The sequence below is a fragment of the Triturus cristatus genome, chromosome 11, assembly GCF_964204655.1.
Source record: "Triturus cristatus chromosome 11, aTriCri1.1, whole genome shotgun sequence".
Lineage (NCBI taxonomy): Eukaryota > Metazoa > Chordata > Amphibia > Caudata > Salamandridae > Triturus > Triturus cristatus.
This window is the reverse complement of record NC_140594.1, coordinates 393,118,880-393,263,058: the sequence shown is the minus strand read 5'-3', so window position 1 is coordinate 393,263,058 and position 144,179 is coordinate 393,118,880. Positions and strand designations below refer to the sequence as shown.

General features: G+C 45.3%; 1 pseudogene; it reads left to right on the top strand.

The window, feature by feature from the left end:
* Positions 1-677: 677 nt before the first annotated feature.
* Positions 678-1,127, top strand: LOC146784260 (ribonuclease P protein subunit p20-like; annotated as a pseudogene).
* The last annotated feature ends 143,052 nt before the right edge of the window (positions 1,128-144,179 follow it).

Here is a 144,179-nt window from a genome sequence, read left to right as displayed (position 1 = left end):
GGCCTGGGTGTTGGTTTCCCCTTACAGATCCCTTGGGTTTGTATTTTATCTAATCTAGTATTGCAGAATAATTTTGCAGTCATATTTCTTGTTTCTGTATCTTCTGTCTCTTCATCTATCCCTCTGTTATGACAGCTTAAATGATATATTTTACCTGTATCTAATGTGTCACCATCTGTCCGCTCTTTTGCAACGTATATTTGAAATAATAGTTCCGTTATTGTGATGTTTAAGTTTTGCTCTCTCTCATGATGTTTCCAGCATTTGAATTTATGTAATAATCGATATGAGCATTTAATTACTAGATAAAATTATTAAATCCCACCAAGAGTCTGTGATTATTTAGTCAGTTTCATTTATTAAATGTTTTTATTAGAATTTCCATTGCCATAAACTCTTCAACTAGTTGGTCCATCGACCGTAAGCGGCTCCCTTAGTTTGAAGTATTCTAGCGCCTCACTGACAGCAGGCTCTGGCAGAGTCAGAGCCGGGCAGCAGGCGGGTTACCTCAGAGGTACCGAAGTCACCTGCCTCCGTGGGAGTGCCCGCAGATGCTGGCAGCAGAAGCCGCAGTGCCCCAAGGAGTGCCTATCGCGTCCCCGCCTTCCTACAGCACCTTCTCAGTGCAGAGCCGGTCACGGAGTGAGTCCACTGTCTCCCGGTTCCAGGCCTCAAACATGCCAGAAAACTATGCATCTTTCCCAGAGCCCAAGACTGCCAGCGCCTCCGAGATGGAGCTGGACCAGGTGGAGTACACTCTGCGCAAGCATCTGCCCCACAAGCTCCCACGCCACAAGAATGACGTCTATGTCAGCATGAAGACTGACCTCAAAGCCCAGCTCAGGCGCTGCCAGAAGCTTCTGAACTGTGGAAACTTCAATGACATCTGCATCCACGGCTTGGGACTTGCCATAAATCGTGCCATAAACATAGCCCTGCAGCTAGAGGCTAACAGTTTTGGTGCTCTCCAGGTAGCTGTCAGTACCTCTACTGTGGAGCTTGTGGACGATCCATAACCTGAGGTGGATCAGGGCAAGCCCATGGCCAGAACACGGAACAACTCTGCTATCCATATTAAAGTATTTCGGGAGCTTCCCAATACCAGAGGTGTGCAGGAAAGACTGTGATTGTTTTGCTTTTGATGTCAACCTGTCCATGTCAGAAAAGATTCATGTAAAATGTATTGGGGAGAGGAGTTGGCCTAACGGCTAGGGCGGTCGACCTCGAATCTGGGGAACTGGGTTCGAGTCTCGGCAATGATGCTGATTCTGGGCAAATCACTTAATCTCTTCGTGCCTAACAAAAATGAATGTGTGTCCTCATGGAACGTAACTGGTGCTATTTAAAGCATTCTGATACCCGATTCGGGTCAAGTTTGCGCTATATAAAACTCTGAAAAACAATAAAGTTGATCAGGATTATTTCAGATTACGCAAATATATAAATGTTTAAGGTTTTAACCTGAATAGCGAGAGTAAAACTGAGGCAAAGTTAACAAACTTGACCCTAGTGCATCAAGGATTTTGGGTGAATGAGTATGGGCCAAAGTATGTGCTTTATTCAATATTCATCCCTGATCAATATATTGGGTTCGCGCTGGATCAATGTCATTCTGGCTCGCTGTTTTCTGACATACGTGATCCCCTTGTTTTCTTTGTGCAAGGAGTCCTTTTTTTCTTTTGATATTTTTCCATCTGGAAGTAAGTCCCCCGGAGTCTCCAACTTCCTGTTCCTGTCCAGCAGGCTTCTCCCTGTGCTTTATCCATCTCGTGGTCACTTTTCATTTGGATTTGGAGCTGGAAGGATCACTCTTTGTATCTGCTGCATATTCCATTGGAATTAAGGAATTTGTATTTATGATTTCACAAGTAAGTTAAAAAACTGGTGTTTGTTTGATTGGGGCCATGCCCTGGGATTTATTTGTACTTTTAATCGATTTTTAAAATGTATTGTGGTGGGTGGCCTGTTGTGTCAGTAGGGGTCTAGTTATTTCTTTGCAAGTCATTTTTCTTCTTTTCTAACGGAAAAATGTTCCACAGTTCACTACATTTTCTCCATGTTTTTAAAAAACTTGTATTATTGATTTAATTCACTATGTGGCCCAGTCTGCCAATGGGCCTTCCAGCCAGTAGGCCCAGTGCTATTCATGGGTACATGAGGCTACTGTTTCTATGGTGCCTGTTGAATTGAACCATCATTTAGCCCATGGATGGATTTGGATTAAAATACAAAAAGTTATTTTTTTGTGATATTGCATTTTGTTTACCCCTACAAACAGTGTATATGGGGTTGTAATATCTTTGGAGGATGTGTGTTGTTGTAACTTGTAAACATGTTTTGCCCTGTTAATTTTTGTTTTTGGCATTGCTGAATTAATACTGTGTAGCCTTTACCATGCCTCCTTTGTTTGGCCAGTGAGTGAGTGTGTTTGCCATAGGTCAACCATTTGTCCTTGTTCCCCTTGTGGACAGGGGCAATTTTGCATAGTCAGTGTCCATAGGCCTGCATGTGTTCTTTGTTTTCCAGGCCTCCTGCTTGTTGTTGTGATCATGTGGCTGGTGGCCATTTTGTGTAGCCAACCAGTGTGCTTTAGCCACAGGCCTGAATGTCTTCTCTTTGTTCCCAATGCCTCCCTGCTTGCTGTTTGATCATGTGGCTGGCAGCCATTTTGCGTAGGCATCCAGTGTGCTTTTGCCATATGCCTACATGTGTTGTCCTTCTATCATTCTGTTGTGGCCATGCCTCCTTGCTTGCTGGTTCACCATGTGATCAGTCGTGGCCATTTTGTGTAGGCAGCCAGTGTGCTTTTGCCATAGGCCTGCATGTCTTCTCTTTGTTCCCAATGTCTTCTTGCTCAGTGTTGTTGTTGATGACCATGTGGCAACGGCAGATAGCCAGTTTGTGCGTCCAGCCAGTGTGGACCTTTGCCATATGCTTACATGGATGGTTGTGCAATGAGATAGCAGTTTAATGAATTAAAATTCATTAAACTGCTATTATTTATAAAAAACTAATTTTAATTCTTTTCCATTTTAGTTTTTTAATTTAATGTATTTATTTTCTACATTTTAAAATATATATTATTTATTTATTAATTGTTTATTTTTTAAATTTCATTTTCGCTATTTTTAGATTTTTTTAACCCATTTTTATAACATCTGGCACCAATGAATCAACACCATGTCTGTTATAAGTGCATAACAGCATTTATTGTCTAAGGATCATTCCATTGCCATTTGTCAGCTGCACCTCCCTGAGTGCAACATCCCACATGATGCACTTAAAGCAAACAGTTACATTTGTATGTTGTTGAGGATCTTTCTTACCCTTCCTGAGTGTACACCATGAAAGGTGTGGTTTTACGAATGGATACACTGCATTGTTAATTATTTATAATAACCTAAGCAATCAGTGACCACACTAAATGATATTGTTTGTTTGTATTACTAATTGAACTGCACCAATGCAGCATTTCACTGATGTTCTTCTTGCTTCTTTGCTTTTAGGTGCATGACACAGTATGCCATACAGAAGGCCTGTGCACGACGTGACGGGTGACCACACATCACAGACATCTCTTCAACTTGTGACGCTAAGTGCCACTGCTGACTAACAGCTTCAAGATAACCACAACGAAAGGTGCTACCAAGAAAGTGACTAGTGAGAAGAAGAAGAAGCTTACCACCACTGGCATGTCGACACAGACCTTTTTGGGGGCAAAAAACCTGTGTCTGCCTATAGGGAGCAAGCTGGGAGCAGCACCCTTGCATCAGCTGGCCCACCCCAACCTAGTCCCAAGCCCATGTTTGTCACAGAGGCAGCCAGTCTAATCACGGCAACACTGATGAGAAGTAACATTGAAATTGACTTATCTCTATCGCAAAGTAGTACCCAATTGTTGCAGGAAACTCAGAGAAGTGAACAAACAACAATAGCCGCAACTACCAATAGTAGTTCCTCCCGTAAGAAGGAAGCTGTTCAGGAGCGTGAACTTCATGCTGATGAAGTAGAGGAAGCCACTATTTCGGAAGATCCATTGTCTTTCAGATCTCTAGCAAGAAAAAGGAGGGTTAGTGCACCATCTTCTTTTCCAAACCCCCTTCTGATGATCTAGACAACACTTGTATCCTGCCTCACTCTGAGAGTGAGACAAGCCATGAGAGGCTATGGAAAAGGAAGGTTCCTGAAAGCCTTAGAGATATGGATGCAGATGTAGAAGAGGAGAATTACAAAGAGCCAGTCATCATGGATGTTAGCCCAGTCCCAGTGGAACTGACGTTACCCCATCCCAACTTGCTGTGAGAGATGTGGCACCACAGATACCACCACCACCAGCTGCCATATTTAAAATCAGCGACCTACATCCACAACCACCTTTGTAGAAGTAGGTACTGCAGAGAGTCAAACGTCAAAACGCCCCCCTACCTCAAGTTTATCTGCCATTGGCAGCGGCACCAGTGTCAGAAAGTTGACCTCCTAGTTTGGGACTTCTTTACGGGTAGCAAGAAGGAGTTGAATCTTGCCATATGCTCCATTTGTGGAGCAAGTGTTAGTCGGGGTAAGCTTGGTACAAACTATGGTACCGAAGGCCAAACAATCCATTTGAGAAAACACCACACAAGCCAGTAGGAGGTGTACCTCAGTGGCCAAAAAACTGCAAATGATGTTGGTGAAGGGCGCGAAAGGCTGAGCAGGGAATCCGATACGATCACAGTGGAAAGTGAGGAAGAGGAAGACATTTTAGTTATACAAAGCAGCCCTGTCCCCAGCAGTGCAGTGGTATCCCCTACATCAGCAACATTGCAATGGCACAAGACTCAGATCGAGACGCCAAGGCAAGAGAGTAAAGCAACTACCCTGCTAAAATGCACATTAAGCTAACCAACATCTGCTCTCAAGAAGTCAACTGCATCAGTGGCACCAGAAAAGAAAAAAATTCAGGCTTCTAATCCTGGCATGTTTAGGTAGGAGGAGCACTATGGGTGCAACCACCCGAAAGGCACGTTTGTACAATGCAAAGCTGGCTAAAATGTTAGCACTGGACCTCCTCCCTTTTTCTTATGTGGAAAGGGTGGGCTTTCTTGAATTTGTGGCAGCTATCTGCCCGAAATAGAAGTTTACAAGCCGGTCCTATTTCCCAGTGTTGCTGTTCCAGCGCTACATCACGATGTGCTGGAAATGCTTGGACAAGCTTTGCCCCAGAGTGCTGATCACACTATTCACCTGACGACAGACATGTGGACCATTAGCCAAACCACTGATTACATGTGCATCACTGCGCACTGGATCTCTTTTGTGGGGGTTAGAGAAAAGATATCTGCAGGTGCTGACACTGTTGAGATTTGTAGTGGCGCTCAGAAGCATGCAACAGTAGCCATGTTTGCCATGGAGAAACCCGATACTGCTGCAAATATTTTGGAAGGCTTTAACAACAAGGTCTTTTGAATGGCTGTGACTAAGAGGACGTAACATTGGATTTGTTGCCATGGACAATGGCAGTAATAGAGTTAAGGCCATGGCCAATGGTGGCTGTTACATGGTCCTGTGTTTGGTGCACTGCAGCAACATCATTGTACAGGACTTTCTGAAAAAAGAAGACCAAGCAAGCAACTTATTGTCCAACTGCTGGAGAATCTGCCATTCATTTGAAGCCTGGAAACAGCTGAGGGTCAATCAGCATGATAATAGAATGCTAGTTAAAGCACTCATACAGGAGGTGCCAACACGTTGGAACCCGACGTATTACATGCTTGACTGTCTGTTTGAGCAGTATAGACAGATCAATGGATACGTCATGCAAAGAGGGGATGCAACTGTGAAAGGTATGATTATTTAGATGGACCAATGGGGCCTAGTCAAATGCCTGATAGAGATGCTGCTTCCTTTTGAGATGTTCACATGGGAAGTCAGCAAGGAGGACAGTACCATGGGGCTAGCTATCCCATTGTTGCACATGCTACAAGAACAGCTAAAGGAGGTGTCTGCAAAGTATGCAGGTGTGGAGGAAAATAAGATGTGTATGAGTTGGTGGAGAGCTTAGTCCTTCACATATCTGTTAATGCAAGGGTAGAAAGAGACATTGCATCATCCAAACATTACATCTGTGCCACAATTCTTGATCCACTGTACAAACCATTACTGTCCACTTGAATTCCTTTTTCAGACTGGTATGTTGCAGAATACAAAACAGGGATTGCTGAGCATGCCAGTGAGCTAGAAAAAAACAGCCAGGAATTATATGCCCACTTCTCCAGGGCACAAGCTCTGCAGGGCAGTCTTCAAGTTCAAAGCCTGAGGGGAGTGCTGGTGGCGCACAGCAGCCAAAATGAACAACAAGAACGCCATCAACAACAAGAACAGGAGCATCAGCCCCAAATTCTGCAAATGTATCGTTTCTACTGGCAGAGCTTAGGTCCAGTGCAGAGGCGAAGGCAATAGAGGTCGAGCAAAGTGGAGCACCAATGACCATTGAGTGGATGGTTCCGGCCTATCTGGATGACCCAACAGAGGTCTACCTTGATCAAAACCCATTGTTGTATTGGTATGGGAAGAGGTGCCAATGGCGAGTGCTTAGTAGGCTGGCAATAAACTATTGGGCTTGCCCAGTAGCCAATATCTCTGCTGAGCATTTTTTCAGTGCTGCTGTTGCTGTTGTCACAGTAAGAAGGACCAGTCTCACACCCGAAAGCTGGGAGAGATTAACCATGAATAAAATGAATCAGCACTTTATACCACCGGATTACTCCATACCTGAAGAACGACGGGAGGAAGATGAGGGAGACCCAGGTCATGGAAGTAGTGTATTAACTGACCTACTTCTGGTCGAACCACTTGAGTTCGAGGACGAGCTCTACTTTCCTGACTACTATACCTGGGCCAACATCCATAGAACGTTCTATCTCTATCGCTGTTCTACTTTGACCGCAAAAAAAAAGATGTTGCTAAGGGAACATTATTTAATTTTATTTGTTTGTGTCTGATTGACTAATTCAGCCCCAGTGTCTTACTCTTAGACACGTGTTATTGCCGGATTGGAGTTGCAAGTGTGCTGTGATGAAGCCACCCTCACCCATTACCTTTAAGGGCATTGGAGATACGAATACATTTGTGGCTGGCTCCAACTCTGGGCCAAGACTAGCTATCCTTTCCCAGTTTATTATTCTCCGAGTCAGACTACCCCACATTATTTAGACTGTCCAATGTCTGTTTCGTGAACAATGGACCTGCCATGTACCATGGTGACCACACCTGAATTAGAAGAACAGGTAAATGGCATGCATTACATGCTAAGTGATTGTTGTTTGGAAGTGTGTTGAGATGATTTATGTGGTGACAGGCAGTGACACTGGGTGGTTGTTTATCTGTAACTATTCAACTTAAATATGTTTGTGATAATTTATGATATTGATGGCCTACTGACGGCTGATCATTTTTTTCCCAGAAGGTGATTTTTTTCCTTCCCCTTTGAGAGTTAGCAAGATTTATTCACCAGGTCCACTCCACACTATTTTGTTTTCTGCTTTATACTCCTCAAAGAGTCAGACGCGGCCAGTCCCTTTAGAATAGATAACGCAAACACATATCATATCAATGAACCAATGTTTCTCTTATTGTGCATCAACAGCATTGTACTACAGCTCGATCAATTCCATTTAGGTCAGGACACAGTCGGTACGGAGTTGGACACCTTACTCAGAGTCAGGATGATTAGAGAAGAGGGAAGGACCAAGGGCATGACCGTGACTACTTCGAGACCTGCCACCAGAAGAAGAAAGTTTTTAACTTCACTGAAGCCAACAAATTTGGTGATGACTTTAAAGTGGCCTTCCCAAATCTGTGGAGTGGTGGTGAGTGGTGACAGCAGTGTGTTGATTTTACTTGATTTGGAAACTGCAATATTGCTGGGTGTGTGTGCTCAGTGCTGTTTTGCTAAAATTTGAAGCTAAGTAGTGGTTAGGTGGGGGCCTGGTTTGTAGCTAACTGGAGACAAACATTTAGTCTTGAATGGTCATCATATTATGCACATGCTGTTAGACTACATATTATTGGTATGATTCATGATGATGAATTGATGATTATGACAGTTGCGAGTTTGATATGCCCTATACAGATAGTTACATGTGGCCACTTTTGTTGGATTTTTGATTGTTGTAAAATTGCCCTCACCTAATTGTTTACATACCAGTCACAAAATGAATGAGTGCAAAAAGGACTATTCTTCTCTTCTGTTTTGGGATGTCTCTGAGTCTTCTCGGAGCACTCCTTCTGAAGTTTAGTTTCGTTCTTTCTCCTTGATTCTACACAATCATTTTTGTTTTTCAATCCACAAGCCCACTTACCCTGCTCCAAACTGGAAAAGCAACATAACACTTGTGCTTATCTTACTGGACCGCATCTGCCAGGCACCCAAGATTGATAGACAGTGCAAGAGGAATGCAGATGCAACTCCCAATTTGGCAATACAGTATAATTTTCTCTTTTAATAATCATTAGAACGGTGTTTGTTGTTCGCTTGACTCCTACCAAATTTGTAAGATATTTGCTATCTTTCAAATCTAGGTAACACAGAACATTTAGATATATAATGTAACTTGGATCTCTCAAGGGGCAGATGGACAATTTTATTTGTTTTGCAATTAAGTTACCTGTACTCATTCCTTCATTTCCTTTTCCTTCCATAACAGATTTTTGATGGCTGGCTGCTCATTGCCCAGATGAATGTTGTCCTTGTGTAGTGTTTGTGTTAGTCAAACCTGTTCCAAAATCCCCCTTCCCATCCACTCATCACAATCCCCTAACCGTCTTCCCCTGGGCTGTGTAATCTATTGAGGTGTGGCTTAATTTACACCATCAATGGATCACACAATTGATGGGGCGAATGTGGTGAAAGCAACACCAACTCAGTGCAGGAATTCAGTTTTACTCCTGTTGCTGAAACAATAGCCCACATTGGCCCCCTTTACCCACCCACACATAAAAGTGATTGATATTTTAGTTATAGAAGAACATCATTTGTCAGTATCATTATTCACCATGTCCTCCAGACTTTAAGTCTTCCTCGTAACAACTCACAATGCGAGACTGAGTCACTTTTGTTTCCTCAAAATGTTAGCTCACCGACCATTGCCCTGACTAATTTAGTATTGTTACTTGTTTGGTATTCTGCATGAGGTATTCTTTGTAGTGTGCTAATCTGATCTCAAGTGTTTGTAAAGCTTATAATATTTAACATGCTTACTCAGTTTTTTTAATTTCCATTTAGTTGCCTGCAATGAATAATCCTTCTTATTACAATCCTACAGTTGGAGTTCACCTAGGTGGGAGTGAAGTCTGACTTCTGATGCCTGCACTGTTGCTAGTACACTAGCCTGCTACTACTACTGCCACAGCACAATTGGGAAACTCTGCAGCCCTTGCTTCTTTTATTCAGAACGACAACTGTAGTTTGTTTTTTCTACTAAGTTGTTGTAGGAAAGACAATGGCAAACCCCCACACCTCCTTTAGTGGTCAATATAGTTGCAGATTGCAGAGACTATGAGAGTAGTAGGCCAAAAGTACCACATTGGCATAGAATATATCTACACACTATCAGCAAATTTAAAAAGTACGTTGCGCTAAAAGGCAGCTTTGAAAAGTAAAACACCCCCAAAACCTTGATTAGACATTAGAGGTATAAATAAAGAAACTTAAATATTTATTTTTCTAGTCAAACAAAAAACCCACCCCTTTCACCCACCTCCAAAAACAACTGTCTCCCCCCCTTTCCCCAAACAAATAAATAAACCTTGACCTCAACCATTGTCCATGAAAAAGTAGGTCCAAAAACCCTGATCCCAAAACCACAACCACTCTCTCCCCACCCACAACAACAAAGAAGTCCCACCCACCAAAATAGAATTTAATAAAGGGGCAGAGGGAACTAGACACAGAGCAGGATCTCCTTGAAGTGCCGGAACATTCTTCTCTGCCGGAACTGCGTGCACGCCAGCCTTGAAAGGACGCAGCACAGTAGGGTGCAGTCTGAGACTGTGAGGGGGGCAGCAGTGAGTGGTCTTGGCGGGCGGCTGCCTGCAAATTGTGGCGCAGATATCATGGTTGGGATGCTGGAGCCTGGCTAGAGCCCTTGGCTGCTGCCTCCTCCTTCTCCACTTCTTTTGCCACTAGCCGCTGGTATTCGGCCCGTATTGCCTCCAGCTTCTGCTGCCACATTCGGGCTGCCACATCCTGTCACCCTGGTCCCTGATGACTAGAAGCAGCTAGAAAGAAAAAAAAGACAGATTGTAAACAATGCTCTGTCACTCTGTGCCAAAAACTTGTTTAAAATTATGTAGTGGGTGGCACAGTGGCAGTATTTTGATAGTCCCCTACGGGCATTAGTTTAGATGTGGTTATAGTCACATTCACCATTACAAGGGCTGAGCAGAACTCGCAGAGTTCCAAGCCATGGAATTCCATGGAGTTATCAAGAAACTCCATCAAATTCCGCGGAGTTTTGCAAGCAGGCGGAGTATTGCTCAGCCCATCCGTAGATGCATCAGGCTGCATGTAGGACACTGTGCACGATGAGAAAACAGAACTTAAAGTACTGGGCAATGGTTGAAATGGCTGCTCCACCCCGCTTTATGTACAGAGAGGGAGAGTGAGGGCATCCACATTAGGTGCGGGCACATGTAGAGTGCACACAATGCGGGGTAGGTACACCCAGTGCAACAGTCTACCTCAGTAGTCATGCAGGGGCACCATCTAGGCACTAAGTGTGGTGGGGTGCACTGCTCACCCACATCCCGGTCCATTGTTCCCTCACCCACAGCCAGGATGGTGGTGGTGATCCCACCCGCTCCTCAGTGGCCAACTTCTGTATCAAGAACTCTGCGTCGGTGCTCCCATACTGCAGCAGCAGTACAACAATACCCCACGCAGGCAGAGCAGCAGAGGGAATGACCACGGCTCCAGGGCCATCATGGCTCCAATTGCTCCAAACTTTACTGACACGTAGCAGCTCAAAGTTCCAGGTAGTGCCTGCGGCCCTAGAATCCAGCCAGGCCCGTCCCAGCACAAGCTCTTCCCAGAAGGAGTCATTGGCACCTGGAGGAGCATTGTCAAGCATGTCCAGGAAATTCCAGCTATGGAGGAATGGGGGAAGGGCCTGGGTCTTAACTGCAGCCCGGACTCTACATCTCTCTTCGCTGGACTGGAGCCTGCCTCTGCAGCGCTGTTACCAGCACAACAACCCAGCCTGGCCTGGCGGCTGGATAGCTGTGCGTCGTGGAATCGAAAACCAGTGGTGAAGCAAACAAAGGCTGGAGGAGGAGCTTGGTGTGGGACAGCCCACCTAGAACTCAGGACTGCCCTCCCAGCCAGGCACCCACATCCATGTGCTTGCTAGCACTAGCAGCACTGCTTAGGTGCCGCGCTCCACACAGTGGAGTTTGCTGCCCCCAGCTAAGCATTACCCGCTCTAATAAATGTAAAGGCAAATGTAAAAAGCTCTAACTGAGAGGAATTAAGGCAGAATAAACACAGCAGTACACCAGTTTGAACTCAATCCCATCCACAGAAGTTAATAAAATTACATTATCCATTCAGCATTGCATTGTTCTTCTAGTAATCCTAAACTTCACTGCACAATATGTTCCATTTAAGCTTTACATTGTCTCATCAACTCTTTCACCATAGACAACTAGTCATCATTATACAATCAATCCATCCATCCAAACATAGCTCAGAACTAACCTTTTACAAACATCCATTTACCCAGCCATGCATCATTGCTTTGACCCATTCCATTCATCCATCCTGCTTTTCCTTAACCCACCGAGGCATTTCTTAGTTCCAACCATTCTTCACTGAGCCATGCAGGTTGATTCCTATCACCATCACCCACCTAGCATCATTCCTTTCAAACACAAATCCTTTCACTCATATAATATTAGATATACGTCACCCATCCTTTCTCCTTCCATCCTGTTTTGTCTTTCCCATCAACCCGTCATGCTAGGACTACCACCCCACCCCTCGTGCTAAGCCTTTTTTGGCAATTAGGGTTAGTTTGCGCTTAGGCCCCTGTAACTATTTGACCACATAAGGTATCCACGCCAAATTTGCGTCCTTTTCTTCCAACATCATGGGGATTTTAAGGGTACCCAGGGTTTTTGGATTCCCTTTCATGAGACCCAGAAATTAGCCAAAATACAGCAAAATTTTGTTTTGGGAGAAAAAATGGGGGAAAAGTGCTGCAGAAGAAAGTGTCAGTTTTTTCCCTGCAAATGGTATCAACAAAGAGTTTGTAGTGCTGAAATCACCACATTGCCAGCTTTCAGAGACTGACAGACTTTTGTCTGAAAACTAAATTCTTTTTCACAGTTTTGGCATTTTATTGGGACTTAGCCTATATTTGCTATTTTTTGCGCTTTCAACCTCCTTCCATTTAATGGTATAAATGGGTATGAAAGCAATAATGGATCCCGGAAAGTTATACATTTCAGAATAGTAGACATAATTCTGAATTCAGCAAGGGGTCATTTGCGTATATACTTCAAGGTTTTTTTTATAGAAACTAACAGCTGAAAATAGCAAAAAATTGAAAATGAGTTGAAAAAAGAGCCATTTGTGCCAATGTTTTCACCTGTAATTTCTTCTAAGTATGACAAAGTTTTGAAAGCAATATACACCGTTACATCTGCTGGACCCTTCTGATTGTGGAGATATATAGGACTTGTAGGTTCACTAAGAACCCGAGGAACCCAGAGCCAATAATTGAGCAGCGTCTTGCACTGTTTTTTTTATTGTGTACGGGGTATATAGCAATTCATTTGGGAAAATAAAAACAGTGAAAATTGGTATTAAAGACACCTATGTATTTCTGAAATGGGAACAAAATATAGAGTTTAGAAATAGTAGCTATTGGCACATCTCCGAAATTGTGGGTACCCATTCTAGCATGTAAATTAAAGGACATTTTTCAAAGTGACTTCTTTTTTACACATTGTAATACATTTGGAAGGCAAAAATGCATCAAAAGTGAATAGGTAATAACGGTTGCTCTACAATTCTGTGTCCCCCTAAGTCTCCCGCTACAAATAGTACCTCACGTGTGGGCGTAGACCTAGTGACCGTGACAGGAAACGGCCCGAAACACAACGTGGACACTCCACATTTTTACAGTGAAAACAGACCTTTTTTTGCAAAGTGCCTAACTGTGGATTTTGAACCCTAGCTCAGCCGGCACCTAGGAAAACTAGCAAACCTATACATTTTTTAAAACTAGACACCCAAGGGAATCAAGGATGGGTGACTTTTGTGGCTCTCACTAGGTTCTGTTATCCAGAATCCTTTGTAAGCCTCAAACTTTGTAAAAGAAAACACAATTTCCTCACATTTCTGTGAAAAAAAGTTCTGGAATCTGCAAGGGTCCATAAAATTCCACCCCCAACGCATTCCTCAACATCTTCCGATAACAATGGTACCTCACTTGTGTGGGCAGGGCTAGTGCTCGTGACAGGAAATGGACCAAAAAGGAACATAGACACACCACAATTTATGGTAAAAACTGACCCTTTTTTTGCAAAGTGCCTAGCTGTATGTTTTGAACCCTAGCTCTGCCGGCACCTGGGGAAACCTAGCAAACCTATAAAAGTTTGAAAACTAGATACCCAGGGGAATTCAGGATGGGGTGAAATGTGTGGCCCTCACCAGGTTCTGTTACTCAGAATCCCTTGTAAACCTCAAACTTTGTCCAAAGAAAACACATTTTCCCCACATTTCTGTGATGGAAAGTGCTGGAATCTGCGTTGGTCCGCAAACTTCCACCCACCCCGCATTCCCCAAAGTCTTCCGATAAAAGTGGTACCTCACTTGTGTGGTTAGGCCTAGTGCCCGCAACAGGAAATGGCTCAAAATGCAACATGGTCACACCACATTTTTACATTGAAAACTGTTCCCTTTTTTGCAAAGGACCTAGCTGTAGATTTTGAACCCTAGCTCTGCCGGCACCCAGGGAAACCTAGCAACCCTATACATTTTTTTAAACTAGACACCCAGGGTAACCCAGGATGGGGTGACTTGTGTGGCTGTCACCAGGTTCTGTTATCCAGAATCCCTTGTAAACCTCAAACTTTGTAAAAAAAAACACACATTTTCCTCACATTTCTGTGATGGAGAGTTCTGGAATCTGCATGGATCCACAAAATTCCACCCACCCCGCATTCCCCAAAGTCTTCTAATAAAACTGGTACCTCACTTGTGTGGGTAGGCCTAGTGCCAGCGACAGGAAATGGCCCAAAACGCAACGTGGACACACTACATTTTTACAGTGAAAACTGACCCCTTTTTTGCAGAGTTCCTAGCTGTAGATTTCGAACACTAGCTCTGCCGGTACCCAGGGAAACCTATCAAATCTGTACATTTTTTAAAACTATACGGCCAGGGGAATCCAGGATGGGGTGACTTGTGTGGCTAACACCAGGTTCTGTCAACAAGAATGCATTGCAAACCTCAAACTTTGTAAAAACAAAACACATTTTCCTCATATTTCTGTGATGGAAAGCTCTGGAATCTGCGCGGATCAACAAAATTCTACCCACCCCATATTCTCCAAAGTATTTTGATAAAAATGATACCTCACTTATGTGGGTAGGCCTAGCGCTCATTTTTACATTGAAAACGGGTCCCCTTTTTTGCAAAGTGCCTAGCTGCAGACTTTGAACCCTAGCTCTGCTGGCACCTAGGAAAACCTAGCAACCCTATATATTTTTAAAACTAGACACCCAGGGGAATCCAGGATGAGGTGACTTGTGTGGCTCTCACCAGGTTCTGTTACCCAGAATCCCTTGCAAACCTCAAACTTCGTAAAGAAAAAAGAGAAAAAATAAAATGTCCCCACATTTCTGTGATGCAAAGTTCTGGAATCTGCGTTGGTCCACAAATTTCCACCCACCCCACATTCCCCAAAGGCTTCCTATAAAAATGGTACCTCACTTGTGTGGGTAGGCCTAGTGCCCGCAACAGAAAATGGCCCAAAATGCAACGTGGACACACCACATTTTTACATTTAAAACTGACCCCTTTTATACAAAGTGCCTAGCTGTAGATTTTGAACCCTAGCTCTGCCAGCACCTAGGGAAACCTAGCAAACCTATCCATTTATGAAAACTAGACACCGAGGGATATCCAGGATGGGGTGACTTGTGTGGCTCTCACTAGGTTCTGTAACCCAGAATCACTTGCAAACCTCAAACTTTGTAAAATCAAATGACAGATTTTCCCACATTTCTGTGATGGAAAGTTCAGGAATCTGTGTTGGTCCACAAACTTCCTAACACCCAACATTCCCCCAGGTCTCCCGATAAAAATTGTACCTCTCTCGTGTGGGTGGGTCAAGTACCCGCAAAAGGCAATGGCCAAAAACATATTGTGGAGGCATCAAAATTAACTATCACAAAACAACCTGGTTTTGCAAGGGGAGGGGCACCTCGGTTTTTGGCCCTGGGCTCAGAGGCCATCTAGAGAAACCCACCAAACCCAAACATTACTGAAAGCTGGACACCCTGGGGAGGGAGGTATGGCTTGCGTGTATCTCCCAGCGTTTCCCTACCCAGAATCCCCTGCAAACCTCAAATTTAGCTAAAAGAATCACATTTCCTCACTTTTCTGTGAGATTACCTAAAAAATCCCTTTGCTGTTTGCAGCAGAGGGATTTAGTGCACCTGTGCACAGGACGGAATGGTTCCGTCATGAGCACAGGAGCACTGGTGCTCATGACGAACCATTCCGTCATGAGCACCGAAAGGCTTAAAGTTCATTTATGAGCCTTTATCTGCTGACTTGCAGATAGAAGAGAACATAACAACTACTCAATTCCCACTGTCTCTGATAAAGCGAGGTGTTGTTCACGAGTCAGTCAATGCCCTCACAATAAGTGTATTACTATTTGTCAATAAGTTAGCAATGTGACTTATCACTGCCCACCCCTGCTGCCGCGTGTTCACCCCACTCACTTGTGACTGCTGCAGCCGCATCCCTTCCACTGGAGCTGCCCTCCCAGGCACTGGTGTTATGTTCCACTAGAAAAAGCATTACCCGTTTATAATTTGAGATGCGAGACATGCCTCCTCTGTGTGTTTTTTTAAAGCAACTTGTAACCGCAAAACAAACTTCACTACAGTTCGGTTACAGTATCTTAATTTTGTATCAAAATGCACAACATGACTTTGGGCATTTTCTTGGTTGGCAATCATTGAAAAGCCAGGTAGTCAAGCCAAGCAAAACCTTTTTGCAATTATGGAGGGGCAGAGCTATAATGAATCTGAGTTATTGAAGTGCACTGAATTGGTTCAATAATTGGTCAATGAAGGACTTATGGTCTTAGCGGGCAAATGCAATGGGGCGTCCTTCTCCTTATACTTCCAAGTTCCAGCCATGCTGCATGGTAATTAACTTCTGGTATACCAATAATACATGCACAACACTGGGGGGTCCACCATGACCATGGCTACTCTTTCACTTTACAGTACTGTTCGAACATGAGCAAAAAAACAGAAAGCCTTATCAACAAGCGTGTACAATACCATAACTACATCTACTTCAAAGTACAGTACCTGACCTAAAATGAGTTCTGTGAGTCTTACTGTACCACCAATCTATAAGGTGAAAGGGAAAGCTACTGACAAAGCAGAAGAAAAAGGAATTTACAAACTAGTACAGATAGTTTTGAAGTCAAGTACAGAAACTTGAAATATAGCGAATGTAAGTAATAAATAGGATAAGATAGGGATAAGGATATAGGAAATAGATCAAAGTTGAGTTGGAAAAAATCAGAAGACAGGCACAGTAAAAAGAAAAAAAAGTAATTCTAAATGTGAAGCAATAAAAGAAGAATCAAGATAGGGAAATAAATAATATTAACAGGAGGACTTACGGGGCCCAGCAGTGCTATCTGTACTCATGGAGGTACCTCCAGTCCCCTCACCCGCCTGTCCAGCGGTGGTGGTACTTGCTGCAGTATCACTCCTGCCCCTAAATGCTGATGTAAGAAATAAACATAATTAAATCAAAAAAAATATTAGTGGTACAGTTAATCTCCCGAGAACAAAACCAGGAGTGCAGTTCCTCTGGGAGAGGGGAGGGTAAGAGAGGGGGGAGAGCGATTAGTCTCTATAGAATGCCATCACACACCTAGCAAGGTGTCATGCTTCATCATAGGGCTGTGCTCCTCGTCGGGCCGGCGCTGCAATGCCCGACGGGCTCCCGCGAAGGGGCTCTTTATCGGAGATCTTTTTAGAGACAGCCGTATAGGTGCGTGGGGGTAGGTGCAACAAGTGTAGTGAGTGATAGTGAGGTGGGTTAAAATAGGTATGGTATTGCCAATCGATGAATCATTTTATTCTGGTGGTATACCAGCCTAAGTAAAATCGGTGACCCCCGAGGGATTATAATGCTCCCTAGGGAAGTAGAAAGGTCGACATGTTTCTTGCTCTATGCCCATACCGGTCGGTGGCAATTCATCAGGACCAGGTGAGAATGTGCTCCAAAATATAAACTCTACTACATAATAGGTGATTGAAAAATTATAAGATCTCGGTTGTGCGCTCGCCCCAACTCTGGCGAGCCCTCTACGGCCTCCAGGCGAACCCGTACAGCATTTTCTGTTCCCCAGGGGGTACCGCAACAGCGGGTCCACTCCTCTTAGGGACCCAATGGATTTGCTTGGTGATGTACTTATAATTTTTCAATCACCTATTATGTAGTAGAGTTTATATTTTGGAGCACATTCTCACCTGGTCCTGATGAATTGCCACCGACCCGTATGGGCATAGAGCAAGAAACATGTCGACCTTTCTACTTCCCTAGGGAGCATTATAATCCCTCGGGGGTCACCGATTTTACTTAGGCTGGTATACCACCAGAATAAAATGATTCATCGATTGGCAATACCATACCTATTTTAACCCACCTCACTATCACTCACTACACTTGTTGCACCTACCCCCACGCACCTATACGGCTGTCTCTAAAAAGATCTCCGATAAAGAGCCCCTTCGCGGGAGCCCGTCGGGCATTGCAGCGCCGGCCCGACGAGGAGCACAGCCCTATGATGAAGCATGACACCTTGCTAGGTGTGTGAGGGCATTCTATAGAGACTAATCGCTCTCCCCCCTCTCTTACCCTCCCCTCTCCCAGAGGAACTGCACTCCTGGTTTTGTTCTCGATACCTTGGAGCACAGTGCAGGACCTCATTAAAAAGCTCTTGGTTCCTCCCTTTTTGAAACAGTTAATCTCCCCCCAAATTTGTGACTGGGAAAGGCAAATGCAGTATCATTTGATTTAACGTTTATAAATCAGATCTCCTCTCCGGAAAACAACCATTTCTAAGAGTTTTTTACTACGCGATACCATTACAACACATGCATTACCACGCATGCATTGTACATCGCGAAGTCATTAATACGCATTTTTTTTAGAACGCATGATCCTTTACCACGCATGCCTTTACAACGAATTTCGTTCTACAGGCATGTATAGTAAATGGCCCTGCGTTTAAAAAAAATTTAGACGATCCACGTTGTTGTAAGGAAACAGAGGCTGTTTTCCTCATAAGGACGTGCACAACCCCTCTGAGACGACATGGAGCAGGACACAGGAGGAGAGGGGAACCACGAGGAGACAGAGGTAAGGGGGATTTGGGCATGGGGTGGGAGTTATTTTTTTAGGGTTTAGGGGGGCAAGGGGGGTCGTGCTGGGTGTGGTGTTTTAGGGTTTAGGGTAGTGTAGTGGTGTTTGTGTAGTGAAGGGGTTGTGCTGGGGGTAGTGTTTTAGGGGTTAGGGTAGTGTAGTGGTGTTTGTGTAGTGGGTCATGCTGGGGGTAGTGTTTTAGGGTTTAGGGTAGTGTAGTAGTGTTTGTATAGTGTAGCGTGTCGTGCTGGGGGTAGTGTTTTAGTGTTTACAATAGTGTAGTTGTGATTGTATTGTAGGGGGTCATGCTGGGGATAGTGTTTTAGGGTTTAGGGTAGTGTAGTGGTGTTTGTGTAGTGTAGGGGGTCATGCTGGGGTAGTGTTTTAGGGTTTAAGGAATTGTTGTGGTGTTTTTGTAGTGTAGGGTATTGTTTTGGGGTTTAGGGTAGTGTAGGGGGTCGTGCTGGGTAGTGTTTGAGTGTAGGGACAGGACTGGGGGTCGGGGGTTCGTGCTGGGGGTAGTGTTTTAGGGTTTAGGGTAGTGTTGTGGTGTTTGTGTAGTGTAGGGGGTCGTGCTGGGGGTGGTGTTTTAGGGTAGTGTTGTGGTGTATGTGTAGTGTAGGGAAGTGTTTTAGGGTTTAGGGTAGTGTAGGGGGGTCATGCTAGGTAGAGTAAATGTAGTGAGAGGACTGTCACTTACCATAGAAACTTTTACCACAACTATATCTTTACCACACATGTTTTTACGTTGTAATGGAATGCGTGGTCAAGGCATAGTCGGGGTAAAAGTTTGCGTTGTAATGGTATCTCGTTGTAATTGACAATGCGTACTAATGCACGCGTTGTATTGGTGCGTGTCGTAACAAGTGCTATCCCACCTCTCCTATCACTATTGTGGACCTATTCCTTAATTTCCTTACTTTATTCCAAATTTCTTAAACTACATTGGAACTACTAATAAATTGCAATGATTGATCTCTGAACGCGCTAGCTCACTGTCTAATACACCACTATCTCAGTGAATGGGCAGAGAAGTCTCTGCATAACTTCTTAAATAAACAGTCCAAGCGAGCGCCAACGACACAAGTAGGATCAGGTAGCGCCCCCGAGCACCTTTCTACTCTAAGATGATCACATAGTTGTAACATAATCTTAACTTAACTTGAGTGTGCGCAGCATGCCTGCTAATTGAGAAAAAAATATTAGCATAGATAAAACACAATAAATAAGTAAATAAATATTACTCAGCAAGCCCTAAGCCTCCATGCCCAGCAGGTCTAACAGGTCCTGGTCCCAGTCCAAGATGTCCGCTCACTGGTGTGTCAGCTGTTGTTGGGTGCGCTTGATCCCATAAAAGCGGCGAACAGTGCCAGGCACCCTCTGCCAACTTTGCTTCCACTACCGGATGGCGTAGCTGCTACCAGGCCTGTCACCTGCTGCCAGGGTGGAGGGGAGGTTGCGCTGCGCACAAAAAAACAGTGCTGCTGCCACCTCCTCCTCAGTGATTAGTGAGCGGGGCTGCACCCCTGCTCTGTGCAGCCTGCCACAAGGTAGGCGGCTGCTGCTGATGGTTTGGGGGGTCTGGCTCTGCTGTTCCCCTGTTATGCCATGCTGCTGGGTGGGAGCCGGGGAAGAGAAGAAAGTAGAAGAATGAAAAAGAAGGAAGGAAGGAAAATGAAAGCAAAGAGAAAAATAAAGTGCAAAAAGTCACACAAAAAGCAAAAATATTTTAAATAAAGGCAAAATACAAAAACACAAAGACATAGGGTAAGGATGTAACAAAATATTAGGGGTAGGTAGGTTTTAGAGGGGTAGATTAAGAAGATTAGGAGCATATTGAAAAATAGGCCCAACACCATAAAACAGAGCAAAACCAAGATGGTCCTAACCATGCGAACCGGGTAGTGCCTTTCACATGCGATTTCCGGCATGATATCGCACATCCCATTATGTTTGATGGAAAATGTAACTCGAACAGGAACTTCACGTAGTTTGCAGAGTTTTTTTACCATTTCGCGGATGTCCACATAGTGGAACGCCGCGTCTTCTGCCCAGGCCTACAATTATCCCTTCTATTTTCAATCTATCTAGCTCATCTTTTATGGGTTGTCTCATGGTAAGTGGAACTCCCGTCACCTTACATGTGACAGGTTTAGCTTCTTTCTTCAATATAATCTCATGCCTATACTGTGCAAGACATACCCACCAATTACTAAATACTTGGGAATTATTTTTGCAAAGCACCGCTTGATTGTCCCTTGTCCTTTTCTTGTCCTAGTCGCACTACACAATTCATCTGATCCCCACTCACCTCTCATCTGTGAGTTTTGATTTCTCCTTTAAAAAAATTGGAGGTGAACTATTGGGATCCAAGATTACCTCTAGATCTGCTTGTTGGTGCCACCTGATTATGCTGTCTCCTCTGCAGGACACATAGACTTTCCCTGTTGTCACATGTCCTTTCTATTCACGTTCTCCCTCAAAATAACCTGCCAACAGTTGGATGACCACTACAATCTAATGGCCTAATGTCTGACTTGTATAACATGACTCAATCAGCAAGTTTCTCATTGTAAAATTCCTTGGGAATCAAAGTGATTTTTGCCCCAGAATCAAACAACATTTTCACCTCATGACCGTTTACATGTACCATAACTTTCTTTGCTTACCAGCCTGAATAACAATTTCCCCTACTTGCATATCATCATACTCATAATCATTAGGGTCATCTTCATCAATGCCAACCTCTTTCACTCTCTCACTATTATTTTTAGACCCACACACTTTCACATCGGGGCCTTTAACTCCACATGACTCACACACCACCCCGAAGGCAGGGAACCTTTTTTAACGTAGGCCATGTGACCAACCACTCCACACCTGAAGCATTTTCCCATGAACTTTTTCTGCAGGGAACTCTCTTTCTTGGTTTTCCTGACACTATGTTCCTGTTCTCTTGATGTGCGAGCACTCTCCTTGTGGTGCTCTTTCTGAATTATGTCCACACATGTCAATGAATGTTCTATCTTTTTCACAATGTAAATTACCTTATTTAATTTTTGCTCATCCCTTTGCGATATTTTTTACCTTACCCAATCTATTTTGCACCCCAACATAAATTGGTCCCTTCCACACTGCCTTAAAATTTGCATGATGACGCTAATTTCGTTAGGTGTGTAATATAATTCTCTACCAACTCCTGAGCATGTTGGACTCTCTTACCAAAGGGATAGCTTTCTAATATTATGCTAACCTTTGGTAAATAATGCTTGTCAAGTGTTCTGATATGCACCTCAAACTCTTTCAGTTCTTCTGCTTATTCCTCGCTTAGCTTCGGGAGGTGCTCAAATACCTCTTGCCTCTCCGGACCCAAGCTATGAAGAAGCAAAGAAAATTTCCTTCCTGCACTCAAAGTAGCATCACACGCCTTTGCGTAGTGTGAAAATACTTATTTTCACTTGACCCAATTTAAATTTGGTGTACCTGGTGACATTAAAAGTCAAGTGGGAGGGGCTATATTCTGCATGTTTGCCACTTATTACCATAAGGGCAATATACCCCGATGTACTTCAGGGCTGCAGTACTATGTGTGACTAAGGATACACCCACTCAGTATCTACTTTGAAATGTAACCGTACGCTATAAAATGAGTGTACCTAAAGCCTTAAGAGCTACTATACAGGATGAGTATCAGGGAAGCAATTCTTAATCATTCACTACTGTGTTACTACAACTTGACTTTGTTAAAAAATCCACATTCTAACTTGGGACCAATCAGACATCCGAATTCTCGGGTATCCTCTGAGATACCTGAATGTATGTAAAGTCTCAATCAATAAGGGCCGTCCATTCTATATAAGTCCCCTTTCTGTCTTTTGCCGAGACACCTGTTGACCAATAGGAACCCTGCTTTTGTTAGTTCAACTATAAGAGTCACTCAGAACCCTGCCAATAAGCTTCTCCCTTGCTTTACAGCCTTTTTCCTTAATTGGTTCAACTGTAACAAAATCTTGGTATGTGTTATGTGCAAGCCAAGGTGAGTGCTACTTGAATTTTATTTGAAATATTGAGTTGACTCAAGTATATTTATGCACGCCTTAGTGCTTACTCAGTTAGAAGATAGCAATACGCACACCCCAGCTCGATTGAATTTTCCTCTGAATTATTAGAATGGATTGAGTATATTCTATTACAGGACCGGAGGCTTCGTATTATGCTTCTCTTTCTTTTTATTGCCACTCACAGCAGCCAATGAAAAACTTGTATTATGCAAATAAAACTACATTTCCCATGATACATATGTACACATCACATCCTGTAAAGCCCCATAAGAGCCACCATCACCGGAACTCGTCCTCTTTCTTTGCTGCTCAAGCAGGCAGTTAAGTGTACTTTATGTTCTTTTACATCGATGCTTAAGATATGAACTTTATTATGATTAAGGCTCGTGCCGCTTTTGAACTGATGGTGTGCGACTATCGCGCTTGATACGCTTTGCTTTAATGTGATTTCCTTATTTGTGTAGCGTTTCCACTGCCTTTGACAGCGCGAGCCTCGAGCCCGGTCTCCCGACGTGCCGTGGCGCTCCCGCTGTCATCCGGCAGCACACGCTCATGCCGGTGTGTTCCCGGCGCAGGGAGCAGTAATTTGAATTTCCCGCTGAGCGGGACGGTGTTTAGCGTTGCAGGCGCTTTGACAAATTTCTTCACCTTTTCCTCTCTGAACGCTGGTACTGCTCCGCCTATGGCAGTGAATTTATTTATTTATATATATGCGCGGAGGCTCCCCTTATCTGCTGAGTGCGCTAGGAGCCTTCCACTTTCGTTTTTCTTTCATGTTTCGATGTGCGTAGCCCAATTGGGCTATATTTGGGAGGATTGGGCTACGCACGCCGCTACTGCCCGTTTTCTTTCGTTTTTTACTCATTTCACCCTGCATCTTCCACTGAGCATCACCCTTACGCCTGGCTGGCTGTAAAAACGATCTGGGCCTGGAGGAGCACACCTCCTGTGTACAATATTGCTCTTTGGCTCCACTACGCCCTGAGGGCTGCAAGAACTGTGCTACAGCTTATGCTGAGGAGCTAGGTACCTTCTTATGATCTGTGCTGTGGGTTGGCTCCCCCCTTTTACTCCGCCTTATGAGCAAATATATTTACAAATTTGGTTCCACAATGGAGAATTAGGTCCATTACAAAAAGGATGATACCTTATATGAAGAGGAAGTGACAAACCCATCCACAGAGGACAACATTGTTGAGGCCCTGGACGCCTCTGTCCAAGAGTCGCTCAATAAGGCCCTGGAGAAAGCAGTTCCGGGATCTGTACAGCAGGCGCTAGCTACTGCTTTAAAACCAATAACAAAACAACTTGAAAAATGTGCGAAACGCCATGGTTTCACTGCTCCGGCAGTCACTCCCACAGACGCTCCCCAACCTAAGCCCTGGCCTCATTCTGCCTCATACTCTTCACTTCCTCGCCCCGATGCTAACAAAGCTAAGGCTCCGGACACTGACACAGACCCCGATACTACGGGCTCTGACACCCCAGACGAGTTCTCTCCTAAGAAAAGAACGAAGATATCGAAGAACGTGGAAACACCTCAGGCTATACCCACTCCATTTACATATAACCCCGCTGATATAGTTCACCCCAGGTCGTCGGATTGGTTACTCGCCCCTGAGGTTGCGGCATATTTGCACGAAAACCTTCGCAAAAGCTTTGATAAAGAGGTGCGCAACAGGCTACGCTCTGAGTGCCCTAGACCGGATATCTCTGATAAGGTGGCCGAAACCCCAGATATAGACTCCAGCCTCTTGACCTTCCTAAAAAAGTTTGCAAAGGACCCCAAGAAGGGTATAGATCGCGCCTAGCGTAAGTGCCAGGATAAGCTCTTGGATGTGGTCGGCCCTCTGGCCAAGATCCTGGAAATGGCCTTAGAAGCGCAAGAATCTGGGACTGCAGTAGATCCCCATGTCCTGGCAGGCTGGACCCAACGAGCCATATGTCTTTTGGGTAATGCTAACTGTGCCATCTCCACTGAGCTGCGCAAATCAATACTCATGCGCATGGACTCCAATCTAACAGAATTGGCGGCGGCAAAACTTGGTCCCCTGGCGGACGGGAACCTTTTCGGGGCCCGTTTCGTCAAAGACGTAGCCAAATATGTGGGCACTTTCACGACTTTGGATAAGGCGCAGTCAGGCATTAAAAGGGTTTTTCAGGCTGGTGTTTTCAACAGGACCGGACGAAGCCGAGGACGCTCGTTTGGCCGCCAGTTCTCACAAGGTCCTCAGAGAGGAGACTTTGGTCGAGGCAGGGGAGAGTTGGACTCCACCCGTGGAGGAACCTTTTACCCCACCAGGCAGCGCTTCAACAAGAGGCGCTTCAACAGAGGATCCTACCGGGGAGGCTACCAAAACCCTGAATCTTCAGGTAAGTGCTCCGGACATATTCATGCTACCTCTGGGGGGACGTACTCAGTTTTTCTATCACAATTGGGTTCAACTATCTCAGGATGCTTGGATATTACAGACAGTTCAGGGTTTTCAGCTCGATTTCTTTCAGACCCCTTATCAGGTCAGGCAACCCAGACAGCTTTCTTTTTCCCAACTAGAGTGCAATTTTATAGATTCCGAAATCGAAGGATTGCTGCAGAAACACAAGATAGCGTCTTGCGACGAGGGCCCTCGCGGTTTCTGCAGCAATATTTTTCTGGTGCAGAAGAAAGGCAGAGGCTACAGGTTGGTACTCAATTTAAAAGATTTCAATCATTATATGACCTACAAACACTTCAAGATGGAGGGCATCCATCTTTTACCGGATCTCCTGAAACAAGGGACCTGAAAGACGCCTATCTGTCTATTCCCATCTTTCCTCCCCATCGCCAATTCCTGCAATTTCAATGGCGGAACCGATGGTACGAATATTTGGCACTTCCTTTCGGACTTTCCTCAGCACCATGGTGCTTCACCAAGGCACTGAAGCCAGTGATAGCTTATCTCAGGGAACAGGGAGTGCGCATGATAGTTTATATAGATGACATTCTCATCATGGTGCAATATACAACTCTGGCAGTTCAGCAGTTGCGCATGACCATTGCTACCTTACAAAACCTGGGGTTCGTGATCAACGAGCCCAAGTCAGTTCTGTCTCCTACCCAGACCATAGATTTCCTGGGTTTTGTCATAAATTCTCAAATGACTCAGTTGAGTCTTCCACGCTCCAAACTTCGAGATATCAAGAAGGAGCTGTGCTCCCTGTTATCCAAACAGATGGTCTCACTCAGAGTGATTGCCCGGATAGTGGGCCTTCTAGCATCATCCATTCAAGCTATTTTTCCAGGGCCCCTACATTAACGGGCACTTCAGAGGCTAAAGATTCAGCACTTGCAGAAAGGCCTCTCTTACACAGACCTAGTACCTCTTTCCCAAGAGGTACGGGAGGAGATCCAGTGGTGGCTTGCACACGTAGGGGCTGTGAACTGCAGGGCCATTTTCAGCTCTCTACCAGAGGTCGTCATAGAGTCTGATGCCAGCCGTTGGGGCTAGGGAGCTCGCTGCGGAAATATTTCCACAGGAGGACGTTGGTCCCTGCGCGAGCTAGATCTTCACATGAATTGCCTAGAACTCCTGGCAGGGTCGTTCGCGATCAGGACTCTTTCACCCAAACGAGTCTCGTGTTGTATCCTATTGCGGATGGACAACATCTTGGCGGTTCAATACATCAACAAACTGGGAGGCACAAGTTCCTCATGTTAGTAAAAATAGCGAAGGACTTTTGGCACTATTGCCTAGTCATCAGATCTCGGTCATAGCCGAGTACATTCCGGGCCAGTTGAATGTAGTGGGAGACTGGAATTCCAGACATCTCAAGGATTACAGCGACTGTCAGCTCCAACCCCAGATAGTGCAGTGGCTGCAGGCAATCTGGAGACATTGCGAGATCGACCTGTTCGCCTCCAGACTGAATCATCAGATGACCAAGTTTTTCAGCTGGAGGCTGGGTCCGTTGGCTCTGGCGACGGATGCCTTTTCACAGGATTGTATATAAAGAAAATCGGAATAGAGGGACCAATCTCTTGTTTATTTAAGCACAAGAAACAGTGAATTATCTTGGCAATCTATTTTTTCTTTTATCAAAACTTCAATAATTATTTTTCAGAAGCGGATATCTCTTGGTGAACATCAGAGTACTTAACACGTAATATATCCAAAACAATCACAAAAAATTCATTACACAACAACCCATATATACAACTTCATACAACATATATACATCTTATATATACAACAATATATATCACATATAAATTCCCCTAACTATTAATACTAATATGTACACTTCTTATTCACAGTAATACATTCAGAGGTAATCCTCTTGGCGTCAGAGGTATTGATCCTCTATCTTGATTTATTATATGCGCCAATTAACTAATTTTTTAGTCAACCCAATCTGTGGACTCCTCATAGATCAGTATGTCGACGCGTTCGCGTTTCAGCCTCCAATTATTTGGCTTCCTCAGGACGGGGATTACAGTCTATCTACAATAATAATAAACATCATACATAAAAGACTATTCTGATATTTTGTATTCTATCCCTTATTTGCCCATGCAGTGCTCGGAAGGAATCTAAAAAATCGGTGAATCAAAAAGAAAGTGTATAGACAATTGAACAACTCTATACATTACCGTAAAGTTTCTGACAACCCATCTGGGACATTAAAAGGCAAAATTCTGTACTTAACAACTAAAGCCTTGGAAAGTGGGTACTTATGTAAAAAAGAGTACGAATACCTGAACTTGACGAAACAAAAAGTACCACTGATTTATGTACTTCCGAAAGTACATAAAAATGTTATTAATCCCCCAGGCCGTCCCTTTATTTCTTCATGTGGATCGATACTCGAACCACTAGCTAAGTACATTGACACCTTCCTCAAACCATTTGTAAGCACAACACGGGCATATGTTAGAGACACGATGGACCTCATCTCAAAAATAGAACATTTGGCTTTCAATGAAGACCAGCAGTTGTTGGTCTCGTTTGATATTGAAAGCCTCTACACCAACATACCGCAAGGCGAGGCCCTCGTAGTTATGGAACTTATTTTAGAACAAAGAACCAGATCACACCAGGTTCCTACAGAATACTTACTCGAGTTAGCAAGGATTTGTTTGAAAAGTAATTTTTTTACGTTCAAAAATGAATTGTTCCTCCAAATAAAGGGCGTGGCCATGGGTTGTTGCTTTGCACCTGAAATAGCGAACCTAGTGAAGGACCAATTCGAGAAACAATATGTCTTCAATGAAGCAACACCTCTTTATAATAAGATCGATAAGTGGGTGCGTTTCATTGACAACATTTTCCTTATTTGGAGTGGTAACATAGACGAACTAGATATATTTCATAATTGGCTGAATGAATGTACACCAGACTTGAAATTTACTAAGAATGTCAATAATACACAAATTAGTTTCCTTGATGTATGGATTTTGGATAATGAAGGGGAATTGGAAGTTAGTCTCAATACAAAGCCAACAGATAGAAATACTCTACTAGAATTTACATCAGGGCACCCAAGAAGTTTGAAAGAAAACCTTCCCTATGGACAGTTTTTCAGAAGAAGACGTAACTGTACCAATAAAGATGATTATTTTTAAAATGCAAATAAATTACAGGGTAAATTGTGTGCGAGAGGATACCCAAAAAAACTAGTACGAGCTGCACTCAAAAGGGCTTGGTTTACACCTAGAGAGAATTTATTAACACCAAAAATACATGAAAAGACCGAATGTATGACATGTGTATTGACATTCAATCCCAAAGCCAACAAAGTCAAAAATATAATTTTGAGAAATTGGAGGTTAATTGAACAGTTCAATATACCCAAACCCTTGTTTGCTTTTAAGAAAGGTAAAAACTTGCGACAGCACCTGGTGAGAGCCATGCGGGAGCCAACGATGAAAAAAGACACAAGAACCTTACTTGGCTTACCTGCAGTAATAGGGCAGTACCGGTGCAATAATTGCGTGGCGTGTGCAAGCACGAGTGACACCAAAGTCTTGATGATTAATAATAAGGAACATGTGATGCAAGCATTCTCGAACTGCAACACCAAAAATGTGGTGTACGCTTTGATCTGCCCCTGTGGGAAAATGTATATTGGGCAGACCACCCAGATGGTGAAATTGCGAATTTTACAACATAAATCTCGCATTAGATGTAGAACACAGGGAGCTCCCCTTGTACAACACTATGTAGAAGTTGGCCATAATGAGAATGACATGGAGTGGACAGTCCTTGCCATAATTAAGGCGAATAACAAGGGAGAATTAGAGACTTAATCGTATAGAAGCTCGACTCATTGAAAGATACCACACTGCGACAGAGGGTCTAAATGAGAGAGACGAGCTATGGGCCCTGATCTAAGAAATGTATACTGAGAGGCCGGGTAAACCACCAGCTTTTACGTTATAACTGAGGATGTTAATGTGGCCACTTGAGTATACACAGAAATAATGAGTAGCTAGACCAATGGGCGCTTCCTTTCAGTGTTCGTTCTTGGTTCTTCTTGTCCATAAATAGAGATTAAGAACAATGTGATTATTGTCAAGAATTTAGGTGAGAATGTAAGCCATGCAGTGTATTGGATTTTACCAAGGTTTGAACTTCAGATGTGGGTTAATTTGTCTATTCACACAATGAGAATCCCACTCTCTTAGTGCGGTCTAAGTATTGCTCTTTTGTTCATTTTACGTTCGTAGTAAGTATTAAGTGTAAAGATGATACGCTAGATTACAGAACTCATTATGTAGGTTCCTTGTTTTTAGAATGTATTTGTAACATGAAATAAAATAGGAAATATGGGAAGTGGTGCACCTGTACAGCTGACTGTAGTTGATTAGATGAAGTGTCACTGAGCCTTTTCAATAAAGTTTTTCTCTCTTTTTAAAAAAAAAAACCTCTGGGTACTCCTTGAATTACATCTGATTAAGGAGTTGTGTGTTATGAAGTTGTCTGGCAGCGCGTGCGCATATATATACAAAAGTTCTTTAAATGTTGAGGATAAAAACGATTTATAGATAGTAGTCCCCAGTCTAGAGCCAGAAGGAGAGATCACGTGACGCAAATCGGCCGCGCATGGGCGACCCCAGTATGTATAGTTAGTTCCTGGTTGTCGGGCCGTTAGAGTGCAGAGCAGAGACTAGTCCTCTGTTTACCTCCATTATGAGTATTACGTATCGATGCACGCAAACGTTTATACGTTCGCGGATAGTGCAGCAGTCCATGCGGATTTTTGCGTTTGGAAGTAGCATCGGAGTTAGTGACGGGACACCGCAACTACAATTACGTCAGTGTTGACTAGGCGACCACAATGTTGTTACGAAGGCTGGGAGACTAGGGGCAGTGTATTTATCCAATAAGACCAGTCTCCTATAGTTAGATTTGCGTTTGTTTTACAGTGGAAGACGTTGCTGAGATTGAATGGATGAACATTAGGCACCCCTTAACTTCAGCAAGTACACAGAGGTAATTGAGAAGTAGCGACCTATTCGTGATGGAATACGAGTGAGGATGTGGTTATTAATCATTATTAATACCAGTGTGTACCACTGTAGGGTGCCGATATGGAAGAATTGACCTAGAGCTGTCCTTGAAGAGGGACCCGCTCGGATTACTTACAGGTACTGGGTAGGCACATATAAATTGCAGCGATTTGGATCGGGTGGACCACAATTGTAGCACGTACAGACACAGGCATGGGTTTGAATATATTGGATAGGTCTATATTCACCTTTGAGGAATTCCACATTCGTGGTGCATCACTGGTGTAAGTGTGCGGATTTGATCCAGTTGTTTGTTAAGGTAGATAAAGCTTTTCTTTTTGATTCACCGATTTTTTAGATTCCTTCCGAGCACTGCATGGGCAAATAAGGGATAGAATACAAAATATCAGAATAGTCTTTTATGTATGATGTTTATTATTATTGTAGATAGACTGTAATCCCCGTCCTGAGGAAGCCAAATAATTGGAGGCTGAAACGCGAATGCGTCGACATACTGATCTATGAAGAGTCCACAGATTGGGTTGACTAAAAAATTAGTTATCTGGCGCATATAATAAATCAAGATAGAGGATCAATACCTCTGACGCCAAGAGGATTGTACATATTAGTATTAATAGTTAGGGGAATTTATATGTGATATATATTGTTGTATATATATAAGATGTATATATGTTGTATGAAGTTTATATATGGGTTGTTGTGTAATGAATTTTTTGTGATTGTTTTGGATATATTACGTGTTAAGTACTTTGATGTTCACCAAGAGATATCCGCTTCTGAAAAATAATTATTGAAGTTTTGATAAAAGAAAAAATAGATTGCCAAGATAATTCACTGTTTCTTGTGCTTAAATAAACAAGAGATTGATCCCTCTATTCCGATTTTCTTTATATACATTAGATGTGTCTATGCCCAGGTATGGGAGGGTCATTTGGGTATGCCCCATAGTGTTCTATTGATGATTTTCACAGGATTGGACACCGAATGTGAATTATGCCTTCCCTCCCTTCATTCTAATTCCCGAGGGTTCACACAGGTAATGCGCCAGAAGGCGGAGGGGATTTTAGTGACTCCCCTGTGGAAGTCGCAGCCTTGGTTCCCAATATTATTGGAGGCGAGTTGCAACTTCCCCAGGAGGATCCCATGGTCCTCAACGATGCTCCAGGGCCCTCATGGAGAGATGCACCCAATGGTAATATCGGGGCAGTTGTCCCTGATGGCCTGGAGACTTTCCGGCAATGTTGGCAAATGCCAGGATTTTCAGAACAAGCTTCAGACTTTATCAACTAAGCTTGGGCCCCCTTCACCAGGAAGAGGTATACTTCAGCCTGGAAATGTTGGGTTCGTTGGTGCGTGAAACAGCACGTGGATCTCGTGGGGGCAGACTTATCCTGTGTTGTAAATTTTTTGTCCAAAAAGACTTCTGAGGGTTTGGCATATCGTTCCATCAACAATTTCCGTTCAGCCATTTCGGCGGGTTACGCTCAGCTTGAGGGCAAACCAATAGGGATGCATCCGTTAATTTGAAAACTCTTGAAAGGTATCAGAGTGGCTAATCCGCCCAAGCCGAAGTATTTTTCCTTGTGGGATGTCTCGCTAGTTCTTTCCTTGTTCAATCAATGGCCCAGCAACGATATGGTGACAAGGAGACAACTCTCATCCAAATTAGCCATGCTGTTATGCCTGGCGGCATGTAGACGTTTGTCGGATATTAAAGCTCTAGATATTACAGGTAGAGTATTTACTCCTGAAGGAGTTTCTTTTAACATCACTTCCAGGACTAAAACTATGTCACGCAATGTGGAATATCATGCCTTTCCTAGTAATACCAAGCTCTGTGTAGTTCACTGTCTCAAGTAACCCTGGGCAGTGAACTACGCTCCGTTCGCGGAGTTTGCGGAGTTTTGGTAACTTCGCGGTTCACGTAGAACGCGTAGTTACCAAATACTACGCAATCTGCAACATAGCGTAGCTGTTTTCCTTCTTCGCACGCTCAATCTGCGTTCTCACGCGTGCGGTAACGACTTACCGTGATTCTGCGTTTGCCGACTCGATTTTCTATCCGTTCGTGTGCGCCACGAGATTTGTAATATGGCCGTCCGATCCCGCAAGAGTGTGCGAACACGTCATTCGGACGCGCGAGCTGACTTCCGGCGGTAGTCTTGGTAAGATCACGAGCCCGAACACGCAAAAACTACAATCTGGTGAAGAATATCTCTCGAGCATCATAAAACCTTCTTGAAAAGGATCATTTTGCTCAAAAAAACTCCTCAGATTGTGATTTTGCTGTAGTTTTTTGTGCAAGGAGTCCTTTTGAAAAAAAAAAAATCAAGAGGAAGGAAGTGCCCCTGAGTCTCCAACTTCCTGTTCCTGTCCAGCAGGCTCCTCCCAGTGCTTTGTCCATGTGCAGTTCACTTTCATTTGGATTTTGGAGCTGGAAGGATCACTTTTTGTGTCTGTCTGCTGCATCATATATCATTGAATTGGATTTGAGGACTTTTGGAATTGAAAGTTTACAAGTAAGTTGGGAAATTGGTATACTTGTTTGTTTGATTGGGGCGTGTATCTACATTTTTTGATCAATGTCATTGTTTTTCTTGTTGTTGTGGGTGGCCTGTAGTTTCAGGAGGGGCCTCGTTGTTTTTCTTTGAGATTTCAGCCAGTAGGCCCAGAGGTACCCATGGGTGCATGTTTCTGTGGTGTCTGCTGAATTTAAACATCATGTAGGGCATGGATGGCATTGGATTGAATTGCTAAATGTGGTTTTTGGGGTGTATTTCACTTTTTGGGTGTGTGTGTTAATAAATAAATACCTTTGTTGGATGTGTGTGTGTGCTTGCTGTGTAACTTTCCAACCTTTCATAGCCCTGTTGATTTTCATTTTTACATGTTATTAAAGCTGTGTTGTTTAGCAGGCCTCCTTTGTCTGGTCATATATAGGCCTGCTTGAGTTCATTGTTTTCCATGGCCTGTTGTGACTGTGAGTGACCATGTGGCTTGGGGCCATTTTGTGGTGGTAGTTTAGTAGTGTACTGCTTTTTCCATATAGGCCTGCATGTCTTTTCTTTGTTCCCCTTGGCTTATGCTTGTTGTTGTGGCCTGGCCATGTGGGTGGCGGCCATTTTGTGAAGGCAGGCAGTGTGCTTTTGCCATAGGCTTGCATTGTCTGTCTTCCATTTCTTTTTTTTGTGGGTGGCTAGCGGACATTTTGTGGAGCCATCCAGGCAGTGTGCTTTTGCCATAGGTCTGTATTCATTGTCTGTCTTCACCTTCTTGTTATTGTGGGTGGCCTGGCCATGTGAGTGGCGGCCATTTTGTGGAGCAAGGCAGTGTGCTTGCTGTTGCCCTAGGCTTCCAAGCTTGTGGCCTAGTCTGCCAGTAGGCCCAGAGGTAGTCATCATGGGTGCATAAAAACTGTTTCTGTGTTGTCTGTTGAATTTTAACACCATTTAAGGCATGGATGGCATTGGATTGAATTGCAAAATGTGGTTTTGGGGTGGTATTTCAGTTTTTTGGTGTGTGTTAAATAAATAGATAAATAGGAAAAAAAAGAGAGCGAGGAAAAAGAAAAACTTGTCCTCTTCCCCAATGACTTTAGCAAAACAAAATGGAGAAGTTTTTGATGATTCAAAGCAAACGTTTTTTGCTATCACCTTATGGAAAACTTGAAAGGAGAGAGCACAACTGCTGTGGAAAAAAAACCCTCACCCACCTACCTAGTAGGTGGCATGCTTCATCATTGGGGCCCAACTGGATTGCCTAGTACAATCCAGCTGTGCTACGACGCCTGGATTACAGCGGAGCAGGATATTGAAGTTGAGCAGAGAGTGATGTGCTATGTGAGATGTAACTATAGGTTAAGAAAGTCTCTGAGAAATGCCCTTTTTGAAAAAAACTTTTATTAGAAGGGTCCCAGGACTAATGTTAAAAGGTTAAGCGGGATATATAGTTAGGAATATTATTTTCCTGATATCCCTTGTAAATAAGGTCAACTAGTTTCAGCCTTCTGGATGGTTCTAGAGGCTTTCGTCAGGACCAGAAAAAAGGTGAATGGCCATAAAAACAAGGTGTAGGCCAAGTGGAAATATCAGCACACACCCTAAAGTGTGCTGTGAGTGTAGTGGTAATGTACTCACAGTATCTCCGTTTGAGAGTACCTGAAAATAAAAGGTTAATTAGTAAGGACATATAAAACAGTTGTAAATCATGCATATAAACTAAATGCATGCTCCTTTCAACTAGTGGCTGGTGATCTAATGCCAGTAGCATGGTGGGCATGCACGAACACTAGAACGGGCTTGCGTGGCTACAATGTGCCCCAATAGTGTAGACATACACAGGGAATCCGTAAGTGAATAGACAAAAGGTGAGTCAATATCATAATCAAGATATACTGGGGCACATGGTGCTCATGATCTCTATCATTTATCAGTAGTGTGCATGTATTTGGCGCAATTGGAATTGCATTAGACACACTAGGTGTTGAGAGACAAATGGTGGCTTGTCTGGAGGCCAAATATGATATATAGGCCAAGTGCGCGTGCATCGTAGTCAATGTATGTTTAAATGGTGGCGCGTTATAACTTGTTGCGAAGAATGCGTGAAATTTGACATACAAACAACAATTGACATACAAACAACAACTTTAAAGACAGACAACATGGAAAGCGGTCTCACTTGGGTATAGAGGTAGTTATGCCTCTGGTAACCGATCGACGTAAAAATCCCCTCTTGACCCTAATGGAAAGAGAGGTAATGGCGAAGAGTGGATGGGAGGGTGAAACAAATGGAGGCTACGAAGGATAAAGTTGCTTGGGTAAATCAACGTGAAAGTACTAAATATAGAGCCTCTGAACTGTAGAGTAACAAGTGGATCGGCATGATCCCTTAGGAGTCTGGTACTCACATTTGTCAGGGAAAGTAAGGTCCGAGGTACCTAGGACGGCGATCGGGTCCGCTTGTTAAGCCCCGTATTGGAAATTGGGAGGGGTTAAGAAGAAAACAGGAAGAAGGATGGGATGTCACGTGGTGCGGCTCTGAGAGACTAGAGCGCGGTGTCTGCGAGTGGTGAAGACGGCGCCTGTTTGTGCGTAATGGAAATAAAAGAGACACATACCAGGACAACACGAGGTCTCGTTATGATAACTCCGGGTCAAAATTTAATTTAATTTTTAATTTAATTTAATTATAGTCCCTCTGCGGTGCAGCGGAAATAGGGGTGGAGGATCAAAAAGTGCCCTCCTGTGTGTTCAGTTACTGACATCAATAGATAACCTTCGTTAAAAATGTGCTTGAATGTCTCAATAAAGATTTGAGATGAAAAACACATATAGGGAGATGGTAACTGTGCATAGGTGTTGTCAGTAATGTGATTTCCGGGCACAGGGAAAAATTATTTAAAAATAAATAAATAAAACGAAAGGATATGTACTAAGTCCTAAGGATAGGTGTTGTGTACTATGCTCTCTGTGCAGATAGAAATCTCAGATACGAGGGCTAATGTGAAAATAGACGTCTACACAGGGAGGTTTGAGTACAGTCATGGGCAAACGCTCAGTATAGTAAGGGCATAAGACTAAGGTGATTATTAAATTGCACATCTGATACAGGCTATTTTGGGAATATGCAGTTGCAATACTGATTATGTTTATTACAAATGCTGGATTCATGAACGATGTATACTGTTCCAAGGTACATTGTCATTTATTATTATTATTATTATTATTCTGAGTTTTATATAGCGCCTGGTTACCAATAGGCATCCCAGCGCTTGCCGGCACATAACACTACTACAAGATGCAGGGACTACACGAGAAACAGAAAAGTTTTTAAAAGTTTACGGAACCGAAGAAGACTAGCTTCCGAGCGCAGTTGTAGGGGCAATGAATTCCACAAAGAGGCCACATTTATTGAAAACCTTCTGCCACCGGTTCTTGCCTTTTTCACCCTACCAACCTGAAGGAGATGTTGATGATCAGAGCGGAGAGAACGAGGGGCCTTGTAAGGCTGGACCATCTCCTCCAAAATAGGTGGACCTACCCCATGCAGAACTTTGTGGGCGATGCAAAGTGACTTGAATTTCACCCTGTCCCTCACCGGGAGCCAGTGCAGTGCCCTCAACGCCGGGCGAGCAGATTGACGCCTAGGGAGACCCGTCAGAAGCCTAGCAGCCGCGTTCTGCACTTGCTGTAGTTTATTCAGGGTAGGTTCGGGAGCACCCAGGAAAAGCGCATTGCTGAAATCCAGCCGCGAGATGATAAGTCCCTGGATGAGAAGCCTACGGGTGGCAACTGGGAGCAGAGGCAGAATCTTCTGGGCTGAGCGGAGCAGGCCAAAGCACACGCCAGCAGTCTTTTTGGCATGGGTTTTAAAAGAAAGGTCCTGCTCCAGCCATACCCCCAGGCTCTTGATCTCCAGCTTGGGGGGGGGTACCGGTCCCAGACAGTCTGGCCAGCTGCTGGGGGACAGAGATGGAGAAGAGTTCCCCAGCAGCATCAATTCCGTCTTGGAGCCATTTAACTTTAGGGCTGAGCTGCACATCCACGTGTAGATCTTTTCAAGACACGTGTGCAGCCGGTCGGGATGGTGCGCCGACTGGGAAAGGCCTACCACCAGCTGAGTATCATCAGCATAACTGATGATTTTAATACCCAGCGGCAGTACCACACTCTCCAGGGGGGCCATGTAAACGTTAAATAAGGTAGGGCTCAATGAAGAGCCCTGTGGCACACCACACTGGAGAGGGGATGAAGATGATTTTTCCTGGCCTTCCCATACCTCAAATGAGCGACCTTCCAAGAAGGAAGCAAACCATTTGAGGGCCAGACCCGTGATCCCCACCCCCGACAGCCGTTGGAGAAGCACCTGATGGTCCACGGTGTCAAAAGCAGCGCTGAGATCCAGGAGGATCACTGCCACTGAACCTCCCGAATCCAACATGCTCCTCGCATTCTCCACGACCGCCAGCAGGGCGGTGTCAGTCCCCTGACCTGGGCGAAAACCCGTTTGGGAGTCGCCCAGAAGGGAATTGGTTTCCAAAAAGTCCGAAAGGCGGCTGTTCACCAGCTTCTCAGCCACCTTACTGATACCCGGCAGCAAGGAGATAGGCCGAAAGTTAGCGAGATCGGCGGGATCAAGGTTAGGTTTCTTCAAAAGGGCCTTAACCACCGCCCCTTTCCAACTGGGGGGAACTACGCCCTGGACGAGAGACAGGTTTATCAGGTCCGTCACAGGGCCACCAATTGTAGATGATACCTGTTTAAGATATTTAATAGGTACTGGGTCTTTCGGGGAGCCGCTCTTCATAGACCCCAGAACCGCCAAAACTTCCTCCTTAGTGACCGGACCAAGGGAGGCCAGCTCCACCGATTGCAACTTAAGTTGGGAGGTGGAATTATCCTCCAAGGAAGAGACCTCACCTGGCCGGGGAAGGGAGGCCAGTATATTATCAATTTTGCTTTTAAAAAACAAGGCCAGTTCTATACATTTTTTGCGAGGGTCCTCGTGGAAAACCTGAGGATCGGGGGCATTCAGTAGCTCCTTAATAACCCTGAATGACTCTTTAGAAGAGTTGGCCGCCGAGCCTATACGCTCTTCAAAGAATCCTGATTTTGCCACCCGAATGGCGGATTTATACCTGCTCAGGGCCGCACGATATTCTTTACGACTCGCCTCACTCCAGTCTCTCCTCCAGGACCGCTCTAGCCTCTTGCATCCCTTCCTCAGGGTTCTCAGTTCTGGCGAGTACCAAGGTGCAGAGCCCATTCTCTTCCCCCTCGTAAGTTGTTTCTTTTTGGGTAGGAGAGTGTCCAAAGAATCCACGAGCCAAGTATGAAGATTCGCATCGGCAACTATTGGGTTAGCTCCCAAAGGGGGCTGCGTGGCCTCCAGGTGTGCCACCCAGGTGTCAACTGGGAGCCTCGACCAGGCTCTCTCCAGGGTGTAAACCCGTGAGACCACCGCAGTTGGGCTATCGAATTGCCATGTCGCGGACACCAAGAAATGGTCTGTCCAAGGAAGGGCAAGAGCCGGAGATGAAATAAGATGGTCCAAGTTGGAAAGTATGGGATCAAGCAGGTGGCCCTTCTCATGGGTCATGCCCGAGTTAGCCAGATTAATTCCGAAAGATTTAAGATCATCAAGCAAATCGCCTGCCGCCGCATTGGTGGAGTCCTCGAGATGGATATTAAAATCCCCGAGGACAACAAAGTTGGCAGTTGAAGAGGCAAGGAGCGCAGTAGTTTCAAGAAGAGAATTAGGGAAGCTACCCAAGGGTCCAGGAGGGCGGTAAATCAACAAACCTACCAAAGACACTGTAGGTGACAACCGAAGGGAGAACTGTAAGCTCTCACAATCAGTCACCCCTCCATTCTGAATCTTACAAGCAAGCGTGTCTCTGTAGAGAACTGCAATTCCTCCTCCCCTCCCCTTAGGTCTATCAAGATGGGCCATGTGAAAGCCCGGGGGGAGTGCTCTGACCATGTCAGGACCAGAGCTGGGGGAGAGCCAGGTCTCAGTAAGATACAACACATCCAACTCGTGGTCTAGGATAAGTGAGTTAATTTCAATGGCATGGCTCGACAAGGACCGGCAATTTAATAAAGCCATGGAAAGAACAGATTTCACAGCCACTGAATTGTGGCCGGAGGGGCAGGCTCTACACGGTAAAAACGGAGTAATTCCCATCTGTGCAAAACTACAACTAATAGGGTGGGGCGGACGCAAAGTCAATAGGGCGTCCCTCCCATATCGAAGCCTAGTAGTAGGTGGCGCCACAGAGTCGGGCATGATGGCAGGCCCTAGGCCCGTCTGGGCCCGGACGGGCACAGACGGGCTTGACTCTGGCGAAACTCCGGCGATAGTCCGGCAATGACGCTGCGTGATGACGCTGCGCGTCAGCATGGCTGGCTTTATGCTCGCCGAGCGCGGGACACTAGGGACACTAGAGCGCTACCTGCGCCTCCTACAATGTCCCCCCTCCCAAGATGGCCACCAACACGAGGCAGTGGGCAGGGACCCGCTAAAACGCGGTGCTTTGACCAAATTTAGGTGAAAGTAAGGTGGCAGCAATGCGGGTGTGCGAGTGGCTCAAATTTAAAAACAGGGGAAAAACGAGTAACTAAAATAGAAATAAAAGACAAAAACGGGACGTTTTAAAATGAATTACAGCAGCAGCCAGCAGCAGAATAGCGGTGAGTGCGAGGCTATCCTAACGCTAATGGTCAAGATGTTAAGGGTGCTCACCTGAGATTTGCCTGGCTTTATGCTCGCCGAGCGCGGGACACTAGGGACACTAGAGCGCTACCTGCGCCTCCTACAATGTCCCCCCTCCCAAGATGGATTTGGGAAAAAGGGGGTGGTGATGGACAGAGTTTCTGAATGATGCAGAATACTCTTACCAAGTCAAGAGATCATGGTTTTAATCCATCACCGTTTTTTAGCTCACTGCACCATCCCAGCGCAGAACCTGGCTACATGCAAATTAGTCTGTACCTGTCCCAGTGCATGATGGGAACAGGGCAAACCAAACTACCAAGCCAATTCTTATACTGGGAAGGAAACAAGCTTCCGGGGACCGGTTTCTGGCATCACAGCCTTCGTCGGCCCGGCTTGCCTGAATCCTGATGGTGCAATGAGCAAGGGACTCACGTCTGAGCATACCCTCCCACACTGAGTGTGGAAAAAATCGATTTGGGAAAAAGGGGGTGGTGATGGACAGAGTTTCTGAATGATGCAGAATACTCTTACCAAGTCAAGAGATCATGGTTTTAATCCATCACCGTTTTTTAGCTCACTGCACCATCCCAGCGCAGAACCTGGCTACATGCAAATTAGTCTGTACCTGTCCCAGTGCATGATGGGAACAGGGCAAACCAAACTACCAAGACAATTCTTATACTGGGAAGGAAACAAGCTTCCGGGGACCGGTTTCTGGCATCACAGCCTTCGTCGGCCCGGCTTGCCTGAATCCTGATGGTGCAATGAGCAAGGGACTCACGTCTGAGCATACCCTCCCACACTGAGTGTGGAAAAAATCGATTTGGGAAAAAGGGGGTGGTGATGGACAGAGTTTCTGAATGATGCAGAATACTCTTACCAAGTCCATCCCAGTATAAGAATTGGCTTGGTAGTTTGGTTTGCCCTGTTCCCATCATGCACTGGGACAGGTACAGACTAATTTGCATGTAGCCAGGTTCTGAGCTGGGATGGTGCAGTGAGCTAAAAAACGGTGATGGATTAAAACCATGATCTCTTGACTTGGTAAGAGTATCCTGCATCATTCAGAAACTCTGTCCATCACCACCCCCTTTTTCCCAAATCGATTTTATCCACACTCAGTGTGGGAGGGTATGCTCAGACGTGAGTCCCTTGCTCATTGCACCATCTGGATTCAGGCAAGCCGGGCCGACGAAGGCTGTGATGCCAGAAACCGGTCCCCGGAAGCTTGTTTCCATCCCAGTATAAGAATTGGCTTGGTAGTTTGGTTTGCCCTGTTCCCATCATGCACTGGGACAGGTACAGACTAATTTGCATGTAGCCAGGTTCTGAGCTGGGATGGTGCAGTGAGCTAAAAAACGGTGATGGATTAAAACCATGATCTCTTGACTTGGTAAGAGTATCCTGCATCATTCAGAAACTCTGTCCATCACCACCCCCTTTTTCCCAAATCGATTTTATCCACACTCTGTGTGGGAGGGTATGCTCAGACGTGAGTCCCTTGCTCATTGCACCATCTGGATTCAGGCAAGCCGGGCCGACGAAGGCTGTGATGCCAGAAACCGGTCCCCGGAAGCTTGTTTCCATCCCAGTATAAGAATTGGCGTGGTAGTTTGGTTTGCCCTGTTCCCATCATGCACTGGGACAGGTACAGACTAATTTGCATGTAGCCAGGTTCTGAGCTGGGATGGTGCAGTGAGCTAAAAAACGGTGATGGATTAAAACCATGATCTCTTGACTTGGTAAGAGTATCCTGCATCATTCAGAAACTCTGTCCATCACCACCCCCTTTTTCCCAAATCGATTTTATCCACACTCAGTGTGAGAGGGTATGCTCAGACGTGAGTCCCTTGCTCATTGCACCATCTGGATTCAGGCAAGCCGGGCCGACGAAGGCTGTGATGCCAGAAACCGGTCCCCGGAAGCTTGTTTCCATCCCAGTATAAGAATTGGCTTGGTAGTTTGGTTTGCCCTGTTCCCATCATGCACTGGGACAGGTACAGACTAATTTGCATGTAGCCAGGTTCTGAGCTGGGATGGTGCAGTGAGCTAAAAAACGGTGATGGATTAAAACCATGATCTCTTGACTTGGTAAGAGTATCCTGCATCATTCAGAAACTCTGTCCATCACCACCCCCTTTTTCCCAAATCGATTTTATCCACACTCAGTGTGGGAGGGTATGCTCAGACGTGAGTCCCTTGCTCATTGCACCATCTGGATTCAGGCAAGCCGGGCCGACGAAGGCTGTGATGCCAGAAACCGGTCCCCGGAAGCTTGTTTCCATCCCAGTATAAGAATTGGCTTGGTAGTTTGGTTTGCCCTGTTCCCATCATGCACTGGGACAGGTACAGACTAATTTGCATGTAGCCAGGTTCTGAGCTGGGATGGTGCAGTGAGCTAAAAAACGGTGATGGATTAAAACCATGATCTCTTGACTTGGTAAGAGTATCCTGCATCATTCAGAAACTCTGTCCATCACCACCCCCTTTTTCCCAAATCGATTTTATCCACACTCAGTGTGGGAGGGTATGCTCAGACGTGAGTCCCTTGCTCATTGCACCATCTGGATTCAGGCAAGCCGGGCCGACGAAGGCTGTGATGCCAGAAACCGGTCCCCGGAAGCTTGTTTCCATCCCAGTATAAGAATTGGCTTGGTAGTTTGGTTTGCCCTGTTCCCATCATGCACTGGGACAGGTACAGACTAATTTGCATGTAGCCAGGTTCTGAGCTGGGATGGTGCAGTGAGCTAAAAAACGGTGATGGATTAAAACCATGATCTCTTGACTTGGTAAGAGTATCCTGCATCATTCAGAAACTCTGTCCATCACCACCCCCTTTTTCCCAAATCCCCCCTCCCAAGATGGCCACCAACACGAGGCAGTGGGCAGGGACCCGCTAAAACGCGGTGCTTTGACCAAATTTAGGTGAAAGTAAGGTGGCAGCAATGCGGGTGTGCGAGTGGCTCAAATTTAAAAACAGGGGGAAAACGAGTAACTAAAATAGAAATAAAAGACATATGAGATATGGGTTGAGAGTCTATATACCCAGCGTTGTTCTTTCTCGAACAAGCGTTCTTGAATGTTGGTCTGGTTAGACTCAAGTTGTTCAATTATGACCCAGGTCATGTCGTTGGTGGTATGTCCCTTGGCTAGATAGTGTTCTGTGAGTTTTGTCGTGCTGCGTTTGCAGCGGATGTTACTGCGATGTTCGCAGATTCTGATTTTGACTTTTCTGCTGGTCATCCCGACGTACCGTAATTTGCAAGGGCATGTAATGAGATAGATAACATTTGCCGAATTGCAGTTAGTGTGTTTCATGATGGTCCAAGTTTTATCTTGTTCAAGATGTAAGGTTTTGGTCGGTTGGGTTAGATGGCAAATACTGCAGTTGCCACATGGGTAATTGCCTGTCACTTCTGGTAATCCCCATGCATTCCGTACTGTGTTAGGAGCGCACAGGACCTTTCTTGGTCTGGTAGACACTAAATTGTCTCTGAGGTTGTAGGACCTTTTATAGGAGAATAGGGGTTTATCCCATTGTAGCTTGCCCGAAGTTATGATTTTCCAATTACTTTGTATAAGTTTGGCTACTTTGTTTGAGATGGAATTGAAGGTAGTCACACATGTGAGTGGTATGGTTGTTGGCATATCCACTTTGGGTTCCAATAGACCTTCTCGGTTTTGGTTCCTGGCTCTTTTTTGCGCTTTTTGAATGATTTTGTTGGGGTATCCACGGTTTTGTAGTTTTGTAGTCAATTCTTCAGATTGTATTTTGAAATCTTTTATTTCACTGCAGTTTCGGCGCAGTCTAAGGTATTGACCAAACGGTAAGTTGTCCCTCAGTGGCCTCGGGTGGAAACTCTGGAAATGTAGAAGGGAATTTTTAGCTGTTGGTTTGAAGTGGGTTTTTGTCAAGAGTACCCCATTTCGTGCTTCAATCTCCAGGTCTAAGAAAGTGATGTTGGTGCTGCTTGTTGTGTGAGTGAATCGTAAGTTTGGATCAAGTGTATTAATCCAGTTTAGGAATTCACTGAGTCTTTGGCTGTCACTTGTCCATATCAGGAATACATCATCGATGTACCTCTTGTAAAAAGTGATGTCCTAGGTGTATGTTGATTGATGGTTGAAGATATGTAAATCTTCAAAATTGGACACATACAGACCCGCTACACTGGGAGCAAAAGTGCTCCCCATAGATGTACCGTACTGTTGGAGGAAGAGGGTGCCTTCATATTAAAAAAAATTGTCTTTGAGGGCTATTTCGGCACATTCCATTATAAAGTATTTAGGAGTGTTGTAATCCCAGATCGTTTTGTCGAGGGAGGTGCGGATGACCTCGAGGGTATCATCCTGGGGTAGGCTGGTATAAAGGCTTTCTAAATCCAGACTTACAAGGATAGATGTAGTAGGGTTGAACTCAAGGTTATTGATTTGGTTCAGTAAGTCCTTGGTATCTCTTAAGTAGGCTGGTGTTGACTGAACTATAGGTTGCAAATAGAAGTCACAGAAGCGGGACAGGGGTTCAAGTAGTGAACCTATTCCAGAAACTAGTGGTCTACCTGGAGGTGGTGTTTTGTTTTTATGTATTTTTGGAATGGTGTAGAAATATGGAGTAGTTTTGCCACCTGAGGTAAGGAATGATGCTTCTTGTTTGCTGATGTCACCATTAGATTCAGCTTCATGAACCATGATGTCAATTTTGGTCTTAAGTTTATCTGTAGGATCTTCATCCAGTATTTTATAGTTCTTTGGATCGTCTAGGAGGCGTGTGCATTCCAAATGGTAAGCATTCCGATTTTGAATGACTATGCCTCCGCCTTTATCAGCTGGTTTTATGATGATATCTTTGTTGTTTTTGAGACTTCGTATGGCGTTGAACTGTTGAGCTGTGGTGTTGTTGAATACTTGATTCTCATGGGTGTTCTCTACGCCTTTGTATATCGCTTGTTCGAAGGCGATGAGTTCCGCTGGTGTTGTGTGGGGTGGAGGAATGAATGTTGACTTTAATTTAAGGGTGGTGTCGCCCTTTTCTTCTTGTTGAGTCTCCTTTGTAGGCGAATTTTCAAAAAAAGCTTTGAGTTTAAGTTTGCGGAAAAATTCTGATAACTCGCAATGTAATTTGAATTTATCAAGTTTCGCTGTAGGTGAAAACCCAAGGCCTCTATTCAGAACCTGTTCTTCTGCTGTTGTGAGAGTGTGGTCTGAAAGGTTAGTTATTAGACTCTGCTTGTGCTCGGGTGAGGTTCCTTTGTCCTGCTGCGTGTGTTGGCGCTCGGGTTCTCGTTGTCTTCCCAATGTACTTGACCTCTCCGCGGGCGTCTTCCGCGCCCCCTCTGGCCTGATCCTAAAAAAGGAAACCGTTGATTGGGGTTGCCAAATTGGGGTGTGGGTTGTTGAAATTGTGGATTCCAGCCATAGAACATGGGTTGAGTCATAGGTGGAAAAGGAGCCGGATAATTGGGTACCATTCCTGGGTGCATGTTGGGCCATGGTTGTTGCCAATGTGTATTTCTTCCTCTGCCTCTTCCACGTTGTCTGTTTCTGTAGTGGCCTTTTTCTGATCCAGAACTGTCATTGCTGCCGCCGCTGTGTATTGAGGATCCCTCTTCTGATGATATGGAGTGGTTTGATCTCGTTGGGGCTTTAAAGTCTGCATCTGAATATGGATATGTTTTGACATATGAAAATTTCTTTAGGTCTTTTTGGAATTGTTGAATTTTGGATTGCGTGAGTTCTTCTTTGTAGTCTGCTATTTCTTTGTTGACCTCCTCTAGTCTTTTCTTATATGAGGTTAGTGTAGTCTTGAAATGCTGTTCAGTTGCCTGGATGTCTATCAGGATGGCATCAGAGAGTCTTTTTGCTGTTTGGATTATAAGAATAATCCAGTCTCTGGTGCAATGCCATGCAATTTGTGCCCAGTCTCTTCGGAATGCTGCATCATCCAGAAATATGCGTGGCGCATTAGTTACTATGAGGCCCTTTGGGTTTTCCATAAGGTGATAGCAAAAAACGTTTGCTTTGAATCATCAAAAACTTGTTAAATAAATAGGCCTTTTCAGCCAGTAGGTAACCCTAGGTGTTCATCTCGGGCAGTTTTGACAACTCCGCACAGCGCGACAACACGGACTTACACTTTTTGTCTTCTTCGCATGCTCAATATGCGTGTTCGCGAACGCGATAATGACTTTTTGTGAAGATCGCGATGCCGAACACACAGGATTTGCAATCTGGCAAAGAATATCTCGCGAGCAGCATAAAACCTTCCCGAAAATGATGATTTTGTTCATTTTGCTAAAAAAACTCCTCAGGTTGTCATTTGACTGTAGTTTTTGGAGCAAGGAGTCATTTCATTTTTCGTTTTTTTTTTTTACAATTTTTTAAAAGAGGAAGAAAGTTCCCCAGAGTCTGTAACTTCCTTGTCCTGTCCTTTGTCATAATTTAATTGTTATTGTCGGTGGCCTGACCATGTGGGTGGAGGCCATTTTGTGAAGGCAGGCAGTGTGCCTTTGCCATAGGATTGCATTGTCTGTCTTCCATTTCTTTTTGTTGTGGGTGACTAGCGGCCATTTTGTGGAGCCATCCAGGCTGTGTCCACTGCTTTTGCCATAGGCCTGCATTCATTGTCTAGTGTCTTCACTTTCTGTGGGTGGCCTGGCCATGTGGGTGGTGGCCATTTTGTGGAGTTAGGCAGTGTGCTTGCTTTTGCCATAGGCTTCAGTCCCAAGCTTGTGGCCTAGTCTGCCAGTAGGCCCAGAGGTAGTCATTTCATCATGGGTGCCTAAAATCTGTTTGTGTTGTCAGTTGAATTTTAACACCATTTATGGCATTGGATTGAATTGCAAAATGTGGTTTTTGGGGTGGAATTTCAGTTTTTTGGTTTGTGTTAAATAAATAGGCTTTTTCAGCCAGTAGGTAACCCTAGGTATTCATCTTGCACAGTTTTGGCAATTCCGCACAGTGCGACAACTCAGACTTACACTTTTTGTCTTCTTCGCATACTCATTATGCATGTTCGCAAACGCGATAACGACTTTTTGTAAAGATCGCGATGCCATACACGCAGAATTTGCAATCTGGCAAACAATATCTCGCGAGCAGCATAAAACCTTCTCGAAAACGATGATGTTGTTCATTTTGCTAAAAAAAACTCCTCAGGTTGTCATTTGGCTGTAGTTTTTGGAGCAAGGATTAATTTTTCTTTTTTTTTTTTTACAATTTTTTTTAGAAGAGGAAGGAAGTTCCCCAGAGTCTCCAACTTCCTGGTCCTGCCCTTTGCCTTCACTTTCTTGTTATTGTGGCTGGCCTGACCATTTGGCTGGGGGCCATTTTGTGGTGGTAGTTACTAGTGTGCTGTTTTTGCCACATAGACCTGCGTCTTTCCATTGTTCCTCTTGTCTGCTTCCAAATCCATCCCCATTGCCAGCTGCAACTCCCTGATGCTTCATCCATCCCACGTGATGAACAAATGTAGGACAAACTCAGGCTCCACTACATATATGTGTTTGTTCTTTGCTATTCTTATTCTTCCTGAGTGTGCACAGTACAGTACACCAGGAAAGCCCTGGCCTTGTTGTCAAAGTCTCATAAATTGCTACACTGTTGTTCACTGAGTTACTAACATTTAATAATTGTGACCACCACTACATACTAAGAAGTTATATATTATATTAGTTTGATTGTACTATCTTTTGACTGATGTTCTTATGGCTTTTTTGCTTTTAGGTGTACAAAAGACCGAGGAGTAGGTGTGTCATCATCACCCGTTGTGCTGCCAGGCAGACGTCCTGCTGCTGTACACGACGTGACGTGTGAGTGACCTGACTAGACACCTCTGCAACTTGTGCAACTGAGTGCTGCTGACATCAGAATAAGATGGGCTCAAAGAAAGCAGGTAGCAGGTCCTCCAGTACCAAGAAAGTTGCTATTGAGAAGAAGGAAACGAAGAAGGAAATAACACTTAAGTCTGGTGTGCCGCCCAAAACGTTTTTTGGGAAACCGAAAATGATCCCTGCAGCAGCGGTGTCCGAGGGGCAAGCTGGGGCCAGCACCTCCGCATCAGTGGCACCAACCCACCAACCCAGGCCCAAGCACATGAGTGTGGAAGAGGTAGCCAGCCTAATGGTGGAAAGCAGTGATGCTGAGCCTGAGCTAAACTTATCGCTATCTCAAAGTAGTACCCAATCAACGCAGGAGTAAACAAAGAAGATAAGTGCTCAACAACAACAGCCGCAACTACCGCCCGCAATAGTAGTTGTTGTTCCTCCCGAAGCAGGGGCAGTTCAGGAAATTGAGCCTCATGCAGAGGAAGAAGAGGAAGCCACTCATTCAGAAGTTCCATTGTCTTCCAAATCCCCACCAAGGAAAAGGAGGGTTAGTCCAAGTTCTTCGCCTAGCCCCCCTTCTGATGATCTAGATGCCACTTGGAAGCCACAAACTGAGTATGAGAGGGAGACATGTCCCAAGACCAGGCTAGGGAAAAGGAAGGTTCCAGAAAGCCTTATACTTATGGAGGTTGATGTAGAAAATCAGGATGATGATGATGATGATGAGCCAGTCATCACGAACATCACTCCCGGCCCGAGGAGATGGAGACCAACATTATTACCCTATCCAAATTTGCTGCGAGGGATGTAGCACGCATACCTCCAACACAGGTAACACCAACACGACCTACAGCTTCCATATTTGCATTAGCAAAGGCCCGTCAGCGACCTACATCCAGCACAACCACCACCTCAGTACAAGTATGTAGTGGTACAGCACAGAGTCAAATTTAATGCACACCCTCCAGTTCATCCAGCATTGGAAGTGGCACCTCCAGCAAGAGGCAAAAGTTAAGCTCCCCAGTTTGGGACTTCTTTACGGTTAGTGAAAAGGAGGAGAACATTGCTATATGCTCCATTTGTAATACCTCTGTTAGTCGGGGTAAGCTTGGTACAAACTATGGTACCGGAGGCCAAATAACCCATCTGAAAAAACACCACTTGATCAACTGGGAGGACCACCTTCGCGGCATAAAAACTGCAAGCATTGTTGTTGGTGGTGATAAACGAGTAGAAGAAGATCCGATCACGGTTGGAGAGGTAGGAAAGGGAGACATTCTGTCTGGTCGTGCTACACAAAGTAGCCCTGTACCCAGCAATGCAGTTCAGTGTTATTGTCGACCACATCTTCAGCAACATCTCAGTGGCACAAGAGTAAGAGTCAGCCTGGGACAGCAACGAGTACCGCAATGAAAACAAGTGCTTCGTTGAGCCTAAGAGGAAGGAAAACCATGCAGCCCACTATTATCAGCATGTTTAGGCCGGTGGAGGGGCAGTACGAACGCAACCACCCAATAGCACGTTTGTACAATGCGAAGCTGGCTAAAATGTTAGCACTGGACCTTCTCCCTTTTTCTTTTGTTGAAGGGGTGGGTTTTCTGGAATTTGTGACAGCCATCTGGCCAAAATGGCAGGTTCCCAGCCGCTACTATTTTGCCAGAGTTGCTGTTCCAGCACTACATCACGACGTGCTGGAATTGCTGAGAAAACGCCTTGAAGCAGAGTGCTGTTCATAGTATCCACCTGATAACAGACATGTGGACCAGTTGCCAAGCCACTGATTACATGTGCATAACTGCACATTGGATCTCTTTTGTGGGGGTTAAAGAACAGATATCTGCTGGTGTTGACGCTGCTGAGATTTTTGATGCCACTCGCAACCATGCAACTGTAGCCATGTTTGCCATGGAGAAATATCATACTGCTGCAAACATTTTGGATGAGTTTAACAGCAAGGTCTTTGAGTGGCTGCACCCAAGAGGGCTTAACATTAGTTTTGTTGCCACAGACAATGGCAGTAATGTAGTTAGGGCCATGAAAGATGGTGGCTATGTCAGGGTCCCGTGTTTGGCACACTGCATTAACATTGTTGTTCAAGACTTTCTGAAAAATGAATACATAGTCAGCAACTTACTGGTCACCTGCAGAAGAATATGCACACATTTCAGCCATTCTTTTAAAGCCCGGAAGCAGCTGAGGGTCATTCAACGTGAGCAAAAAATGCCAGTCAAAGCACTCATCCAGGAGGTGCCAACACGTTGGAATTCAACTTATTACATGCTTGATCGTCTGTTTGAGCAGTACATACCCCTCAATGCTTATGTCATGCGAAGATTAGGGGATCCTACTGTGAGAGGCATGACCGTTGAGATGGGTCAATGGGACCACGTTAAATACCTGACAGAGATGCTACTTCCTTTTGAGGTCTTCACACGTGAAGTCAGCAGGGAGGACTGTACTATGGGCCAAGCTATCCCATTCTTGCACATGCTAGAGCAACAGCTGAACGAGGTGTTTGAAACGTACGCAGGTGTGGATGACAAACAAGATGCACACTATTTGGCAGAATCCTTAGCCGTTCGCTTGTCTGAAAATACAAGGATTCAAAATAACATAGTGTCACATCCACATTACATTACTGCCGCAATTTTGGATCCACGGTACAAAGCATTTCTGAACAGTAAGGCAGTAATTCCTTTTTCAGAGGTGGATGTTGCCAAGTACAAAACTTTGATAGCTGAGCAAGCCATTGACTTTGAAAACGAATGGCTGATAATTAGAGGCCCCCCTCCCCAGCCCAGAACAAGTACTCCAGGGCAGATTCCAGAATCAAGTTCTACTTCAGAGCCTGAGGGCAGTGCCTTTGCCTCCCAGAAGTCACTGACACCAACACTACCAATAACATCACCAGCAAGAACAGGATCATCCACACTACGATCGGCACATGATTGGTTTCTACGGCAGGGGTATGGTAAGTCCAGAGCTGATGCAAAGGCAAAAGAGGCCGAGCACATCGGAACACCCCTGAGCATTGAGCGGATGGTCCAGGCGTATCTGGATGACCCACCAGAGGTCTTCATGGATGGAAATCCATTGGTGTATTGGTATGGGAAAAGAAGCCAATGGACAGTGCTCAGCAGGCTGGCGATAGAGTATCTGGCTTCCCCTGTCACAAGTGTCTCTTCTGAGCGTGTTTCAGTGCTGCTGGTGCCATTGTAACGGTGGAAAGGACCAGTCTCTCTCCCAAAAGTGTGTAGAGGTTAACCATGATCAAAATGAATCAGCACTTTATACCACCGGACTACAAAATACGTGAATCACAGCAGGAAGAGGAGAGCGACTTTGACGACATGAGTAGTGGGTTACATGACCTATTTCTGTCCGAACCACCAGAGTTTGAGGACGAACTCCTCTTCCCTGACAACTAGGCTTTCAAATTGTTACTTTCTATCTTACTTTATTTGTGTGTGCATCTGTCTTTTTCTGCTTCAAATCAAATCACAACAAATGAATCCATCACCACCATCTTCTCTCTTTATTTCCCTATTGGAGTTGCACCTCTGTGCATTTTACTGCCCACTCCTCAGAGTCCGGCTCCATCTTCCTGACTCGCCCTAAATACATTTTCCTCAAGCCAGACATTGGATGGAGAATAGTTATAGTACAGAAAAAAGTGTTGCCTCTAAAAGTCCCTCTAGAAGAAGTGGAACGTGACTATAGGTATCCTCCTTTTGTTTACAAGCCGAAACTCGTCCCTGTCAGAAATAGGCAACCGCCTCGGAAGGCATAAAAAAGCTCATCAATGTCAGAACAGAAGGTACTTGGCAGAGAAAGACAAGAGACTCTTTGAAGAAACTTGCTGACATGTCTCATTTCTGAAAACTCAATTCAATTGAACAATGACTGCTACCCATGCCGCGGCCCATCTCACAACACTGACGATGATGATGTTGTCATGATTGCCGTCTTCGTTGACTTCAGATGACGGCATCTTACCTCGCATGCGCGAGGAAGTCAGGCAGGCAATAAAAGCCTGACTTCCACCGGAAACCGCGTTTTGCATCGTTACGTTCCTGAGCCACAGAGTCCTGTTGTGCCTCCAGCATTCCGCGCGGACTTTCAAGTTTCTGAACTCCGAGAACTCTGTCTCCTTGTTGGATTACCAAATGAGCCAGTGACAAGAAGTTTCCTGGTTCCTACGATATATTCATCAGTCGCCCCTCACATTTGTGACCACAAGCGGTCTCAGTGTTTATCCTTAAGTCAGACTGCAGAGTGAGGGTAAGTTCCGTGAGCAAGTGTGGTGCACATCGTAGGTTCCGCCCGTCGACCGGACTGGTGTTCCGTCGGCCGGCCGAACTAAGCGGTGTCGCTCTCTTGTGTTCTGGAACTGCCACCTACTTTGTAGTCGGCTACGGGGCATTCTTCAAGATCCCTTGTGTTCTGGAAGTAGTACATACAAACTATATTCCTTGTCTTCTACCAACGGTTGGATATCATTTCCCACTCCTGCAGAATACCGTTTCATCCCACACAGTATATCACCCGTAACGGAGGAGTCAAGAAACGGGGGACAGTTCTGTTACCAGAGGGGATACGGTAACAGCGAGTATTCGCTGCCTTCTTTTCCTTATCATTTATTTACGTGGTTTTGTATACACAATTGGCTTCTTGCATGACGACAGAAATGACTTCTCTAATGGAAGATTAGCCTGAATTCATTTATTGTTTATATCAGGATGTACAATTCATGGACAAACCATACCGGACTAGCCCGGTAAGCATGAGCACTTACATGTATCATTCTAAGGCCTAAAGACATAGTGTACAATGGTAATCACCTCTCCCTTCTTTCCCATTGTAGTTCAGACCCCTAGAGCGGTGGAGCGCCTTCTGTTATAAGATAGAAGAAGGATTGATTTAAGGTATTTACCGAAGAGAGGGGTTTATGTAGTCTAGTTCATCTCCATATAGTATAGATATTTATTGTCTGTTCTCTCTTTCTAGTTCTACTTGTGCGAAGGACTCCTGGTTGGTGCCATAAGCTGAGAGATCCCTCCCTTACTTTCCTTGTTTTGTTTCCCTTCTTCCCCAGACCTAACATTGTGGCTTAGAGTCTGATAGGCGCAGTGTGGGGTTGGGGAAGTAGCGAACCTTGTCATCAGTTCCAGGGCGCTTCTGCAGAAACAAACAGGTGAGCACCTGAAGGACCACGACAGAACGCAAAGCCCGAAAAAGATAGATATATATTCTGCCCGAGCGTCATGGAACTAAGTCAAGTGACATTGGCCGATTTGGCTAATATGATTGGGAATTTACAAGCGGAAACCCAGTCTTTAGCTTCCCGAGTAGACGCCTTACAGAGAGAGAGGAGAGCGGATACTGAAGCAAGCAGATCAGGTTCTAGCACGTCTTCGTCTGTGATACATGTCTCCACTCCCCAAACAGTTCCCTTAGCCCCTCCTTAAAGGTTCCTAGGTGACACTGCTAAATGTGCCGCATTTATCAGCCAATGTCAATTACATTTTATGTGTAAGGCAGCCTGTTTTCCTACAGAGCAAGCCAAGGTGGCTTTTGTTATTTCTTATTTGGCTGGTTCGGCAGCCAATTGGACCATTCCTCTTATTGAACGAAACGACCCGCTCCTACATGATTATAGTGCCTTTCGTAGAGAGCTTAAAAAGCTGTTTGATAGGCATACCTTCACTCATTCTGTAGACACCGAACTCTTGAATTTAAAACAAGGGACAAAAGATATCACGGCCTACATCAACACATTTCATAGGTTGGTAGCAGAAGCGGGATGGCCTGAAGAGAAAAGAAGCACCCTGTTTTATAAAGGCTTGAGGAATGAGTTAAAAGATGCCCTGTCCCAGGTAGTGGATCCTCCAGAGTCTTGTTCCGCCTTAATAGATTTAGTTGTTAAGCTAGATCATTGACTCAGTGAGAGGCGACGAGAAAGGGGTAAGAGTGACAATAGGCTGGTTATGTATAAGGAGCGAAAAGTAGATCCAGAAAAGAGTAGTGAAGACCCAGAACCTATGCAGATCGGCATATTGAGGGGACCTTTAAGTTCAGAAGAAAGACAGGGAAGGAGAGATAACAAATTGTGTCTGTATTGTGGTAAACAAGGACATTTTCTTCGAGAGTGTCCGGTGAAGCCTAAGCAAACAAAGAATTCGGAAACCTAATGGACCCGAGGCCTAGAGAGACAGGGTCCTCGGATAATTCTGGGTAATTTGTCTCCTCCTTAGAAACGTTTGAGGGTCATACCCGTCATTTCTTTATTAAGGCCTTGCTCTCGTGGAACGACAGAGTACAGGAGGTCCAGATCATGATAGACTCGGGTGCGTCGGGTAATTTTATGGACGTACTATGGGCACAGAGTAAACATATTCCTTGTGTAGAGAAGAAAACGTGGGAAGAAGTCACGACGATAGATTGGAGCATCTTAAAGTCAGGCCCAATAACCCACAACACGGTTCCCTTGGTTCTAGATATAAACCCTTGCCACCAAGAACATCTGGGTTTTGATTTAATAAGTTCACCTCAGTTTCCTGTCATACTAGGAATACCCTGGTTACGTCTACACAACCCCTTACTTGATTGGAAACAAATGACTCTGCAATTCCGTCCAGAACATTGCAGGTCTCATATTCCGGTCCCGGAGAACCTTGTATCCACCAGGGTGGCCTCTACTGCCACAGAAGAAGGATCCTTGCCATTGCAGTACCAGGATCTCCAATCTATTTTTGATGAAACCGAAGCTACGACTCTCCCTCCCCATCGGGGGTATGATTGTCGTATTGATTTCCAGGCAGGGGCTCGTATTCCGTGTAGTAGGGTTTATTCGCTGACAGAAAAGGAGACACTCTATCTGCGTGAATATCTGGACAAGATGCTTCAGATGGGGTTTATCCGTCCCTCCCGGTCTCCTGCTTCTTCATCTCTGTTTTTTATTCCTAAGAGGGAAGGCGGTCTGAGATACTGTATTGATTATAGGGCATTAAACAACGTGACCATTAAGAATAAATATCCGTTACCGTTAATTTCCTCCCTCTTTGACCGCATAAAAGACGCAACCATCTTCACTAAATTAGATTTGCGTGGGGCATATCATTTAGTGCCAGGGAGGGGGATGAATGGAAGACCGCCTTTTGCACCAAATACGGCTTGTATGAGTATTTGGTGATGCCTTTTGGGCTTTGTAATGCCCCCTCCGCATTTCAATTCTTTATTAATGAAACACTGAAAGAGATGATTGACGATTATGTCATAGCCTACATAGATGATCTGTTAATATACTCGTCCTCCCTTCAAGAACACCAAAGGCATGTGAGAAATGTGTTAGAAAGGCTGAGAGAGACAAAGTTGTTTTGTAAACTAGAAAAATGTCTATTTCTTGTACAACAGGTAGCCTTTTTGGGATTCATCGTTTCTCCACAGGGCCTAAGTATGGACCCCCAAAAGGTGGAAGCAATTCATAGGTGGCTGGCCCCGCAATCAGTCAAAGAAACACAGAGTTTTCTTGGATTTGCCAATTTTTATAGGCGGTTCATTTGTAATTTCTCTGGCCTGGTGTCCCCCATTACCAAATTACTGAGAAAAGGAGCAAAATTCACCTGGACCCCTGAAGCTGACGAGGCCTTTCAGACGTTAAAAAAGGCATTCACTCAGGCTCCGGTCTTACGCCATCCAAATCCTGCTCATGCGTTCGTAGTTGAGGCTGATGCCTCCCAAGTGGCAGTGGGAGGAGTCCTTTCACAGACAGACCCTAGCACTGGACAACTACACCCAGTGGCTTTTTTTTTGCGGAAACTCACCCCTGCGGAAGCAAACTATACTATCGGAGATAAGGAACTGCTTGCCATAAAGAAAGTATTTGAAGCATGGAGGCAGTACTTATTGGGTGCTCATCATACTATAACGGTACTAACCCATCATCGGAACCTGCAATTCTTAAAATCTGCACGAGCACTTTCCATGAGACAGTTAAGATGGTCTCAATTTTTCAGTGACTACGATTTTGTAATTCGCTTCCAAGCAGGTAGGAAGAACGGAAAGGCAGATGCGTTGTCCCAGCTTAGCTTTGATCCTGAAGAGACAACGACAGAACCTCCTCTTATTATATCTAAGGACAGAGTGATAGGAGGGATGTTTTCCGAGGATGAGTTTCTAGCTAAGGTCAAGCAAGAGCAAGATACGACAGATATAGACAAGTTAAGAGGGACACATATACCCAGTACAGAATCTGGTTACATCTGCATAGAAGGAGGTTTGGTTCTTCTGACTGTAGAGTTACAAACACAAGCTTTAGACTGGTGCCATTATCACCCAATACTAGAACACCTACAAAGACATTTCTGGTGGCCAACCATGGGAAAGGATGCAAAACGCGTCCTGCAACAATGTCATGTATGTGCCCAAAGCAAGGCTTCGCATCAAAGGCCAGTGGGGTTGCTACAGCCCATCCCTACACCTAGTCGTCCCTGGCAAACAGTGTCTTTAGACTTTATAGTAGAGCTACCACACACCGCACAAGGACATAACACACTATTAGTGGTAGTGGATTTTTTCACTAAAATGGCCCATTTTATACCCTTACGTGGTCTTCCTACAGCAAACAAGTTAGCGACAGTGTTCTTACAACAAATAGTTTGCTTACATGGCCTTCCGTCAGTCCTCGTCTCAGAAAGGGGCGCTCAGTTTATTTCAAGGTTTTGGAAAGGGATGTGTACCCTGTTACAAATAGATGCCCAATTGTCGTCCAGTCACCATCCTCAGACAGACGGACAAACAGAGAGGGTAAACCAGTGTTTTGAGCAATATATCAGATGCCAAGTTTTGCAAGCACCTAAAGATTGGGATGAATTGGTTTGGATAGCAGAACTCTCTTATAATAACGGTTTCCACGTATCTATCAATTCCACACCCTTCTTTTGCACCTTTGGCTATCATCCACGTACTATACCTTGCCCCGAGTACTCCTCCTGTTCAACCCCAGCAGCAGTAGAGCTGGTACAGGAACTGCAAACGATACACCAAACAACCCATTTAGCCCTAGAACAGGCCAAGGTTAGGTATAAGAAAGGGGCTGATGCACACAGAAGTCCAGAACCCAAATATACACCGGGAGATAAGGTATGGTTATCTTCGAAGAATTTAAAACTAAGAGGGTCTTGCAAATTCAAACCCAAATACATAGGCCCTTTTGACATAGTTAAAGTAATCAATCCTGTAGCCATGAGGTTAGACCTCCCTCTATCCCTAAAGATACATCCTGTCTTTCATGTGTCCTTATTAAAACCTGTGGAGCCGGGTACCCACCTTCCGATAACCCCTGCTCCTGTGGCAATCGATGGTGAACTTGAATTTGAAGTAGAGAAAATCATAGACTCCCGGAGAGTTAGACAGAAACTCCAATATTTGATACACTGGAAGGGGTATGGAATAGAGGAGCGCACTTGTGAACCAGCCAGCAACGTGCATGCCCCTCGCCTAGTACGTCTATTTCACAGAAGACATCCGGACAAGCCTCGGCCGGTGGGGGGCTTATTGGGAGGGGTGTACTGTCATGATTGCCGTCTTCATTGACTTCAGATGACGGCATCTTACCTCGCATGTGCGAGGAAGTCAGGCAGGCAATAAAAGCCTGACTTCCACCGGAAACCGCGCTTTGCGTCGTTACGTTCCTGAGCCACAGAGTCCTGTTGTGCCTCCAGCATTCCGCGCGGACTTTCAAGTTTCTGAACTCCGAGAACTCTGTCTCCTTGTTGGATTATCAAATGAGCCAGTGACGAGAAGTTTCCTGGTTCCTACGATATATTCGTCAGTCACCCCTCACATTTGTGACCACAAGCGGTCTCAGTGTTTATCCTTAAGTCAGACTGCAGAGTGAGGGTAAGTTCCGTGAGCAAGTGTGGTGCACAACGTAGGTCCCGCCCGTCGACCGGACTGGTGTTCCGTCGGCCGGCCGGGCTAAGCGGTGTCGCTCTCTTGTGTTCTGGAACTGCCCCCTACTTTGTAGTTGGCTACGGAGCATTCTACAAGATCCCTTGTATTCTGGAAGTAGTACATACAAACTATATTCCTTGTCTTCTACCAACGGTTGGATATCATTTCCCACTCCTGCAGAATACCGTTTTATTCCACACAGTATATCACCCGTAACGGAGGAGTCAAGAAACGGGGGACAGTTCTGTTACCAGAGGGGATACGGTAACAGCGAGTATTCGCTGCCTTCTTTTTCTTATCATTTATTCACGTGGTTTTGTATACACAATTGGCTTCTTGCACGACGACAGCAATTACTTCTCTAATGGAAGATTAGCCTGAATTCATTTATTGTTTATATCTGGATGTACAATTCATGGACAAACCATACCGGACTAGCCCGGTAAGCATGAGCACTTACATGTATCATTCTAAGGCCTAAAGACATAGTGTACAATGGTAATCACCTCTCCCTTCTTTCCCATTGTAGTTCAGACCCCTAGAGTGGTGGAGCACCTCCTGTTATAAGATAGAAGAAGGGTTGATTTAAGGTATTTACCGAAGGGAGGGGTTTATGTAGTCTTGTTCATCTCCATATAGTATATATATTTATTGTCTGTTCTCTCTTTCTAGTTCTACTTGTGCGAAGGACTCCTGGTTGGTGCCATAAGCTGAGAGATCCCTCCCTTACTTTCCTTGTTTTGTTTCCCTTCTTCCCCAGACCTAACATTGTGGCTTAGAGTCTGATAGGCGCAGTATGGGGTTGGGGAAGTAGCGGACCTTGTCATCAGTTCCAGGGCGCTTCTGCAGAAACAAACAGGTGAGCACCTGAAGGACCACGACAGATGTGAACCAACTTCAACTGCAACAAAGAAGTGCCACAGATGAGTAAGAAAACCAAAACAGCGACTAACACTCAATGAATGTTGAGTAATAATGAGGCCACTGGCTCGGTAAAAAAACACACACCTGTCAGAAAGAACTAGGCATCTGATAGCAAAAGAGAAGAGCAAGACAGGTAATGTACTAATGTTGGCAATGCATGCGTTGTATGCAGACTCAGAGTGATTGCTGTTTTTTGTGTTGATGTTGCTGACGTTGTACATGAAATCGAACTGTACTAGTAATTAATCTACCAACCAAAAGTGACTCAAGGGACAGTCAATGTTTCCCTTCTTGTTGTTTAATAACCAAATTGTACTCCTACTACTGCAGGCCAATATCCCTTGCAATTTATAATATGGAACACTACAGACTGAGTTGGAGGTGGCCAACACGTATAACACCATGATGATGACCATATCTTCGCAGTCAGTCAGTTGGATCGGAGATGTTTGATGGAATAACTCTTGGCATTTCAATTCAAGTGGCATAAAAGGTAAATAAGCCAACAACCACAGCAGACCTACATGTCTGTGTAGTGGTGGAGTCGAGTAGTCACGAGTGTACTAGTGGAGGTATGACTGACAGCCGTGTGTTGATTTAGTTACTTACTTTGGGAAATGCTATGTTGCTGTATGTAATGTGTCCTCCTGTAACTGTTTCTGGTTAACGGCGCTGTAAACAGACTTGTTGTTGAATACAAATTGTACTTCTACTACAGGGCTATCCATTGGACACCATGATCATGATGAGTACATATCCTCTTCGCAGTCAGTCAGTACTTAGGATCGGAGATGATTGATGGAATAACTGCGTTTCATGAAGTGCCATAGAAGGTAAACACTAGTCAACAAGAACCACAGCAGACCTACATGTCTGTATAGTGGTGGAGTCGAGTGCAGTGGTATGACTGACAGCGGTGCATTGATTTATTCACTTAATTTTGGAAATTTAGGTTGCTGTATATGTGCTTTGTCGGGTTTTGTCTAAATTACAGCTAAATGGAGGTTTGGTTACGGCCTGGTGCCGTGGGCATGTTTCCTGTTGGTGTAGCTTATGCTGCAAACAGAGTAGACAGACATGATGTATCTATCCATGCCGCCTCAGTCTAAAAGTGTTCTCTTCTCTGTCTTGTTGCACTCCACCGTAATTGATGCATTTATTTTATTCATTGATTTTTCAATATCCCATTTGTTTTTCCATTTACACTTACAGGCCGGATTTTACCCTGTGCTATACTTGGAAAAACAACGCACACTTACCTTCCCAATGAATCTACATATGCCAGGCAGGCAGTGGCATCACCCAAAATTGATGGACGGAGCATCCATGGAAGGGACTGAGGACCAAGAGGAATGCCGAGATGCAACTCCCCATTTGACCAGGATAACACAGTAACAGTATTAACTTTCTTCATCTTTGAAACAATTTGATTCATTTTTTGCCTTCAATCATTAATACTGTGTGTTGTTGTTATTATTAATTATTTTTGCTCTCTGCTTAGAAGTTATAATTCATCCCTACAGCTATTTTAACATTTTCTTTGCTATCTTAAGCCCGGTACAACAGAACAGAACACAAACTGTATGTAATCTGTTATCTGTGTCTCTCTCTATGAGGGCAGACAGGCAAGTCAAAGTGCTTAATATTAATATTCTGATGACCTGCACTGTCTAATTGTCTAGTAGTAGTAGTTAGTAAGTTTTACTTATCATTAACCATCAAGTTATCATCATCATGCATGTATTTCCTTTTTCACCCTTAACACATTTATGGATATGGTAGTCTACAAAGATTGTGCTTTCTTTTGATGTTTGTCCATGCGTACTGTTTTTCTTTGTCAAACCTTTCCCACAACCCCCCTTCCCAACCATTCATCAAACCCTAACCCTCTTCCCCCGGGCTGTGTGATTTATTGAGGTGTGACTACATTAAATGTACACCAATAATTGATCACACGCTTGCTGGGGCGGACGTGGCGAAAGCAACACTAATTCAATTTCAAGGTGGAGAGGAGTTGGCCTAACGGCTAGGGCGCTCGACCTCGGACCTGGGGAACTGGGTTCGAGTCTCGGTAATGACGCTGAACATTCTGTGATTCTGGGCAAATCACTTAATCTCCCCGTGCCTAACAAAAAATGAATGTGTGTCCTCATGTAACGTAACTAGTGCTATGTAAAGCGCTCTGATACCTGATTAGATTTGGGTCAAGTTCGCGCTATATAAAACTCTGAAGAAAAAAAAAAAGGCAGGGGGAGGATCTTCTTCTGCTTGCCCACCCATGATAAGTATATTTGCGAGTTAACTTTTTTAACAAAGGAACCTAATCAATCATCATAAATTGCTGGCATCAATTGTCCTCCTTCCTGTTATTACACACAGCACTAAAGGTTACGCTTGTGTCTAGTGTAGGCCTAGTTGAGTGACTCGAAAACAACGATTTTGTAACTTGTTGTACTAGGCTATCCCCTCACCCATTATGTTTTATTTACTTCGCTCTACTACTCCTCCCAGAATCTCTCTCAGGCGACTGACTGACTCTTTTTCTTTTTTTGTAAATGCTACTGCCAGTGTCTACTACTACTACCACCACAACCATGGCATCTGATTCTGCATTCTCTTCGGAAACCCAACCTGCATCGTCATGCAGCCATCGCTGTGCCTAACTTAAACATCAATCACAGGTAAGAAAAGAAAAGATGTTTGGGGAGGTATAATAATGGACTAGGAGGAGAGACTGACCGTACTAGTAGGACAAGTCACTTAGTGAGGGGTACCGCATCTATCTGTTTGTGTCTTACAAAGTCAGCCAATTATTTAAATCGAACACTGGCTGTGGCCCTGCAGCAGCAAGGAAACAGTGTGACGTAAAACAGTAACCCCACCCACAAAACATTAACCACATCGTATGTAAAGTATAAATATATATAATTTAATCCCCTAACAAAAATAAACTATGTAAAAAATCCCACATCAACACCTAACCCACCCCTCTCCCTAACCCCAACCGATGTCCAAAACTTAAAAGTCCCAAAAATCCAATGTCCAATTGTGAAAAACCCCAATGCCCGATTCCCACCCACCAAAAGAAGCTATAAAAAATGGGGCAATTTAACAGGGTCTTTAGCGGCGGGATAGTCTTCTAATGTCCTTCTCCATTGCCTTGAACTTTTTCTTTAACTCCTCTACCTCCTCCTCCAGTTGCGCATTCCGGAGGAGCATGCGGTGCGCATAGGCCCTGCAGTTACATCCACAGGGGGCAGCAGTAGTGCTGTATGTTGTAGGCGGGCGGCGATGGGTGGCTGCCTGACCGCGGCGCCGAACAACTGGAGGGGCCTGGCTGGGGCCCGGGGCATTGGAGGAGGCTGCAGCTGCTGCCGCCTCCTCCTCCTCCTCTGCCAGAGCCACCAGCCATCGGTATTCCGCGCAGATGGCCTCAGGCTTCTGGCGCCGGGCCATGACAGCCAACTCCTTCCTCGTTGGCTTTTGAGGCGCTATATCAAGAAAGAAAAAAATATTTTACCAAAACTCTTAGCAAAACAGTAACACAAAATTAATTCAACACATAGTGGCATAGGAGCTGTAGCACTAGCAAGCACAGTACATAACATTTGTGGTATGTATCTGTCCTCCCACTTCCTCAGCCACTAACATTTGTGGGAGTTTCAGGCATTATACTAGCACTATGGCTCAGTACACCAGTCTTCCTTTTTCTCTTTAATTTAGTGAAATTACATAACCTTGTTGTAGCCGGCATGCCAGCTCAGTCAGCTTGCGCCCAAGATAAACATACTCGAGTCTGACTCATGACGCAGACTCACGTTAGTTCGATTTACTACTGTCTGCAGGTGGGGAAGCTCGTAATTTTCTATTACGGGTGACACTGGATATAGTCTCTCTGTTACATCAAGGGCAATTGCTCAATTTCACTTTCACCCTGCCCAGACTACTACTAAAAGGCAGATTATTTATCTGATCCAATGACCTTTGCTTATATATGGGACGACATGAGGTACTTTATTTTGATTGATTGTGTAACCCCCCCATAGCAGGCTGGCTGACAGTAAAATTAACATAGGTAGGGAGTGGTCCTCTGAGTCAGAGGAAGGCGCTGATAACTACATACATACACAATATATATATATATATGATATGCTTGCAAACTACTGTGAGTCAAAGGTGTATTCTGAAAATGCAACTTATATTCCCCTCGGCTTTGCTACTGTGGCGCTGTTTCTTTTACATTCTTTTCAAAGACTCTGGTCTGCATACAGTGACAGTCGCCACCTATGCTATCTATGATGAATACATCCAGGCATCCATCCATTCAAAGTAAACGTCTAACATTCTTCTTAATCTCTCAACAGACCTTAGTTTGTTTCACCAACAACCACCCATGCGTCCTTGCTTGCCTTGGCTTTGAGTTTGACTCAAACACTGTTGACGATTCTTGATATCCTATCCACCCATACGGTTTGGGCACACATGCAGGCATCTTTTCTTTGAGCTTCCACCCATCCTTCAACAACGCATGCATCTGATTCCTATCAGCCACCTATGCATGCTTCCAAAGTATCCTTCTCTGCCAGTCATATTACATCTCGCCCGTCCTTCCTCCTTCCACCCTTCTTTCCCTTTTTGTTCAACACATCCATCAAGGTCATCTGATCTGACTTTTAGTCTTCTCCATTTTACTTTCACAGCTGAGTTGGAGTCAGATAGAAGAGGGCATTGGTTACTCAACCCACGCTGCTAATGCCATTGCTAGTGAAAGGGTGTCCTCTTCAACCGTTGTCTAATGTTCACTGCAACCTCATACTTACTAAGTCTCAACCGTACAGTAAGTGTACAGTACACCCTTTCTGCTAGTGTAATGTCAATAAGTAAGGAACATATTATCTTACCACCGCCCGCCGCTGCTGCTGGCTCACCCCCTGTACTAGCACCTGCAGGTTCCGCTGCCGCATCTCCTGCTCCCTCCGGAATGGCTGCATCGCCGCCTGCCCCTGCACTGGTGGTGGTTGGTAGTACGCCTAGAAAAAACATTACACATTTTTAGATGCCATATACACCTCCCCCTATTCATTCTTTTTCACTACCAAGATTGGAAAAATATATATATATATACAACTACAACATACATCACTAGTCCAAATCTGGTACTGGAGTAGAGTAGACACTAGTAGTGTTATTATGGTCCCTAGGGTCATTCTAGTCTACTCTACTCTTTGCAAAGTAAGCCTGAGCCATGCACCATTTTAGCTTCATGTCTTTTGCGCACGTTACCTTGCAGCTTGTTGTGTAAGACGCCTTTGAGCCCACATGAGCTCATACAGCTACTACTGTCTGAGCGTTGCGTACAAGAGGTCGGAAAAAAGCCACTTTCTGGTCAGTCCATATTGCTTAGCCAATACCATAACATGCTTCACTTTTTGACATGACTGAGAAATGCTTGCATTATACTATCTAACACGCACCATTTTTATCATAACAGGCGAAAGATTCCCGTCTACGAACGAACAAGAGCTTTGCAGAGCTTATGATGTAACCAGTACTTCTACATTCTAAGGTGAGGGGTCCCCCAGAATTCGCACAGAGATCTTTTGACTCTTCGGTGGACTTGTAACATTGTTTATTGTTTTAATCTCATGCATTTTTCTTTTTTAGCTGGCTCGTATAGTATAATGATTTGAACTGTAGAACAACGTACTGAACTTGTTATTTTAAAATAACCTTTTGAACTTCAACTTACACAAAGACTCTGTGGTATTTGGTGTGGTGGACTTACACGAGTGAGTGAGCGAAAGGGTGTTATTATGTTCTGGGTTGTCTAATCATTGACTATCTTCGGGGGGGGGGGGCGTTGGGGACCTAATGAGAGTATAGCTAGTCGGTCAGGGGATTGGGTGTTCTGACTGAGGTGTGAGAAAGGTCCAACCTCCCATCACCAACATCCTATTTTCTTGTGCATAGTTATGTATGTGGCTGTGCAGAATCCCCACAACAGTAGTAGTATATCCTATCAAAAATAGTAAAATATCTGGTTGGGCATTTTGTTGGTGGGAATTGTCGAAAAGCCTCAAGCAAGATTTAGACCAGAAGAGGACAACACAAAGGACTGTACTCCGTGGCTAGAGCTATCAGTGAATCTGAGTTTTATTTAAAACCATTTAAATAAAGAGTGGCCAACTGGACAAGCTTAGCTACAGACAGACTAATAGTAGTAGTACAGAGAGTCATAACATAGGCTCATAGCAGAGGCAGTTGGAGGCAGGGATAACAAGAAGAATTTAGAAACAGTCGAGATCGAAGAAGATTTGAAAAAAATAAATTAGGAAACAGAAATAATAGTTCTGAAAAAATAAGGTGCAGTAAGAGTTAGGGAAATATAATTATTAATATAACCACTGGAGGACTTACTTGGGCCAGCAGCAGAGCCCTCGGTAGAGGAGCGCTCCTGGCCATGGGAGGCATCTTCATCTTGTCCCTCCGCCTGTGTCCCCGTCTTCTTGCCCCTGGGTGCTGATCATGTAAGATATAACAACGAAAGAGACACACATTAACGATTGGTTTACTGTGAAACAGATAAAATATTTTAAAAAACACTCAGAAAACATTTTAGGAAACAACAATTGCAATACAAATTGAGCTATCACATCAGATCGATTAGTAGTATTATTGTGGTATTCATGGACCGTCTACTTATTATTTATGAACACTAATCCAGTGTTCCATTCTGATTCCAGAATACTAAATAAGCCTATGTACCACCTGACCTAGCCCACATAGTCCAGACTGGCCAATTGTTCAATAAGTCTGCATTTAAATTTTAGCCGTCAAAAATGCGTAGGTGTAGGACATATGCATAAATTTGTGCATACACCAAATTGTTGGTTGCGTCTGATGTTCTGCTAGTGACACTGCTAAGCCTTACCACTCATTAAACAAACTACAAAAGGTTCTACTAAGGACTTGGGTAAGCACCACTCAGTGACAGAGAGGATGTGTCACGCAGACCTCTAAAAAATTACAAACTAATACTAACTAAACCTATATCAATCCATCCACCACTATCTCTTCTTAGTGACAGGAGGACAAAGGAAGGACTAGAGTCTCTCTAGCAATAGCATTACCTAACTTAAGTTCTCTAAGTAAACTCTTACATAAACAGCCCAAGCGAGCGCAAAGTTGCAAACAAGTAAGAGCAGCGCCGAGCACCTGTGTCCTACAATCACAGAAGATTTTCAAACGTAATTTACCTGCAATGTAAGCAGCAGTATTCTTGCTATTCGGAAAACAATTATACACAATACCTATACTACTAGAACATTAGCTACTCACCAAGCCCCACGACCTCGACACCTAGCAGGTCCAGCAGGTCCTGTTTCCGGTCCAAGATGTCGGACCACCGGTGGGACAGCTGGTGATGGGCGGGCTCAACCTCGGACTGGCGAAAACACAGCCCGGCGCACCTTTGCCCACCGGCGGTGACGCTCCTGGGTCGGGTACCCGGAGCCAGGCCTGCTGCCAAGGTCAAGGGCAGCCACCTTCACCTCCCCAAAAAGCTCCCGGGCCTGCACCCCTGGTTGGTGCAGTCTGCCGCAAGGCAGGCGGCTCTTGGGCGCAGGCGCGTTGGAGCGGCCGTTGGTACTACCCTTAGGCATGGTTCTGGGGGTGAGCGGGAGGCACAAAAGAAAATAAGAGAAAAATAAAGTTAGGGGAAGGAGTAAAAGAAAGCAATATAAAACAGTAGAAAAGTGAGAAAAAAGTTAGTAAAAGTAGAAATAAAATGCAAAATATAGTCTTAGAGACAGAGAGGGATAGATAATAAATAAAAAAAGATCAGAAAAACAGTGTAAAAAGCTAAGGATGGCAAAGATTGAGGGAGGATAGAAAAGCAGGCCACAGAACCATAGCATAGAGTGAAAAACAAGATGGCCGCGCCCGTCGCAACCGCATGGGTAAGTTCACGCAATATTTCCCCACGAGCACGCACAAAACGTCACGAACATGTCAATCGCGTTCCCGAACATGACATGCGCATCGCGAACACGCTATACACCCGGAACAGGAAATAAGGCATCGCTAACGGGCGGGACAAGTCAAAAACAAGATGGACGCACCCATAGGCGACCGCATGGGTAAGTTCACGAGATACTATACCCCGAGCACGCAAACAGACTCCCGAACACGCAATATGCGTTCACGAGCAAGAAAAACGCATCGCGAATGGATGGGACAAGCAACTACGCGCGCTCGCTTAGCTCGCGAAGCACGAGTACAATTTTGCATAGCTACACATAGTGCGACTACGCATACTACGTCCAGGGTTAGTCTCAAGGCCTACAAAGAATGTAGTGGAGGAGTGTGGCTCAATGGTTAGAGCGGCAGACCCTGAGGCAGAGTTCTGGTCAGGGACCAGGGTTCGATTCCCGCCTCGGCAGGGCTTGGGCTCAATTTCCTCGGACCTGTCTATTCTTGCCTCGGTGCCTATTCTAATCATGGGCCCCATGCTGCAACTCTGGGCAATAGCTTGCTTAGCCTCCACACCGGCCCCAACAGCGCTAAGGATGCCTGGCTTCACCCTGGGGGTGCCCAGGAGTGGACACTTCACAGGGAAAGCCAGGAGGGGTTCCACAGCGGTATGAGTATCAGCGCCAGGAAACCGCAAAAGGCGACACCGCAAGGTGGCCGTCTGGTGACAGTGCGCTCTATAAGTACCTTGACATTTACATTTACATACTCAAGTGTTTGGGGCGCATTCTGTCCGAGGTGCCATGGCCTCTAAGACGTTCCTGTTGGGTTCTACTATTCAGGATATCATGCATTCTGCAGATTGGTCCTCTGAGTCGACATTTAAACAGTTTTATTGTGAACCGGTGGGTGATATATCCTCTGTGGTTTTTAATCAGCGTTAAACTAGCATAATACGAAGCCTCCGGTCCTGTAATAGAATAAAAAATTAGCTAGCATTCTCGCCAAGAATTTTCAATTCTATTAAGGACACGGATGCTCCGTCCATCACCACCCTCTTTTGTACCGCTTTGTTCGCCATAAGTTGGCAGTGTCAGGTGGCTCTCACGGCCCCTACCTCCATAGGTTCGTTAGCCGACGAAACAGGGTTGGGTTCTCTCCGTGTGTACCTTGCAGTCGCCCCGCTCCCCTTGTACCTATCTCCCCCTCTTTCAGCCAAGCGACCGTCTAGGCGCAACACCAAATTCATCAGCGCCGCGCAGGTTGTGGGTTGGGGATCTATCTGCGCCACTACGTCTTTTAATTCTTCACAAAGCCCCTGATAAAACAAGGACATTTTTTTTTCTTCCGGCCAGGCTGCCTCTGCAACTAATCGATTGAAAGAAGTGAGGTATGTCACCTAGTCACTCTTTCCTTGTCTCAAAGAGAGTAGCTCCTTGTCGGTACTAAAGGTGGTCGTTCGTCTATCGAACACTCCTTCAAACGCGGCTCGAAAGGCGTCCCAGTCCGACAGGACCGCGTCGTTATGCCTAACCAAAGGGACTGCCCATGAAGCCGCGTCTCCCACTAAATAAGAGATGGCAAAAGCTACTCTAGAGTGATTCGTGGGAAAAGACGAAGGTTTACATGAAAAATGTAGCATCACCTGAGTAAGGAAGATATGAATCTTTTGCGGGTCTTCCGCATATCTCTCTGGGCTAGCCAAAGGGATAAGCGGTGGCACCATCACATGTATCTGTTGCCCACTAGGTGATGCCACCTCAAAGGGATTACGGGTTATCCTATCTACCCTACCTCTCAAGGCTGCCGTCTCCATGCGTGATGCCACCAGTTCCTGCTGGACTAAGGCCAGGGCCTGCACTACGTCCTCTAAGGATGCCATACTCTACACCCCCCCCGGACCGGGAGGAGCACCTAACGTGGGTGCGTTATTCTGTCAGGTGGCAGAACTCCTCAGGATCCGGGCGATGCTATAGAGGTCCACCTCCTGATCTCCCCGCACTCCAACCAAGGGTTACAGAGCCCAGAGGTGATCAGGCGAGGGAAAGGATGGGGGGAAGGGTCAGCAGGGACAAGATTCTGAAAAGACAAAACATAACAAATAACAACTATTAACAGTCTACTCTCTTTAGGTCTCACTAGTACAGGTGGTTACTATAGTTACTGAGGGCGTGGACCTCACATCCTGTGATTCCACTCGCAGTCGTACACCACACCAGACTCCTCACATTGGATATGTTTGAGCCCTCCTGTGAACCAAACACCTTGCCCTCTTGTGTTTGTCCCCCTGGCTATTCAAGCATGGATCTTACATCAGACCCCAGCTACGAGTGAGTTAGCCCCCTCCTTAGGGTATATGACAAAAGACAACCAAAAGTAGGCTTCCACGGTGAAAGCACCGCCGCCTGGAGTCCCTACGATGTAGCGCTCCTTCACCTGGTGAGTACCAACACGCTAGGTTCTGGTGAGGTATCTCCCTAGCTAGTGCTCCTTAGACAAGCTCAATGTCTCGCTCCTCTAAGGTGTATGGCGCTCTTCCAGCGCTGAGTGTCAGAGTTAGCTTCACTGAGCTAAGTATCCTGCTAGTCGCGCTCTCTCCGCGCTGCCTGACATGGTTAGCTCCTTTGAACTCAGACCCCAGTGTCGCGCTTCCCCAGCGCTGCCACCACCGGTGAGCTCCTCCAAGCTGGAAACAATATCGCGCTCTCTCCGCGCTGTTCTGCAAAGTTAAGCTCCTCCGAGCTGGAAATGCAAACTCGCTCCTCCAAGCGCTGCCAGAAATGTAAATCTCCTCCGAGATGTAAATGCAACTCGCTCCTCCGAGCGCTGCCAGAAATGTAAAGCTCCTCCGAGCTGGAAATGCAACCTGCTCCTACGAGTGCTGCCAGAAATGTAAAGCTCCTCCGAGCTGGAATTGCAACTCGCTCCTCCGAGCGCTGCCAGAAATGTAAAGCTCCTCCGAGCTGGAAAGGCAAACGCGCTTTTGTCAGCGCGATTCGAAAAGGCTCATCCGAGCCTCTGCCTGTGTCTGAAAGGCAAGGCGGGTCTAGAAGTCTGCGAGGATCGGGGCAGGTGAAGGACAGTGAGCTCAGCCGAGCTCCGCTACTACCTCTCACCTGCTTCCTCCTCTGTAGCCGCGACTCCTCCAATTACGCTCCCCGCCTGGATGCCAAGCTCCGAGGGACGGGGAAAGTGGAGTCCTCCGGTTCGCCTTCCTCTGTGCTCCAATCACCATTCCCGCCTGGACGCCAAGCTCCGAAAGGCGGTAATAGGATTCTCGGTTTCAAAATAACGCACGCCTTCTGCCGTGCGTGACGTCCTCTTATAGACGCCCCCTTCCTGGTTCCGGGGCTGCTGGGACTTGTAGTGTTTAGACGCTAGGTAGGCACCTTAGATCCTGAATCCTCACAGTAGGTCCCCTCCCCAAGCGCCTCCTAGAGCCAGACTTCTCCGGATGGCGCTCGTAGAACCTCTTCACCGCCGCCGGGGCGCGCACCGCTTCCGAGGGCTCCCATGAATCCTCTTCAGCCGAGCAGCCCTTCCAGGATACCAGGAACCACAACTTGCCCCTACGATAGCGGGCGTCGCGGATGCTTCTCACCTCGTACTCAAAACCCCCATCCACCCACACCGGTGGCGGGGCTCTCCTGGAGGCGGCCACCGCCGGCTTCAGCAAACTGCAATGGAAAACGGGGTAAATCCGCAGCGAACACGGCAGTTTGAGTTTGTATGCCACCGGATTTATCTTCTGCACTATCTGGTATGGTCCAATGAATCGAGGGTGGAATACACTACGCAGCTTAAATCGTATGTATCGGGAGACAGCCACACTCGATCACCCACTTCGTACGATGGACCAGATCTCCTCTTCCGATCTTCCCATGTCTTATACTTCCGTTTAGCCACCCTTAAGGCCCCTTGAGTTTGCTTGTGAAGCTCTTGCAACTCCCGCAGCCTTGAATGGACCGCCGGTTGGTCGCCCAAGTCCTCCGGCAGGGACACCGGTAGAGTTTTTGCTTCATACCCAAAATTGGGGGGACACCCCAATCGAGCTATGCCACGCACCGTTGTACGCCAATTCGGCCATCCACAGCATTGACACCCATGACTCCTGTGACTGCGACACGTAACACCTCAGATATTGTTTTAATGTTTGATTTAGGCGCTCGGTCTGTCCATCAGTTTGTGGATGAAAGCTGGTGGAAGTAGCGGACTCGATCTGTAGCGCCTTACACCATGTTTTCCAGAAACTGGCTACGAATTGGGGGCCCCTGTCTGAAACAATCACTCCTGGCAAACCGTGAAGTCGTACCACGTTAGTCAACAATAGCTGCGCGGTCTGTCCCGCCGTTGGTAGGTTGTGGCATGGGATAAAATGTCCCATCTTGGTCAGGCTATCAACCACGACTAGAATCTCTGAATGTCCGCTATCTCCCGGTAATCCTGTAATATAGTCCAAGCTTATGTTCTGCCATGGTTGATGCAGTGTGGGCAACGGGAGCAATTTCCCTTTTCGTTTCCTTCTTTCGCATTTGTTCCTGGCGCACACTTCACAGGCAGTAACCCATAGACGGATATCCTTGTACAACGTTTCCCACCAGAAATGCCTTGACACTGCCTCCGTCGTCTTTCGGATTCCTGGATGACCTGCCAATGGAGAGACATGGCACCATTGAAAAGCCTTGGTTCTGAGTGCCTTCGTTGGAAGGAACAGCCGGTGCCTGTGAAAAGGAAGCCCTCCTTTGAGGTAATGTTCCGGAGTCGTTCTGATCCATTCTTTCCACTTCTCGGCTGAGCAGCTTGCTCGTATTTCATCCAAGAACTCCTCGGCTCTAAAGACACAGATCACTTTAGCTGGATTGATGATAGCTCGAGGAGCAGGTGTCACGCTCCCTTCTGTCATGTTCTGTCTAGACAAGGCGTCTGCCTTACTATTATCTGTGCCGGGCCTGAATGTAATGCTGAAGTCGAATTCTGCAAAAAAGAGTGTCCATCTCATTTGTCTCAGCGTTAAATGACGCGCGGTCTTCATGTACAACAGATTCCGATGGTCGGAGTATACTAGTACCGGATGTTGTGCCCCCCACAGGTAATGGCGCCATTCCTGGAACGCCTTCTTTATTGACAGGAGTTCTTTTTCGGCAATTGTATAATTACGCTCTGCGGTGTCAAATTTTTTCGATAGATAAGCTACTGGGTGCAGCCGGCCTGTGTCTTTATCTCTTTGGGGCAGTACTGCTCCTATCGCTTCTTCTGACGCATCCGCTTCCACTATGAACTGAACATCTGTCTGCGGATGTCGTAATATCGGAGCCGTTGTAAACATGGTTTTCAGCAACTCAAAGGCAGCCGTAGCCTCCGTCGTCCAAATGAAGGGCACTCCTTTACGTAGTAGTCGTGTTATGGGTACCGCTATGAGGGAAAAATCCTGTATAAACCTGCGGTAGTAACTTGAAAACCCTAAAAAACACTGCAGCTCTCGCACTGATCGTGGAGTGGGCCAGTCATGAATAGCTTGTACCTTTCTTTCAGACATACTCAACCCTTCTGGCTTCAGAATCACTCCCAGAAATTCCACCGTGGTTACCCCAAACTCGCATTTGCTGAGTTTACAAAACAATCGGTTGGCCCTTAATTTCTCCAAAACCAACATAACATGCCTGGTGTGCTCTCCCCACTCTGCTGAGTAAATCAAAATATCATCTCGGTAGACCACTACAAAGATGTCCATATACTCCCTTAGCACTTCGTTTAAAAAGAACTGGAAAGCCGCCGGGGCATTACACAGCCCAAACGGCATCAGCAAGTACTCATATAGACCAAACCGGGTCTTAAACGCCGTTTTCCACTCGTCACCCTGTCTGACCCGCACTAAATGGTAAGCTCCACGGAGGTCTAGTCGAGTGTAGATTACCGCCTCTCGTACTTGATCCAGCAGGACACTAATTAGTGGCAGCGGGTACCTGTTCCTCACGGTGTTTTTATTCAAATTTCTAAAATCGCAACACACTCTCAATTCCCCGTTAGCTTTTGCTATAAAAAAGAGCGGAGAGACCGCAGGGGAACGGGATGGCCTAATGAATCCTAGTGCAAGATACCTGTCAAGATACTCCCGTAGATGGCGTGTTTCAGGTTCAGATAATGCATACACCCTACAAGAGGGAATGATAGCCCCGTATACCAGGTCTATACAGCAATCAAAAGGCCTATGCGGGGAAAGCCGTTCCGCCTGAGTTTTGTTAAAAACATCAGCATACCCTGCATATTCCTCCGGTAACTCCACGTCTTTTTCTGCTGCCGTAGTCAGGCGGAAGGGACCCACGAGAGCTAGGGCCTGCGATTGATGGGCTTGCATGCATTGGTCGGCACACCCCCTCGACAAAAATCTTACGGTTCGTTCATGCCAATTCACCGTGGGATTGTGGCGTACAAACCAGGGCATCCCCAAGATCACTTCGTATTGGGGTGCGGCTATGATGTTAAACTCTATCACTTCCTGGTGTTGGCGGGTTCCATCCCTTATGGTCATTTTTAGGTTCCCAGTGTGGAGAGTGATCCTTCCTGATTTCAGTGGTTCGCCGTCCACCGCCAGAACCTCCTCTGGAGATTCCCTCGGCACAGCTTCTATTGACAGTAAACTAACCAGCCCACTATCAATGAAGATCCCTGTTGCTCCTGAGTCCAACATTACCAGCACCTGGTGCTCTTGCGCCCCCACTTCCAATCCAGCTGGTAACACTATATGGGCTTCAGTGGCTGTAGACCTAGTATTGGCAAGAGAAGGTATCCTACACACCATATTCTCCGTTAGCAAAGGCGATACAAGTTCTGGAGTGCTTGTTTCCTTTACCAGGGTGGATACTGCGGCCTTCTTGCCTCTATATTGTACCACAGGGTTTCTAGGCTTGGAAGGGCATTCACGCACAAAATGCCCCCTTTTTCCACAGTACATACAGAGCCCCAAGGTACGTCGGCTTTCTCTTTCGGCCTTGGATAAAGGGGCTCTCACGGCCCCTACCTCCATAGGTTCGTTAGCCGACGAAACAGGGTTGGGTTCTCTCCGTGTGTACCTTGCAGTCGCCCCGCTCCCCTTGTACCTATCTCCCCCTCTTTCAGCCAAGCGACCGTCTAGGCGCAACACCAAATTCATCAGCGCCGCGCAGGTTGTGGGTTGGGGATCTATCTGCGCCACTACGTCTTTTAATTCTTCACAAAGCCCCTGATAAAACAAGGACATTTTTTTTTCTTCCGGCCAGGCTGCCTCTGCAACTAATCGATTGAAAGAAGTGAGGTATGTCACCTAGTCACTCTTTCCTTGTCTCAAAGAGAGTAGCTCCTTGTCGGTACTAAAGGTGGTCGTTCGTCTATCGAACACTCCTTCAAACGCGGCTCGAAAGGCGTCCCAGTCCGACAGGACCACGTCGTTATTCCTAACCAAAGGGACTGCCCATGAAGCCGCGTCTCCCACTAAATAAGAGATGGCAAAAGCTACTCTAGAGTGATTCGTGGGAAAAGACGAAGGTTTACATGAAAAATTTAGCATCACCTGAGTAAGGAAGATATGAATCTTTTGCGGGTCTTCCGCATATCTCTCTGGGCTAGCCAAAGGGATAAGCGGTGGCACCATCACATGTATCTGTTGCCCACTAGGTGATGCCACCTCAAAGGGATTACGGGTTATCCTATCTACCCTACCTCTCAAGGCTGCCGTCTCCATGCGTGATGCCACCAGTTCCTGCTGGACTAAGGCCAGGGCCTGCACTACGTCCTCTAAGGATGCCATACTCTACATCCCCCCCCCGGACCGGGAGGAGCACCTAACGTGGGTGCGTTATTCTGTCAGGTGGCAGAACTCCTCAGGATCCGGGCGATGCTATAGAGGTCCACCTCCTGATCTCCCCGGACTCCAACCAAGGGTTACAGATCCCAGAGGTGATCAGGTGAGGGAAAGGATGGGGGGAAGGGTCAGCAGGGACAAGATTCTGAAAAGACAAAACATAACAAATAACAACTATTAACAGTCTACTCTCTTTAGGTCTCACTAGTACAGGTGGTTACTATCGTTACTGAGGGCGTGGACCTCACATCCTGTGATTCCACTCGCAGTCGTACACCACACCAGACTCCTCACATTGGATATGTTTGAGCCCTCCTGTGAACCAAACACCTTGCCCTCTTGTGTTTGTCCCCCTGGCTATTCAAGCATGGATCTTACATCAGACCCCAGCTACGAGTGACTTAGCCCCCTCCTTATGGTATATGACAAAAGACAACCAAAAGTAGGCTTCCACGGTGAAAGCACCGCCGCCTGGAGTCCCTACGATGTAGCGCTCCTTCACCCGGTGAGTATCAACACGCTAGGTTCTGGTGAGGTATCTCCCTAGCTAGTGCTCCTTAGACAAGCTCAATGTCTCGCTCCTCTAAGGTGTATGGCGATCTTCCAGCGCTGAGTGTCAGAGTTAGCTTCACTGAGCTAAGTATCCTGCTAGTCGCACTCTCTCCGCGCTGCCTGACATGGTTAGCTCCTTTGAACTCAGACCCCAGTGTCGCGCTTCCCCAGCGCTGCCACCACCGGTGAGCTCCTCCGAGCTGGAAACAATATCGCGCTCTCGCCGCGCTGTTCTGCAAAGTTAAGCTCCTCCGAGCTGGATATGCAAACTCGCTCCTCCAAGCGCTGCCAGAAATGTAAATCTCCTCCGAGCTGGAAATGCAACTCGCTCCTCCGAGCGCTGCCAGAAATGTAAAGCTCCTCCTAGCTGGAATTGCAACTCGCTCCTCCGAGCGCTGCCAGAAATGTAAAGCTCCTCCGAGCTGGAAAGGCAACCGCGCTTTTGTCAGCGCGATTCGAAAAGGCTCGTCCGAGCCTCTGCCTGTGTCTGAAAGGGAAGGCGGGTCTAGGAGTCTGCGAGGATCGGGGCAGGTGAAGGACAGTGAGCTCAGCCGAGCTCCGCTACTACCTCTCACCTGCTTCCTCCTCTGTAGCCGCGACTCCTCCAATTACGCTCCCCGCCTGGACGCCAAGCTCCGAGGGACGGGGAAAGTGGAGTCCTCCGGTTCGCCTTCCTCTGTGCTCCAATCACCATTCCCGCCTGGACGCCAAGCTCCGAAAGGCGGTAATAGGATTCTCGGTTTCAAAATACCGCACGCCTTCTGCCGTGCGTGACGTCCTCTTATAGACGCCCACTTCCTGGTTCCGGGGCTGCTGGGACTTGTAGTGTTTAGACGCTAGGTAGGCGCCTTAGATCCCGAATCCTCACAGGCAGGGTATGCTCAGACGTGAGTCCCTTGCTCACTTTGCCACTGGATTCAAGCAAGCCTGGCTGAAGACGGCTGAAATGCCAGAAACCGGTCCTAGGAAGCTTGTTTCCGGTCCAGGGAAGGCATGGCTTGGCAGTTCGGGCTGGACTGTTCCCATGAGGCACAGGGTCAGACTGATTCGCATATGGCCATGTCTGAACTGGGGTGGCAGAGTGGGCTAAAGAACGGTAATGGATCAAACCCGGATCTGTTGACTGGGTGTGAGTGTTTGATTGGTTCTGATGCTCCGTCCATCACCACCCTCTTTTGTACCGCTTTGTTCGCCATAAGCTGGCAGGGTATGCTCAGACGTGAGTCCCTTGCTCACTTTGCCACTGGATTCAAGCAAGCCTGGCTGAAGACGGCTGAAATGCCAGAAACCGGTCCTAGGAAGCTTGTTTCCGGTACAGGGAAGGCATGGCTTGGCAGTTCGGGCTGGACTGTTCCCATGAGGCACAGGGTCAGACTAATTTGCATATGGCCATGTCTGAACTGGGGTGGCAGAGTGGGCTAAAGAACGGTGATGGATCAAATCTGGATCTGTTGACTGGGTGTGAGTGCTTGATTGGTTCTGATGCTCCGTCCATCACCACCCTCTTTTGTACCGCTTTGTTCGCCTAAGTTGGCAGGGTACGCTCAGACGTGAGTCCCTTGCTCACTTTGCCACTGGATTCAAGCAAGCCTGGCTGAAGACGGCTGAAATGCCAGAAACCGGTCTTAGGAAGCTTGTTTCCGGTCCAGGGAAGGCATGGCTTGGCAGTTCGGGCTGGACTGTTCCCATGAGGCACAGGGTCAGACTGATTTGCATATGGCCATGTCTGAACTGGGGTGGCAGAGTGGGCTAAAGAACGGTGATGGATCAAACCCGGATCTGTTGACTGGGTGTGAGTGTTTGATTCGTTCTGATGCTCCGTCCATCACCACCCTCTTTTGTACCGCTTTGTTCGCCATAAGTTGGCAGGGTATGCTCAGACGTGAGTCCCTTGCTCACTTTGCCACTGGATTCAAGCAAGCCTGGCTGAAGACGGCTGAAATGCCAGAAACCGGTCCTAGGAAGCTTGTTTCCGGTCCAGGGAGGGCATGGCTTGGCAGTTCGGGCTGGACTGTTCCCATGAGGCACAGGGTCAGACTGATTTGCATATGGCCATGCCTGAACTGGGGTGGCAGAGTGGGCTAAAGAACGGTGATGGATCAAACCCGGATCTGTTGACTGGGTGTGAGTGTTTGATTTGTTCTGATGCTCCGTCCATCACCACCCTCTTTTGTACCGCTTTGTTCGCCATAAGTTGGCAGGGTATGCTCAGACGTGAGTCCCTTGCTCACTTTGCCACTGGATTCAAGCAAGCCTGGCTGAAGACGGCTGAAATGCCAGAAACCGGTCCTAGGAAGCTTGTTTCCGGTCCAGGGAAGGCATGGCTTGGCAGTTCGGGCTGGACTGTTCCCATGAGGCACAGGGTCAGACTGATTTGCATATGGCCATGTCTGAACTGGGGTGGCAGAGTGGGCTAAAGAACGGTGATGGATCAAACCCGGATCTGTTGACTGGGTGTGAGTGTTTGATTTGTTCTGATGCTCCGTCCATCACCACCCTCTTTTGTACCGATTTGTTCGCCATAAGTTGGCAGGGTATGCTCAGACGTGAGTCCCTTGCTCACTTTGCCACTGGATTCAAGCAAGCCTGGCTGAAGACGGCTGAAATGCCAGAAACCGGTCCTAGGAAACTTGTTTCCGGTCCAGGGAAGGCATGGCTTGGCAGTTCGGGCTGGACTGTTCCCATGAGGCACAGGGTCAGACTGATTTGCATATGGCCATGTCTGAACTGGGGTGGCAGAGTGGACTAAAGAACGGTGATGGATCAAACCCGGATCTGTTGACTGGGTGTGAGTGTTTGATTGGTTCTGATGCTCCGTCCATCACCACCCTCTTTTGTACCGCTTTGTTCGCCATAAGTTGGCAGGGTATGCTCAGACGTGAGTCCCTTGCTCACTTTGCCACTGGATTCAAGCAAGCCTGGCTGAAGACGGCTGAAATGCCAGAAACCGGTCCTAGGAAGCTTGTTTCCGGTACAGGGAAGGCATGGCTTGGCAGTTCGGGCTGGACTGTTCCCATGAGGCACAGGGTCAGACTAATTTGCATATGGCCATGTCTGAACTGGGGTGGCAGAGTGGGCTAAAGAACGGTGATGGATCAAATCTGGATCTGTTGACTGGGTGTGAGTGCTTGATTGGTTCTGATGCTCCGTCCATCACCACCCTCTTTTGTACTGCTTTGTTCGCCTAAGTTGGCAGGGTACGCTCAGACGTGAGTCCCTTGCTCACTTTGCCACTGGATTCAAGCAAGCCTGGCTGAAGACGGCTGAAATGCCAGAAACCGGTCCTAGGAAGCTTGTTTCCGGTCCAGGGAAGGCATGGCTTGGCAGTTCGGGCTGGACTGTTCCCATGAGGCACAGGGTCAGACTGATTTGCATATGGCCATGTCTGAACTGGGGTGGCAGAGTGGGCTAAAGAACGGTGATGGATCAAACCCGGATCTGTTGACTGGGTGTGAGTGTTTGATTCGTTCTGATGCTCCGTCCATCACCACCCTCTTTTGTACCGCTTTGTTCGCCATAAGTTGGCAGGGTATGCTCAGACGTGAGTCCCTTGCTCACTTTGCCACTGGATTCAAGCAAGCCTGGCTGAAGACGGCTGAAATGCCAGAAACCGGTCCTAGGAAGCTTGTTTCCGGTCCAGGGAGGGCATGGCTTGGCAGTTCGGGCTGGACTGTTCCCATGAGGCACAGGGTCAGACTGATTTGCATATGGCCATGCCTGAACTGGGGTGGCAGAGTGGGCTAAAGAACGGTGATGGATCAAACCCGGATCTGTTGACTGGGTGTGAGTGTTTGATTTGTTCTGATGCTCCGCCCATCACCACCCTCTTTTGTACCGCTTTGTTCGCCATAAGTTGGCAGGGTATGCTCAGACGTGAGTCCCTTGCTCACTTTGCCACTGGATTCAAGCAAGCCTGGCTGAAGACGGCTGAAATGCCAGAAACCAGTCCTAGGAAGCTTGTTTCCGGTCCAGGGAAGGCATGGCTTGGCAGTTCGGGCTGGACTGTTCCCATGAGGCACAGGGTCAGACTGATTTGCATATGGCCATGTCTGAACTGGGGTGGCAGAGTGGGCTAAAGAACGGTGATGGATCAAACCCGGATCTGTTGACTGGGTGTGAGTGTTTGATTTGTTCTGATGCTCCGTCCATCACCACCCTCTTTTGTACCGATTTGTTCGCCATAAGTTGGCAGGGTATGCTCAGACGTGAGTCCCTTGCTCACTTTGCCACTGGATTCAAGCAAGCCTGGCTGAAGACGGCTGAAATGCCAGAAACCGGTCCTAGGAAACTTGTTTCCGGTCCAGGGAAGGCATGGCTTGGCAGTTCGGGCTGGACTGTTCCCATGAGGCACAGGGTCAGACTGATTTGCATATGGCCATGTCTGAACTGGGGTGGCAGAGTGGACTAAAGAACGGTGATGGATCAAACCCGGATCTGTTGACTGGGTGTGAGTGTTTGATTGGTTCTGATGCTCCGTCCATCACCACCCTCTTTTGTACCGCTTTGTTCGCCATAAGTTGGCAGGGTATTCTCAGACGTGAGCCCCTTGCTCACTTTGCCACTGGATTCAAGCAAGCCTGGCTGAAGACGGCTGAAATGCCAGAAACCGGTCCTAGGCAGCTTGTTTCCGGTCCAGGGAAGGCATGGCTTGGCAGTTCGGGCTGGACTGTTCCCATGAGGCACAGGGTCAGACTGATTTGCATATGGCCATGTCTGAACTGGGGTGGCAGAGTGGGCTAAAGAACGGTGATGGATCAAACCCAGATCTGTTGACTGGGTGTGAGTGTTTGATTGGTTCTGATGCTCCGTCCATCACCACCCTCTTTTGTACCGCTATGTTGCAGCAGGGCATTTTCACTAACAACTATGATAACTTTGGGTATTACTTCAACACACTAGTATTTAAACTTTCCTCTGCCTAAGGTGTTTCTTTATATAAATTGTTGGGTACAAGGGCACCATGCTTCCTGTTTCAGCACAGCGGCCTTTTACATATTTTTCATGTTACAATCATTGTTCCTTGTAGGATGCGTGCTTAGTGTGCGCACATTGTTTTACCTCAGCGCGCACTCACTCTCACAAAGTTCGCACATCACGGATACCATTTATCAGCCACTGCTTTACTCTTTTTGCAATTTTCGATGTCGACTGGCAGTTGGGCTTTTTTGGTAGGATTTTGTTTGGTTCTGGGCTTCCTTTTAAGGGGGATGGGCTTGTTTTCTTTAGCTCTGACTTGCATGGATTTAGTCTGCAGCAACGTAACTGCCCGAACAGCTACAACCACACTCGCTATTGGTTATCAACCATCACCTTAACTAGTGCTACGTAATTCAAGGAAGTGATGTCCTTTCTTGTAGGTCTCGCCTGACCAAGCGCATGCGCTGGTCTGGCGAGACTTTTTGTGAGGGCTTAAAAAAATGCTACCATGGCCGGCCTAGAGCTACAGTGCATGTGCGCGGGCGCGCGCCGCGCTTGATTGCGATCGCGTTCACTTTCACTTTCGCAGCCGCACGATGCTTGTTTTTCTTGTCCTCAAACTACAGAACATATCACTTCCTTTCTCTGTCTTCCTCCACCAGTCCGGGCTTTCTTCTCACTCATCTTCCTCTCTTAACCGCACATCTCCTCGTCTTCTGCCTCTACCTGAGCCACATTTATAGAATCACTTTATTCTCTCCACAAACCTCCCTGCCTTCTCCTTCTACTGCCCTCAGTGCTTTTCCAGCATTCACTTTACCTCAGCCCTCCCTCCTCTTCCCCTTTGGCCCGCAGCACTTCTCCAGTCTTCACTCTGCCTGTGTCGCGACACCCGCGCTTTACTTTTAATGTTCTAAGTAAAGTGCCGGTGCCGCGATGCTTGTTTTTCTTGTCCTCAAACTACAGAACATATCACTGCCTTTCTCTGTCTTCCTCCACCAGTCCGGGCTTACTTCTCGCTCATCTTCCTCTCTTAACCGCACATCTCCTCGTCTCCCGCCTCTACCTGAACCACATTTATAGAACCACTTTCTTCTCTTCACAAACCTCCCTGCCTTCTCCTTCTACTGCCCTCAGTGCTTTTCCAGCATTCACTTTGCCTCAGCCCTCCCTCCTCTTCCCCTTTGGCCCGCAGTGCTTCTCCAGTCTTCACTCTGCCTGACCCCCCTCTCCCCTCATCCTCCTGCCCTCAGCTCTTCCCCAGCCTTCACATTTCCTCAGCCCACCCCCCATCTTCCTGCACTCAGTGCTTCACCAGCCTTCACTTTGCCTCAGTCCCTCCCCTCATCCTCCTGCTCTCAGCGCTTCTCCAGCCTCCCCTTTTCCTCAGCCCTCCCTCCCCCTCATCCTACTGCTCTCAGCACTTCTCAAGCCTTCACTCTACCTCAGCCCTCCTTCCCACTCCTCCTCCTGCCATCAGCGTTTCATCACCCTTCACTTTGCCTCAGCCCACCTCCCCCTCCTTCTCCGCCTTCCATCAGTGCTTCTCCATTCTTCACTTGTCCCCAGCCCCCCTCATCCTCCTTCCCTCAGTACTTCTCCAGCCTTCATTTTGCCTCAGCCCTCCCTTCCTCCCCCTCATCCTACTGCTCTAAGCACTTCTCGAGCATTCACTCTACCTCAGCCCTCATCCTCCTGCCCTCAACGCTTCTCCAAACTTGACTTTGCCTCAGCACCCCCCCCCCCAATCCTGATCCTCAGTGCTTATCTAGCCTTCACTTGGTCTCGGCCCTCCCTCCCCCCTTATCCTGCCCTCAGCGCTTCTCCAACCTGCACTTTTCCTCAGTCCTCCCTTTCCCCTCATCCTCTTTCCCACAGCTCTTCTTTTTTCTCAGCCGTCGAGGCAGCACAGTGAGGTAAGTACTCTGTTTTGACAACTGGTTAATTACTGAAGCTCAAAATGTGCATCTGGAACGACTGTCTCAGCTGCTCATCCTTCCAATGTCGATACATTAGGTTCTATTACTTTGGGTAGTAGTAACACCCATTAAAAGGAGCTATAAAGAATATTAGGAGAGAACACGTGCTAAAACACAACATATTCTACATTTACCGTCCCTCTCCCCTCCCGCCTTCATCTCCTCATCTCTCCCTCCACCCGTCACTCTTCCCACCCTGTCAATTTGTCCACATTCTCCCTTCTTTATGTCTGACTAGTGAACTATCAACAGCCCCCCCCCCACCTCCTGCACCCTTCACTCATGTGTATTCCCTCATCTCTTCTGCTGGAGGTGGGCGAGCTAACACATGGACAGGGAGAGCCGGAGCACAGCCCCGGGTGGGCTCCCAAGCCCTGGAAATATTTGGGGTGTAAATTATGCAATAAACATCATGTTCGAGTATAATGAGGGTTCTTCAGATTGCAAGAAATGGTATTTCTTTAACAAGCGGAAGGGTTTCATCAGAGCACAGCAGATTCTAACCCTGTGTTGAGAAGTATTTCTTGGAAGTGAAGGTTTTTCAGCATGAACTGAGAAGCATCCTGCCCCGTCCCCTGATATCAATGCCATTAGTGAAGTACGAGGCAAGTTATATGTGGGCTAAGTTCTTATTATATTTATCATCCAGCGCGGGACCAGAGAGAGAAAAAGAAGGAAATCATATAACTATCCTCTCTGCGTCGCAGACCCAACTTCACACTAGCTCGTTCACACATGCAGTCATTGTTGGGGCCCATAACACCAACACTCACATGTCTCTGACTCACAAGTCTGCACACAGGAGGGATGATGACATCGCGCTGGACATGTGGGGGGTACCTTATAACCTATAGGGAAGGAAGAGTTATTTTAAAGAACATACATTATCATTCGTCACCTATAGATTCCTAGTCCCAAACATCAAGGCACTCCACCCACTTGGTCGACGGACCAATTAGTTGGATTGGTTGATGGTGATTTAGAACCAGCTAAAACACATTTTAAGACTTAGAATCCTTTACTCTCTTTCCCGAAAAACCACAAACTCATAATTTCTGTTAATCAATATTTGTTTATCTAAAATTTCATTGCAATTAATATTAGCATTTGTTTCATCAAAAGTTTTAGAATTTTCTAGATCAATTAATTAAAATCGCCGGACATTATATTTACCTATTCTTGCTATCTGGATTTTCTCTAATTCATTGGCTCTGCTTAACCGAATTACCCATTAAATTGTCCAAATAAAGCAGGTCAAAGCTCAAAGTCTGAAAGTTCTTTGCTCAGCACGTTACAGACCCAAAGATCTCCATTGGACGAGAAATCATGCAAGCATAAGTCATCGCCAGCATAGACAGCATCGACCGCATCCACCGCAACTCAACTACCCCTCCCTATTCTACTACTCTTTTTATAATAAGTTTCAAGATAATGTGAAACAATTTTAGGCGGAGAAAGTCTGTGATTGGCTGATCGAAAACGTCTGAGTTTTGTTCATTATGTTTCTCATGGATTTTGCTGTTTCACTCCCGGAGATGACATAGTCCTTATGTTACAAAGTCTTGGTTTTACTTGTATGGTTCGATTGTTCATTTATTTTAAACTGGTTTTTACTATCCATGCCTTTGGCAGCCCACCAAGAGCCTATCCTTGACCGAGCACATGGTGTATAGGGTTCATTAGGAAGTTCACGGAGCCATCCGAGTCTGCGCAGTAGGTTTCGCGCTCACGAGACGGTGGCCACTTCTGAACTCGATTTCCGCCACCATTTTGTGGAAGACCGAAATGCTAACTTAAGCGAAACAAACACAAAAGAATAATTAATACAAAGAAATGATGATTCTAATGTTATACCCTCACTAATCCCTTTATGTATTAGTCTTTTCCTAGCTTACAGCAACATTTAAGCGATAATATTTACCTTTTGGATCCAACCTAGAATGCAAACATCACGTAAGCAACATAAATCATGCGATATCTATTACCACATGTACTACTATTAATATGCACACATATTTTAGTCATTCGAGTTATTTTGCCATGCAAATAGCAATTTCCCACGTGTAATTTGTGTATGCAAAGGTTGGGTTAGGATAACACACCACACTGTTAGTAAAATTATAATCAGTAAGTTATATGGTTAGTCTTTTCATGCAAAAATAGAGGAGGTATACGAAATGTCGTTCTACCTGCTCCATCAATCCCCCCTTTGTTAATTTTTAACATCACCACACTACCTTTAAATTTGGAAAAATTTAGTAAGTGGAAATGAATTCAGTTCTTTTTGTTAGATCACATTACTGTTTCCCCTGTCTCTTCTTCTCTTGTTTTTCTATACATATTGTCTTTCTATACTTCTAATTCTACTTCTTCAAACTCTCTTTCTTTTCTTTCTTTCTTTACGGTTTCTCTTTTTATGTTATTTCGTAATTTTCTTCTTTTGCTACTTAGACATCCTAATCTTATAATTAATACTAAAATAATCACACATGTTACTGGGAATAGAATTTTACCAATAAAGGTACTACCTAATTTTAATAAAAAGCTCTTAATAGTAGAAAACTTTTTCCCAATCTTTTCCAAAATACCTTCAGCCTCCAGTGGAACAATTTCCTCATTCAAATCAGTTATATTCTTAATATACGTCTTCAAATCTTGACTTTCGTCAGGAATGTAAGTACAACAATGTTGAACTTTCAGCATGCCACAGACTCCACCCTCTTTTGCCAAAATTATATCAAGGGCAAGTCGATTTTGCATTACCATGGCATGCATGGCAACCATTTCAGTATTTACCAATAAAAATCCTCCAGCTGTGCTTGTTGACAAGCGATCCACTACTGTTGATAATTTTCTAATTTTATGTGCATTCAGAGATATTCCCACTGCTGGTATTAACGCTCCGAAAATGTCTCCTACAATTTCTGACCAAGATTCTCTTCTCCTACGTGTTAGTTGTCTACCTATCTCATGTGCACCATCCTTTCCTCTTCCCACATGAAATATATTTGGGAAAACTAGGCCTAGATAACATGTGCCATACCAGTGATCTGGCAATCGATAATATGCTTTGTTCCCGCAGATAAAATATAATCCAGGAAATCCCGGATCATTTCCTCCTTTAAATCCCCATCCACCCATGATTCTATAAGTATCATGGCAATCACTTGTGCCTACAAAGTAATTATCATAAGCAGTTTGATTCCTTCTAACACACAACTTCCCTGTCTGAGGCCGATCTAAAGCCATTGTTGGACTAGCTTCTCCTTTCAAATGTTTTTCTCTTTCAACATCCCAGACTGTCTTTTCTTCTTTTCCCTCAGGTATCTTCCTTTGCATTTTTAATCTCCTTTCTTCTACCATATCTAAGAAAATGTTCTCCTCCTTCTTTAAACTGCAAGTTAGATTGTTTCTAAATATTGATTCTAATGTTAATTCTTTAGTTTCTAAGAAAAATTCACCTAACACTTTAGCAGGTTTTACTTTATTCAGCTTGTTAACTACAGGTACTTGTGAAAATATGTTATCTACATCTGAGAAATAATATTCTAATTTCCCTATTTTGTAAAACAAACTTGCTAATACACGTGGGGTCTGATTCACATAACTAACTTAAGACAAAATCCTAAACTTACTACCATTTTGGTATTCACAGAAGGCACTTACTCATTTTGGTATTCACAAAAGGCACTTACTCATTTGGGTATTCACAGAAGTTAGGAGTCCTAACTTTTTCTCAGTTTAGGAGTACTAAAGTTAGGAGTCCTAACTTTACTACTCCTAAACTGAGAAATATCCTAACTTTAAGACTTTCGGTATTCACAGAAGGCATTTAGGAGTCCTAAAGTTAGTAGTCCTAACTTTACTACTACTAAACTGGGAAAAATCCTAATTTTAAGACTTTCTGTATTCACAGAAGGCATTTAGGAGTCCCAAAGTTAGGAGTCCTAACTTTACTACTCCTAAACTGAGAAAAATCCTAACTTTAAGACTTTCGGTATTCACAGAAGGCATTTAGGAGTCCTAAAGTTAGGACTCCTAACTTCTGTGAATACCGAAATGAGTAAGTGCCTTCTGTGAATACCAAAATGAGTAAGTGCCTTCTGTGAATACCAAAATGGTAGTAAGTTTAGGATTTTGTCTTAAGTTAGTTCTGTGAATCGGGCCCTACATGTTATTCCATATGTTACTGGGAGGTGATGGTAAGTCACTCCCTCAGATACAGACACAGGCAACTGCATGCAGACGTAGCAATCCCTCATGTCCATTGTTTTTTACATATTCGTACCGTAATTTCGAAAAAACATTGTTAGAGAAATCAGTTATGAACCTATCTTTATGTAAATAATTTCTATCTATTTTAGTCGGAGAAGCATTAGTAATCCTGTACAACAACAACACATTTTGAATCATCTTCTAAGGAACACACATTTAGATTTTCTATTTTCTGTGTTCGCCATTTCGTTAAATGACCAGTGTCTTTTGACTTAGCCTCTTCTACTTCACAACTAGTTTTATCTAACCCAAGGCTCTAAACACCTACTTGGTTCTTTCAGATTATGTCTTTTCTGGTAAATTATTGTTTCTTCCTTCAGAACACTTTTGGTCTCTTCAGTTTGGCATTTGATTGTCTGTCACTTTTCTTTCGTAATCTTGATGCAGAATTTCCTGAACATCCGTCTCTTCTTCGATGTCGGACAAGATAACTCTCAGGATTTCCGATTCTTCGTCTTCCTCAATCACTCCTGGTACAGTCACCTCTAGATCCCCCTGGCTGTCTGCCTCTTCTTTTACTTCAGGCAGTGCCACATATGACCATTCCGGTGACTTATACTTCTGGTTAGGTTTTCTTGTTCCCTTACTTTCTTCTTCTGTTGTTTGTTTCACGTCTTTTGATTTCTCTTGGCTAGACACCTCATTCACCTGTTCTGCGCTAGATGAATTTACTCGTGTCAATCTGTACTTAATCTCTTTATCTTGTTTGGCCAAATTTCATCCCTTGCTGGCCTTTTCAACGTACTTCCTTTTTCATTTTTCTCAGTTCTCCATGCTCTTTTTCTCAGGACTCGACCTTCTGGTATTTCTTCATCACTGTCCTCTGATTCAGTCCCAACTTGACCTTTACCTTCAGTAGTCTTTCTTTCCACCACTTCCTTTCTATTACCTACTTCTGTCCCTCCTCGTGATTCTTCCACACAATCTTCCTGCTTACTAACTGTCCCTTCTTCTACCTGGATGTGTGATTTCCCTACAACTCCTCGGGGGTCTTCCGCAAAAATCTTTCCCTCACTCTCTGTATCTGATACCTTACCATCTAATTTTGTTATTTCAGGTGGAATTTCTCTCGAATTTTCACTCAGTACTTCTTTATCAAGGATTTCTTTGACGATCTCTTCACTGTTTATATTCCCACTCTTGTGTGCTTGTACTGGTTCAGTGTCTGATTCTAAGCTGGTGTCAGAAATCTGTCATTTTCTCCTTAGAGGAAGATTCTCTGGTGCAATAACTGGACTTGTTTCTAACTCCCCCCTTTCAGGAGTTTGTCTTGTTCTTATTTCTTCAGTATCTGATTCAGAACTTGTATCTGATTCTTCAAAGTATTCTCCTTCCTTGTTATCCACTGGGTTTGGAATTCGCAAGGTGTGACTAGCATGAATCCAGTTCTTTACTCCTGCACATTTTACAGCTGTTGTCGTGGTCAAAATCACCTGATGTGGTTTTCCCCAACGTGGGACCAAACAGTTTCGTCTTCTGTGCACTTTTATTCTTACCCAGTCTCCTGGGCTCAAATCATGAGCTGGCTTCTTTTCAAGAGTGGTGGCATCCGATCCAACCTGATGGAACACAGAATGAACTGAATCAGCCAACCCCTTGCAATAATCCAACACCAAGTCATGAGATATAGGCAATAGCTTGTTGACTGGTATGAAAACATGTTGCATTGCTCTTACCATGACAATTTCATGGGGACTCAGACCTGTAGTCCTATCTGGAATAGATCTAATAGTCATGAGTACCAGAGGCAAGACATCAGGCCATTTCAAACCTGTGGCTAAACACATTTTTCCCAGTCTATTTTTAATGGTGCCATTTACTTGTTCCACCACACCAGATAGGCACAATGTAGTTTCTGTTGTACATTCAATGCTTCACAAATTAATTTCATAATTTCATTATGAAAATGTTTTCCTCTATCTGACTCGATCGTAACTGGAAATCCAAAACTAGGAATAAACACTCTCAATAATAGCTTGGCCACTGTAATTCCATCACTTCTTCTTGTTGGATATGCTTCCACCCATCGGGAGAACAGACAAACCATCACTAAAACATACCTCAACCCGTTACAGGGGGGCATTTCAATGAAGTCAATCTGCATTCTGGTGAAAGGCCTTCCTTCTCATCCTATTGTTCCCAGATTTACCACTGTTTTTCTTCCAGGATTGAATTGCTGACATATAAGACATCTTTGACAAAGGCTTTCAGCTACAAGTCTAAATTTTGCAATATACCATGGCTGTTTGAAAAGTCTGATCATAGCATCTCTACCTACATGTGCTTGTCCATGATACATCCGTGCCATGGCAGAAACCATGCTATCAGGCATAACTGGTCTTCCATCCCGATAAACCCACACATGATCTGTTTTCCGTGGTGCACATCCGGCTTTTACCCACTGTCTTATTTCCTCATCTCCTGCTTCTTCCTGCAACTGCCTCACTTCTTCCCATGTATTCACAGTGTTAGTAAACAACAAGGGACATGAACTAATTTCTCTTTCTTTTCCCCGATTCACAGAGTTCTGATTACGTGCGCAATATTGAGCCATATCGTTGGCAAATTGATTGCCAGCTGAAATATAGTTGTTTGACTTCGAGTGAGCTGCACATTTCACAACAGCTAACTGCTTAGGCAGCTGTATCACCTCAAGCAATTTTCCAACCACTTCAGCATTCCTTATAGGAGTTCCACTCAATGTCAAAAACCCTCTTTGGGACCAAATTTGCCCAAAGTCATGCACTACACTGAAGCCATATTGACTATCCGTTATCACAGTCACTCTCACATTCTTTCCCAACTTGCATGCTCTTGTTAACGCAAAAAGTTCAGCAACCTGGGCTGATTTGACTCCTTTTAGGCAAGATGCTTCCAATATAGCTGCTACTGTACATACTGCATATGCTGCACTCAGAATTCCCTCATCCGTTCTCAAGCATGATCCATCCACGGACATCACATAGTCACTTTCTGTCAAGGGTACACTTTTATATCAGGACGTGGTTTGGTACAGAAATCAAGCACTTCCAAACAGTCATGATTCACATCGTCTCTGACTTCCACATTCTCAGCGTCAGGCAATAACGTTGAAGGATTCACATTCAAACATCTTACAAGGCTCACATTCGTGGCACTTTGGATGACTTTCTCATATTTAGTCAGACGACTATGCGTTCTTAACTGAGTGCGGCTCCTTGCTAAGAGGATTGCCACATCATGAGGTACAAACACTCGCACAGGATATCCCATCACGATTCCTTCACTCTGTTCCAAGCTCTTACATGTGGCTGCTACAGCTTTCAAACAACCAGGCAAAGCTACAGCTACAGGGTCTAATATAGCTGAGAAATATGCAATTGGTCTCTTCAGTTTTCCATGTTTCTGTATTAATACAGAAATTGCATATCCATTTCTTTCGCTGCAATAGAGTTCAAACTCTTTCTCATAGTCAGGCATGCGAAGTGCTGGTGCTTCACACAAACTGTCTCTCAATTGTTTAAAGGCTGTTAACTCTTCTTTATTTAATTCAATGGGGTCTTTTACATCACTTCTCGTCAAGCGTACCAAATGGTTTTGCAATCAGGGAAAAGTTACTTATCCACTGACGACAATATCCAACCATTCCAAAAAACATTCTCACTTCTCTTTGCGTCATTGGGGCTCTCATTCCTTTTATTATCTTGATTCTATCTGCAGTTACTTTTCTCAGTCCTTTTTCATTTTGTGGCCTAAATCTTGTACTTCTTTCTGTCAGAATTGCAATTTCGATGGGGATACTTTAAGTCCTCCATCTGCTAAATGATTCAGTAATGCAATGGTATCCACTACACAAGCTTCTCGAGTTCTTGATGCCACGAGCAAGTCGTCTATATATTGGACCAGAACTGAACTTTCAGGCATTTTTAAATCTTGTAAGGACTTTTTCAATATCTGATTGAATATTGAGGGACTCTCTGTATACCCCTGTGGGATTCGGCACCATGCCAAAATACGTTCGCCAAACCGGAATGCAAAAATCTGTTGGCTGTCAGGGTGCAATGGAATGGAAAAGAAAGCATGACACAAATCAATCACTGTATACCATTCTGCATCATGAGGAATCTGATACAAAATCACAGATGGATTTGGTACAATGGGACAACATGATACAACGATTTTATTTATTTTTCTCAGGTCTTGCACTATTCTAAATTGTCCGTTAGGCTTTTTCAGGCCCATAATTGGTGAATTACATGGACTGCTCATTATTTCTCTCAGAATACCTTGCTTAATCATCCTGTCTATTATGGGAGTAACTCCTGTAACTTTCTCGGGTGTCAATTCGTACTGTAGAATATTTGGGTAACTTACTCCTTCTTTTACAGCACTTTTTACGGTATCTACATTTTTCATTAATCCCATATCTTCTCCTGTGAAATCCCATACCTCTGTCTTTACTGTCTTTTTCAATTCTTGAGGCAGCTCCTCTGGATTAAATACAGCAAATGTCTCAGTAATCTCAGGTTCCATATTAGCCATAGTCATTTTATACAGTACATCCTCATCTGGAGTCTCAAATGCTATACCATCTGGAGTACAAAAGATTGTGCAATTCATCTTGCACAGTAAATCTCTCCCAAACAAATTTACAGGGCTTGAATCGCACACGACAAAACGGTGCATTTCGGAAAATTTCCCTATGTCAACTTTAACTGGTTCAGTGAGATACGTTTTTATCTGTCTATTGGATACTCCAAATACTTGGATTGTTTGGTCCGAGAGAGGAAGATTTTTAACATCAGCTGACCTAACAGTTGAACGAGTAGCACCAGTATCTACTAGGAAAGTAATGTTTTCGTCATTTACCTTTCCATCCACAAATGGGCCTGTCTGGTCTACTTCTAGAGTTGCGCCAAGTACGCACTCCTCTTCCTCCCCTCGGCACCGTCAATAACTTTCTTCTGACTCACTCTCATCGCATTGTAGCCAATACTGCGAAACAGCACTAGCGCGCGGCAGTTTAGTTACCTGTTCTTCATTGTAGAATCCTGTCTCATTACTGTATTTCTGAGGATTTACGCTCTGTGGAAAAGGCGGTTTTGGCGCCTGATTCTGTTGGGTAACAACCTGCTGCTGTCGCTGCGGTTGACCACTCACCTCATTCTGCACCTGTGGATTCAATGATGTATTATCACCATTAGCACTTGGGGGAAATTTACACTCAGTTTTTCAATGCCCTATTCTTCCGTAATTATGACATGGCCATTTCTTTTTGGCTTCATCTATATTAAATTGTCCATTCCCTTTTCCAATATTAAGTTTTGGTTTCATACCTGTACCATTTGCCAGTTCAATCAATTGAGCTTCCTGTCTTTCTGCCACTTTTACTTGAGCCCACATGGCTTTTTCTTTTAATTTACGCTGCTTTGCTTCAATTTCATCACTAAAATATTTTCCATTTCTTAGTACTTCATCTATCTTTTTATTTTGCCAATCTACTGTATGCTGTTTAATCATTTCACTTACTTCAGGTCGCAACCCATACACAAATCGATATACAAAATGACTCAAATCTTTTTCACTCAAATTTTCATCACCACTCTACTGTTTAAAGGCAAGGATCAACCTTTCGTAATAAGCGTGTACTGATTCTTTCTCTTCGTGATAAGTTCTATCAATCTTTACCCAATCAGTTTCTTTAGGACGTACTTTATTTTTCAGAAAGGTAATTACTTGTTCATATTTTTTCATTACTTCTGGATCAGGGGCACCTGTTTTTGGATCTCTAGGGTATTCTTGTGTAGGCCAGCTTATCATTACTTTACATTCTGTCCATAAATCTGCTGGTACAATTATGTCAAATAGACTATTCAAATCGATCCATAGAACTTGTGATAATTTTACAAACCTGTCTACCTGCCTATACCACTTGACTGGCTTCTTGCGTAGTCGTGGAAAATCATTGGTAAATGACAAAATATCTTGTCTAGTCCAGGGTACATGTACATAGCCTCCACCTGGAATCTCTCTCATGGGACATTCAGTTACTACTTTTTCTTTTTCTCTTACTGGGTAAGCTGCAAACGTTGTATCCGTTGCATCGTCTCGCTTTTGAAACCATCTACTTTTCCATTTGTCTACATCGCCCCATTTTCTCAGTAATATAATTAAATCTTTAATCTGAGTTGTTTGTCCTGTAGTATTCAAATTTTCAATGCCCTTTTCAGAAAAATGTATGGTTTTTGTAATGACTTTACCTTTTCGAAGTCAATACCCATTTCATTTGCTACATTCTCTAATTTTTCATGTAAATTTCTCGCTCTCCACGTTATACTTTTGCATAACAACATTAATTCTTCATCCTGATAGTTTTTTAATTTTTCCATAGGAATAGTTCCTACTATTAATTCTTCTAACACTATTTTTAATTTGGACACATCTAAAGGTCTAGGTTCAGCATATTTATGTTGTAAACTTCTTAGCCATTCACTTAATTCATCAGAAGTAGGACCTACATGAATCATTTCATTTTGTGTCTGTTCTAAACTTTTTGGTGATCCTGGTACTGACTCTGTCGTCATTATTGCTCTATTTGCTAGACTCTGATTTACTGTCAAATTTTTAGGAGTACTTTGTTCGGAAATTCCTACCGTTTGTCCCCATTAATTTTCTCTTGTATCTCTTCTTTGTATTTCATTTTCTCTGTTACTGTTATAAGGAATCGTCAGACAATGTTCACTATCCTTTTGTTTGTCAAAAATCGGCATTACAGGTCCTATTGTTACAGGAACAGTTACAGCTTCCATATTTTTTGTCAATTCCCTAATCTTCTCAGTTAACTCTAAAGTGGTTCTGGCTAATTCTGCTGAATTTTCATTTGCCATTTTACTGGGTTGAGTATTGTCTGTTTCTCTGAAAGGATTATTTCTTCCTACCTCATGTGGTACTGTTTCAAATTTTATATTCTGTGGTGATTCTTTTACCGGGGCACTTGGTGTCAATAATGTGGAATTTGGTTGATACGGGGGTGGATTTTTATAAAACATGTCTTCCAGAACATCATCCTCCGACTCATGCACACCATACTTACAACCTTCTACTCCTGTATTATTTCTCTTTTCTGTACATTTTCTACTAGTAGTCTCTTCAACATTTCTCATAGGAAACAACCAATCAGTCATATTTGCACTTCGCCATCTCTTCATTCTATCATCATGATTCTCTTGTCCATATGATCTGCCAAACATATATCTGTACCTCCGCCACTCCGTTGCCGTTCTATGTCATACATCTCATCTTCCCATTCGGTCAATGCTTCAAACTGTGTAGGTCTAGGTCTCGGTTCTAGTTTCATCATTCTTTCTCTCAAATTTCTTAAAACCGCTAAATTAAATGAACCATGTTCCGGAAATGCTAAAACTCCATCATCTTTTGTATATTTTGCCCAATTGTCTAACCAAATACATGTATGATATCCTTATTTCGCAACCATAAAGGATGTAGGTGATTTCGCTGGAGGAAGCAAATGTCCCTCTCTAGTCACAATCGGTTTGTCCTTTTTTTAAATAAGTTCTTGATTTGACCAGACCAGGACTTTTTCTCTTTCTCTGGTGGATCGTAATACATAATTTTCTCTTTTCTATATCACTAGATTTCTTCTATGACTATTTTGTTTGTTTTATCCAATCGTAGCGCGACTCTCACTAACGCACCAATCCGGGGCATCTACGTCACCTTTACAATTATCCAATCCCAGCGCGACTCTCACTAACGCACCAATCCTGGGCATCTACGTCACCCTGTAATTCTCCACTCCTAGCGTGGTGCACACCAACGCACCATTCGGGAGCTTCTACGTCCCTTTCTGACTAACCAATCCCAGCGTGGTCTTTCTCGCTACTCCTGCTTCTGCTGATCCCTCCTTTACAAAATTTATCGGCAAACTTTTTACATTCACTTTTTACTAAAATTCTGTTAGTGATGACATAAAAACGCCACCATTATCTGTTTCGCAAACAAAAGAGATAGTCTTGACCTTATTCACAAGAATTCCGTCTTTCCCGAGAGCAGCGAACAGTCTGCCCTACTACGGAATCATTACATCCGTCGATAAAGTAGCACTTCCCTCTACTTTACCCTTCTAGTGAGCATTAGCTAACCGTTTCTCTAGAAATAAAACACCTGTTGGAGACCCAACGCTCCTGAGAATTAAAACCAGAGTTTCACAATTAACCTGAATGCTATTTCATTTACACACATTCATACGGAAAATGTAGTTCATTCACACAGAATCCTGTCTTTCCCGAGAACAGCCAACAGTCTGTTCTACTACAGAATTATTTCATTCGTTAATAAAGTAGCACTTCCCTCTACTTTATCCTTCTAGCAAGCTTAGGGAACACCTATTAACTTTCCAGTGATAAGCGTAATCAGAGTGCCTTTTGGACTCCTGTTACTTAAGACCAAAATTTCACAGGTGGCCTTCGCTACCCATACACTTCTTTCATACAGAAAATATCCCTAATGGCAACACACGACGATGTTACCAAATCGAACCCAGACAATGCGTCGTGCAACTTCAATCGTCACACGTTTTCCCCTTGTACCTACAGGGCAACAATAATTCTGTCTTTCCCGAGAGCAGCGAATAATCTGCCCTACTACAGAATCATTACAAACTTCCGACTTCCTACATCCCAGAAGCTGTCAAACAACATAGAACGCGACGCGACTCAACATAGAGTGTTAATACATAAACCAATACTTATCCAACATCCGCAATCAATAAGCAATATTCTAATTAGAAAAATCAATAGGCAATAATCAATCTATAAGCAATAATCACCAAACCAATTCAATAAAACCATCATCCTTCTACCAGAAAAACTGATCCAGCGCGGGACCGGAGAGAGAAAAATAAGGAAATCATATAACTATCCTCTCTGCGTCGCAGACCCAACTTCACACTAGCTCATTCACACATGCAATCATTGGTGGGGCCCATAACACCAACACTCACATGTTTCTGACTCACGAGTCTGCACACAGGAGGGATGATGACATCGCGCTGGACATGTGGGGGGTACCTTATAACCTATAGGGAAGGAAAAGTTATTTTACAGAATATACATTATCGTTCGTCACCTATAGATTGCTAGTCCCAAACATCAAGGCACTCCACCCACTTGGTTGACGGACCAATTAGTTGGATTGGTTGATGGTGATTTAGAATCATCTAAAACACATTTTAAGACTTAGAATCCTTTATTCTCTTTCCCGAAAAACCACAAACTCATAATTTCTGTTAATCAATATTTGTTTATCTAAAATTTCATTGCAATTAATATTAGCATTTGTTTCATCAATAGTTTTAGAATTTTCAAGATCAATTAATTAAAATCGCCGTACATTATATTTACCTATTCTTGCTATGTGGATTTTCTCTAATTCATTGGCTCTGCTTAACCGAATTAGCCATTAAATTGTCCAAATAAAGCAGGTCAAAGCTCAAAGTCCGAAAGTTCTTTGCTCAGCACGTTACAGTCCCAAAGATCTCCATAGGACCAGAAATCGTGCAAGCATAAATCATCGCCAGCATAGACAGCATCCACCGCATCCACCGCAACTCAACTACCCCTCCCTATTCTACCACTCTTTTTATAATAAATTTCAGGATAATGTGAAACAATTTTAGGCGGAGAAAGTCTGTGATTGGCTGATCGAAAATGTCCGATTTTTGTTCATTATGGTTTCTCATGGATTTTGCTGTTTCACTCCCAGAGATGACATAGTCCTTATGTTACAAAGTCTTGGTTTTAGTTGTATGATTCGATTGTTCATTTTAAACCGTTTTTACTATCCATGCCTTTGTCAGCCCACCAAGATCCTATCCTTGACCGAGGACATGGTGTACAGGGTTCGTTAGGAAGTTTACTGAGCCATCCGAGTCTGCGCAGTAGGTATCACGCTCACGAGACGGTGGCCACTTCTGAACTCGATTTCCGCCGCCATTTTGAGGTAGGGCCAAATGCTAACTTAAGCAAAACAAACACAAAAGAATAATTAATACAAAGAAATGATGATTCTAATGTTATACCCTCACTAATCCCTTTATGTATTAGTATTTTCCCAGCTTATAGCAACATTTAAGTGATAATATTTACCTTGTGGATCCAACCTAGAATGCAAACATCACGTAAGCAACATAAATCATGCGATATCTATTACCACATGTACTACTATTAATATGCGTACATATTTTAGTCATTCGAGTTATTTTGCCATGCAAATAGCAATTTCCCACGTGTAATTTGTGTATGCAAAGGTTGGGTTAGGATAACACACCACACTGTTAGTAACATTATAATCAGTAAGTTATATGGTTAGTCTTTTCATGCAAAAATAGAGGAGGTATACAAAATTTCGTTCTACCTGCTCCATCAATATATGGAGCAAAACTGTAGTGTCACACACATACTGATCTCACTTATTTGAAGGTGCTTTCATATGTGACAATTAGTAACAAGCATTGGCATAGCCAATAGGTCTCGCTTTTGGGACCTTATAAGTATTTAGTTATGCAGCACAATATCCTTGGTGCAACAACAACTGTTGCATGGCTAAACACTTATAAGGTCCGAAAGGCGAGACCTATTGGCTATGTCAATGCTTGTTTTTCTTGTTAGCTTTGATTCCAGGCCAGGGTTGTGAATGCTTAACAGCTTAATATAGAACTGTATTTTCATGATGAGTCTCATAAAGAAACCTGCAATAACAACTATGAAGGGCCTGCTACAGGGCGCGGTATGTTTACTATTGGATTTAGCTTTCATAACACGCCTCAGTAATGTAAACTGAAGTGCTTTCTAATTAGCATTAATCTAACTTGGAATTATACATCATGATATTAAAGAGGAGCATTTTCGGCCCGCTGAGCCACCTATTAGTAGTACTTTTCAATTAACATGACAAACGGCTTAACAAGAAGATCGGATGCACAGACATGGTGTCTTAAGTATGAGTTCTGCCTAATCCTAGGAGCTATGAAGGGCCTGCTTCTGGGCGCTACATGTTTCGTTTTAGATTGAGTTTTGAAAGCACACCACAGCAATGTAAAGTGCAGAACTTCATAATCAGCACGGAATTCACTATTAAATATAATGGTAATATATTGAAGCTCTTCCTGTATGTGACGCTTAGTCGAAATGTCACTGCTTTTTAAATTCGTACAGCAACAGGTGCAACCAACAACAAATGATCCTCCTCCAGAACAGCAATAAATACAGGGCTTTGAAGTCTGTGTACACTTACAAGAGACACTATAGCATGTGGACGTCCTTCGTGAGTGGTAATAAACCAGAGGCAAATTCATTGATATACAAATTATTCATAAAGTAGGTTAGTCATCTACATTGTCTCTGGTAACCTGTGAACTCACTCCCTGAAGGGACTGCTTCTTGTTCTAACATATTTATTATTTGAGTGTTTTCAAAACTTGCATCGGTAATGTAAATCACAATGTGCTCTCTAATTAGCACTGTTTTTTAGGTCTCGCCTATCGATGCAGCGCGTTCGCGCTGCTCGCTTTGCGAGGCATGTGGTATATACTATAGAGGGGAAGCTTTGCGTAAGCTCCGCCCACTCTCCCCCATTTTTTTGTTTGGCTGACAGCCTAAATGCTGCCTTCTGATTGGTTTTCCACTTGCTAGTCCCTTCTCCTGACGGCCATGGCGTAATTTGTACACATACGAGGCTATTGACCCCTTTACTCAAACACTATTTTATGCCCTATGTCCCCCCTCCCGCAGTACTTCACTTCTCGCCCCCATCACCCCCTCCACTCCTGTTCTTGCGTTCTTAAATGCCCACAGTTCCATTTGTAATGCAATACATCTCGCGTAAATGGACGCCGTATTGCATTGCAAATGCTTGTTTTTTTTAAGTGGTCCTCTGTTCTGATGCCCCGTAGCCACCGATGTCACCGATTCACACGGTCTTCCAACAGGCAGATAGGCTACCATCTATTGTAGAAGTTGGAAGGAGGCGATACTGTCCCCACTAGACTCCACCATTCCCACACTGTTGTGCTTCTCTGCATGTGAGAAGAGAGGGGGTCACGCAGCGCACTCTCAGCTCGTGAGTGTGTGCCAGAGAACTGCCGCTGGCCCCAGCTCATTGCCAGGATTAAAGGCTGACCAGGCCGTCTTTATTTCGCTGTCGGTGCCTCCTGCCTCCCCCCCTTTGAGGCATATGTGTGGCCTCCGTTGCACCCATACCTGGAGAGCGAATAGCAGCAGCAAGCAGCCCCACCTGACTCCATGACACACAACTGGTGGGTAAATTGGGTTCTTTATCACCCCTTAATACTCCTTCTTAATTTGTAGGGCGCGCGGCACACGGGGGCTTGTAGGGGAGGGGCTGGGGGACGCACATCTTGGCTCGGTGGCTCGTGCTCGACGTTGTGTCACTGTGACTGTTTATGTGCGCGTGGGAGCGAGCGGCGCGGGGGCACTGTGTGTAGCGCGGGGTGCAGCCTGTAACCTGCTGAAAGTATCTCACGTTCTTGGCACGTGCAATGGAATAGTTGGACAGCACATGCTAATGTTTATTTACTAAGAGGAGGCGCTATTGTCTCTCCGGGTCTTCAGTTATTCGTTACCGCTGCGTCACTGCAATACATCCTGCGAAGAACAACCCCTTTAAGGTGATATAAGAATGTACCGGCAGCACACCGAGGAGGTGAGTTGGGTCTTGTATTAGAGTCATTGGGACAGTATTTGTTGAGGTGAATCTTCTCATTTTGCTCGCAGCTCCAAAGTCGGCAGCTTTGGCCGTATCGCCACATCTCCAGTGCTTAATTTGTAAAATATGAAGTGCAGGTGCTCAAATGTTTTTTGGAGGCCACAGCTACTTTTCTTCGGCTCCACCCATTTCCTCCACTGGCTCCACCCACTCTATTGGCTCCACCCACATCCTCAACTGGCACTGCTAAAAGTCAGATGTAATACCCGATCGATCTGAATTGACGGATCACTTCTTGGTGTCCGTCCTTTGCCCGGTCTCGGCCACTCCTTTCATCTCTACGGCCAGAAGGGTTCTGAAGAGGGCATGGAAAAAGCTTCGGTTAGAGGACTTACATCGTCTTCTATTAGAGGAGCCGCTGGGCCCTTTGACGGATGTGGAAAGGGGGTATGACCTCTTCTGTTCTTGGATAACTAGGGCCTTGGACTCTCTGGTACCTATTGTGTCAACTAAAATCAATTCCAGAGAGTCGAGTCCCTGGTACGATGGCACTCTCCGGGCCCTAAAGGGAGCCTGTAGACGAGCAGAGAGGGCTTGGAGGAAAACCTATGGGGCTGAGTTAAAAGCTGCATACGCCAAGTCCGTTAAGCTCTACCATCGAGCTATCTGCCGAGCCCGTGCGGCTTTTTATGCCATCGAATTCCGGAACAGCCCGAATCCGTCAAAAGCTATCTTTAAGGCCGTAAAAGATCTTACAGCAAAGCGGACTACCTCTACGACCGTAAGCTCCCTTTCCCATTGTGAATCCCTTGCATCTTACTTCTTGGGGAAGGTCCAAGCTATATATAGGACATTCCCTAGCATAGGGTCCACTGAGGAAAGTATAATCGGGGTCCATCACCAGACTACCCTGCTTGTCTTTCCCCCCCTTACCTCGGATGGTTTTGATAAACTTGCGTTGCAAGTCAAATCTGGGTCCCCATCTGATCCAGTAAGGCCTACTCTCTTTCGAGATCAAGCCTTCATGGGGCGTACAGCCGTATGCTCCTTGGTCAACCTGTCCTTGGAAACGGGAATTGTTCCATCTAAGTGGAAACAAGCTGTGGTGTCCCCGATTATTAAAAAGCCCACCCTGGACCCTTCTAAGCCTGAGAGCTATCGCCCCATCTCGTTGTTGCCCTGGCCAGCCAAGATCATGGAGGCCCATGTTAATCTGGCCCTGTCCGAACATTTGACTCGGACCAATGCCCTCGACCCCTCACAAAACGGATTCCGTGCTGGGCACAGTACGGAAACTGCGTTACTTGTGATGGTGGAACATCTCCAGGCAATGCTGGATGCTGGCCAAACTGCGGCGCTTATTTTGTTAGATCTTAGCGCCGCCTTTGATACGGTAGATCACAGCATCCTCCTACGTCGGCTCGAGGAGACTGGTATTGGCGGTCGGGTGTTGCAATGGTTCCGCTCCTTTTTAGATGACCGTTCCTTCTGTGTTGCCATCCCTCCCTTCAAGTCCAACTACCAACCACTGGCCATGGGGGTCCCGCAAGGGTCCTCGCTGAGTCCCACGTTGTTCAATCTTTACGTGAGACCGCTGGCGGATGTCGCAAGGCAGTGGGGCCTTACTTTAGTCTCATATGCTGACGACACTCAGCTGGCGGTTACTCTCAGTGGGGATGCGGAGATTGAGGCCCCCAGGTTTCAGTCCGGACTGAAGGCGGTGGCTAGTTGGCTGACAGGCAACTGCCTTCAGCTTAACGCCACTAAAACAGAGGTGATGGTCGTCGGGAAGGGAGTGGAGCTGTGGGGTGACCGATGGTGGCCCTCAGAGTTGGGACCTACTCCGATCCCGGTATCGGAAGTGAAAAATCTGGGGGTATGGCTGGATGCGGGCCTCTCCTTTGTCGGCCACACTAAAAAAACCGCGGTCTGTTGTTTCGGTCTTCTGAGGGGCTTGAGACCTGTTCTTAAGTTCTTTGACGCCCCGACCAGGCAACTGGTGATCCAGGCTACTATCATCTCTCGCCTGGATTACGCCAGTTCTCTCCTGGCTGGGGCCAATCAGTCTGAACTAGCCCGTTTACAACGGGTTCAGAATGCTGCGGCAAGGGCGATCGTGGGCCTGCCCAGATTCTGCTCGGTGACAGGTGTCCTCCGCTCCCTCCACTGGCTTCCGGTTAGGAAGCGCATCCTCTTTAAGGTATTGTGTCTTGCTTTCAAAATCTTGCGAGGTACAGGCCCGGAGATCTTGTCGAGTTGTCTATCGTTCTATGTTCCTGCCCGCAGCCTTCGCTCTCAGGGTCTGGCCCTTGCGGTGGTTCCCAGATTCAGGCTTAGCCGCATGGGAGGCCGCTCGCTCAGGGTTATGGCTGCGTCGGCATGGAACTCCCTGCCTGTCGAGATTCGCATGTTGGAGGACCTTTTGACCTTTCGGAAGGCTATAAAAACCTTCCTGTTTTAGCTCTCTTTTAGTGTCTGTTTTTAGCTTGTGGTATGTTACGTGCTACCTTGTCTCTGCGCCAGGACGCTCCTTGGCTGGAGTATCTGTGCGCACAATAAATAACCGTAACATAACATAACATAACATAACATTTCAGCAAGGGATGATCACGCATTATCATCACCCACAGTTAGAGGTTCTAATTTCCTGTCTGTGCCATCCAGAGCACTGAGACAGGATTATGGCACTGGCCCAGGATGCCGGCATGACAAGTCGCCTCTGTGAACTTATGATGTTGGGGAAACCCCATTCTGAAAAGGAAACCTGATCAAGTAGACTGACTGATCCAGTCAGATAACACATTCCTTCCCATCCCAAGGCTTTCCAGTCAGTTATTCAATTGTTCATAGGCACAGGCCAGAGGCAGAAGATTGCATTAATGTGCACCAGCAGTGATAGGCAATTTAGGATTTGCATTTATACTGATCGGACAGAGCCAGAGGGATATTTATTTTTGTAGCAGTCGGTTGGTGAAAATGTCTTTTAATGCACTTTTTAATTGTTGCAAATTGTGCTGCACAATTTCCATTACTGCCTCAAATGGATGTAATTTGGCCCCACTATTTAGGCTCTGCCTGCTTAGGTCTGTGACACCTGAACTGCGGTCTGTGGGCGAGAAGTGAGCATGTACTGGAGTATGGCCTGCCGCTTGTCAATAGAGGCTATGAGCTCCACTGCAAAGACAGGCACGTAGCCACAAAGTGCATTCTCCTGGCTGCCTGTACTCATGGATCTTCATACAGAAAGAAACCCAAAGGAACAACAGTTGCTGTTGCACCAGTACTGTGTCTGTGTTGCATAATCATAGATATTCCATCCATGATCAGTCGCATGCTTGCAAACTTTTTTTGCAAGAAGTGCTTTTAGAACGGACTGCCGGTGCGTGCGTCGTCGTGCGTGCAAAAGATTTCAACTTTAAAGCCTGAGCCACTGCCAGTGAGCCTGATGATTCAATCTGGATATGCAGTACTGGGAATATGGCCAGTCAGGAGGGCTGGGCCTGGGTATTATAGGATGCTGCCAGGCTGGCCAGCGGGCGAGTGAGTGAGTGAGCCCAGACTCCTCTTCAATAAAATTATTTTGGAGCACATGCCATGCACTCGATTCCAGTCAAACTGTGTCAGCGACGCCTCAGAAATTCGGACGGAGTGTTATTTTACAGTCCGACAGTAGACCATCATCATTTCATGATTTTTTTAGTAACTGTCCTGCATACATAATTGTACCCCTGGCCTGATGGAAGGAAGAGGGAGTCGGTGCGTGCGTCGTATGTGCACAAGAACTGGTTTCAACTTTAAAAAAGCCTGAGCCAGTGAGCCTGATGAATGAATCTCAATCTGGATTGAATATATATGCAAAATGCAGTACTTACTGTACAGTACTAGGAATATGGCCAGTCAGGAGGGCTGGTATTACAGGATGCCGATGTTGCCAGGCCAGCCCACCAAGCATTTGGGCGAGTGACTGAGTGAGCCCAAAGTACTCCTCTTTAATAAAAATTCTTGTGGAGTGCATGCCATGCGCTCGATTCCAATCAAGATTTCTCAGTGAGTGACGGCTCCGAAATTCGGACGGAGTGACAGTGTTATTTTACAGTCCGACAGTAAACCATTAACAGTTAGTTCATGATTTAGTACCTGTCTTCTTGACTTGCTTGCATACATAATTGTACCCGGCCTGGCATGATGGAAGGAAGAGGGAATCGGTGCGTGCGCCGTGCGTGCACAAGAACTGGTTTCAACTTTAAAAAAGCGAAGCCTGGGCCAGTTTATTTTATTTCTTTAATTTTAATGCAGATTTATATAGCGCAAACTCGACCCGAAGGTATTGGAGTGCTTTGCACTTTACATGAGCACCGGTTACGTTACAGGACACATGCAGGCACGGGGAGAAGATTAAGTGATTTGCTGATGGAAGAAAGAGGGAATGGACGGGCCTCTTGCCTATATTTTAGGCAAGCTCGGGGTTACTCGGAGCATGCGTGCCCAAATTAATTACCCGGCGGTGGTAGTGCGGGACCCAGCCGTTTGTTGAGTGAGAGTGAGAGCTGAGACCAGCACTGCCTGAGATGGGGTGACCACACTGAGAAAGTGAAGCCAAACTACATTTAATTAATTTGTGCGTGGGTGCGCGCCATGTTTGGACAAGTCAAGTCAGAGTCTCAGAGAGCCAGGGGCTGGCCTGGGCGGGCAGGGCCTGCCTTGGCTTTTTAACTTACTTCCAGTACTGCAGCGCCGGCAGGCCCTAGGCAATCCGCGGTGCCTATCGAGATGACCTACGGCCGGCGGGTGTGCTGTGCGTCGGTTACTACTTGCAATTAGTTAATCTGAATTAATGATCATCACACACAGAACTGATCACATCCTTATAATCGAATCTTGTGCCAGAGGCAAGCTGCCTACCACCACCACGGAGATCTGACGACCGGACGGTCCGTACCGTCACGCCACCATGCTCCGAGTCCGAAAAAAATAAAACAGCGTTGGTTTTGGCATGGCATGTAAGACATCACATCGCTTGTTGGCTACTACTCTAATACTAAGTAAGTTAGTGATTAACTTCTTACCTTTACTCGTGGTGGGCCAGCAGGGAGTCAGGGGCACACACTGGCTGCACTAGTCTCACACTGCCTTCAGCCTTTAATAAATTATAGGCGGCCTGTACGCTACGCTAGTACCAGACAATTCTGGCTGACTGGTGCCTGCCCAGGCTCAGACTGCCGCTGTCCTGCCCCTGCCCTCAGGCTCAACCACGTTGTCGTCGGGCAGGGTGGGGCTGAACGAACAAGATGACTCATGCTGAGCTGCGTGGTTGCGGTGGTTATACTGCGCCCTGGGGCGTGGCAATGTGAAACAAATCTGCACACGCTGCCTGCAGCATAGCCCACCGTCCTCACCCATTCAGAACCAAAATCTAGCCCAAAAATCTTGAATCTCCTCTGACTTGGGGGCTCGCTCGCAGCTCAGGGCAGGCTAAGGCTAAGTCACAGTGACTGAGAAGAGTCCCATCCGCAAGTTGCACTGTTAAGCACTGGTCTGTGACTCACTCGGGAGACCGGAGACCTAGATGTGAAAAACATGCTGCGGCTGCACCGTACAGTACAGGGTAAATTAAATATATATATCTACCATGGTGCAATATGTGACGTGCCCAGCAGATGTGTGTAGATCCGGCCCTAATAATTAAGTGCCGGTGCTAAGCACCGGAAAGCACCAGCACAAATTAAGCACTGCACATCTCCCCTGTCTGCTAATTACATCTCGCATTTGTACCGCTTTCAATAACACTTCATTCCCATAGGCAGTGTCACTGCCACGTCATTTCAAGTTCATCATAAGCTTTAAAAACGCATTAATTATAGCTTTATGTTTCCTAAAGATCTCTCAGTCTTGCACCCCAGGGTAGCTTGCAATCCCCGTAACGATGTAGCTTTACGCTGTTGCTTTCCGTTTTATTCTGAACATTTGCATTCATTTAGCTCCTTACGAAACCATCTTGAATGTATTTATATAAATACATTAATTCGAACCTGCTTCACATTTAATGCAAGGGAAAGCTAACACAGTAAGTAGCACAATGTTTCTCCATCCCTGCAGCCTGTCCCTGCAACATCACAGACTCAGTGCTGCGCCTGGTTTTTCTCACCCTTGTGAACTTCAGGAGCTTTGCTTTTTGACCCAACACCACCGTATTTGGCCACGTCAAGATAGTTGGCACAGGGGTGATATGGAAGTACATCTTAAGGTCCATAAAGGCCTAGGAGACAGCAGTACCTATAGTCTGTCCAAGACTCCTCCAAAGCTGGCGGATATGAATTAGGCTTGCCTCAATTAATTTAAAATAGAGGTGCTTAGTGGACCCCACATTCTTGTGACTCAAAGGCCTACCTCCATCAACTCGATCTTAAATTCTGTGACAAAATGCTCTTCGATGAACTGCATCTTTTCTGGCATGTGCTGTCAGTACTGCTCTTAATTGTGAGGACTACATTGGTGTTGCTGCTCTTCTGCTGTAACTATTGGGTCATGTGGAGCTCCCATAAAAAATCATTTCCCTGGGAGTAAATTTGGAAATTAATTTTAAATCACACGCGCTCCTGGCACAGTTTCACATGTTTGGCTCGGTGTGGTGGGGGACGGGGTCCCCAAGCAGGCCCCTGCTGTCACTTTCCTGGCCCAGCAGGACAGCATCATAGCAGGTATCAACAACAAGGGCTTCAGTATACTGGAAAGGTGCCAAACTCACTCACATCCGGCTGTTCAGGTATTTTCATCTTCACGGCTTCCTCCAGATCCTAAAACCCCTTCCCACTCCATAACTAATACAACTTCCCTGTACTTCATACCAGTCCCTTTTCACCTATATCCATTTCAACTGATCTCACATCTTGCCCCGCCCCTTTCAAATAACCTCCTGACGCACTGGTCCCCCCTGCCCACTGATTCTTACAATCCACTCACCTGCACCTCCGCAAATATATTCAGGCCCATTATTCAACCCCTCCTTGTCTTTCATTTCAACTTCCCTCTACCCAAAAACACCCCTGGCCATTGGCATATAATGCAGTATTTCTTTCACAGATTATTTATTTCTGCTGCTTCCTAAAAAAATTATTTACAAGTTCAGGGTGTCGTCCAAAACTGCAATGCCACTACTGGTGTCTCCCACAAAATCCAACCCAGGCCACCATGCCACAAACTCAGTAAAAGACATTGTCATTTACATCTCGAATAGCTCAAACTCCGGCAAATGCGAGACCCATTTGCATTGCAAATGCTTGTGCTTTTAGATATACCTTGAGATAAACTAGTCCTTTCCTTCTGCTTGTCTCCTTTTGTTGTGTTTCTCTTAACATGGACATCGCATCCAAAGAGATGCCGCTTTTAATTATGATTTCTGGATAATTCTGGCCTGACAGTTGTGGTTATAAGGTCGAAGCCTACCTTACTATTTGCTTTGTGTTTAGTAATTCACAGGTGCTTGCTTTCTGTTCACTGGCCTTATTTGCTATAACCCGTCCATCTTGTTTCTTTCCCCCCACCCCTGTGCATAGCCTGTGTATTACATTTCTGAGTCACACATTTGTGAAAACTGCAGAAATTATCGTTAGCATAAGCTGAAGCCATTTTTTGTGGCATCCATTTTAGTTAGCCATGTGTTCGCCATGTGCTTCTCCCATCTTCACCGTTGCCTGCTCTTGTATTTCGCTTGAGTCATCAACTATAATTAACTCCTTCAGTACTGAGCCAGAGCACTGCACATGCTCAGAAAGGCCTGTAGCTGCCAGTATGCACCTGTCTTAGATGATAACTGTCAAGCTGTTTAAACTGATGTAAGCAGAAAGGTCTCCCCTCCCACTTTGCTGACCAAGACATATTTGTATGCCCATGTTAGTCAAAAACTATTCTTGTATGTGCCAGTACCTCTCATTGGTCCCATGCTGACTATACAACAAATATGGTATAAAAGACCCCTGGTTTCTATTCTCCTTGTACAGCCTCATACAGTGCCGGAGGGTGTTGTATCGATGTAGTCCCACTCAAGGTGTTTATTAATCAACACCTTGTTTTGATATTTCAGCTTCCGTGCCAATCTCTTCTTTGTTGGTTTCGTCATTGAGCCCCTAAAAAGGCTTTTTCTTCTACAAATTGGTGCCCGATTGGGGACTCATCGGAGACGCGGGCATCCGAATGTGCGGTCGTGACGGAGGGCAGGAATCCACTGAGGAGATACACTGCACAAGGAGACCCTTTGTCTTTGCAGACCGACGTGTTTCTCCGGTTTTCCCGATCTGACCCTCCAGGTGATGGCCAGTCCCGACTGAGATCTCCTTTGGCATGAGTATCTTGAGAAGACCGTTAGGTCACCCAGAGCTTGGCAGGTGGAGGTTGGAGACTTTGGTTTGGTAAAGTCGCTGTAGCGACACTCTTGTTTTGGATTAGCTTGGCCAAGATTCTTGTTTGTTTGTTTGTTTGCTGCAGCTAATAAAGGCAGGTAATGAGGAGATTTTTCTCTATTTTTTTTATAATTCTCAAGATAAATACGATTTGACTATAATATTATATTGCGTTGTAATATTTTAGACAGGCCTGCACCTAGCCCACTTCGTAGAATGTGTTGCTGTCTTGGTGGTACCAATATGGATTTAGAGAGCACCCAGCCGGCTCCCCTAGAGGGGACACCTAATAGGTTTATGTACATTAAATACGGTATTTTTTCCATAATGTAGAGTACACTGTGGAACAAATACACCAAAAAGGATCCTGATCTACGATGTCCAGTAAATGGGTCATTTGACCTTAAAAAGATTCAGTATGTTGAGCAGTGTTTGTTAAAGAAGAAAAGCAGTCAGGCTATGTTTGATTGTGTACAAATGTGGGTGAAAGAGGTGAATGAGAGAGTGAGGATAGAAGAAGCTATAGCAGAAAAAGAACAGTGCAAGACAATCTTCCAGAAGGCCTTGGAATTGAAAAATAAAGAGATGAGGGAAATTAAAGAGAAAGAAGAAAGGGAGCATCATTTGGAGGTAACTGGCCAGTACCCTATTCGGCGCCCCCTTTATCCCATGCTTAATAAACCACGAGATGATTCTATTTTGTTAGATCGACCTCCGCCTCCGTATAAAATTCCCTAGTGCCCCTGAGACTGAAGTTTCCGATGAAGAGCAATTGTCTGCAGACGAGAAAGATAAGGATAAATTAGACGGGCGGGCAACTCGCTCTACTTTGACCACTGATCATAAGGCCACTCTTAGATCCACTGCCCGTAAAGCAGCTTATGGGCATGACTCCGTTCCAGAGATTCTTGCAATGATTCAGCAATGGTCAGATCTAGAGCAGGTATATTTTTCAGAAACATTTACTTGCGAGATAGTAGCTAGATACAGAAAATATTCTGATACTATGGAGCCTGCTGATATAAATGCTGATTACAAACAGTTATACAATGGCACCTTTCTCCTTCACAAGCGTCCGATCTAATTAGGCGAGTGGTTAAGTTGCGCGCTGAGGTATTTCAATTATGAGAGGAGAAAAAGGCAGCTGAGAAAGCAACAGCTGAGCAAACAGTTTAGATCCCAGAACATCAAGGAGGAGCTACAAGGACAGAGACAGATACTAGTAATCCTGTAGTCACTGTAAATCCGATGCGCGAGGCTGCGCCTTTGTATGTTCCTCCAAAGGGCGCGGGAACGAGTGACGATAAAACTTCAGATAATGCAAAAGGATATTATATTTATAATTGGGTCTATACCCCTTGGAGTAGAGCAGACGTTATCGCTCTTAAAGCTGCTTTGTCTGATCCACGCAAAAATCCAGCAGCTTTTTATGAAGCGGTAGAAGGAGCTATTAGTTCTTGTACAATGACATTGCCTGATATTGATATGTTCTTTGGACTTATTTTACCCCCTGACATGTGGAGATCAATTTGGAAGATAGATGATAATGTAGCTTATGGTGATACTTGGGTGAATTAGAGGGAATAGATACTGCTAGAGAGCCTGCGCAGAAACCACAACAAGTGATATTAGATCTTCCCAAAGCTATTTTAACTAAGTTGAAAACTCTTATGTCCCCTAAAAAAAATTGATTGGACTACATTAGCGTCTTGTAATCAGAAAGCGAATGTGTTAGTTTCTGATTTCTTTACACGATTCGAAGAGACATTCCATGACTTCAGTGGGCAGTCATTGACAGATGACATGGGTAAGCATCTGTTCGTCGACAAATTTGTCGCTATCAAGTTGCCAGAACTAGCTAATCGCCTAAATGCCAGTGAGAGTTCATGGACTACATCCTCCCCCATCTCCCTTTTGACTATGGCTCAGTATTATGAGCGTCAGGAATTGGAAGCAAAAGGCAAGGAGGATAAAAAGGTTAAGGATTTAAAAACAAAAGTTATGTTGTCACAAGTCTTTGGTCCACCATTTAGAGGTAGCGTGAGAGGTGGACGTGCAATGTATCACCCTGGTGTACCCCCTTTCCCTCAAATAAATTTGTCTTCTGATCAATGTGCATATTGTAAGGAGTCTGGACATTGGCGTTCTGGGTGCCCCCTTTTGCGAGGTCAGCAGTATCAGCAAGGTAGAGGCAGTATGAGAGGCCGCCCAGGGAACACAGGAAATAGGGGAGGCATGGATAATCGTACCAGATCTGAGACAGCCGGAACTAATCCTACTTCTTTTAATATTTTTGATAGGCGCAACCAATACAAAATGTCTGATTATTTGACTGATGGCCCTAAGCATTCGGATTATGCATAGGAATGCCTAGAATGGGGTAAGGAACCGGTTGAAGTCCCAGTAGATCAGAGGGGTCCCTATGTCGATGCAAACGATTTGGGTTCTACTGATCGCTTTCTGGTCGATACAGGAGCTACTCGTAGTGCTCTGTCTAAAGAATTGGTTCCTAGGGCTCCCCTATCTGGCGCAATGATAACATCAATAGGATTCGATGGGACACCTTCCCTTAGCCCACTGTCACAGCCACTTACATTCAGTCTTGATAAATTCACTGCAGCATGTCCATTTCTTTTTTCCCCTAACACACCGGATAATATTGTGGGTATCGATATGCCCAAACATTTTCGTGCTACAATAAGTTGTTTCCCAGAAGGTGTGCATGTTATTTTAAATGACAACTATCCCATGGTTGATAGGTCTTGTCTCATTAAAGAGGATGTTGCTCTGGCATGGTTACCTAGCACTTTGTGGGCTACATCTGATACCGATGTGGGACAAATGGTTATCCCTCCAGTGCATATTCATGTAAAAGAAGGTGCTTCATTGCCTCGATTACCCCAATATAAAATCTCTCGAGATGGTGAAGAAGCATTGATACACATTGTACAGGAATTGATTGGAGTGTGGCTTGTGGAAGAAGTCCCCTATAATATCTGTATTAGCCCTATTCTTCCCATTCTGAAAAAGGACACTGATTCTAAGGTTTATTGATTTATCATTGACCTGCGAGAAGGTAATAAGATCGTAGTGCCCCAATAACCGGTTGTCTCTGACATCACAACACTTCTTACTATGGTTCCTCCTGCTGTAACTACATTCAGTGTGATCGATTTGAAGAATGCCTTCTTCTCGATACCTATTCATCCTGATAGCCGTTACTTGTTCGGCTTCACTTTGAATAATCGATCCTTCAGATTCTGTAGAACTCCACAGGGGTATACAGAGAGTCCTAGCATTTATAGCCAGGCATTGAAAAGACAGCTTGATTCTTTCCCTGTACCGAAAAGGGTGGCTCTTATTCAATATGTCGATGATATCTTGTTGGCTGCTGATACCCCTGAACAGTGTGAAGAAGGAACACTGTTATTACTTTAATTTCTTGCATCCCATCATCACAGGGTTTCCCGAAAGAAATTTCAGTATTGTAGACAGCAGGTTACCTACTTAGGTCACCTTGTGTCTAAGGAGGGACGTGCACTCACACAGGCCTGCATTCAAGCTATTTTAGATACGCCTGTGCCCTGTACTCAGAAGGATGTTCGTGCACTGATTGGCATTACTTCTTTCTGTAGGCAGTGGATTCCTAGCTTTTCTCACATTGTTAAACCCTTGTTGGCCCTTTTGACTAAAGATACCCGGATGCCCCTCCCGTGGACTACTGAATGCCAGAATGCTTTTCAGCAGTTACGTCAAGCTCTCTGCTCTGCACCAGTATTAGGAACTCCAGATTACACTGAGGCCTTCACACTCTATGTACACAGGAGGGACGGTTGCGCTCTCGGTCCTAACCCAGACACACGGTGATAAGCAGCGTCCTTGTGCCTGTTTTTCAGCTGTCCTTGATCCAGTTGCTCGTGCGTTGCCTGGGTGTTTTCGAGCGGTAGCGGCGACAGCTGTGTCCATACGTCAGAGTGAGGGAATAGTCTTGTCTCACAGATTGCTTGTGTTAGTGCCCCATACAGTTGACACACTTTTGAACCAAACAAAAACGCAGCACTTGACTAGTGCTCGCTTGACAGGTTATGAATTGACACTTTTGGCCCCTCATATCATATTGAAAAGATGTTCAACTCTAAACCCTGCTACACTATTGCCATTTTCAGCTACACAGCCTCAGTCACAAGAGCCACATGACTGTATATTCCTTACTGAAGAGCAAACAAAGGGTTGTGTTGGCCTACAAGATACGCCCCTTTCTAGTGTTGATGGGGAATTGTGGGTTGACGGGTCTTGCTTGAAATTGTCCGATGGCACAACATCTGCTGCTTATGCAATTATGACACTTCAGACTGTAGTTGAGACAGCTCGCATTCCACAGAAGTCAGCTCAGGCAGCTGAGCTGATAGCACTCACAAAAGCATGTGAGCTTAGCACTGATTTGCCTATTAATATCTATACTGACAGCCGGTATGCTTTTGGAGTGGTTCACAATTATGGGCTACTTTGGAAGGAAAGAGGCCTCCTTACATCACACGGGACACAAATAGTGCATGGAGAACTAGTGTATAATCTCTTAACCGCTTTGACATATCCTAGAAAAATAGCGATTGTTAAGTGTAGTGCACACAAGAAAGTGACTGATAAAATAGGACAGGGCAATGCCTTTGCGGATCACACAGCCCGTGTGACTGTAATGCAGCGAAGTACTACATCTATGTATGTGGTTAAGTCACAGGCTGAACGTTGGAATGATGCCACGCAAGAGGTGCTGGACATGTAGCGATCTGCCTCTGCTGAAGAATTAGACCAATGGCCTAAGGAGGGAACATTGATTGACGAGGGCTGCACCTTCCCGTCCTACTCCTCAATGCTCCGTGGTACCGATGGACAGGTCAGTGTATTGCCTGTGTCTGTTTCGTTTGGCTTTGCGTGTTACTTGTTTGGGTTTTGATATTTTGAGTACTAGTTGCAGTTTGGATAAGACCATTACCGCTATACTAATGAGATGTCAAGCCTTAACACTGCCGATATGCGTCACCATTTGAATATACGAGTTGGTGTAGACCATATGACCTTTACACAACAGTCGTTATGTATAGTATAATACTCCATAATACGCAAGACTGGCTTGGTTGTATAGTCTGTCTGTAGAAACATGATTGCCTCTATCACGAACAGTAGTAGGCTTCTCTTAGATAACACTTAGTCGTGGCATAGGGTATGATGCCGATTAGGAAATCAGTAGAGTTGGTTTTTAATAACAGACAAGAGGCTGAATAAAGGTTTTTGCACCACTTGTCTTTTTTATGTAGAGCGGGGCCACTTTTATCTGAGCAGGATGCCAGGTGAGGTGAGGCGGTCTCCCGTACTATAGATGGGTAAGCATGGTTTTCCCTGTTTTCTGAAATCTGACTTATTTCATGATATTGACATGGATTTGTTAAAAAACTTTGGATTATTAAGTCCAAGTATGATCAAGCAATTTGTCTTTACATATACGTTTTTTTCCCTCTTTTTGCTTCTTACCATTTAGGATTAAAATACAGACGCTCCCCTAACAAATCGTAAGGAGAGGTTTGAAAATTTATAACAAACTAATTGGTTTGCACTGGGGTTAAATTTAGTTTAAATTTGATTTCTCACTATTACACAGCAGTAGCAAAGGTTCTGTTTGGTCCTGATGAAAGCCGGATTAATAGTCACCATCGGCTGAAACATGTTGACCTAATTTTTGGACTTATGCAGTTATTTTGCCAAAACTGCGTCTACACTGTTTTTAACTGTTGCCACATGGATAGACATTAATAAATAGTTTTTCTTTCCATTGGGCATTTTTAACATCACTTTCTTTAAAAATGTATTGTTTTTTTGCACTGCTTTTGTCACCATTACGTATGTTTGTCAGCCACACTATCACTTGATAGACACCTCATCTCAAGATGTTTAGAGAGGTGCCCGAACTGTTTGCAGCCTTGACCTTTTTGATGGCTCAGACAGGGCTATCGGATCCCAAATGATGTGGGCTGCTATTTTGGTGGCTGATGGGATTCACGTTTCATGTGTAGACAATTTACATGTTTGAATTGCTTGATCTTTTTGATTTGACCCTAGATTTCTGTGTTGTGGTATTAGTCTTAGAATTAAAGGGATTAGTCTTCTAGTGGTCGGTAACAATTTCTCCCTTTGACCCTCCTTTGATATATTCTTATATCTTGTTGTATAATCCATTTTAGTTAGCCATGTGTTCGCCATGTGCTTCTCCCGTCTTCACCGTTGCCTGCTCTTGTATTTCGCTTGAGTCATCAACTATAATTAACTCCTTCAGTACTGAGCCAGAGCACTGCACATGCTCAGAAAGGCCTGTAGCTGCCAGTATGCACCTGTTTTAGATTATAACTGTCAAGCTGTTTAAACTGATGTAAGCAGAAATGTCTCCCCTCCCACTTTTCTGACCAAGACATATTTGTATGCCCATGTTAGTCAAAAACTATTCTTGTATGTGCCAGTACCTCCCATTGGTCCCATGCTACCTATGCAACAAATATGGTATAAAAGACCCCTGGTTTCTGTACTCTTTGTACTGCCTCATACAGTGCCCGAAGGTGTTGTATCGAAGTAGTCCCACTCATGAGTGATTAATAAACACCTTGTTTTGATATTTCAGCCTCCGTGCCAATCTCTTCTTTGTTGGTTTCATCATTGAGCTCATAAAAAGGCTTTTTCTTCTACACATTCTGTTTTTCAATGAGTGAACATTTTCTGGAAATTCTTTTAGTTTTTTTGCTTTCTCTTAAAGCAATTCATGAGTGTGCATGTTTTTTCCACTTGTCTTTCAGGTGGGCTTCTCAGCCAACTCAATCACTCCACTTTATTTTCCCTCCTGTGCAGGGTCGGATTGGTACACTGGGCATTCGGGCTGTGGGTCAGTGAATGACACCAAATTGTTTTTTTCTGTTTTCTTTTCTGCAGAGCAGAAGGTCAAGGTGGTTGGTATTTATTATTTTAAGGTGTATGACAGTGGATCCTTCCAGGCATTTGAAGATAAAGCAAATTCCATTGAACTTTGTTCTTTTTTTTTAATAAGGCCAGTGCAGGCCTTTAGTTGGGATGTAACATATTGATGATTTTTTAGGCAAAAGACGAGTGAGACGGCTAGTGCTCCTGAAACTACTGCATACTTCACTTAGGAAATGTAGGCTTAGGGCTCTTTTGTGGGATTCAGTGGGCTTTTTTTTCAGAGCCTATCTAATATATTTACACTGCACATATATCTGCTCAATTCTAAAACACATAATTACACTCCACAAAAAAAATTAAACTTTGCAATATGCCAAATATACTACTACTCCGCACCATGCCACATCATATGACTACAACCCATGCTACATGATTCCACACAACACCACACAATTCAATGTCACACAATTCTGCACCACATAAAGTAATCAGGCCTGGGCGGAGCTCGCGGAGTTCCACCCTTGGAGTTACCAAGAAACTCTGCCAAATTATACGGAGTTTCGCAAGCAGGCAGAGTATTGCTCAGCCACCCGTAGATGCAGCAGGCTGCATGCAGGACACATTGCACAACAAGAAAACAGAACTTAAAGATCTGGGCAATGGTTGAAATGGCTGCTGCACCCCACTTTATTTACAGAGAGGGAGAGCAGGGGCATCCACATTAGGTGCATGCGCAGGCACATGTAGAGCATGCATGGTCCGGGGCAGCATCTGATAATAAACAACAGGAGCATCAACCCGTAAACCTCGTTGAGACTGGGGTAATAGTATACGAGACAACAAAAATTCTCAACTGGTATCATTCAACCCAGGCCAATAAAATGCATGTGCAAGACATTACAATAGAGGAAAGGAAGACTCTGTGTAAGAGAGTTTGGAAAAAGACATAGTGTATTAAATAAAGTAAATACAAAGGGACATGCACAAACTAAATTAAGCAGAGTAATGGAACAGTTGTATCAGCACTGTACACAAAATCAATAGACATAAGGACAACCCGAACTTGTACTTGGTGCTTAAAAGTGTACGTGACACGATGACGGCGACGCAAGTGACAAGGTGAAAACAGCAGGAGACGGCGCAAGGTGAAGTGAGAGTGAATAATTGAAAAATTAAACACCAGGGTTCTAAATTCACTTTTTTTATATACAATAAAAATGATTACATATTCATTTTAAAGAACCGTAAGGCCATCAATTGAGCTGAAAGGTCGACAGCGTTTCGATCCGGTTAAATTAGGATCATCATCAGGACTGGGTTGCAATATTCAAGGTTCAAACGGTGCTGGAGCAAAAGCGAGAGTGAAACTCGTAATCTTGGAGGTGGACAATGTGTACTGGTGGCGAATTTCTAATGGATAGAGCGTCGGACAGAGGGGATCTCAATTCACAAGGGTCCAGCGTTGTGAATCGGAAGGCAGGAATAATTCAAAACTGCAAAGAATGCCGGCTAATGATTTGAGCGAAGGGCAAAGGGGATTTCGATTTCCCTGGGTCCAGCGTCGTGAGTCACGAGGAAGGAATATGTCAAAACAGCACGGATACCCGGCTTGTATTTTCAAGTGGCGAATAAATCGCCCGGAGCCTGACAGTCTAATAAATCGAAGGTCAGGAAAGCGGCATCTCAGTCACCAGCGATCTTGCTCGAGAGGGGCAGCATCTGAGCACTAAATGTGGCAGGTGCACTGCTCACCCACACCCCGGGCCATTGATCCCTCCCCCGCAGCCAGACATACCTGGATGGTGGTGGTGATCACCCCCGGCTCCTCAGCGGCCAACCTACACACCTGCATCAAGAACTCGGCTTCGGCACTCTGAGGAACTTCGATTTTCGATTGTGATCGTATCGACCCGCCATTTTGTGCTCCGCCGCCATCTTGTGTTGCCCTCACTCAGGCAGCACGACGATCGAAGTCTTTTTCTGCTTTTTCTGCAGCTTCGTGTCAAAATTAGCCTTCTATTTGCAAAGCTGGTGTTAGGTTTGGCCGAGTACACTAATCCCTGTCTGGTTTTTCTAATCCCCGTCTCAACTATCTGTTGGTTCACACTATTCTCCTCTGACTTTATCTTATCGTCTGGCCTTCGCTGTCCTCTGCTAGCATTCTCTCGTTTCACAACTGTCCTCCAATACACACAAACGTATCTCGCCACCTGCAAGTTAGTTGTGGATCTGTTAATGAATTAGTTTGAAGGAGGGGTGACAAACACAGTTGAAGGAAAGGCTTCTTCGGGTCATCTGATACTTTGTTTTCAAACCTTTCCTATTGGTGCTGTTCTGTTTTCCAACTTTTCTTATTGGCTCTTTTCTTTATGTTCTGGGTGTGTATTTGGTTAATGTATATTTCACCTATGTGGTATATAAGACTGTGCGCCACGGAGTGAAGTGGCAGTCTCCTGAGAACCTACCTCGTGTACTTCTGGGATAACTGTACTAGCTGCAGCTAATAAATCTGATCTTTTATGCCGACAGAGTGTCCCCGTGTCTCTGTGTAGCTAAGCAGGAGAACCCAGGAGATTAAGGCGTACCCTGCGCCACCAGGTCCAAAAGGTTCTGGTTCTTCAACTGGCGCCCAACGTTGGGCGGCTTCAGTGGTACCGGTTCTGCCCGAAGGTTGTGAGGAACCCCGCAAGAAAATTCTGGAGGAATCACGAGCCACATCAAGCGACCACTGTATGTCGAAAGTGGTCCGAAGGTCTTTTGCAGCGCGGTTACTCCTTCCTGGCGGCTACTAACGACTGCTGCCCTGACTGCCGCCCTGCCTTGGCCCTTCCTTTGATGATGTATGGTAAGGCGAGATGATAGACGGGCCTCTGTTGGTGTAAGAAGACGTCCTTAGTTAAGTATTTCATGGGTCGCGCCCACAATTTTTGTCCTTTGTTCCTTAGTACCTCTGGTTCTTAGATTCGACTATTGCAATAGCCGAAGCCGAGGGTAAGTGCATTTGTGCTGCGTAAACTGAGTTTTACCCCCTTGAAGTTTGTGAAAAGTCAGGTGAAATCACGAGATGCCTGGTCTGACTAAGCTTGGAAAATTTTGTTGCTTTGGTTGTAATAGGGATTCCCGACTTGAGGACTCTTGTCCGATTCCTTCAGTTGGAACTCCCACATATGAGCTCTATTCTAAACATGGTGTTGGCCCCATTGCCTTTAATGAGGCATGGACCCGATACACGAAGAAAGATGGTGTTTTAAAATGGCCAGAAAATGGTAGTTTCGATTCTGATGTGCTAGATAATTTGGAAGCAGTTCTATTCAAAAGAAAAGCTTGGCCGGCAATGTTTGACTCTTTCCGCCTTTGGCATAAGGAAGCCAAACAGAGAGAAATTAAGCAAGCAAAACGAGATAGGAAAGCACAGGGTATGACAATTATACAGGCTGCCCAACAATTCAAAGATGATGAAATTAATAATGCGATGGAAATTTCAGAAAGACAGCATCGTATGGCGATAGATAAATGTTATCCGGTATTGCCTGTTTCCCCTTCCGATAACAAGAAAGATTTAGAAGAAGATCCCCTAATGTCCCATTTATTGAGGTTGCCTCTGCCCTATGTACAAGGTACTAATGCACCCCAGTTGTTACAGCCTGTTCAGCTGCCCGTGGTACCTCCGCCTGTTCCGGCTCTTCCGCCTTTGCCCCTTTTAGTATCTCCGCCTCTACCAGTGTTGCCTTTAACTTCAACTTCCTTGCCCTCATCTTCTGATCTTCGAACTCCTTTGCCTTCTGCTCCTCCTGCAATTATCGGTTCTCCTTCCACTAGTTCGCCTAATACCTTGTCCCCTATTCTTATGTCTAAATCTCCGTCTGTGCGTAAGCGTCTTAGGGACACCGTCACTGGTATTCCATCTCCTTTCTTTGAAGCTTTAAATGTGTCTCCGGCTTTTGCTCAAAGACAATCTCGCAGTCATTTCCCAGATTTTGAAGAACGAGAAAGGTTGGACTCTCTCGCACGTAAATGGATCAAGAAGGGTCCTCAGTATAGTGTACCTGACATTATGCCTACTTTCTCACAATGGAATGCGCCTACGCAAAGATATGTTTTTAATGCAATGTGTGATACTCTCATTAAAGAATGGGAAGATGTGAATTCGAGTCCAATCCCACAAGATCTGTTAGATGTTCAGGCTGATTTTGATAAAGGACTTGTTGTGGGTTCTAAGGTTGAGAAAGCTGTAAGGACACTTATTTCTTATAGATCCTTATTGTCGTCTCAGGCTTTCCTTGATTCCGATCCGTCGGTTAGACTGACATTGAAAAATTATCCCACGAGAGAGGTTCCTCCAGTATGGAAGGAAGAGGTCCCAGCAGTAGGTGCTAATCCAGCTATTCCTGCTCATTTTCAACGTATATGGGTACATGTTCCATGGAAACGATCTGAAGTTTTGGCTCTTAAGCAGACTCTACCGGATCCTCGTAAGAACCCTGCAGGTTATTATAAAGAATTATCACAGACAGTTGACACTTGCATCATGAACCTAGCTGATATCGATATGTTGATGGGAAATGTAGTCCCACAGACAATATGGGCTAGGATTCGTAAAGAGAATCACGCCCAGGAATTAGGTGCTAATTGGGATGTTATAACTGCCACAGATAGAGACCAAGTGGGTGGTGCAAAGCCTGACGCTTTGATTTCGGAACTCCCTGGTAGGATTATTACATTAATGAAAACGATGATGCCTGCATTGAGAGTTAATTGGGATAAATTAGCAGCATGCAAACAGAAGAAAGACGAGAGTGTCTCTGATTTCGTCACTCGTTTTGAAGAGACATTTATTGATCACAGTGGTCAAGATATGGCTACAGAGGGTGGTCAGCGATTATTTGTGGACAAATTTGTATTTAATTTGCTTCCCGAGTTGTCACACAAATTGAAAGATTCTGAAAGTTCATGGGCTGTTTCTTCTTCTGCCCAGATATTGGCTACTGCACAATATTATGAGAATAGAGATAAGGAAGAAAGAGAAAAGCAAGAGAAAAAGACAAGAGAACTGAAAACAAAGGTTCTTTTGCAACAAGCTTATCCTCCTCGCTATGTTCAGCCTCAGTTTCAACAGCCTCCGCAGTTTCAGAGGTTGTATCAAAAACCTGAGCCATATATTCCGCGACCTTTGTTAGGTCCTAATCAATGTGCCTATTGTAGAGAAGAAGGCCATTTTAAAAGTAGATGTCCGGTTGTATTGCAGCGCAATGGAGCATCATCTACTCCACGAGGTCGTGCTGGCCTCCAGTCCGCAAACAGAGGTAGAGGTTGAGGTATGTCAACTCAAGAACAACGTTCCCTTCCTCCTCAAAATTCTGTGAATTATTTTGATCAGCAAAATATTAGGTCTACGCATTATTATAATGAGGATTGTTATGTTGAAGGCGAGAATGAAAATCTTCACACTAACTAGGACAGCCATGGACAAAGTAAGGGAGTTGTGTCGATTCCAGTAGATCAGAATGGACCCTATGTTAATGTCACTACAATGGGTGTTTCAGAGCCATTTCTCCTAGATACTGGTGCGATGAGAAGTTCTATCATTCATTCCAAACTTTCTGGGGCACCTTTGTCTGGCTTAACGAATGTATCTGTAGGATTTTCTGGCGCCCCTGTTCGTAACCCAGTTTCTTGCACTTTGCCTATTTCAATTGGTCCTTATGATTTGGAAGCTCCACTTCTCTTGACGAATGGTTGCAGCGAGAATCTGTTGGGTCTGGACTTATTGAAAAGAATGCATGCTACGATATATTGTTCTCCTTCTGGTGTATATCTTACTTTAGGACAGAAACTGATCTCTCCAATGTATTTGTCCAAAGATCAGTTTCCATCTGAATTGCTTTCTCTTCCAGCAACGCTTTGGGCCACGGGTCCGAACGATGTGGGTTGTCTTGAGATTCCACCTTATGTTGTCACTCTTAAGCCTAATGTTGAATTGCCACGTATTCCGCAGTATAGAATTTCTACTGAAGGTGAAAAAGCGCTTTTGGAAATCATTCAAGATTTGATTCAGAAGGGTGTGGTTGAGGAAACGAGAGATAACATATGCAATAGTCCTATTCTTCCTGTTCTTAAACGTACTGATCCTTCTCAGCCTCCTGTATATCGTTTCGTGATTGATCTCCGGGAGGTAAACAAAATTGTTGTACTGCAATTTCCCGTAGTTCCAGATATCACTGCTTTGTTGACAATGATACCTTCCACAGCAACTTGGTTTTCTGTTATCGATCTAAAGAATGCCTTCTTTAGTATTCCCATTGCTGAAGAGAGTAGGGATATTTTTGGCTTCTCTCTTGGAGGCCGAAGCTTCCGGTTTAAGCGCGCACCTCAGGGCTATTGTGAAAGTCCCTCTATTTACAGTCAAGCTTTAAAATGTCATCTTGATGCTTTTCATTTGCCGTCTGGTGCTGCTCTTATCCAATACATGGATGACTTGTTGATTGCCGCTGATTCAGAAGATATTTGCAAAGATGTGACTGTTGCATTGTTACGCCATCTGTTTGATCTGAATCATAAGGTTTCACCTTCAAAATTACAATATGTTCGTAGAGAGGTTACCTATTTGGGTCATCTCCTATCAAAGGAGGGACGACGATTAACCCTAGAACGAATTCAGGCGATTGTGCAAATGTCTGTGCCATCCACACAAAGGGAGGTACGTGCCTTTCTGGGTATTACTTCTTATTGTAGGCAGTGGATCCCTAACGTCTCTCTGTTGGCCAAGCCTTTGTTGGCACTCACTTTGAAAGATACGCCTCAGCCCCTTCCATGGACTGACGAATGTCAGAGGAGTTTTACTGACTTACGTACTGCTCTATGTTCCGCTCCTGTATTGGGTACTCCCGATTACAGTAAGCCTTTCACGCTCTACGTTTATGAAAAAGAAGGTTGTGCGTTGTCAGTTTTAACGCAGCGATTTGGAGACAAACAACGACCATGTGCATATTTTTCGGCTACGTTAGACCCAGTAGCTAAAGCATTGCCCAGTTGTCTCAAAGCAACAGCAGCAGCAGCGATTTCTATTCGACAGTCTGCTGGAATAGTGTTAGATAACACACTTATTGTTATGGTGCCGCATGCAGTGGACACCTTACTAAACCAAACAAAAACGCAGCATCTTACTAGGGCTCGTTTGTCTGGATATGATTTGACGCTTTTGGCTAGTCACGTGCACATCAAACGATGTAATACTTTAAATCCAGCTACTTTGTTGCCTCTTCCAGTAGACAAAGATGACCAAGAACAACATGATTGTTTCCTCCGTACCGAGGAAGAGACAAAAGGAAGAATTGATCTGAAAGATACTCCTCTAGAGAATCCGGATGGAATTCTATGAGTGGATGGTTCTTGTTTTAAGCTTCCTAATGGAGATACAGTTTCAGCCTATGCTGTTACTACTTTACATACAGTTGTGGAAACCGCACGTATCAGACACAATTCAGCTCAAGCAGCAGAATTGATAGCTTTAACAAGAGCATGTGTGTTGTCAAAAGGAAAGAGAGTAAACGTGTACACCGACAGTCAATACACCTTTGGTGTAGCGTTTAATTTTGGACGTCTTTGGAAAGAAAGGGGTTTCTTTACTTCTCATGGCACTAAAATACAACATGGTCAATTAGTGACTGATCTTCTTGAGTCACTTTCTTTGCCTGCCCAAATAGCAATTGTGAAGTGAGGCGGAAAGCCGGGAGACGCTCTTTTTAGATTGTGTATTTTGTGTATTTTAAACTTTACCTGCTGCTATTTGCTTGGTTGCACCTCGAGGGCTCCGTGTAGCGGATCAAGCGCTCACGTGACGCCCTCCTGCCGGCTGGCCACGCCCACCTTCAGGCCACGCCCCCTTCCCGCCCTTCTTAAGCGCCAGTTCTCGTGCGCTCACTGGGTTCACATCTCCTGAGGCGGAAAGCCGGGAGACGCTCTTTTTAGATTGTGTATTTTGTGTATTTTAAACTTTACCTGCTGCTATTTGCTTGGTTGCACCTCGAGGGCTCCGTGTAGCGGATCAAGCGCTCACGTGACGCCCTCCTGCCGGCTGGTCACGCCCACCTTCAGGCCACGCCCCCTTCCCGCCCTTACGGCCACCTATAACAATGTGCCATTTTAGAACGCGCAGCGGACGAGCGCAGCGGGAGCGCCGACTTCGCGCCGAAGTCGCGCATAAGTCAAGCCCGTCTGCGCCCGTCCGCGGCCGATCGGGGCCAGGGGCACGACACCATGCCAAAATCCTGTCCTATTCGCCTAAGGACCTCATCGCCCTTCAAGGCCCTTGGCCACTCCCGGATTCCGTCCATAGACTCGTCTCTTCACTAGGCCTTGCCCCTACCCTCCCCACACCTCCGCTACCCCCGCTACGCACCCCCCTGTTACCCTGCCCCCCCCTCGCCGATCCCTGTCCCACGACCCCAGCACTGTCTGTCATCCTACTTAATACCAGGTCAGCGGTCAAGCACCACCACGAGTTGTACGTCCTACTCGACACCGAGAAACCGGACTTACTGCTCCTGACCGAAACCTGGTACTGTGACTCCTCCCTCCCCGCCCTCCTGGCTACCCTTCCGCCTTCCTACGTGGCCCTGCGTGCCGATCGTCCGGCGGGCAGGGCTGGCGGTGGGGTCGCCTTAATCGCCAGGTCAGATTTGCATTTTCTATCACTTCCTTTTCCCCCTATGCTCCCTGCTGACTTCTTAGTAGTCCGCTCCCTCTTATCCTCCCCTCCCATCACTTGCCTTCTCGTGTACCGCCCTCCTCAGCCCTCACCTTCATTTTTACCTGCTTTTCAAGACCTACTGGCCAATCTGGTGGTCAATTATGCCTCGGTTCTGGTGCTGGGGGATTTTAATTACTGGCCCTCAGACCCACACGAGTGCCCTGCCTCAAAGGAATTTACAGAATCCTTACTATCTTTCAACTTCGTGTCACATATAACTGTCCCCACTCACTCTCACGGGCACACACTCGACCAGGTCTGGTCTCTCAACCTTCCATTGGCCTCGGTGGCTGTCTCTCCATGCCCCTGGTCTGATCATGCCCTCATCTCCTTCTCCATCCTTCACAACCCACTTTCCAAAACCCCGCGTGCCAAAAACACCTGGGCGCGGAACTGGAACAGGCTGGATCTCCCCTCCTTGACCTCCCTGCTCCGCAACTCCATTCCCTCCTTCTCTGGCCTATCATCTGCCTCTCAAGCCAAGGCCATTAACACCTGGCTGGCTGGAGGTTGCGACTCAGTGGCTCCCCTACGTCGCATTTCCATTCGCCGACTCAAGGACTCCAATAGATGGTTTAACGACTACCTAAAAGAACTCAAACTGAGCGCCCGACGGGCGGAGAGGCAGTGGAGGAAAGATTATAGCCTTTCATCTAAAACCCACTTCCTGGCATCACTGGCTAAATATAAATCAGCAATCCTGGCTGCAAAAACCGACTACTTCTCCACGAAAATAACGTCTGCCGACAACAAACCCAGGGTAATCTTTGGCATTGTGAATGACCTGGCATTCTCTGACCGAACTTCGTCCCAAATCCCTCCCTCCCAGCCCCTCTGTGATCAACTCAATCACTACTTCTTGGACAAAATCACAACTATCAAGGCTAATATCCCATTACCCTCGTCTGCTTTTGTTGATCCCTCCCCCCCCACCGTCCAGAACCCTCTCACCCTCATCCCTCCCCTCACTCAGGAATCTTTTCTGGCAATACTCCCCAAAGTAAAGTCGGGGTCTCCGGCGGACGTCTGCCCCGCACGCATCTTACAGCAAATCTACTCTAGCTGCCCTGATCCCCCTATCGCCTTCCTTAACAGCTCCTTGGCTCAGGGTGTTGTGACCCCTGCACTAAAGGCCGCCACCATAGTGCCTCTGCTGAAGAAACCCGGCGCGGACCCTTCCATCTCGGCTAACTTTCGCCCCATCTCCCTGCTGCCCTTCCTGGGCAAGGTGATGGAACGCCATGTCACCGCGGTACTGAGCGCTCACATCGAGGCGAATGGGGGGCTGGCCTCTCGCCAGGCAGGATTCCGCCCCAGGCATTCGACCGAATCGGTCGTAGTCTCAGTCCTAGACAACCTCAGAAAGGGTATGGATGACAACAACCACCAGGCACTGGTCCTCCTTGATCTTTCCGCCGCCTTTGACACGGTGGACCGTACCATCTTACTTGCCCGTGTCAAGGCGGCCGGCATCGGGGGATCAGCTCTGGTCTGGCTCTCCTCCTTTCTGAGGGACCGCACTCAGGCGGTCCGACTAGGCGATTTCACCTCCACCCCTCTCTCTGTCACCTGCGGTGTTCCCCAGGGCTCCTCTCTCTCTCCCTTACTCTTTAATCTCTATATCTTTCCTCTTATCTATGCACTCCAGCAGCTGGAGGTCACTGTTTACAACTACGCGGATGACCTCCAGCTCATCTTTGATCTGTCCCCCTCTCCTCTCTCGGTCTCTAATTTCCAGTCAACTTTGACATTCATCAGGGACTGGATGAACCACAACCATCTTAAACTGAACCCTGACAAGACCGAGCTGGTTCTCACTGGTGGTTCATCCAGCCCCTGGAACTCTCTTTTCTGGCCCCCCTCTCTTGGCCTGGCACCATCCCCCTCCACCGTGGTCAAAACACTGGGTGTTAAAATGAATAATCAGCTCACTCTTCACTCACAAATCAGTTCCGTGGTTTCCTCCTGTTTCCTCACTCTCCGAACTATCCGCTCTGTCTCCCGCTTCTTCTCTCCCCAGGCACTTAAGACCATCATAGCCGCCCTGGTAATCTCACGATTGGACTACGCCAACGCCCTCTATCATGGCATTCCAGCGTACAGCCTGCGTAGACTCCAAACCATCCAGAACCAGGCGGCCAGGCTGATATACAGCCTTCCACGCTACCACCACTCCACCCCCCTTCTAAAAAAGCTTCACTGGCTCCCCGTGAAACAACGCTCCCTTTTCAAGATCGGATGCATGGTTTTTCAGGCCCGCCAGGGCACTGCCCCCGCTTTCATCGCCTCACTAATTAAACCCTATGTCCCCGCTAGAAATCTCCGGTCTTCCTCCAAGTCCCTTCTCCAGACCCCCCGCTTCTCACGCAAAAAGTGGGGCGGTTCTAACTTCTCAACTCTGGCCCCTACTTTCTGGAACTCACTTCCAGACAATCTCCGTTCTGCAACTCAGTATCTCTCCTTCCGTAGAGACCTGAAAACTTTCCTCTTCAGCCAGGCTTTCCCCGCCTAATACTTACTCCACCCTTCCATGGTCTTTCTTCCTCAGTTACTGAACCTCCAGCGCCAAGAAACCGCAAGGTGTACGCCGCGCTCTACAAGTGTTTTAAATTAGAAATTAGAAGTGTAGTGCACACAAAAAGATTACAGATGATGTCGGCCGAGGAAATGCATTCGCAGATAGAGTAGCGAAAGAGACAGCGAGAGACGCTACAAGTCGAATGTATGTGGCGGGTCCTGCAAATTGGGTTAGAGAGAGAGGAATGTATGAGGATACAGTGGAAAGTGTAAGAGCGATTCAGAAAGAGGCTACAGAGAAAGAGTTGAGCAAGTGGAAAGAAAGTACAGGAATGTTGGATGAGATGGGATGTTGGATGGAATTGTCTGAGCACCAATGTTGGCTGTTACCAGATGCCTATGTGCTGCCAGCAGTCACTATGGCGCATGGTCCAGCTCACCTAAGTGCAAAAGGTATATGCAAGCTTCTGGCTCCAGTGTGGCAAAATGAAGGAATCCCGAAGTGTGCAGACAATGTAGTGAAACATTGTATTGTTTGTTTGATGTACAATCCGGGAAAGGGAACCCCAACTCCAGCAGGTCACTTTGCTCCTCCGACATATCCATTTGAGGTGTTGTAGATTGATTATATTCATATGGAGCGATGCAACAACCTCAAATATGTTCTGGTGGTAGTATGCGCCTTTTCAAGATGGATAGAAGCATACCCTCTAAAAGACAACACAGCCTTATCCACAGCTAAAGTTCTACTAAAAGAATTTTTCCCTAGGTTTGGTTTGCCGCGCATTGTCTGGAGTGACAATGGGAGCGAATTTGTGGGCCAAGTCATGCAAAAAGTTTGTGCGGGTCTTGGTATCAAGCAAAAGTTTCATGCGGCAAATCATCCACAGTCAGCGGGTTTAGTAGAATGCTATAACGGAACTCTAAAGTTAAAACTAGCGAAAGTTCAGGCTAGTACAGGACTCAATTGGCCCGATGCTTTACCATTGGCTCTTCTGTCCACCAGAACTGCAGTGCACTCTTGTTTGGGACTTAGCCCTTACGAAGTGGTTTTTGGACGCCCGGCTAATGTATGGGGAGTCCCTCTCCCTAAGAAATACTCAGACTTACCATATCCAATGTTGATTGACTACTTGCATGACCTTACGACTAAATTGCGTGTTCTCCATCAACAGGTTCAGAGTGCTTTGCCGGAGGTTTCCACAGACCCAGGTCATTCCATCCGACCAGGTGATTGGGTCTGTACAAAGAATTTCCAAAGGACGAAAAATTTGGAGCCCAGGTGGAAGGAGCCTCGGTTGGTACTTTTAACCACGAGAACAGCAGTCAAAGTCGAAGGAAAGAAAAATTGGATTCACGGTGTGCATTGTAAGAAAGTGCCTTTGCCTCTACCCTTCGATCAGTGGGTTCGTAGGGGTGTTGGTGACTCAGAAAGTGAAAAAGTTCCACGATTCGTACCTTTTAGTGATGCACACCTGAATGGAACATTGTCTGAGAATGAGGACGACGATATTCTTCAGGAAGCAATACCATCACATCGTCGCTTGAATACGACCAATCTGCAAACATTGTTCCGAGACCAAACAATATCTGATAAAGAACATTATAATTTGAGACCTAGACCAAAGAACTCTTAAGATTTCTCTCTCCTATGTAGTATTCTGTCCCGGTTACAAGGTAACGGTAGGAGTGTTAGTTGCGACCTGAGTAGTGGCAATAGGCCTGCAGGAGTTGCAGTGTCATAGGACGGCAGACAATCGTGACTAAGTGATTAAGGAAGATTGCCGTGAGCATCCACTTAGAAAGATGGAGACTACATTAGGCAAAAGAGAAAGTAAAGATAAAAAGAGTCATTGTAAAGAAATGTATAGCGGTTGTGGTATTGCTTTATGTATTATTATATTCTTGTGTATTCTTTTGGCGTGTATAAATTGGATTGTTATTGCTCTGCAGCAAAAAGTTGTCTCTCCTTCTACCTCTTCGTCTTCTTCTACTGTCTCTCCACATCTATTTCATACACTCCCTCAACATGAACTCATTAGAAGAACTGAATATTATAACAATTCCTTTGTCCAGTTGTTACATCAACATCAATTAGTGATCAATACAACTGAATGTTGGGTGTGTGGACTCATGCCACATACCGTAGAAAAAGGAATGCCATATTTAGTTCTTCCGTTCTCCTATGAAGGTTCTGCTTGGGCTTATTTTGTTATCTTCTCCAATGCCTATCAAAGCAAATTCAGACGATCCGTTAGTTCACGTATTAGTGATCCGGATTTTAGTCATAGTTCGTTGATAAAGGGAATGGTAGCTATGGCCAAAATCATGGAAAATAGTAAGATCTCCTTTGACGGGAGAAAAGCGTACACTAACTGGAACGTCACCCATTATGTCACTAGCCTTAGTGATAAAGTTAAACAAGGAAAATCTTCACCAATTTGGACTAAACCACATCAGGGCAATTTCTGTTTACAGATAAATGGTCAGTCTGCTGACACTGTACAAAGAAATAGCTGTTTCCACACATATGTCTACTCCTCTCAAAACTCGCCTCCTCTAGTGCCGTCTCAAGGCACATATTTCATTTGTTATAATAGGGCTTACACGTGGTTGCCAACGGGTTTCTCCGGTACTTGCTATATAGCTTTCCTTCTTCCCCCTACATACACCGCTTCTGCACATCATCATCGAAACAGATATGGCAGAGGGATTATTAATTCCAAGGACACAGCAGGACAAGAGGGAGGAGATTTCCTCAAAGGATTTCTTCCTTTTTGGGGTCCAATGGCCAACAGCAGAAATATAAGGCAATTGGTTCGTGTCGTAGAAACCACCATAGACATCACTGTAGGAGCCTTATCACGGCAGAACTACAGGCAGATCGTCTCATGACTTTACAAAACCGAGTTGCCTTAGACTTTGTTCTTGCAGACCGTGGTGGAGTATGCAAATTGATCGGGTCAAGTTACTGTATTTCATACCAAATGACGCTCCGACAGTATACCAAGCTATCTCTAAGTTACACATGATCTCTGAGTCGATTCATCAGGACGAAGGAGATTGGTCATTATTGGAGTAGTTTTGGGGACTACTGTCCAAATGGGGCTGGAAAATATTGACGTTCCTTGGAGTAGTTTTAGCCATCATATTCTCTTGTTCCCTTTGTATGCACTGTGGCCCCGCCATCTGCGACCTCTGCGCTACTATGTGCATCCCTAAAACCAAGTCACAAAGAACAGAGAATATCAGAATGATGCTACAGCAACAGCTCGATAACCTTATGGCCATCGACATTAACTCAGATTAATATGAGCCTGAGTATCTTGCCTGAGTTCTGGCAAAAGGAGGGTGTGAGGAACTTCGATTTTCGATTGTGATCATATCGACCCGCCATTTTGTGCTCCGCCGCCATCTTGTGTTGCCCTCACTGAGGCAGCACGACGATTGAAGTCTTTTTCTGCTTTTTCTGCAGCTTCGTGTCAAAATTAGCCTTCTGCCTCTATTTGCAAAGCTGGTGTTAGGTTTAGGGGTGGGCGGAATTTGCGAAATTAACTTTCGCAAATTATCGCGGAAATGTTTAAAATTATCGCAAACAAGCGGAAATATCGCGAAGATGCGGAAGTTTTTTTCCCGCATGTTCGCGAGATTTTCTGCATGGTTGCGGGTCGCCAACTTACCCATGTGGTTGCTTGCGGGCGCGGCCATCTTGTTTTGAGTTGTCTCGCGGTGCATGATCGCGAGAAGAAAGACGTGATCGCACGACGCATGACATCACTGCGGGCGCGAACTGTCGCGAGACAGCGCAAATGGCTAAAAACAATACAACATCTCATGGAGAACGCGACCGGATCAAGAAAACTTGCCGGCGAACGCAGGGATTCAGGTAAGGCGATCGCACGCGCGCGAGAATGTATTATTTTACAGCGCGAGCAAGAAACAAATTATCACCAAGCTGCGGAAACCGGAAATTTTGACATTTTCGCGCTCTCCGCGGAACGCGAAAATGTCAAATTATCGCAATTTCCGCGAACGGAACGAAATTTTCGCCCAGGCCTAGTTAGGTTTGGCCGAGTACACTAATCCCTGTCTGGTTTTTCTAATCCCCGTCTCAACTATCTGTTGGTTCACACTATTCTCCTCTGACTTTATCTTATCGTCTGGCCTTCGCTGTCCTCTGCTAGCATTCTCTCGTTTCACAACTGTCCTCCAATACACACAAACGTATCTCGCCACCTGCAAGTTAGTTGTGGATCTGTTAATGAATTAGTTTGAAGGAGGGGTGACAAACACAGTTGAAGGAAAGGCTTCTTCGAGTCATCTGATACTTTGTTTTCAAACCTTTCCTATTGGTGCTGTTCTGTTTTCCAACTTTTCTTATTGGCTCTTTTCTTTATGTTCTGGGTGTGTATTTGGCTAATGTATATTTCACCTATGTGGTATATAAGACTGTGCACCACGGAGTGAAGTGGTAGTCTCCTGAGAACCTACCTCGTGTACTTCTGACATAACTGTACTAGCTGCAGCTAATAAATCTGATCTTTTACGCCGACAGAGTGTCCCCGTGTCTCTGTGTAGCTAAGCAGGAGAACCCAGGAGATTAAGGCGTACCCTGCGCGGCCAGGTCCAAAAGGTTCTGGTTCTTCAACTCCCATGCACAGGCAGAGCAGCAGTGGGAACAACCACGGCTCAAGGCCCATCATGGCTCCTGCCGCTCCAAACTTTACTGACACTGCTGCAGCTCAAAGTTCCAGGTGGAACCCGCAGCCCCAGAGTCCAGCCAGGCGCGTCTGGTAGTAAACTCTTCCCAGAGGGAGTCATTGGCACCTGGAGGACCATTTTCACAGCAAGTGTCAGCTCTGGAGGAACGGGGGAAGGACTGCGGTCCAGACTCCAGATCCCTCCTGGCTGGACTGGAGACTTCCTCGTTAGTGCAGTTATCAGCAAAACAACACGGCCTGGCCTGGAGGCTGGAGCGCTGTGCGTCGCAGAATCGATAACTGGTGATGAATCAAACAGAGGCTGGTGGAGGAGCTTGGTGTAGGACAGCCCACCTAGAGCTCTGGACTGCCCTCCCAGCCAGGCGCCCTCATCTGTGGGGTTGCTAGCATTAGCAACATTGCTTGGGGGCCGGTCGCCTCACTCCCTGGTCGCTGAGTCCGATACCTCTGCTCCACTGGCAGTTGCAGAGTTTTTGTAAAACTCCACGCTCCGAGCAGAGCACAGAGTGGCAAAAACTCAGCCAGCAGACTGGAGTTGTTTGCCTACCCCGAAACATAATTATACTCAACATAATACCTCTCGGTGCCACTTAACCACAATACACATAATTACCCTCTACTCACTACAACATAAATACACCCATATAAATGCACTCTATGCCGCATACCAGAAATCCACATAAATGAACTCCACACCACATATAATTCCAATAAGAATAATTTCGCTCAATGCCACACAGTTCCACGCCACACAATTCAACTCCACACATTTCCAATAAGCACCACATAATTCCACACCAAACCACATATTTCAAATATACAACGCAATTTAACAATACACCACATACCTCCAATACACACCACAGATTGACACATCATTCCACAACAATTCCAATACAACCCACATAGCTCCACTCCACACCACATACATCCATTACATTCCAAACCAAAAGACATATGTAAAAGGCGTTATCCTTTACAACGGCAATAGCTCTAACTCTTGCAAATGTGAGACCTATTGCATTGCAAATGCTTGTTTTTCAAATACATAAACCTCTTGAATAAGTTTTAATATGTCCTTTAATTGTGACATCATTGTGATCCACTTTTTGTTTTTTGGATGCAGATTCCTCTAAGGCAGAGCTAAAAGACTCCTTAAAAAGAGACTGCAGCTCTGCAAATGAAATCTGCAACATCTCTTCTTCTTCCAGAGAAGACAGATCAGTGTTGTTCTCCTTTCGGGAAATCTCCCAGCCCTCCATTGTGTGCTGCAGCGATGAACTTGCTAATGTAGCGTTCTTCCTGGTTATACGGTGTTGCTGGGTGATGAACTCTCATTCTTGCTAGAGTTCACGAGCCGTAAATACAATGCTGCCTTCTGAGTACCGCTGTGTGAAGACCCGCGCCGACCCTGGCCTCAGATACTGCAGACTGCAGCTCCGACACGGTCTGAACAGCAGCGCGCAACAAAATGCTCCCAGTACATGTACGAGGAGCACGCTGCCGAATGGTGCAGTATATCTTTTCTAAAGAATTAAATGATGCACATCTGTTTATTAGTGTATGCTGCATACTGCTGCCCTTAAAAATGAACGTAGTGCCATTAACAATGAGAAACTGGCATTAGACGTTTAACCCAACACACAGATGTAAGGTTTGTCTTACTCTATAATTGGCTGAAGAACTGAAGTTCAAGTTCACATAAATTAAATTGCCAAGAATTGTGTATTATGATTTGCAAACATTCTGACGATTAAGATAATTCATTGCTGATGTGGCAGCTTCCTTGGAAATATCCTTGGCTTTTATGTGCCAAATGTTGAAGAGAATACTTTAAATTTGTTTTGTCCCCTCACAAAAATGATTCAAATCCGTTTATGAATGGAACAGTCCCACAAAACTGAGTTTGCACACAAAGACTATTAAAAATAGTTTAGGGACTCATAAATCTTTACAAAGAAACTCAAAGCAACTCATAAATCTTCACAAAGAAATCGTCATTGCCCCAAAACAGACAAACAAGTGATTTGTGTGTCAGCCCCAGCCCTCACCTCTCATTTGTGTGTAGGGGCCGCATCTTCAAGGACTGTGGGAAGGGTTGGAGGAGTGCCCTCTTCCCACTGTAGTGGTGCTTGAGATTCGCCGAGCCAAGAATCTTGAACAAGCCCTAGGGACGTGGCCTGCAATGCCCCTGAGGGAGGTTCCTGATTGGACCTTTCCAGCCCAAGCAACTTGGTCAGGATTACATGGGAAACCCCGGGCTTCCCATACTTGTTTAGGTGGGGACCTGAAACAGCCGTTCAGGATCGAGGAAGGACCACTCGTAACACTGCCTATACCCCTGACCCACAGGGCTCGCTACCCCCAACTAGCTACCCGAGTGGTGCCTGTCCATGCCAGGGCTCTACACCCCCCTCCAGAGTGACTGTAAGTACCGCATATCAGCTGGAGCGACACCCTCTATTGGCCTGAAGGAGTCTGTTGGTGGCAAGGACTTGATACCACATTACAACAACTGGTCTTCAACTCAGGGGTCCGTTTCTGCCACGTAAGCCCCCTCGACTTGCTGTGCGGGGGTGATGTTACTATACGCCACACCTCACCTGCTGATTGATGGAAGTGTTATGGCCCCGGATCTGCGTTGTGAGGAAATATGAATTTTGTGATCAGTTATGTCCCCTATCGTAGACCCCAACGGCTCCATGTACATGCTATAAGTACATGTATGTTCCCTCCTGTTCCAGTTTTGAAGACGCAAATATATGTGCGTCCACCGTCAACATGTCCTCTTTCAGATCCGCCATGAATGGGTCAGATATTCCATTCCTAAGTATGAAAGGCCACCGACTTTATGTGGTTCACTTTCCACATTTTACAGATTCAGGCGAGTAGGCCCGAATTCTGTCATCAAGCCTTTTCTGCCTTCTGCCTCTGAAAGCTCCAGTCTGAGCCTGCATCTGCGTCCATGAACTTTGTCCTACTCCCTGCGCGGCTAACGGTGCCTGATCCAGCCAGTCGCCTGCCAAAAACTGTATTTCACCTTCAAGATTATCTCCTCCGCTCCTCATCCGATGCATTCCTGTCTAGTAGTTTAGGTAAACATTCCTCCAGCTACCGTGCAAAAGGCCAGGCCTCGCTGCCCTCATGCAAGTAATTCATAGCCCCGTTGCCATGGAATATTCCTACCCCCTCGCATCTAGTGTAGACACTTAGACGCTTGTACACGCACTAACAGTCAGTATAGTCAGTATAGAATAAGATTCTATCCTAAAGAGACCTCTCTTTTTGGATAACACAGTTCTTTAAACATAGGATATTAGATATGATTTGGGATTAGGTTGACATAACCCCAGACTTCTGTCTCCACATGTAGAGCTAAATGTCAAGTCCCCTTCACCCTCTAGTTGCACGTCAATCACACGTCATGCGGCTGCGCGCGCATCTCTGCCAAATATTTCTGCTGACTTTGCAGGATTCTCTTATGGATCCACCCACTTGTGACATCATGTATGATGACGTTTATTAAATTACGCCCATGTATACGCCTCTATTAGCTACGTATGCACAGTTTATCTGTATTATCAGCTGTTACGCCTCTTGCATCTGTTTCACTGTAATGTATTTTCTATAAAACTGCCTATCTGTCAATAATATATGCCCTTCCTTCCTGAACTTTCGTGGTGATGGAATAGAATGCCTACAATTCGAATTGTATTCCTTTGTATAGGAATAAAGCCTTTTAAAACCTCTAATACCACGGATTCTGCCTCTTATATTTACTGAGTTATTCTTAATAGACTTTACCGCATAAAAAATAGTACCGGTAACGAAATATTTACCACATAAATTGGCGCCCGAACAGGGACACTTTCTCATCTCACGCGCCGGCGGTGCGTTGCAGGCCCGGTCTCCTGCCACAGCTGAACGGACAAAAACGCGTACCTGCAGGATTTCCTGTATCTCCCTCCGGCCAAGCGGGGACGACTGAGGCTGCGATCAACACCCAGACGAGGCGGTGAGAAGTGCGAAGTATCCCGACCAGAGCCTAGCTGAGAGAGCAAGATCCGAGGTATACAGAGACCCGCCAGGTTCCGAAGTTCCGAGTCCAGTCGAGTCGAGTTCAGTCCGGTCCAGTTTCAGTTCCGTTCCGAGGCCTTCCGTTCCGAGCTACCCGGTGAGTACCATTACCGGGGAGGCATTTAACGTGCACATAGTCTGTGCCGGTCAAGACGGGTTTGGGTACACAAATCCGGTCTGCACTGTTTTAGCAGTGTATCTGTACTGTTTAGCAGTATATATAGTATGTTTTGCATATAAATAAGTACTATCTAGTGTCAGTATTATGTCAGTAACTAGTTTTCTATTAGTTATCATTGTTCGTAAAACTGTTAAGTGTTAAATGTTTTAAATACGTTCTATATATTGTGGTGTGAATGACTGTTCATTATTGTGTTTTCTTGTATAAAGTGTGTTCTAGTAATAAGGTCTAAAAATGCCGCTCTTTTCGAAACTAAGACAGATCAAAACTAGAAAAGGGGTACTCGAAGAAGCTGTTCCCATCCCACCTAGGGACACTCCAGGGTACTTTATGTATCATAAGCATGGCCTAGATGCCGTATTATTTCTTGATTTATGGGTGGACTACACCAAGGATTTACCAGAAAGTCAGAGATGACCCGCAGCGGGGACCTGGGATGCAGATTGCATCATGAGAGTAGAAGAAGAATTATGGAAAAAGAAAGCCAGACAGTCACAGAAAGATGCCATTGAATTATGGCGTAAAGAATCATATAGACGTACGGAAAAAGCACTCAGACAGGAAGAGAAAGGTAGAGAGAATTCCAATAAAACCCGAGAAAATCTATTACTTGAGGAAGGTACCCGAGTAAAATCAGAACAAGTAGATAGACAAAGAAACGCTCTTATGAATGGTATGTATCCACTTCTGGCCGAAGGGTTACCTAAGGCTACCCCGGAAATACCAAAAGACTTAACTCCTCCATTGCTCCCGATAAAAGCACATCCCAAAACACATCCCAAAACAGCAAAGGACGTTTTCCTTTCCTCCTATTTAGATGACGCAGCTCCCGAGTATGCTAATGCCATACCACCCACACCGCTTGCCGATGGTGTTCAACACCAAGAGCATCCTTCTGTGCCCCCGCAGCAACAAACTCCTATGCAAGTCCCGTCCGTTTCTACAGTTTTTCCCGCATCTACAATCTCTATCCTACGCCCAACGAATCCTTTCGTGCCTAGCACCTCAGATGGTGCTACAGGAGGTACGACAGACATGTTTGCCACACCGCCGCGAAATAAACAGACCCTTAGAGATTTAGCACTCCAACGTACACCCCAACTAGCGACATCCGACATGTTTAAAGAACAGCTTGTGGATTGTAGATACGACCCAGTACCAGGTAGACAGGATAAATTGCTCATATCATCACTACGTATAAGACGAGCTACATTATATTTAATGACGATACCAGGAATGGGTGAACACCTAGACAATATATATCGCTTTGTCCAAACAGGGCAAGGTCCAGAAAGTATTAACGAAGCTATGGAATACCAGAAAGTGGATGTCCAAAGACAACTACTACGTTTTTTCATAAATTGTGTAATCAGGAATCAAGACAGGCCTGGGGCAGATCACGATACCATGCAAAGACTTGCTAAATGGGGTCAGAACATATCAGAAGAGAAACATGATAGACAGGCGTGTATAATCGCCATGTGTCGAAAGATCCGCAAAGAAGTAGAACGAATACATAAAGAAAGACGAGAAACCGACAGAGTAGAATCAGAAGAGGAGGAGGAGCAAGAATCAGAGCAATTAGAAACGATAGCTTATGTAGGTAGAGGAAGATCCCATAATAATACCAGAGGTTTTAATGACCCGATACGTCCAATACGTCCAGAAGAATTAGAGAAGAACAAGAACACGAACAAAGACGTATGAAAGATACAAAAATGAAAATGCTTGTTGCACAGTCAGTTCCAGCCGATAGTCATCAAAAGGGTGATTCCGCAGGTCCTGCGAAAGGGACATGCAACTATTGTAAACAACCAGGTCATTATATACACGATTGTCCAGTCCTGAAACATAATATAGCCACAGGTAGAACGCATGAGAGACCACGTCCACCTAGACAGGATCAGAATCAACAACAAATCCCTCAGAATGCACAACCTAGGTTAGCTCCACAACAACTAGCTCCGCAACAGGCAGCTCCACAACAGATCGTAGCACCACCACAAGCGCAGCCTATTGCTGCAACTCAAGCAACAACACAACAGATGTATCAGTACGCACAAACAGATTATCCCGATTATCAGCGATACTCATGAGATAGCCTAGAGAGGGAAGTTGGCTTACCCCTTATTGAGGTTCCTGTAGACCAAGAGGGACCTTATGTACATAGTGAACTATTAGGGGAAGACAGAAAGTTTTTACTTGATACAGGGGCAAGCAGAACAACTATAAGACGCAGTGAAGTTCCAGGGGCACCCCTCTCAGGCTCACAGAATATTTCCCTTGGATTCTCAGGAAAACCTATAATCAATGACGTAACACAACCTCTTCCACTTACAGTTGGTCCATTGACACGTACTACAGATTTATTGCTTACTAAATCATGTCCAGAAAACTTGTTAGGCATAAAAACATTGAAAGCTCTAGGAGCCATAATATGTTGTTCTCCGGAAGGAGTACGACTATTTTTACGTGACTTTAAAGGTCACTACGTATCCAGAGACATGGATCACCGACTGCAGAATTTACCTACACATTTATGGGCACAAGGCCCCACTGATGTTGGTTGCATGAACATTACACCATATCGCGTTACACTGAAAACAGGAATAGTACTACCACGAATGCGACAATACAAGTTACCACCAGATGCTGTAGTGGCTTTACTGCAAATCATTGACGAGCTCATTGCACAAGGAGTGGTTGTCGAAACCGACTCCAATGTATGCAATTCCCCGATAATTCCGATTCTTAAAAGAACGGATCCGAAAGCACCACCAGTATATCGATTAGTTATTGATCTGCGCGAATTAAATAAATGCATTGTACCACAATACCCTGTGGTCCCAGATATCTCTTCATTACTCACAGCTATTGACTCAGAAGCAACGTTTTTCACTGTAATTGATCTCAAGAATGCTTTCTTTAGTGTCCCAATCGATCCGGAAAGTCAATATTTGTTCGGATTTAGTTTAAATGGACGAAGTTTTAAATTCACACGCGCACCTCAAGGATTTACAGAAAGCCCCAGCATCTATAGTCAAGCACTGAAACGAGAACTTGACAGTATCCACATGCCAGTTAACACTGCCTTGCTTCAATATGTCGATGATCTGCTGATCACCGCCCGAAGCGAACCTGAATGTGAGACAGCGTCACTGACGGTTTTGAAATTTCTGGCTGACAAGGGGCACAAGGTGTCCCCTTCTAAGCTGCAATTCTGTGTCCAGCGAGTTGTTTACCTTGGGCACTCGCTGTCCAAGGAGGGAAGGCAGCTTACATCCGACCGCATCCAGTTAATTGCTAACATGCCACCACCCAAGACACAAAAGGAGGTGCGGGCTTTTATAGGCCTCACTTCATACTGTAGGCAGTGGATCCCTCAATATGCATTTCTAGCAAAACCACTCATCCAGTTGACAACACAGGAGGCAGCCACATCGACTGTCCTCCCTTGGACTCAAGAACATACACACGCTTTTGAAAGCTTAAAGAAAGCTTTATGCCAAGCACCTGTCCTAGCAACACCATGTTACAGTAAACAGTTTACACTCTTTGTTACAGAACGCGAAGGTACTGCCTTGTCAGTACTCACTCAGGAACAAGCAGGATCACACAAACCATGTGCTTATTTCTCTAGTACATTAGATCCAGTAGCTCAGGCACTTCCTGCGTGCCTGAAATCGGTGGCAGCAACAGCTTTAGCAATCAGACAAAGCGATGCCATAGTGCTAGGACATCAATTGACAGTACAAGTACCACACGCAGTAGAGGTTCTCTTGAACCGCACACAAACACAACACTTGACTATAGCGAGACTCACCGGTTACGAACTGACATTGTTTCAGCCACACATAGAAATCAGACGTTGTAATACGTTAAATCCTGCCACACTGTTACCAGTAGGCGGAACAGATCCATTGGCACACGATTGTGTCGAAGTCATTACTATCACGACGAAACCCAGACAAGACTTGACAGATATCCCTTTGTCAGATCCAGACTTGACATTGTATGTAGATGGGTCATGTATGAGAACAAGTACAGGAGAGTTAGTGGCCGCTTACGCAGTCACAACAGACACTGAAGTCATTGAAACAAATTGTATTAACACTTTGTCAGCTCAAGCAGCAGAGCTCACCGCTCTGACACAAGCCTGTATTCAAGCCACAAATAAAAAAGTCAACATATACACAGATTCACGTTATGCATTCGGAGTCGTCCATGACTTCGGCGTACTGTGGCGAGAGAGAGGTTATTTAACTTCTCACGGTGCCCACATCCAACACGGACCCCTCATTCAAGCCCTATTAGACGCGATTCATCTACCTACTGCAATATCGATTATGAAATGCAAAGCCCACACAAAAATTACCGATATTATTTCTCAGGGTAATGACCTAGCTGACAGAACAGCTAAACAGACTGCTCAGAATCAGACTCACACAACTGACATGATAAAGACAATAGTCCTGACACCAACACATTGCATGACAGTTAAGGATCCCGCCCTTGATGTAATTGACATACAGACACATGCTACACCAGAAGAAATAAAGAAATGGACTGAATTAGGAGGGATCCAAACGGATCAAGGATGGATGACGAAGGAAAAATCTATATGGTTTCTTCCCGACTCAATGGTCCAAGTCATCATTAACACAATACATAGTCCAGCGCACCTAGGAGAAAAAGCTATGCTAGACAGCATTCAGCACATTTGGTTCAACAAACATTTACGAGCCGCAGCTAAACAAAAGGTTCGTACCTGTATGATATGTTGTCAGTTTAATCCAGGTAAAAGCATCCCCGTAGAGCAGGGTGGATTCCAAACTCCCGATCATGCTTTTGAAGTCCTCCAGATGGATTATATCCAGATGGAACGATGTCGAGGATTCAAATATGTTCTCGTAGTTGTCTGTGCTCTTTCCCGTTGGACAGAAGCATACCCGGTTTCAGATTACACTGCCCCGACTACTGCCAAACAGTTAGTCCGAGAATTCTTCCCACGGTACGGTTTACCACGTGTTGTCTACTCAGATAACGGTCAGCCGTTCTCATCCGAACTAATGAAACACGTTTCCCTTCTATTAGGCTACCAATGGAAATTCCACTGTGTTCGACATCCCGAGGCGGCAGGTCTCGTGGAACGCCATAATCAAACTCTGAAAATTAGATTGTCCAAAATATGTAGGGAAAAAGGAGTCGATTGGATAGTAGCCTTACCAGTTGCGCTCTTTTACATGAGAATGGTAGCACATTCTCGAACAGGGCTATCCCCATACGAGGTGATCTTCGGTAGACCACCAAATATGTGGGGGACGCCTATACCTCGCAAAATCACTGATGTTGACTGTAATATGCTGACAGATTACCTGGCTTCCTTGATGTCTGCACTACAATCTTGTCGTTCACAGGTATCCGCAGCTTTTCCCGATAATACTGAGGTGAAGCCCCATGACGTGGTTCCTGGGGACCTGGTGCAGGTCAGGAATTTTGACCGGAAGACCCAACTGGATCCTAGGTGGAAGTCACCGAAGTTGGTTCTACTCACCACAAGGACAGCCGTGAAAATCGAGGGAAGAAAAGGGTGGTTGCACTCGAGTCATATCAAGAAATTTTATGGACTACCATCCAGTGTAGATACTCAACCCTGTATTCCCTCACAGACAGACTCAAAGCTCCCCTTGGCTGAATTAACAAAACCAGAACTTTACAAACTAAAATTGAGGTCTAGTAAGTCAGACAATTTGATTGTTTAAGTCCTCTCCAAGGTGAATCGGTTGAATTTGTCTCTGACATGTATCCTCTAGACCGGAATAGAGAAAGAAATCATCAGATGCAGCTCAAGAAGCATGCGTATTGTAAATCATTTCGTAGTCACTGCACAGTAACATTATTAATTTTGTTTTTTCTAAGTCTTCTGATCATCATTGTCAGCATACTATTGCACATGTATTGCCCTATTCCTAAGCGTGCTTACAATATAACTGCAGAACATTCTTTTAGTGAATTACCTCCGCATGAATTGTCTTATAGATTTGCGCTGCGCAACAACACATTCATTAGTATGTTACATCATTCCCATCAAACCAGCAATGCCACAAATTGTTGGATATGTGGCCGACTCCCTCCCTATCAGAACTATAAGGGAGTGTTGCCCCTCTTTCCCTATCCGTTCACACACAATGGCTCCTGTGGAGCATGGTTTAGTTTGATTAATTCCCTAGATTCAAATTCCGCAGTTTATCAAGACAACTGGGTATGGGGAAACCTGAACTTAGTTTTGCTTAAAGTCTGCTACCCTAACAAGGAGGGACTTCCCAAAAGAACAGGAACTGATCTAGAAAATGAAGTATATGGATTAGGTAATTTTACCCTTAACCTCATGATCCTGAACGTTGAATCTGAAGCTACACCAATCTTGCCCGCCATGTCAGTATTTCCAGTAAAAGGGGAATTATGTGTAAGAAAGAATGGTTCCATACACATGGGCCATAGTAAATGCACCACTGTAATAAAATTCAGTGATCAAGGCAAGTCTACATTCAGAGCTTCTCGCCATTCCTACTTTATATGTGGCCAGACCGCATATATACGTCTACCTCTAGATTGGGATGGTACCTGTTACATAGCATTCCTTCTGCCACCTGTTTTCCTAGCTCCTCCTGATTATCATAGAAATACCCATTTAGTACACAATAGACAGCAGAGAGATCTCCCAATTGTCGATTACACTGAAACAGCATGGGAAAAATATACAGATTTCAATAAAGGTTTCTTTCCCTATATAGGTACAGTCACTAATAGTAAGTTGATACGTAGATTAACCAGAACCCTTGAAGCAGTAGTGAATGAAACTATTTCCGCCTTAGGCAATTTAACAGAAGAGCAGTCTGCTATGCGGATTGTTGTGCTTCAAAATCGTCTTGTCCTTGACGTCATCCTGGCCGATAGGGGCGGAGCTTGTAGGGTCATCGGATCAAGTTGCTGCATTTTCATACCAGAAAATTCGCCGTCAGTATATAAAGCCATAACTCGCCTTCATAAGATTGTAAGCCAGATACACCAGAGTCCGGGCACCTGGACTTGGTCCGGTTGGTTCTGGGGCGTGTTGTCAGCCTGGGGATGGAGAATCCTATCCTTCCTAGGTATTGGCTTTCTCATACTATTCAGTTGCTGCTTATGTCTACAATGTGGGCCAGCGATTTGTGGTCTGTGTGCCACCTCGTGTATCCCACATCCAAGTTTTCGCTCAAAATCCCGGAAGAAGAAAGAAGAACAAATGATGCTATATGAACAGATCGATGGATTGATGAAGATCGATATCTCCTGAGGGTCCGTAGGGGACAAGGAGGGAATGAGGAAATATGAATTTTGTGATCAGTTATGTCCCCTATCGTAGACCCCAACGGCTCCATGTACATGCTATAAGTACATGTATGTTCCCTCCTGTTCCAGTTTTGAAGACGCAAATATATGTGCGTCCACCGTCAACATGTCCTCTTTCAGATCCGCCATGAATGGGTCAGATATTCCATTCCTAAGTATGAAAGGCCACCGACTTTATGTGGTTCACTTTCCACATTTTACAGATTCAGGCGAGTAGGCCCGAATTCTGTCATCAAGCCTTTTCTGCCTTCTGCCTCTGAAAGCTCCAGTCTGAGCCTGCATCTGCGTCCATGAACTTTGTCCTACTCCCTGCGCGGCTAACGGTCCCTGATCCAGCCAGTCGCCTGCCAAAAACTGTATTTCACCTTCAAGATTATCTCCTCCGCTCCTCATCCGATGCATTCCTGTCTAGTAGTTTAGGTAAACATTCCTCCAGCTACCGTGCAAAAGGCCAGGCCTCGCTGCCCTCATGCAAGTAATTCATAGCCCCGTTGCCATGGAATATTCCTACCCCCTCGCATCTAGTGTAGACACTTAGACGCTTGTACACGCACTAACAGTCAGTATAGTCAGTATAGAATAAGATTCTATCCTAAAGAGACCTCTCTTTTTGGATAACACAGTTCTTTAAACATAGGATATTAGATATGATTTGGGATTAGGTTGACATAACCCCAGACTTCTGTCTCCACATGTAGAGCTAAATGTCAAGTCCCCTTCACCCTCTAGTTGCACGTCAATCACACGTCATGCGGCTGCGCGCGCATCTCTGCCAAATATTTCTGCTGACTTTGCAGGATTCTCTTATGGATCCACCCACTTGTGACATCATGTATGATGACGTTTATTAAATTACGCCCATGTATACGCCTCTATTAGCTACGTATGCACAGTTTATCTGTATTATCAGCTGTTACGCCTCTTGCATCTGTTTCACTGTAATGTATTTTCTATAAAACTGCCTATCTGTCAATAATATATGCCCTTCCTTCCTGAACTTTCGTGGTGATGGAATAGAATGCCTACAATTCGAATTGTATTCCTTTGTATAGGAATAAAGCCTTTTAAAACCTCTAATACCACGGATTCTGCCTCTTATATTTACTGAGTTATTCTTAATAGACTTTACCGCATAAAAAATAGTACCGGTAACGAAATATTTACCACAGTTGTCCTATGCATATCCTGTACACCCCAGAACCTAAGTATGCGAGCCCCCTCCTTCTGTACTTGTGATGCCTCTAAGTTGGCTAGAGCCAATGCAGCGACGGTTGAGGAGGGGAGATGTGGTCCGCATCGAGGATCTCCCACAGCATCCTTCTACCACACTGGAACGTACACTCTCAGACCACTCCGGGACAGTTAATGAGATCTTAAAGGCCATATGGACATCAAATCCTCCTTAGAACCTAAAATATGCATGAAGAACATAAAAAGTTGAAAGGCAGGGTATAAGACTCAGAATCCATGCTGGCGATGCTCAGGTCAACTGTTGTTGAAGCATGCTCTTGTATCATACCCTTCAAGATGAGTTACATTACCTTCAGAATAAAACAGAGGACTATGAAGGCCGGTCAGGCTGCAACAACTCAAGGATTGTGGGTATAGCAGAGGGTACCAAGGTCCCCAGCATGAAGCTCTACCTGGAGGACTGGCTAGCACAGATTGTACTAGAGGGGGCAGAATATTGTCTTTCTTGTTCATGGAGCAGGCGCACGGGGTTCCAGGCAGATCGGCTTCCCACGGACCAGAGGCCGGTGGTTGCCCACCTTTTTCAACTATAGGGACAGGGAGCACATATCACAGGTGGCATGGGGAAAGGGTTCCTAGACGTATGAGAACTCCTGTGTGAACTTATTCCACAACTATACTGCTAACGTGCAAAGACAAAGGGCATCCTTTCTGGAAGTAAAGTGGCAGTTAAGAACCCTGGAAGTGAAATATACCTGAAGATAATTCATGATGACAACACTGCCTTCTGTGCGTCCCCGGAGGAGGCATAGGCCTGGTTGGAGGGCAGGGGCATTGCATCGGCACAGGGAGGTGTAGGAGACTTTGGAGGCTTGCTGGTACAGAAATAACGGCACCTGTGAGGCAGGGGCAGGAAGGCAGGCCCCACGAGGGAACAAGCAGCCAAGCAAAGGGCCTAAGCGGTTGCTGAGCGACACAGCACACCCCCACCTCTCCCTCGGTGGGTCAGAGGGAATAGACCAGGCAACATCAGACACAGACATTGCATCTGCTGACTCTCTGCGAGGAAGTTCAGACTACACACCCATGTCAGATGGTATCACCCCTGGCGAAAACAATGTTCACACGTTGCTTTGTGTTGCCATGTTGCCTTTGTGTCTTCAGTGGGTGCATTTAGACAAGCAGTGGGCTGACCACGTGAGTCTTTTCCCCATTGGAGCTCTATCACCATGTATGCACCCCCACTTCTTTGGTTTGTTACCACCTTTTCTATCTGCATAGAGACCATGTTTCTATGCATTGCATTGCTGGTGGCCAATCACCCGTTGGTGTGCCAGCCTAGGAGAAGGAGTTGGGGTAATGCAATTGCATTTCTACGCTCCTTTTGTTTCCTTGTGTTTGCTTGGTATGGCCTGGCGCAGAGTTGACTGTGTGTGTTTCCAGTTGGAGTCACCAGTGTATGGATTGGGGGCTGGGCAAGCAGGGAACTGGATTTTTTTCCCACACTCATGTCAGTCAGTAGACACCATACTACAAACTGACTACCTTCTCCTGACCTGGAATGCCAGGGGAATGGCCAAGTA